This window comes from Malaclemys terrapin, chromosome 3 (genome assembly GCF_027887155.1).
Source record: "Malaclemys terrapin pileata isolate rMalTer1 chromosome 3, rMalTer1.hap1, whole genome shotgun sequence".
Lineage (NCBI taxonomy): Eukaryota > Metazoa > Chordata > Testudines > Emydidae > Malaclemys > Malaclemys terrapin.
The window spans coordinates 110,643,941-110,787,210 of record NC_071507.1 but is presented as its reverse complement, the minus strand read 5'-3'; the positions used below and the strand labels follow the sequence as shown (position 1 = coordinate 110,787,210).

Here is a 143,270-nt window from a genome sequence, read left to right as displayed (position 1 = left end):
CATCAGGGGAGTGGGGCTGGGGCGGAGCAGGGGCCATGGGGAAGAGGCAGAGCAGGGGCTGGAGCAGCACCCAGCTGCGCAGGGCACCCCAAATTTCCTGGTGCCCTACGCAGCTGCGTACTTTGCGTACGGGTAAGGATAGCCCAGTGTGCAGAGCTCGCCCCAGCACTGCGGTGCAAGGACACCAGAATGAGAGTTGCCCTACTGGTAGAGAAGCATGTGGCAATCGCAGTGTGGAAGCTGGCGACTTCCGACTGCTACCAGTCGGCTGCAAATCAGTTTGGAGTTGGGAAGCCGACCATTGGGGCTGCGTTAATACAAGTGTGCAGGCAATAAATCGCATCCTGCTATGAAGGACCATGACTCTGGGAATTATGTGTGAAATAGTAGACGGTTTGCAGAAATGGATTTTCCTAACTGTGGAAGGGCGATAGATGGCACATTTATTCCAATTTTGGCACTAGACTACCTTGCGACGGAGTACATCAATAGGAAGGGGTACTTCTCCATGGTGTTGCAGGCGCTTGTGGATCACCATGAGCGTTTCACTAACATCAACACAGGGTGGTCTGGGAAGGTGCATCACGCACACATCTTCAGGAACACCGGCCTGTATAGAAAGCTACAAGCAGGGACTTTCTTTCAAAACCAGATTACAGTGGGGGATGTTGAAATGTCCATAGTGATCCTGGGGGACCCGGCCTATCTCTTACAGCCGTGGCTCATGAAACCTTACATGGGTAACCTGAACAGCAGTAAGGAGCAGTTCAACAACAGGCTAAGTAGGTGCCAGATGACAGTTGAACGTGCCTTTGGCAGATTAAAGGTGCTCTGGCAATGCCTTTATTGCAGGTTAGACCTCCATAAGGATAATATCCCCATGGTTATAGCTGTGTGTTGTACGTTACATAATCTTTGTGAAGCTAAAGGTGATAGGTTTGCTCGGGAGTGGAGTGCTGAGGCAGGCCACTTGGCACTGATTTTGAGCAGCCAGATACCAGGGCTATCAGAGGAGCCCAGAACAGGGAAATTCAAACCAGGGAGGCTCTGAGGCAACACTTTGAAAATGAGAACCAATACTGTATATCTCTGACTGGTGCTGCAATGTTACATTACACGTAGTTTTCCTAGGAAGGAATGGTGAAATTTGGGGCCTTACATTCCAGCAAGCACAGGAATAAATGGCCTGTGTATGTATTGGTAGTGCCTGCTATCTCAATTTGTAGAAAACAAAAATAAGGATGAGTTACCATTCAAAAACTTTGATTTTATTGCACAAGAAACAACAACTACAACCACACAAACGCTTAGTGGGAAAGGAGGTACCAGGGAAGGGCAGACTTTCAGAGCTGTTCATAGGTCCAACTATCATTATGAAAGTTGGGTGGAGGGGGCGTGAAGTGAAGGGGAAACTGAGAAGTCCCAGAAAGCGGAAAGGATTGTGCAGGTGGAGTTTGGGAGGGAGGTGTGGAAAAAAGTTCTGAATGTGCTGCAGGGAAGGGCAGGCACACATCTGCTCAGTATGAAGCATTATTAAAGACTGCAGCAGCTGCATTTGCTTCTCTGTTACTTTAATCATCCACTCAGGAGCGTCCTTAACAAACTCATGATTTTCTTTTCTGTCCTGCCTTTTAGCTTTCCACCACTCCTTGTGTTCCCTTTTCTCTGCATTGGAGAAGTGCAGTACTTCCCGGAACATGTCTTCTTTGCTCCATCTCGGGCACTTTCTTATCTGTCGGAGACACTTGACCAGTGTGTGTACGGTATTCCTGAAGGCCAGATCTGCCAAAGCACAAGGAAAAAATGTACAGAAGCATGATTCTTAAATTCACGCACAGCATTGAAACATTTCAGTAAAATACACCGTTTGCAACGTAACAATTGCTTTCTCACTGACCCTTGGCAAGCACACATCTCTGCAGACACCCAAAGCATGGTGAGTGTTTGTGGGTGGGGGGGCGTGCCCCTCAACATGGGGAAAAGAACTCCCTCTGCAAGGGTTGTGGTGCGGCCGACTAGGGGAAAAATTCTAAAATTGTCCTACACTTTTCCACAGGTAGGGGGTCATTCTAGCAGATATCTCTTTACTAAGGGTAAGCAAGGAAATGAGGGTACATCTACTACATGCTTGTGGCTTCTGCCCTACTTCCTATCCTGCTCGCTCACCTGTTTGCCACTTTGGTCCCTGCACAAGTGATTCCTGAATGGCGTGGGAAAGTGTCCTACAATGGGGGAAGGAACAAAGCTACTCTGCCACGGAACCTTCAGCAAAGGATTGCAAAATATCTCCAGGAAACTTTCCTGGATATCTCTCTGGAGGATTCCTGTGAGATTTCGGCATGCATCAACACCCTGTTCCACCGTACTGATTAGCTACACAGGGAAATATCCAGTTCACAGAAACACAGCCAGCCTTCTACATTTCTATACCCTGAACCCACCTCTGCACTACACAAACAACAATCACTTACCAGGCATGTCCTTTCCTGCTTCTTGCTTGCCAGAGAGCAACTGCTGAGACTGGCTAGACACCTCTGGAGTAGTGAACCGTTCCTGGCTGCCTGCCCCACCAGGCGACCCTATCGGGAGCTCCACATTGTCATCTAACTCCACCTTTTCATCAATGACTTTGTCTTCTGGGTTAGGGTTTTCGCCACCTCCAGGCCTGCCCAAGTATCCATGGGGCTCTTGGTGATGCATGTGGGGTCACCACCGAGGATAGCATCCAGCTCCTGGTAGAACCAGCAGATCTTAGGTGCAGCACTGGAGCGACAGTTTGCCTCCCTCGCTTTATGGTATGCCTGCCTCAGCTCCTTTATCTTCGCTCTGCACTGCAGCATGTCCTGATCGAACCCCTTTTCGCACAAGCCTTGAGAAATATACCCGTGGGTGGCTGGTGACCAGGCCGTTGGAGGCTAACTCCTGCCCCTCACTTGTGCCCAAGGCCCCGCCCCTCCCCATTTGCCTCCCTTTCTGTCTCCCTCCCCCACAGGAGCCCAGAGCACCACAGTGGCAGTGCTCCTGGCCCCGGTGCTCTGAGCAGCATGACCAGCCCTGGTGTTCCAGGTAGCACAGGCAGCTCCCCAGTGCTCTGGGTGCTCCCGCTCCTGGCCCCAGTGCTCCGGGCAGCGCAGTGCAGCCCCAACACCAGCCTCCTGGACTCCCTGCAGGAGGCAGACCAGCCAGACTGGGGCAACCAAGGCAGAGTGCTGGGAACCACCGGAGGGGGCCTGGCCTGGGGGCGGAGCATGGGCGAGGCCATCTTGCCCGTGCCTACAATACCCGCCGCACATGAGCGTCCCTGTAGGTGTCCCAATTCCTACAGCTCAAGCGCAGCTGGGACTGCACAGCCTCCTCTCCCCATATACTGAGCAGCTCTAGCAGCTCTGCAGTGGTCCAAGCAGGAGAGCATTTGCTGCGATAAGCCACCATGGTCACCTGGGAAGATGTGATGAGACCTCTCCATGCAGAGCCAACAGGAAATTGAATTTCAAAAATTCCTGGGGCTTCTAAGGGGGAAGGACAGATGGTTGTTTACCTGGCTGCAGGGCAGTGGAGTTCAAACTGCTGACCCGAGCGGTCTTGAAGGGCATTATGGGACACCTCCTGAGGCCAATTAAAGCGATTAAATCAAGCACTGTCTATACACTGGCACTTGGTTGACAAAAATTTAGAGGAAAAAGACTTATGTCTCTCATCAGGGTGGTTGTATTTTGTTGCCAAAACAGGGCATTTGTGCCGCCAAAAGTTGCATTGCAGTGTGTATGGATTCACTGTTTTGTTGACAAAACTTTGTAGTGTAAACAAGGTCTTATTCTAAAAATCAATATCATCTCTAAGGGCTTCTTATTGAAAGTTACAAAATGACAGATAGTGAAGAGCTTCATTAAATTGAGTAGGTGTTCAGAAATATTTTGCTTCCATGGTGGATGAGGAAGTGGAGTTGGAGGAGGATGGGGGGCAGGTGACAAGGATTTGTGAGCTGGGACCTCTTCTTAACTCTGGAGGAGTCTAGCCAGTCCCAACACTCTGGCTCTGGAATGCCTGATGCAGGAGAGAGGAGCTCTGGTAAGTACTCATTGTGCTTTGATACTGCAGGGAGACATGAGGTAGAGCTATGCTTTTTTTTTTTAAAATCAGGATAGAAGAGGCATTGATATACAGGAGAAAGTTCTGGGGGGAGGAAGGAAATATTTTTCTGACAGATTTTAAAGATTGGTGACTGACCTGCTTAGAGATTTTTGAATGCTAATTGTCCTAGTGGAGATGGATTAGTGGGTAGAGTGCAAATGAAATAATCTGTAACAGGGTATCACTACTCACCACTAGGGCATATCCTTGTGGCTCATCATGGGATTAGCTCTTGACCAGTCTGATGCTGCCTCTTTCAATTGCTCACCCAATGGTCGGTTTCTCTCTCTCTGGAGTCCTGTTACTCTCTCTTGGTGACTCAGGTGCTTCCTCATGGTGGCTTGGCCCTCTGGCCAGGTCACTATAGTTTTCCCCTTCCAGGGTATCAAAGTCACTGGACTAGTTGACAGGCTATTGTTCCCAGCAATCCTCCAATTCAAAGTTATACCACTTCCCCAGGGGCTGGTAGGAGAAGCCAGGCCCATCCATCCTCCACTCTGGGTTCCATCTCAGGGATCCTCAAATCAGCAGCCAAGGTCTGTGCCATCCCAAAGCTTGCTGTCATCTCCCTGAACCTTTGCCTACTCCACCTCTACTGGGCTTCTTCTCCACCACCCTTCTGAGTAAACCCTTCCTTCAGGTCCTGGATCCAGGGCTTCTACTCTCCCCCAGGTCTCCTCCTTGCCCATTCTAAGTGACTACTGGATTTCACACTGCAGTCTCCTTCTGCCCTCACAGCTCGCCTTATACCAGCTCTGCTTGCTACTGCCTAGCTGGGCTCCAATCAGAGCTTTCCTATCAAGGCTGACTCTCCCTCAGGTATGGCCTATCAGGTTACTTACCCCCTTCTGAGCCACATTAACCCTTTCCAGGCTATTGTGGGCGTGGACACCCCATCACATGGTCAAAGAGTAATGATAAATACATTTTTTAACATGCTTATTGTCTGCAGATATATTGTATACCATGCTAAAGAAAATAACAACGTAGCCAATAAGCTCAACAAAATGTATCTCAATAGATCAGGGGTCGGCAACCTTTCAGAAGTGGTGTGCCGAGTCTTCATTTATTCACTCTAATTTAAGGTTTCGCGTGCCAGTAATACACTTTAACGTTTTTGGAAGGTCTCTTTCTGTAAGTCTATAATATATAACTAAACTGTTGTTGTATGTAAAGTAAATAAGGTTTTAAAAATGTTTAAGAAGCTTCATTTAAAATTAAATTAAAATGCAGAGCCCCCCAGACTGGTGGCCAGGACCCAGGCAGCATGAGTGCCACTGAAAATAATTTCTCGTGCCGCCTTTGGCACACGTGCCATAGGTTGCCTACCCCTGCAATAGATAATATAATTGGATGAATTATCCTGCATTTATCTATGTGATTAAATTTGTAATGATCTTTTATTCAGACCCAGGTGCAGGTGACAGTGTGATGTCACTTTGTCTTTTTAAGATGTATACTACTGTTAGTCATGAGATAACCTCCCGTCTCTAGACTTTAGAATATGGCTTCATTGTCTCAGAACACCTGAGGACAGAGCAGAATGTCTACAGGCTTCACTGTTAAACTAGCTAAAAGGAATTCTGAACAATTAGTTTAAAAATTATTATTTTTATTTAATGTTATTACTGCTGGAGAGGCCCTAATAAAGATCAAGACAACCCCACAGTACTAGGCACTGCACATATACAGATGCAGACTTGGGCCTTGCCTTGAAGAGCTTATGGTCTAAGAAGTAGTACAACAAAACTGAACTACGCAACGAGTTATGGAGTTGAGGGGTTTTTGTTTGTTTGTTTTTGTTTTTTTTGTTGGTAAGTTTTTAATTTTTCTTCTTTTATGGGAAATGCCTCCCTTATTGCTAGGGAGGCTGAGGCTTGGCATGATCAATAGCTGTTGTAAAGCCAAATCCTTTTATTGATGTAATATCAACAGCATATTAAAAACTTAATGATCCTGAATGTAGATAAGATTCCTGCTGGAAAGACCATACTCACTTGAACATTCTTTTTAAAGTTAATGAGACTACTTGTAAGATGAACGGGGTTTGAAGCTAATGGAGCTATTCATAAAACTACAGTAGGGTCTCAGAGTTACAAACACCTTAACTAGGAAGTGACCAGTGAACCACATGCCTCATTTGGAACCGGAAGTATGCAATCAGGCAGCAGCAGAGACACCCACCCCACCTCCACAAAAGAAGAAAAAAAAAAAAAGGCAAATACAGTACAGTACTGTGTTAAATGTAAACTACTGGGGCGGAGGGAGGAAAGCAGCATTTTTCTTCTCCATAGTAAAGTTTCAAAGCAGTATTAAGTCAATGTTCAGTTGTAAACGTTTGAAAGAACAACCATAACGTTTTGTTCAGAGTTAGGAACATTTCAGAGTTAAGAACAACCTCCATTCCTGAGGTGTTTGTAACTCTGAGGTTCTACTGTATCAGGATTTGAAGCCAATGACCCTGATCTTCAACTCGCATGACATTACAAAATAGTTGAGGGTGCTCTGTACTTTGTTGGAGGTGCTCAACACCAGGGTTTAGTCTTCATGGCTTCAGTCCAGCAAAGTACTGAGAATCTGAGTGCAATCCAGCAAAGCAACTGAGTTTATGTAAAGTTGAGAACATTAGTTTTATTAACTTCAATGGGACAATTCACATGTTTAAATTTAAGCAAATGCTTATGTGCTTTACTGGCCTGGGATAGAGAGTGTTCAGCAGCTAGCAAAGACAAGTTCTATGTGAGTAAGACAAGGAGAATTTGAATGTAAAAGGAATATTGACATTGATTTCAATAGAGAGAGAATGAGGGCTTTGGTTCTTACTCAAGGTAAGAACATTGCCATCTGACCCCCCATTCTGGCTTCCAAGGTCTTCTTGAATGTAAAAAAATCCACAACAAAAATCAAGTTACTAACCCTTCAGTACATTCTGAAAATCCTAACTGGAATTAAAAACAGAAGGAGAGAACAGCTGTGTACATCAGACAGACTGAAGACTACTGAGATAAAGATCTAGAGAGGCTGGGTTTTTATAGAGGATTAAGTCCCTGAAATACCAGACAAAATAAATTGCAGATTTGTGTTGGGTGGGAGTCATAACATTGGGTCTGGGTATAAATAAAATTACATAAATTAATCATTCTTGTTATAAATGTTAACTTCCTGATGTAATCAATTATTCTGCTATAATGCCATATTTGGCAGGCTTTGTTACTAAATTATGCATTAATTTTCATGCCTGTTTCTGAAAGGCAGGTAATGGAATAACAAATTGTACTGCCTTGGTAATAAAGCTGGGTCTATTTCCACAATATATTTCCATGAGGACCTAATGTTTAGGATTTCACTCACTTTATCAAACTATTCACATATAAGCTATTTTTGTCTGCGCTATTATCAGTGGAATTCATTTAATTGGGGGACTTGCATAAGGACATTACACAGGGGGATCCTAGAAAAATGAGGATGAACTACTATAAGCATACCTTTATTTGCTCTAAAGTACATTCCACTACCTATTATTTGGCATCATTAAAGACTGTCCTGACAATCTTTCTACAAAATGGGTATCTATAAAGACGATTTTGGCAGCTTTCTGAGCTAAAGCTGTCTTAGCTGCTGCTGCTGCTTTTTTTTTTATTTTCTGGAACATCAATAAGTATATAATGTTTCTCCTATAACACTGGAATTGAGAATCTGCCTTTGAATCAAGGATAGACAGTAATGGCAAATAGTCCTCGGGGATAGAACACCAATCACATTGTAAAGCCCTATTTTGGGCAGACTGTACGTACCTTGAAGGATGTGTCACTTTTTTTAGATACATTTTGGCAACACTTGTGTAGCTTGTCATGCCACTAGAGCAGTGGTTCTCAACCAGGGGTACGTGTAACCCTGGGGGTACGCACATGTGTTCCAGGGGATACATCAACTCATCTAGATATTTGCCTAATTTTACCACAGGCTACCTAAAGAGCACTAGCAAAGTCAGTACAAACTAAAATTTCATACAGACAATGACTTGTTTATACTGCTCTATATACTATACACTGAAACGTAAGTACAATATTTATATTCCACTTGATTTATTTTATAATTATATGGTAAAAATGAGAAAGTAACCAATTTGTCAGTAATGTGTTACACTGTAAAGTGTGTTGTGACACTTTTGTATTATTAAGTCTGATTTTGTAAGCAAGTAGTTTAAGTGAGGTGAAATTTGGGGGGGTATGCAAGACAAATCAGACTCCTAAAAGGGGTACAGTTATCTGGAAAGGTTGAGAGGCACTGCACTAAGGTATTACTGAAGGCCTATAAAATAGAGAGATTTTTAATTCACCAAGTGAATTATTGTTGATATTTCTCTGTTTTCTCTAGGCAATTCAGCAATATTCAGGTGACAGGAAGCTGATGGATTGCACTTGGAGTAACTTAATTAGGTCATTTTAAAAAAAGATACCTTAATGTTTTACAAGGACCAAGTTCTTTTCTCTATGGAGCTGGGGCTGGGAAGAAGGATGAAAAAATATTCATGTTTCCCATTATGGTGCATCTCCACAGTGGCATAGTTATTCAAACCAAATATCAATTTGCTTTTTCTAGTGTTTGAAGATGGTTTTTCCATAATAATAATAATGTGCAGAATTTAAGATGTCATGGAATGGAATGACATCTGATCTGATTATCGTCACAGTTAACATGATGGTAGATAATTACAGTCTGTTGCATCTGAAATACTGCCACGACATATTTCAAAATCATAAAGAAGAAATGGTAATTTCACCCTTAGCATACAACAGTACCTTTCTCCAGAGAGAATTCTGCTTCACATTCATTCTCCTTTCATCGGTTGATCTATAGGTCCCTGATGAACTTTTGTAGAGACAGTATTGGTAGTGCTCATGACAACATACATGCGTGGGAAGCTTGTTGTTATGGGACCAGGTTGTTAAATCACATAGTACATGGTTTTGTTTTGTTTTTTTCTTCCAGGAAACACAAGGTGAAGGGATGGCATTTCCGTGTGCCATCTCCTCTTTCACTGACACTATTGACTACATCTAAAATTTGAAAGGCACATACTTATGCACTTTAAAAGAGACACTGAGAAGACTCCTATGCAAATGAAGAATGAAAGCCACATTAAGGAATAAGGTAAACTAGCTACCATTATCCCTCTTCCTCCTGAGACACTCCAAACAGAGAGAGTACTTTTTATTCAGAGGAAATATCTCATTAGGACTTCTTATGCTCTTAAATACAGTAAAGATGGGCAAGCTGTTTCCTGCAATTTAATTTTATTTAACCATTGAATTTTTCTGTTCATGAATGGTCTGTGAACAGATCTTGAGGTCCATGAATTTGTTCATTGTTCAAAAATTAATCCATTTATGTTTTATGTAAACCTATTTCAGCCCACTAGTTTGGCTACTTAGGCCACATGGTATATTTCTGTTTTCTAGGTTGATGAGTGTAATGCTTAGAATGAGGTTTCTGGTGCAATTACTATTGTTATGATTTCAGAATTGTTACTATTGTTATGATTTCAGAATTACTTTCCATTAATATTTTGCAATATTCACTTAAAATTCACTGTTTCTGCAAACTTTCCTGTCAGTGAAAAAATTCACTAAGGACTCAACTCTGCAAACACTGTCAGACATAATGAATATTACCATGATTAGTAGCATTTATGTCAATGGACCCACTCCTAATAGTAAGAATGGGTCCCATATTAAGTAAGTTGTAGGACTTGTCTACATAGGAAATTCACAGGGAAGTTAGTGCAAAATAAGTAGAATGTAAATTTAAAGGCCAATAGCTATTTCACAGTAGACTCCTGTGTAGACACTCTTCTTATTATCCTTCATTAAGGGTATGTCTACACAGGAGATTTAATACAAAACTTTTTGATATGTGTCTGGTACGCTGCTGCAGCAGCGCTGTTTCTGGGTCCAGTAAACCAGAGTAAATTGGGGTAAAGGATCATTCTGCAGGCCAGGGGATGACCAGCAGTGAAGATAGAATTTCAGGATGGGAGGGCTCTCTTTTTTTGAAGTGTGTGCAGAACTGACCCTGGAGCTGCAGCAGTGTACCAACATGAAGTGCCCCATACCTTTAGAGAAGCAGGTCACCACTGCCTTCTGTAAGCTGGTTCCCCCAGAATGTTACTTGTCTGTAGCCAACCAGGTCAGCCCAGGGAGATTAACTGCTGGGGCCATTGTCATGCATATATACTGCCTAGCCAGGTTATAAAGCTGGGTCATGCTCAGGAGATTATTGAATGCTTTGCACACATGGGATTCCCAAACTGTATTGGAACCCATGTGTTTATCATTTGTGCCATCCTCCCCCATCTCCCACCAGGGTACAGAATTTATAAATAGAATGATGTATTTCTCTATGGTCTTCTAAAGGCTGATTGACCACCATGACAGGTTTACAAACATAAATACTGGGTGATGTGGAAGAGACCATGATGTGAGGCTCTTTTGGAACTCAGTTCTATTTAAATTAATGGAGAAAGGATTGTTTTCCCTTGGGGACTACTATGAACATTAATGGTGTGGAAGCTTATCTGCTGATGCTCTGGTTAATGAAGTCATACACAGGCCATTTGGACAAAAGGAAGGAACAATTTAACTGTTGACTAAGTGTTTGTCTACACACACAATGCTACAGCAGAACAGCTGAGCTACTGCAGCCGTGCCACTGGAGCGCTTCAGTGTAGCCACTACCTGTGCCAACAGGAGGGAGTCTCCCATCGGTGTAGGTAATCCATCTTCCCAAGAAGTGGTAGGTAGGTTGACTGAAGAATTTGTCATCGATCTTGTGCTGTCTGCATGGGGGACTTAGATTGGCTTAACTACATCACTCAAGGGTGTGGATTTTTCACACCCCTGAGAGACATAGTTATGCTGACCTAATTTTTCCATTGTAGGCCAGGCTGTAGTAGGTGCAGAATGGTGGCTGAGCATGTATTTGGCTGTCTGAAAAGCAGATGGTGCTGTTTATGGAATTGTTTTGAAGTTTCAGAAAAATACGTCCCCACCATTATAGTTGTGTGCTGTGTTCTGCACAATATTTGTGGGACCAAGGAAAAAAGCCTTAACAATGGGTGGGAGGCTGAGATGCAGAGACTTTCTTGGCAGTTCAAGCAGCCAGCAAGGCATCCCACAAAGAAAACTAATAAATAGGGGAATTTTGTCAGTGATGCCTACTGTTCATATTTTCAGTCTTGTATGTAGCTGTACAGCCAACTGCTAATCTGTAAAGGGAGGGATGGGAATAGACTGTGAATAGTGTAGTATGGTTTATGGTGGTAGAAGTGGGATGTTGCCTATGTACTTTTGTAAAATAGTATAAATTGTTTTAGCTTTATTTGAAGGATTTTGTGTTGCATGTAGTGATGAGTCAAAATTGACCAAAATGGGTTTTAAACCGTTTTTACTGTGAAACAACAGTAACAAATGTAAAACTAAAGTTTTAATTGCATTGGTGGATAAATAACGATACTTTTTAATCTAAAAATACATTTACCAAAACAAACTACTGACTAACTAACAACCCTCCCAAACCTTTAAATAGGATGGTGCAACCCAAACTGAAAATGAGACAATCTAAACAGTAGAAAAATAACAAGGTTGAAGGGTGGGGGTTAAAGTTATAGGTGCATATAGGCCTTTCCTTGTATGAGAGGGCTCTGGGGTTGAGTGCCACAGCTCAACTTTTTCAGGTATGTTGCCGGGCTCAAGTGCTGGGCTTCCAGGAACTAGTGTTCTTGGTGTGCAGATGATGGACCTGAGTGGAGAATGGTCTCTGGGACAAGTGCTGTGTGGGTCTGGCACGGAGGAGTTGCTGCTGGTCCCAGCAGCCAGTATTATCCAGGGTCTGAAGGACATGGCAGGGTTCCAACTTATGGGACAGCAGGGCCTGTTGGCCTAGCAGGAGAATGTTTTGTAGGAGAGCATTTTGGCTCAGGATAGTGTCCAAGAGTTGCCTCTGCATTTTCTCCTTGGCCATGGCAATGCTTTCCTTGGCCATTGCCACACTGTCCTTGGCCACTGCCATGATCTCCCAGGAGAGCTGCATTTTTTTTTCTACCTCTGGATCATCTTGTACTGCCTCTACCCATCAGCCAATGTAGTCTTCCTCTGGGTCTCTGCCATGCCTCTCCAAACATCTCATCCTGAGTCTTCCTTTTTCACCACATCAGATTGGCCAGCCTCAGCAATAGATGAAGACCTTGTGCTGGACAGTCTGGCTGTTGCAAGTGCTGTGACTGTGGGAGTATGGAAAAAAACCTAGTTGCTTATTGTTCATCTTCCAGATAGCCCATGTGAGAGATTTTTTTTTTAGTATGCATATGTGACCGTACATCCCTAAATTTCTACCTCAGAGATGGTAAATGGTCTGCATTGAAATTTCTGTCTGCTGAGTATGCTGTTGTACCTTAATGGGCTAGGGGGTGGGGTGGGGCTGGAATTATGCTCCTGTTTTGGTTTTGCAGGTTTGATTTTGCATTTGAGATGCTTCTGTTGTGTCAGAGTGGTTGGGGGGGAGGGGAGTGTTCTGGGGAGTGGCTTCAGGGGTTGAGCCAGTTAGTAATCCCCTCTGAATCCCCGTTAGGCTGTCCTGACTGCCAGTGCCATTACATTGAGGTGAATGACTAGGAGGCAGAGAATGGCCTTATTTAAAAAGGCAAAGGGCAGATTACAAGATATGCTGCAAAGTTATTTACCAGGATGGTCCCTGCTAAAAGTGCTAGAGGAGTGGAAGGGGCTTGCGAGCTATGCCAGGGGATGGGCTATTCCCTATAATATGTGATGCAAAATCAAGCAATTCCGTGGTCTTAAGTTCTTCTTTGTCTCCACTGCAGACATGGAGAAAGTACAGAGAGAAGAAGATAGTGTCCTGCAGTGATTGCTGTTTAGAATGCTTGTTATAGGACATTTACACCTCAGCAGGGAACAGTATTGTTTGTACCTTTACCAGGCATGAAATGCCTATGTCATGTAAACTGTGGACACTAACCAAACTTATTTTCCTGTAACCACTGTCTCAATAAACTGTTGCATTTTCCACAAATTATTTTTTTCATTATTTGAATGTTCTGGGTGGGGTGGGGGGAGCACTGTGTGTAGAGACTACTGTGGCTGTGCCAATCTGCTAGCTGCCATTTCAGGCTGGCAAATGGGGTTGTGGGCAGGGGTTTCACCAGATGAGGGATGGGGAAAAGGAAAATAGGCAGATGGGCGAGAGTCTCTGTGCTGCAGTCCTGAAAACTATCAATAGTCATGACTTTGGCATGAGACAGAGGATGGGCACCTGGGGGGAGCACCCACCATTTTGGCAACATGTATAAGGGGGCTAGATATTCAGAAGGACTCCTAGCTCACATCTGTCTAAGATGGATGCAGCCAGGGGCACTCAGAATAGAAGGCAGAAAGGCAGTATAGCACAATAATAATAATTAATTTTAAGGATCGATACTTACATGCCAAAGTTCCACCCAGGGGATCTGCCTCTTTGGTTCTGGCCTTGGTTTCTGGCTGGGACTTGAGCTTGGCTGATGTAGGGCAGAATCAGTGTACATTGCAGAAGGGCATGACTGGCTGGCTTTCCAAGTGGTCGGCATCAGGGTCCTGAGTCCCAAAAAGATCCTGGCTCTCAGGGGACAGTTCCTTTCCAACATCCTTCTGCTCATCCTCCGGAGGCAGGGCCGGCTCCAGGCACCAGCCCACCAAGCTTGTGCTTGGGGCGGCACCTGGAGGCAGGCGGCACAGTGCTCCGGTCGCCGGGGAGAGCGGGGCCACGGCCGGGGCTCGCCGCCCTCCCCCCGGCGCTCTGGCTGCCGGGGAGAGAGGAGCCCCGACCGGGACTCACCGCCCTCTCCCCCGGCGCTCTGGCTGCCGGGGAGAGCGGAGCCCCAGCCAGGGCTTGCCGCCCTCCCCCCAGCACTCTGGCCACCAGGGAGAGCGGAGCCCCGGCTGGGGCTCGCTGCCCTCCCCCCGGGGCTTCGGCCGCCCTCCCCTGCCGCGCTGGGGGTGGGGTGGGTGGGGGGTCGGCCGGAGGCTTTTTTGCCTGGGGCGGCAAAAAAGCCAGAGCCGGCCCTGTCTGGAGGGCCTTGCCAGTTGTCCTCAGTGGGGGGGCGGGAGGGGTGAGTGTGGGCAGCAGCCTTCACCTGGTATCTTGAATGGATTGTTCCATAATTGTGTAGGATCCATTCCTCTCCAGTCACATGTCCCCTGGCAGATTGTCTCCTTTTGTTCCTTGTTTCATTTTACATACTCCTGAGCTACTTGCTCTTTATCTGGCACCGGTCAGCATCCTGGTTTTGGCCCCTCTTGACATCTGCTTGGCAATGTCCACGAAAAGAGCTTTATTCATTTATAGCATTTATACAAATGCTTCCTGCATCGACACTTTCCAGATGGCTCTGAGATCCAGGGTCTCAGCATAACTCCAAGCAGCTGTTGTGGGGCTTCTGGTGCGCTATTGCAGTTGTATTGCAAGAATGTTGACACACACAGCTTCAGGAGCAAATGGGCAAATTCTGGCCCTGTGCCAGCTTTTAAAGTGGTGGAGGGGACATCCTGGGAACTTATTAGCAGAGCAGGGGAAGTCACACAGGTGAACTAAGTTAGTAACAGTTGCCTTGCAAAGCACTGTGGGATAGCTGTTGGAAACATGGAAGAAAGTGGAGAGCAGCCACTGTTTCCACATGAACACTAGCCCTTGCTAATTCAATTCTCAGCAAACCTAGTCCACTTGGCAAGAGGACTCCAGAGTTTGTGGCAAATGTGGTTAGTGTGCAGTGTTAATGTTAGTGTTAATGGCACTGAGAGTCAAGACAGCCTAAAGGGGATTCAGAGAGGATTACTAACTGGCTCAACCCCTGTAGCCACTCCACAGAACACCCCCCCCCCCCCGCTTCCCCCAACCACTCTGACACAACAGAAGCATCTCAAATGCAAAAACAAACCTGCAAAACCAAATCAGGAGCATAATTCCAGCCCCACTCCACCCCTTAACCCGCTAAGGTACAACAGCAAATAGCAATGGATTGTGTCATGAGTACATAATTGTTTTCAAACCAGATTAACTCAGTTTGACCCACTTTAAAATCCCTGTGTAGACAAGCTTTAGGAGTGTATTTTTGCACTTTATCTTAATCCACTTCCAAAGTGGATTAAGATAAAACCACATGAAGTCATTCTTAGTGCACTATAAAAATATCCCCACAGAGTGCTAGTGTGGAATAGCTATTTAACAATAGCTTTTTTGCCATGTAAAAAAAAATCCTTAGAATATGTGTGCATAACAAATACAAGAAGGAATAATTCAGTCAAAGCCAACTGGTCTACAAATGAGAATGATGTTTATGCAGTATGTCAAGTCCTATTTTTAACACAAAAATTGAAAAACATGACTGAAATGTTTTCAGACTTCTAAAACATAATTTAAAAGATTTTATCTGATAAGAATAACGAGAAGATATTAACAATTAACAAAATACTTTTTTAATACTTATGCAAATAGTCCATGGGAAGTGAAGGTAGACTTTTGCAGGATTAGACCATTTTTATCAATCATCTGGTACATTAAAACATGATTTCAAATTAATTCTTATTTGGAGACAACTTTTCTTGTATTATACATTTATAATTTATTGGGTAGATTCTTTTTACCCCATCGATGGCATCTTTGTGTACTTAATTGTACTATATCCAACTTGCAAGATTTTTCATTAATTATCAACATTACCTTCCAGACATAGTCAGGTTGCCATAATATGTAACACTTCTGCCCCAACAACTACATAAAATAAATTGTTGGGTGAAACTACACTACTTCTGTGGAAAAACCATCTGAGAGATAGTGTAAACTTTTGAATCATTTCAGGACACATGTAAGCTATTGTAGTAAGTGTGCATCTTCGGTTTCTTTTTAAATTATTTGTTTGATGATAAATAATACTATATATCAAAAGGATTTAAAAGTTAGATTAATTTAGCTTCTATTTTAATGAAAAGTGTAATCTTCTGAAGAGAATCAAATCTAGTTTTCTATACATAAAAACTACCAACTGATGATTCAGAACAGTCTATATTCAATTAAGAGGACCTCTTGTCACATATTAATGTTATCATGGACAAAAAATGAATTACTGGATGTATAGTAGAGTGACAACTTATTTAGCTGGCAAAATGGGGACCACAACCTGAAAAATCTTTTCTGAATCCCCCCCTCTCCTGGCCTTCAAACAATCTCCAAGCCCACCACCAAAAGCAAGCTCCCCACAGACCGGGACACACCAACTCAAAGCAACAACACACCCTTTCAGGCCAGAACAACAGATACAAAACCTGTAGACATATCTCTACTGCTACAATGATCAACACCCCACACCCCAACACACTGTTCAACATGTGGTGTTCCTCATCTAGTACACTAAATGACCTAATAACTAAGTGGGTGAAACCAGACAATTACTACACTCTCAAATGAACTCACACGGGAAAATGATAAAAGAAAAAACACCATCACCTGTGAGTGAACGCTTTTCACAAAATAATCACTCTATATTTGACCTCTCCGTCGTCATTGTGTACAATACCTTCAAAAGATGAGCCTGGGAGCTTACATTCATAACTTTGCTAGACACTAAAAATCGTGTACTGAATAGAGAGAAACTGGATTTATAGTTTATTACAACAATCTATAACCCACTTACAACCCTACCACCACCATGCCGAGCTGCTTTTTTCCCTCCTCCCTTCCTTTCTCCCCTATAACTGAAGTGGTGTTAATGGGCTACTTCATCTTGAATGGTCCTTATGCTAAACAATGTGTTCCACCTTGTATTTAGCTGTGACACTCTGAGTACATTTTGCAGACCTGAAGAGGAGCTCTGTGTAAACTCAAAAGCTTGTCTCTCTTGCCAACAGAAGTTGGTTCAATAAGAGATATTATCTCACCCATCTGAAGGCCTGGTCTACATTATGACTTTAATTCGGATTTAGCAGCGTTAAATCGAATTAACCCTGCGCCCGTCCACACAGCGAAGCCATTTATTTCAAAATAAAGGGCTCTTAAAATCGATGTCTGTACTCCAACCCGACGAGCGGAGTAACGCCAAAATCGATATTGTCATTTTGAATTAGGGTTAGTATGGTCGCAAATCGATGGTATTGGCCTACGGGAGCTATCCCACAGTGCAACATTGTGACCGCTCTGGACAGCAATCTGAACTCGGATGCACTGGCCAGGTAGACAGGAAAAGCCCCACGAACATTTGAATTTTATTTCCTGTTTGCCCAGCGTGGAGAGCACAGGTGACCACAGATAGCTCATCAGCACGGGTAACCATGCAGGCCGATAATCGAAAAAGAGCACCAGCATGGACTGTACAGGAGGTACTGGATCTGATCGCTATATGGAGAGAGGATTCAGTGCTAGCAGAACTTCGTTCGAAAAGATGAAATGCCAAAACTTTTGAAAAAATCTCTAAGGGCATGATGGAGAGAGGCCACAATAGGGACTCAGATCAGTGCCGCGTGAAGGTCAAGGAGCTCGGACAAGCCTATCAAAAAACAAAGGAGGCAAACGGTCGCTCCGGGTCAGAGCCGCAGACATGCCGCTTCTACGCCGAGCTGCATGCAGTTCTAGGGGGGGCCGCCACCACTACCCCACCTCTGACGTGGATTCCGAGGCGAGGGTAATCTCATCAGCCACACCTGAGGATTCTGCGGACGGGGAAGAGGAGGAGGAGGACGAGCTTGCGGAGATCACACAGCATTCTGTTCTCCCCAACAGCCAGGATCTTTTTCTCAGCCTGACTGAAGTACCCTCCCAAGCCACTATCCAAGACCACGACCCCATGGAAGGGACCTCAGGTGAGTTTACCTTTTAAAATATAAAACTTGTTTTAAAAGCAAGCATTTTTTAATGATTACTTTGCCCTGAGGACTTGGGATGCATTTGTGGCCAGTACAGCTACTGGAAAAGTCTGTTAACGTGTCTGGGGACGGAGCGGAAATCCTCCAGGGACATCTCCATGAAGCTCTCCTGGAGGTACTCCAAAAGCCTTGCCACAAGGTTTCTGGGCAGTGCAGCCTTATTCCGTCCTCCATGGTAGGACACTTGACCGTGCCATGCTTGCAGCAAGTAATCTGGTATCATTGCATGACAAAGCCTGGCAGCGTATGGTCCCGGTGTTTGCTGGCATTCAAGCAACATCTGTTCTTTATCTTGCTGTGTAATCCTCAGGAGAGTGATATCGCTCATGGTAACCTGGTTGAAACATGGGAATTTAATTAAGGGGACAGAGGTGGCCGTTCCTACTGGGCTGTTTGCCTGTGGCTGAAAAGAAATCCTTCCCTGCAGTTAGCCAAGCACCGGGGGGGGGGGGGGGGGAAGTGGGGAATTGGCCCAGAGCTTTTCGCGTTTGGCTGGCAGGGATCTTCCCTGATACCAGCCACGCGGTGGGGGGAGGGATAAAGCGATCATCCAGAGAAATGGATGGGGGGGGGGGGGTTAGTTTGTTTTCTGCTGCTGAAGGTTAACAGGAAAACCGCAGCACTCAACGGGCTTTGCTTGGTATGTGGGAAAGGAGGGTGCAGAAGCCGAAAGACAATGGCTTACCATGGCCGCATGCAAGCCGAATTCTGTTGCCCGGACTTGCATCTGTGATCTCTAGCAGAAAAGCCACAGGCACTCAAAATGCGACCTTGCACAGAAATCACATGTGCTATGTAATGTGAATAGTGTTGGTCACCATGAAAGAGTATAAGCATTGTTCTGCAAAATGTATCTTTTTAAAAAATTCTCTCCTTTTTTCTCTCCCTCCAGCAGCTGCAAATTCTTCAAGCCTAGCCTTCAGGATGGAAGAGGGATCTCAGATAAGGCGTCGGAAAAAGAAGACGCGAGATGAGATGTTCACAGAAATCATGGAATCCACCCGCAGTGAAAGAGCTCATCTGAATGAGTGAAAGGACATGGTTTCAAAGTATAGGAAAGAAGCCAGTGAACGTGAGGACAGGAGGGACCAACGTGAGGACAGGAGGGACCAATGTGAGGACAGGAGAGATGCTCGAGATGAGAGGTGGCGGCAGGAAGATCAGAGGAGGCAGGATGCAACGCTGGGGCTGCTGCATGAGCAAACAGACATGCTCCGGCATCTGGTGGACCTTCAGGAACAGCAGCAGGATAACAGAGTGCCGCTACAGCCCCTCTATAACCCCCCACACTATGTTCCATAGCCTCCTCACCCAGACGTGTAAGAACGTGGGGGGGGGGGGGAGGCTCCGTACACCCTCCCATTCCACCCCAGTGGACAGCCAAGCAAAAGGCTGTCATTTTTTTAACCTTTTTTTAGTGGCCTTTTCCTTCCTGCCGATCCTCCTCCCAAACCCCACCCGGGTTCTTGCCCTCTTTTTATAATCAATTAATAAAGAATAAATGATTTTTAAATGATAGTGACTTTATTTCCTTTGAAAGCAAGCTGGGGGAAGGGGGAGGGTGGGTTCCTTACAGAGAATGAGTCAATAAAGGGGGTGGGTTTTCATGAAGGAGAAACAAACAGAAATTTCACACTGTAGTCTGGCCAGTCATGAAACTGGTTTTCAAAGCTTCTCTGATGCGCAGTGCTTCCTGGTGTGCTCTTCTAATTGCCCTGGTGTCTGGCTGCATGTAATCAGCAGCCAGGTGATTTGCCTCAGCCTCCCACCCCGCCATAAAGGTCTCCCCCTTACTTTCACAGAGATTGTGGAGCACACAGCAAGCAGAAACAACAATGGGGATATTGGTTTGACTGAGGTCTGAGCGAGTCAGTAACGATCGCCAGCGACCTTTTAAACGACCAAATGCACATTCTACCACCATTCTGCACTTGCTCAGCCTGTAGTTGAACAGCTCCTGACTCCTGTCCAGGCTGCCTGTGTATGGCTTCATGAGCCATGGCATTAAGGGGTAGGCTGGGTCCCCAACAATAACTATTGGCATTTCAACATCCCCAACGGTTATTTTCTGGTCCGGGAAGTAAGTCCCTTGCTGCAGCCATTTAAACAGAGTAGTGTTCCTGAAGACGCGAGCACCATGAACCCTTCCCGGCCAGCCCACGTTGATGTTGGTGAAACGTCCCTTGTGATCCACAAGTGCTTGCAGCACCATTGAAAAGTACCCCTTGCAGTTTATGTATTGGGTACCCTGGTGCTCCGGTGCCAAGATAGGGATATGGGTTCCATCTATCGCCCCACCACAGTTAGGGAATCCCATTGCAGCAAAGCCATCCACTATGACCTGCACATTTCCCAGAGTCATTACCTTTCGTAGCAGCACCTCAGTGATTGCTTTGGCTACTTGCATCACAGCAGCCCCCACAGTAGATTTGCCCACTCCAAATTGATTCCCGACTGACCGGTAGCTGTCTGGCGTTGCAAGCTTCCACAGGGCTATCGCCACTCACTTCTCAACTGTGAGGGCTGCTCTCATCTTGGTATTCTGGCGTTTCAGGGCAGGGGACAGCAAGTCACAAAGTTCCATGAAAGTGCCCTTACGCATGCGAAAGTTTCGCAGCCACTGGGAATCGTCCCACACCTGCAACACTATGCGGTCCCACCAGTCTGTGCTTGTTTCCCGGGCCCAGAATCAGCATTCCACAGATAGAACCTGCCCCATTAACAACATGATCTCCAAAGCACTGGGGCCCGTGGTTTGAGAGAATTCTGTGTCCATGTCCATGTCCTCATCACGCTTATTGCTGCGCTGCCGTCGCCGCCACCTCCTCGCCTCGTTTTTGTGGTCCTGGCTCAGCATTAACTGCACGAGAATGTGCGAGGTGTTTACAATGTTCATGACTGCTGTCTTGAACTGAGCGGGCTCCATGCTTGCCGTGGTATGGAGTCTGCAGTGTTCACCCAGGAAAAAAGGCGCGAAATGGTTGTCTGCCGTTGCTTTCGTGGAGGGAGGGGTGAGGCTGTACCCAGAACCACCTGTGACAACGTTTTTTGCCCCATCAGGCACTGGGATCTCAACCCAGAATTCCAATGGGCGGGGGAGACTGCAGGAACTATGGGATAGCTATGGCATAACTACCCACAGTGCAACGCTCCGGAAATCGACGCGAGCCCTGGTACATGGACGCACACCGCCGAATTAATGTGCTTAGTGTGGCCGCATACATTCAACTTTATACAATCTGTTTCCAAAATTCGAATGATATAAATTCGGATTAATCCCGTAGTGTAGACATACCCTAACTCTCTAATTTCCTGGACCAACACGGCAACAACAATGCCGCATATATACAAAATGATGCATTGAGACCTAGCTGTGCAATTCCTGTTAACATAAATAGGAAATACCTGACCAAATCCCAGTAGATGGCTCTGAAAATATTCTCTTGGCTCTGTGCTGCTTTACATCTCAATTAATCTGAATGTTTTTACAACACTTAACGGTTGGTGTCCCATTTCTGAGGAACAACAGAAAGGTTTTGGACTTCTTTTTCTGTGCACTGAAACTCTGTAATAGAAATATTAAAGCTGTTAATTCCATTTTCTGCTGGAACATATTTATTATAAAATGACTTAGATTCCTCTTTTAGAGCTGAAATTTGGTTACAAATTCATAACTTATTATTAGTGACTGGTTTGTGATTTGTCTTTAAGCCTTCCTCTAAGCCCCTAATTTACAAATCACAGAAGCACATGGTTAAGTGCTTTGCTGAATCAGGGCCTTATACTGTAAACTTTTGAGGCAGTGAACCAGTTATTAGTCACAGCTCTCACTATACTGTACAGTAGAGTGTACATTTAAGGTGCTTTTATAATTATTATCACTGAGCCAAATCCTGAAGTCCTTATTCACTCCTTACTGAGAACTCCACTAAGTTTTTTGGGAATTTTGCCTTAGTAAGCAATGAATGAGGACTTCAGCATTCTTATGTCATATAAAGAAGTAAAATAATTCTTGATACTATTGTATTTTAAGGTGGAATGCTCAGTTATATAAAAGTATCTGGCTGTAAGTCCCATGGAAAGCTCTAGCAAAAGTAAAAACAGTTATTTTTTAACTGGTCTTTGTTTTTTCCCCAAGTTATGGTTATGTTATGACCCAAGTTTGGCTACAGTGCTTCATCTCTAATTGGGATCCTTTCAATGTTTACTTTATATGAAACTGAAATGCTAGGCTCAAAATACTACAAGTGTAGCTCTCTTAATAAAATGGGATAGCTGAGTATTATAAAGCTATAGGCAAATCCAGTCAAAAGCCAGCATGGGCACAAATCTGAGTCCAGGGAACAGTTCCTGTCAAAAGGGGAAAACCAAAATATCTCAATCTTGTTTTTGATTGCTTAAAATTTATAAAAGGTAAGCTTACAGTTTTTCCACTCACAGCCCTATTTATTAGAGCAAATAGATGGCTTCTAGTGCAGTGAGTTGAATGATAGAAATTGGAAGAAAAATTAGTATAACATTCCTAATGCCTCTACTTGCAATTGAAGTCATTCCTTCCTTTCATTTAAATGCAAGAGCTCAGTGATTAAGCTAATTACTGAGCCTTGATACATTCAAAGAAGCAATTACCCTCATAATTAATACATTAAAATATTTGTATTATTAGACACCAGGAATACCCATATTAACCTTTAGAAACAAGAATATTGGCCTTGACATTGGTTAACACTCCAATGATTTGTAGTTCTCTCGCTGCTAACTCCTGATCCCACAAGACAAGCCTCTGGGCCTGATTCTCCTCTCATGTATTCTGGCTTTACATCAGTGTAAAGCTGATGTAAGTGAGAAAAGAATCAGGCTCTCTGTCTCTAAGAATGTACTACCAGAATATTGATAGAATCTCAAAACACACGTGTAAGAAACAAAATCACATGTTCTTTGTTTGCAAGACAGACCTCCCAACTGTCTCTCACTGGAAGGGGCATCTCCACTTCTTTTTTACTAAAATTTCCTTGCAGCTCACACAGAACCTTTCCCCCCATATATTAAAATGACAATTAATGACAAAATCACTGGCCCTGTGTCAGAGAAGAGGATGCATGGAGCTCACTCCACCTCTGTATAAAAGCTAGACAGAAGGTATTCCTTGCAGTTCACTGTTTGAAAAATTGCACAGAATTCATGTCCCGCACAGAATTATTTTTTCTCTGCAGAAAATACATTCTGCCAGAGAGGTGCTGCAGTTAAGCCTTTCGCCCACCAGAGGGCTGCTGTGGCACCAGCAGAGAGCAGCCCCAACTGTGGATAGTGAAGAGAAAAGGCTGCATTTCTCACAGTGCCCTGCCCATGAGGCCAGGTCAGGAGGCACAGGATATGGGGAGACTAAAGGCATGGGACACATGGGGGGGTCATTGGGGGTCAGAAGGGTTAGTGGGGGGGGGGGAAGACTGGTCAGGAGTCTGAATGGGAGTGGTGGTGCAGGGACATGTGGGGACCAGGGTAGATGTGCCTGACTGAATGAGAGAGGCTAAGGGTCAGCCAGTGTCTGCATGGGGAAGGCTCTCTAACAATCCCTCCTCTTCTCAAATTCTGATGAGGTCCAGCAGCTCGGGATTGCTCCAAGCAGGGGATCGCCTGGTGTACGTAGCAGGCATGGCCACCTGGAAAGATACGCTGAGACCACTACGTGCATCACCAAGCAAACAGGAAGGGGACTTTCAAATTTGCAAAGGGATGTACGGGGTGGGGCTGATGGTTGGTCACCTGAGAGCAGGGCAGTAGAGTTCAAACCAATGGCCAGAGAGGTGAGACCAGGCATTGTGGGACACCTCCCAGAGGCCAATCACCGCACTGAAATCTCCATGTTATCTACCCTGGCACCGCAGTGCTGTAGCCGTGGCACAGAAAGCTCTACGCTTCTTGTCGGGGTGTTTTTTTAGAGTGCTGCATCTGCGCAGTTTCTGTGCACTAAGTGGCTTGGCAGTGTGTACACCTCAAGAGTTACAGCATTCAAAGCTGCTTTATTGTGCACAAACTTGCCACTGTAGACAGGGCCTTAGAAGCAGGTGGGTAGTATACAGGGCAATGCCAACTAATGGATTTTTAAAAAAGAATTAAAAGTAGCTTCAAGTACTACACTTGCCACTCAACCCCCTGTCATTTTTTGTGGTTCCAGTAACATTTTCCCAGTTTACATTTTTTTCTCACCTTTGTTTTTAAGTGACTCACCCAAATAACAGGGGAAACCCATTAACTAAACTGCCATACACAGAGTGCTATCAAATGCTCAAGCAATTTGTTCTGTCATCTTGCATTCACAATCACTGTGTTGCTTGTGACAATAGCAGATTAAAAAAACGTTCAGACAGAAATGTGACTATTTAAGTTGATAGACTCTCTCTCCCACTAAAACTGAAATTTGATTAAAGTTGTGAGGGTTAAGACTCCACTTCTCACAAGCCCCACAGCCCTGGAAGGGGGTAGACCTGGAGAGATCCCACATTGGAGTTTGGCTGAATTGTGAAGCCTCTGGCTAGACACGGGGGATGGGGGGCGGACGCAGCCAACAATCAAAAAAGCGGAATCATAAAACTGTGGTTATATATAGAAATTAAAGGGAATCATTTCCTGCTCCTTTCTCTTCTTTTTCGTTATTGCTTTGTCGCTTTCCGGGAGGTTATTTGCCACCCGTTTTAAGAGCCAGCGTCTTGCATGTACAGACATGCAAACTGGGGGTCAGGGTGCAAGAGTCCACTTCCCACCAGCCCCCCGGCTCCCCAGCAGCTGGCTGGGTGGGGACACCTTTCTCTTCCTCGGGAAATTCCGCAGATGGTCTCCCCTGCGCCGCTCCTGCCTGTTCCCGAAGACACGGGCATTCCCACTTCAGCACGTAGCTGCAATGTGTGAATGCAAGTGACACATACACACAGAGCTCCCCTCCAACACAAGCCCCCTACACTTGTACCCTCCTCCTCTCTTTCCTGCCGGCCTGATCAGTGCCTCTCCTTGCGACTCCTCCTCCTCCTCCCCCGCCCGGCTAGCTGGGACTCGGAGCCGCCGGGAGCTCGGCAGTCTGGCAGACCGGCCCCAAGGCGCAACGCCTCGCCAGGGGGAGGAGAGGTGGCACGAGGGGCCGAGCAAACCGCTCGCTCCTCCCGAAGATCTCGCAAAGCAGCCGGGAGAGAAGAAGGGCAGACACCGTGCGGGGGAGCCGCGGGGAATCCCGGGCTCTTCGCGGAGCGGAGAAACTTACTGACTCGCCTTTCCTCTTGTAGCAGGGAGGTAAGAAAGAGGCGGGGGCCGGGACCCCGCCTGCCTGCCCCTGTCCCGGCCGGGGGCTCTCTGTCCCTGTGCCTAGCTCTGGGCGGCCGCCTAAGGGATCCTGTCCCTGCCCAGGGGTCCTGGGCGGTCCCCGCCCTCTCCAAGCGTTGGCCTCGCCCTTACCCCGTGCTAGGGGCTGTGGGGTCCCTGTCCAGCTAGGAGCTTTGTTCCTGTCCCTAAGGGCGCTGGGGTCCCTGTCCAGGGGCTCTGTCCCGGCCTCTGTCGCGCCCCTCGGCTCGGAGCCCGCTCTGCTCTCCCCACGGCTCTCCGTGGCTCACGGGGTTGGTTTCTGTGGAGACGGGTTTCAGGCTGGGAGGCGAGACGTGAAACTTAGCGGCAGGCACTGGCAGGCTGTGCCGCGCCCCCGGGGCTGGTAGCAGCGGGCGTGAGCGGCTGGGCGCGGGCCGGGCCGCCGTGCGCCAGGCGCTGCTGTGTGGGTGGCTGGCCAGCCGGTGGGCTGCGTTTGCGGGAGCTCCCGCGGGGGTGGGGCGGCGCCGCACGCACGGCAGCTGAAAACTTTCCCGCCTGTCTCTCCCCCTCTCCAGCTGACAGATGAGTACCGGCTGCAGGAGCAGCAGAGGCGCCCCCAGGCCCCGCCGGCTAACGCTGCGGTCTAAGAGCCCGGGGCCATGGTGTCTCCTCTGTGCCCAGGGATGAGCAGGGGGCAGCAACCTCTGGCTGGCCGTGCAACTGCCCAGGTGCCCGCGCCAGCAGCTCCGGGACGGCGAGCCGCCTCCCTGCGCCAGGAATAAGTGTCCTGCAGCGGCCCCCGGCTTCTCTCCCACACGCGCCCCCCAGCATGGCTCTCTCGGCCCGAGTCGCTCTCCGGATGATGCAGGGAAAGGGCCAGGCAATCGGCTGCCCAGCCACCCACTGAATCGCCCCCGCCTCTCTGAAGAGGGCCTATGCCCCCCCCCCCCCCCCCCCCCCGGCGCCGAGCAGCCCCGGAGTTCTCCGCTTGACAGCATCAAGCAGCCGGAGCGGCTGAGACCTCGCACAGTCACTGCAGGTACGGGAGGGGTGGGGTCTTTCTCCCCCTCCATCCAGAGAGCTATTTACACGCCGCACCCTCCCAAGTCAATCGGAAGTGACTTCGGAAGAGAGGCACAAATCTGAGCTCTCGAGGCAGGGAAGACACGGGGTAGGGAGAACAACGTAGCGCCCGTTCTGCCCATCTGTGAAACTCTTATCAAGCTGGGAAGGAGGAGAGACACCCCTTCCTTTAACTCACTGCACTAACCTGGGGCAGGAGAGGGGGCATGGCATTGGTGGGCAGACTGAAATACAACCTTCCTCGCCCCCCAAACTCCTAAATAGGTCCTTTGGCATGCTGGAGGCTGCTGGTCTCTTTGCGGCTGCAAAGACTATTTGTTGTGGTCTCACAATTCTGAAATACTTCACAGGCTGCGATCGACTCGTTGGCAGGAGTCGCTAGTGAGGAGTGGAAGCAAAACGGTTGTACTTTTCCCCAAGGCTAGTTTGCCTGTTCGTATTTATTTGTATAGAACTTCGATTTTTGTTCAGCTTTATGTTTGCTTTGACAGAAATGGTGGTGTACTGATTATTGGTGAGAGACAGATGGAAACTACAAAGGGGGTTGTATTGTTTCCTTACATCGATACATAACTGACTACTAAATCATTCATCAAGTGGACAGAAGCTTATTAGTAACAGTATGCTCCTAAAGGAGACTACAGCTACAGTTTAGAGGGTTAGTAGATACTTTAATTTTTTTCCTAGGCACAATAATTAACAATAGTGATACAGAATTCTATATGACAAGTTTCAGAGTAACAGCCGTGTTAGTCTGTATCCGCAAAAAGAAGAACAGGAGTACTTGTGGCACCTTAGAGACTAACAAATTTATTAGAGCATAAGCTTTCGTGGACTACAGCCCACTTCTTCGGATGCATATAGAATGGTCCATTCTATATGCATCCGAAGAAGTGGGCTGTAGTCCACGAAAGCTTATGCTCTAATAAATTTGTTAGTCTCTAAGGTGCCACAAGTACTCCTGTTCTTCTTTTTGAGAATTCTATATGTTGCTCTGCAGAATTGAAAACCCTTATCTAGTCAATATTTTAGGATTGAAGAGGTTAATTTTTTCACTAATCAATTATCATGCAATATGTTGATACAGAATTATTGTGTACTCATTTAAGTTCTTGGCAAAGTATATTTTATTCAATAGTTAAATATACAAAATAAGTGTCTTTATTTTTGAGGAGGGGATAATTATCTTAATTTGTCCTTTTGGTATAACACCAGTTGCAACACAACCAGTTGCAACATGAAAGAGACCTGCATTTTATTACTATGCTTTTAAAGGATGAGGATTATATGGTTCAATAAAATTCTGTCATTATAGGTTTCCTATTTTGTGATTTATCTTGGTTCTAGATTGATCCAGAAGTGATTGTTCTCTTATTTTTTGCTGTAAATAAAAGACACTCCTATAAAGTGATGGGAGCCATATAAATCCCTACAAAGGAAAAAAAGCCCCATCAAATTTCCCCTTCATTTGTTTCTAAAACACTCTATGCACAATGTACAACAAAGAGTCTGGTGGCACCTTAAAGACTAACAGATTTATTTGGGCATAAGCTTTCGTGAGTAAAAACCTCACTTCTTCGGATGCATCCGAAGAAGTGAGGTTTTTACTCACGAAAGCTTATGCCCAAATAAATCTGTTAGTCTTTAAGGTGCCACCAGACTCTTTGTTGTTTTTGTAGATACAGACTAACACGGCTACCCCCTGATACTTATGCACAATGTAGAAACTTTAAAAGCAGCAAATTATGTTTTCATTGTATAGAAACTGTAGCTGAATAATTTGGAAATGCTGCTACACTGTTTTAAGTTTGGAACATTTTAGTGTATATGTTGCCAGTAGCATTTAGTTGTAAAAAAATACTTTGAATATAATTATGGGACAATTAGTCTTTTGTCTTTAGCAGAAAACAGCACTCCATACAGGGAGATAAGCCGCCTTAGATAGATATAAATTACATATGATTTTATTCTCCGAATTACTATGTTGTTGGCATAGAAACATATTTTACTTGTTGCTCATTTGTTAGAGCCAGCATGAAAGTGCAATATTGCTAAAGGGATACTGACTCACAGAGTTTAGTATAGTAAGATTGCTTTACTTGAATATAAGTGAGCTACAACTGATAATTTTAACCATTATAATTTTGTCAGAATCTAAGGGTTATTTTATTTTCACTGAAAGCTCCATAATCAGATTAAAACAGTAAGGCATTAAGGGTTCAATCCTGCAAGGTACTGAGCAATCCAGCCTAGCATTTAACCTGTAATTACATAAGTAGTCCCAGGTTCAATCCCTATCGCTGACCTGTGGTGGGGTTTATTATTTACATATGCTCGTAGTCCCACTGATTTTAACGCAACTATTCACTTGTTTAAGTGCTTTGGGTCATGACCAGAATTTCCCAGCCTCTTGCAGGATCAAGCCCTAATTCACTGAGGCCTGTTTCCATTTCCTTGGATTTACATGGTAATATGACAGAAAATACCTATTGTATACCACAGGAACCAGAATTTGTGGGTAAAACACTCTTGGGTCATTCATGTGTCTCTCAGTTAAAAATAAAATGAAATGGGAAAAACAGAAAATCAATAGTTAGTTTAGGGAAAAGATGAATAAAAGACAAATTTATGGTACAACCAACGGAGATGGCTACTAATTGTAGTTTATTCATTTGGAACCAAAATCTGAATTTTTTTTCTCTCAGGCAAAATTCCCATTGAAGTTGTTTAATCCAGATGAAAATGTGATATACAAAAAGGGAGAATCAAAGGTTGCTGTCAGGAAAAGTTTGCTATTTTAAGATCACTTTATTTTTTGTACAGGAGTCAATAGGAGCCTTGCTTGAGTAAGGACTGGAGCACTTGATTGAAATGAGAGCCTGATGTAGTAATGTATTTTGTAAGCAGTGTAGTTATTTTATTCAGTAAGGACTCGATCCTGCCCCACTGAAGACATCAGGTGTCTTGCCTTTAACTGCGGTAGGAGCAGAAACAGACCCTAGGTTGCATACATCTCTGGTCTCGCTGTTAAGATTTATGGTTAAAAACAAACAAACAAAAAAGCAACCAAACTAAGAAAAGAGAATAAATAACTGAGCTAAACAGAAAAAATAGTAGGGGGACAAAAGCAATGTTTACATATTTTAAAATAACTATTTAATATTTATATTCTAGCAGGTCCTAATAAAGGTTGGAGTGTTGTTGTGCTAGGTGACGTACAAACACATAAAAAAGCCTGGCCTTTGCCCCAAAGAGTTTATAATCTAAGGCTCTGATCCTGAAATAAGATCTATGTGAGTGGAGTTGTGTGTCTACATGGAGCTGAATCTGGGTATTTTATGGGATAAAAAAAAATGGGTAGAAATTCAGTATCCTTATTATTATACAACTCTGATTCTTTGTCAGCCACAGTGTGTCATTAACTGGATAACTGACTCCAAATGATTAATAAAAGTAAAAATCTAAAAACAGAGTCAGAAAACTCCAGATTGCTGAAAGAATAGTTTCAGAGGGGTAGCTGTATCAGTTTGTTTTAGCAAAAACAATGAGGAGTCTTGTGGCATCTTAACGACTAACAGATCTCTTAGAGCATAAGATTTTGTGGGCTATGACCCACTTCTTCAGATGTATGGAGTGAAAATTACAGTAGGCAGGCATAAATATACAGCGCAAGAAAAGATGGGAGTTGCCTTACCAAGTGGGGGGTCAATGATTCAATCAGGCTGGATGTGGTTTGTTCATCAGCAAGAGGAAGACAAAATATATGGCTATCAATGTTCCCAAAGTAACCATTAGAGTGAATGAAGAAATACTAGAAGAAGAAAATCATGTTCCCTATCTAGAAAGTGAGAGGATGAACCTTCAGAGCATTGTTTTTTAGGGCTCGATTAAAGCGCTCTACAAGGCTGTCCGTTTGGGGATGGTATACAGACGTTCATAAGGTCTTGATCTTGAGTAGACAGCAGAGCCGTTTGAACGTTTGGGACAAAGTTTTTCCCTTGATCTGTCAAGATTTCCCAGGGCACCACGATTCGGGGGAAGATGTTCATAAGTTCCATCACCACCTCCTTGGTGTTCATGGAGTGTAACAGCACTGCTTCAGGGTACTGGGTCACATAGTCCACCACAACAAGGATGAACTGGTATCTGGCGGTGCTCTTCTCAAGCAACTCCAATCCACTCAAAGGGTACACCTACAAGTGGGAGGGGGATCAATGGGACTCTCTCAGCTGGCTGTGGTGGAGTGAGTTGACACTCTGGGCATGAGGCACAGAAATCGCCACATCTTGGTAGATCCCTGGTCAAAAGAACCGGCCTAAAATCCCAGCCAATGTCTTTTCCCTTCCAAGGTGCCCAGCCATAGATATGGCATGGGCAAGCCACATAACTTCCTTCCGGTAAGGCCGGGACACCAAGAACTGATGTGGAACATCTTCGGTTGGTTGATCTTTCTCTATGCGGTACAGACGGTCACCTTGAATCTTGAAGCGTGGGAACCGTCCCAGTTGGCGGAGTTCAACAGTCTCCCCATTCACCACTGCCACTTGGGCATATGCCCGGCTTAGGGTGTCGTCAGCCCGTTGCTCCTCCACAAAGTTAGAGAGGCGAGTCAGGATCTCTGATTTGGGAAATGGGGGGAGTTCCCTTCCTGGCTGGGAGAGGGCCTGGTGGTCCTGAGATGACGCTGAGACCTGTGATGCCCCTTTACTAGGTTCAGCAACCTCCCCCAAGCCTGCAGTTGGTCACTGATTCAGGCTGGCCGGTGGCTGGGGTCCTCGACCGTCCGACAGGGGCACCACCAGGTTCACTAACAATTTCCCAAAATAGTCCCAGTTCTGGCCTAAGATAAGTGGGCAGGCCAGTGTCAGGGCCAGACTGACCATCAGGGGCTCTTCGCATTTCCCTATTGTTAAAGTCCCTTCCGTGTGGGGGTAGGCCTTCACATCCCTATGCACACATTGCAACATGATGGTGCCCTGAGGTGGGCCAGGATTAGGCACCACTGTATTTCATACCAGGGTCTGGGCACACCCTGAATCTATGAGTTCAATCTCTTCTTTCCCATTTACCCGCAGCAAGATGCTCAGCTTTGCTGGGTCTCTGGGACATGCTCGTGCCTGCGGAATCCAGATCTTCCCAAAGCTACATTTCGTGTATGGGCAGTCTCTGGACCAGTGCCCAGAACGGCCACATGTGAAATAGTGGTCCTGCGCTTGGGTGGCACGTAGGGTTTTCTGCCTGGGTACTTGGGTGCTCTGGTCACGATGCGCCTTCCCGAGTTCTGGTGGTTAGGTAGTTCTCCATTAACTGAATGGCCTCTGTCATGGTGTCAGGGTGATGCCACAACACCCACTCTCTTCCCCCAGGGGGCAGGATCTGGACAAACGGTTCTAGTAGAACCTGTTCAGTGACCTGCACCCGTCTTTGCATCTGGTTTGAGCCATCTCCAGCATGAGTCACGCAGCTTCTGGGCAACCAGGCAGGGTTGGGCCCCCCACAGGTACTGCTCCCCCTGGAAGCATTGCCAGAAGGTTTCCTCTGAAATATTTAGGGCGTCAAGGATTACTGCCTTGACTTGGGTATAGTCCTGGGCAGCCGCGGGGTCTAAAGCGTGGTATGCAGTGTGTGCTACTCTGGTTAAGTACGGGGCCAGCATTGCAGCCCATTGGTCTCAGGGCCACCAGGCTACCATGGCCACTTGTTCAGAAGCCTCTAAGAAAGCCTCAGGATTATTGTCAGGCCCCATTCTGGCAAGCTGGATAGGGGCGGGGCTAGGGAGCTCTGCTTGGGCAGCGGGTTGCAAAATGGAGGTCACCTGTTGGACCACCTGTTGTTGCTGCTGCTGCTGGGCTGCCAATTCACAAATTTGCTGATACTGCTGCATAGCCATCTGCTGCAGGAATTGCTGTTGATGGTGGGTGTTTTGCTCGGCCATCCATTTCAGCAGCTGTTTTACCTCCATTCAAGGGCTTGGCATGGGGCAGCTTCTCTCTCTCTCTGCCCCTTTTTTTGTTTGTTTGTTTTTAACTCCCTGCAGCAGGAAATGGGGTCATGCCCACATTATCAACCATTTGTGATAGGCAGCCTAGTGGCTAGATCGTTGGTTAGGGGCTGGAGGGGGGAACCTGCCCTCCTTTTCCTTGGGTCCTGGCTCAGTGTCCTGGGCCACTCACACCCCTAGACAGGGGAGATGGCTCTTGCTCCAAGCCATGAGGGGGTTGGGGTTCAGTAACTGTTGTCTTAGCTGTTCTCTATGTAAGTCCTTTAGTTTGGGATGTGGCCCTGCTAGTTCAGTTTCCCCACAGTTGGGGCTTGGCGGTAGATTCCCCTTGGCAGGGGAAGACTTACTTGCTTCCAGTGGCTGCGTTGGCAGGTAGGTTGCATCTGTGCCTTCAGACAGACACACAGAGAGCACCTGCCTCTTCGCCAGTCAGCCGCTGACTGAGCCAGTTTCCCTTCTTTTCTCCCCCTTCGAGACCTGGCATTGGCTGCAGGCTAGCTGACCCCACAGGTTTTCTTTAACCCCTGCTGTGCCTGGTAGCCGTCTCTCTGCTCCTTCACAATAACCTATTCATAAAAATACAGAAAATAACTGAAGCTACTTTCCATTACAACTGGTCAGTGAAAAAAAACAATTGGGAGAGAACAGAAAATTCTACTTTTGTGAATTTGCTGCTTCTTACCTGCTGCTTCATAAGGGAAGGGAGACTGAGCACCTCAAGACTGCCATCTTGGATTTCCTCCATAGAAAGAGGCAATCTGAGGCTGAGCTTTTATATAATTTGTATATACTGCACTGCGGTTTGTGTTACCATGCTTGTAAAGTATGTGTTGCCTCCCCACCTAGAGGCTGATACATATAGAGGAAAACAACCTCAAAGTGCCACCAGTTAATGGACTTACTTTTTTAGCTCAGGTGGCAAAGTTGTGTACTTTGGTCCTGAAGGTCCCAGGTTAAAACACCACTGAAGACCCATGGTAGGGTTTGGTGTATGTGTGTGTGTGTGTGTGTGTGTGTATATATATATATATATATATATATATATATATATATATATATATATATATATATAATGAAACCAAAATGTGGTTTTTAGAACGTTTACAATGACAGCTGTAAGGATTCCTTCCACAGCAGGAGGGAATTCAGAGAGCCATTTAATTATTTTTATAACCCATGTTTTTATTCGTTTAAATCAGGGGTCGGCAACGTTTGGCACGTGGCTCGCCAGGGTAAGCACCCTGGTGGGCCGGGCCAGTTTTATTTACCTGCTGACGCGGCAGGTTCGGCCGATCGCGGCCCCCACTGGCCGCGGTTCGCCGCCAGCACATCGCTCGCCCGCGCCGCTTCCCGCCGCCCCTATTGGCCCAGGACGGCGAACTGCGGCCAGTGGGGGCCGCGATCGGCCGAACCTGCCGCGTCAGCAGGTAAATAAAACTGGCCCGGCCCGCCATGGTGTTTACCCTGGCGAGCCACGTGCCAAACGTTGCCGACCCCTGGTTTAAATCATTACAAAACCAGATTAATTAGGAGGCTTTTTAAAAAACTTCACTTTTATGTTTGGTGTGATATCACTTTCGCCAGGATGTGATTTTTTTTTTTATTTTTTTTCCCCACCCCACTCCATTATGAGCCTGAATGTTTCCACATGAATATCTCTGCTTATTTGTAAGCAGTAGACTGTTATTGGAGAACAAGTTTATAGTCAATTAATGTTCTCACTTAAAATTTACTAAATATTAAACTAAAAATATACAAAAGATGCTTGGTCATTCTTTCAATAGCATGTGTTTAAACTCATCCACTTGACCTGCATTATGGATGTTTACCACTCCTACTCTAAATAGTTCATCTTGCCCAAAGGTATTACATGCTAAAACACATGGGCAATATGACCAAAAATTGAATATTGTCATGAATGAGATGAATTTCCAATTATTCTAATTTATTCCCATATTTAAAATTCACCCATGATTTGTCAGGGCTCAAAGCCTTAGAAACTGCAGTACAGACCAGTGGCTCTAAAACATTTTACAATCAAGTCCAACTGTTATCAAAACAAATGAGCTCAGGCCCCACCTTCCCGTCAGTTCGGGTAAATCAGTATTCATATATCTTTGCAATTAGTGTAATGCCAGACTACTAAAGCATATTTACAGTAGCAATAGCTTTCACCTTGAGATGTTCCAGTAATATGGATGAGCTTGTTTCTGTGCACCTAACTCAGCCCAGGTGAGGAATCATTTACTCACACTGATAATGTGTAGAGGGACCCACAAGTCCCAACTACTCCCAGGAGATCAGGGACTCAAGGGGGAATGTAGTTAGAGACCTGAGGTTTAAGAGGAAATAGGCTCATTGGACATAATGAGGGGATACATATTCAAGGGATAACCAGGACTCCAGGGAGCTCCCCAACTTGTCTTCCCCCCCACCCATGTTCTGTCCTTCCAGTCCTCAGGCTGTTCCCCCGAGGCTGTTTCATTTTGTCTTCCTGCCAGCAAGGCCCTGAGGCATCTGGCTGCTGCTTCCTCCTCTTTCCCCAGAAGCTCTACTCTGTCTGGGCACCACTAGGGGGAGTATAGGGAATAGAGAAGAAACAGTTTTTCTGCCTTTAGCACTAGCAACACATTTTTGCCCCCACCCCAGCTAGGGTGGCCAGGTGCCTGGTTTTTGACTGGAAAGTCCTGTGGAAACCAGTCCTGACGGTGTCTGGTTAGATCTACTACCAGATGCTAAACGTCCGGTTACTACAGGAAGGGGAGGTGGGGAGTCTCTGGCTCATCACCCTTGCCAGCCCCTGCTCAGCCAGGGCCGCCTGCTACCTGCGTTGAGCAGCTGCAGCTCCCAGCCCCGGCTCTGCAGGTGAGTCCCTCTGGAGTTGGGGTGGGAAAGAAAGGGAAAGCAGCAAGCAATGGGGGAGGGGAGAAGAGGAGCGAATGGGGGAAAGGGCCAGGGGAGGTTCAGGCACTCCTGATGGAGTGTCTGGTTTTTAAATATTACAGAGCTGGCAACCCTAACTGCAGCTGGACAGGAGGAGTCGTCATAGGGGAATACCTTCTCAGTTCCTGCAGCCCTGAGGGATGCATGGGAGAGTTTTTAGTAAGAGCTGGAAAAAAGTGCACAGGAGATCTAACAGAATCTCAGGCAGTAATTTGTATTTTGTTCTTGTCAAGACTGTACATGAAAAGACAAAGGTTTCAAGCTCCATCCAGACATGGGAGGAAAGCAGATGGGACAGGCCCAAGAGTTTGAGAAAGCCAGGTATAGGCAGCTCTTCTAATTTATTTCCCTTAATAGTGTCTATAAAACCCAGTCTTGTTTCATTTCTATGTAAAGAGGCTTAGAAGTAATTGTGCAAACATGTATGCTATTTTCATTATTTTCTATTTCTCTAAAACTAAGGCTATCAAAAAATTTAGATTGTGGGGAAAAAACAAAACTCCTTTTTACCCTGCAGCTCAAATGATTGAGTTTAAACCAGTATTGTTTTCTTTTAAATTACAGAAATGTTTGTCATGGTGGACATATTTACAGCATTAGATCTTGTCCCATTTGAAGTGACTTGTGCTACTAGGTCACTTAAATTTTCAAAAGTACATTACTCTCTGACTTTTACTAAACTTCATTTCAAAATAGTTAATTTCATTTTCAGGCTTGGTGTTTGTAAAATTTAAGAATGAAAGTTTGTAGTATTGTTGTAGCTGTGTTGGATCCAAGTTATTAGAGACACAAGGTGGGCGAGGTAATATCTTGTATTGGACCAACTTCTGTTGGTGAGAGAGACAAGTTTTGGAGCCACACAGAGCTATTCTTCAGGTCTGGGAGAGGTACTTAAAGTGTCACAGCTAAAGACAAATAGTCAATACTAGGACTGTCGATTAATCTCAGTTAACTCATGCGATTAACTGAAAAAAATTAATCGCGATTAATTGCAGTTTTAATCGCACTGTTAAACAATAGAATACCAATTGATGGGCTACTTCACTTTAAATGGTCTCTCAAAATGTGTGTAAACTAGGGCTCTCAAGCAATTAAAAAAAGTAATCGAGATTAATAGCGCTATTAATCGCACTGTTAAACAATAATAGAATACTATTTAAATATTTTTGGATGTTTTTCTACATTTTCAAATATATTGATTTCAGTTACAACAAAGTGTACAGTGTTTACTTTATATTATTACAAATATTTGCACTGTAAAAAATGATGATAAAATAGTATTTTTCAGTTCACCTCATACAATACCGTAATGCAATCTCCTTATCATAAAAGTGCAACTTACAAATGTAGACTTTTTTTGTTACGTAATTCCACTCAAAAACAAAACAATTTAAAACTTTAGAGCCTATATGTCCACTCAGTCCTTCTTCAATCACGAAGACAAACAAGTTTGTTTACATTAATGGGAGATAATGGTGCCCTCTTCTTATTTACAATGTCACCAGAAAGTGCCATTTGCATGGCACTTTATAGCTGGCATTGCAACGTATTTATGTGCCAGATATGCTAAACATGCATATGCCTCTTCATAATTCGGCCACCATTACAGAGGACATGCTTCCATGCTGATGAAGCTCATTTAAAAAAAAAATGCGTTAATTAAATTTGTGACTGAACTCCTTGGGGGAGAATTGTATGCCCCCTGCTCGGTTTTACCTGCATTCTGCCATATTTTTCATGTTATAGCAGTCTTGGATGATGACCCAGCACAAATTCATTTTAAGAACACTTTCATTGCAGATTTGACAAAATGCAAAGAAGGTACCAATGTGAGATTTCTAAAGATAGCTACAGCACTAGACCCAAGGTTTAAGAATCTGACGTGCCTTCCAAAATCTGAGAGGCATGAAACATGCTTTCAGAAGTCTTAAAAGAGCAACACTCCGATGTGGAAACTATAGAACCCAAACGACCAAAAAAGAAAATCAGCCTTCTGCTGGTGGCATCTGACTCAGATGATGAAAATTAAATGTGTTGGTGTGCACTGCTTTGGATCGTTATCGAGCAGAACCCCTCATTAGTATGGATGCATGTCCTTTAGAATGGTGGTTGAAGCATGAAGGAACATATGAATCTTTAATGCATCTGGCACATAAATATTTTGTGACACCAGCCAGAATAGTGCCATGTGAACACCTGTTCTCACTTTCAGGTGACATTGTAAACAAGAAGTGAATAGCATTATCTTCTGAAAATATAAACAAACTTGTTTGAGTAACTGACTGAATGAGAAGTAGGACTGAGTGGACTTGTAGACTGTAAAGTTTTACATTGTTTTATTTTTGAATGCAGTTATATTTTGTACATAATTGTACATTTGTAAGTTCAACTTTCATAATAGAGATTGTGGAAGCAGAGTATTACAGTACTTGTGTGAGGTGAATTGAAAAATACTATTTTGTTTTATAGCACAAATATTTGTAATAAAAATAAATATAAAATGAGCACTGTACACTGTGTTCTGTGTTGTCATTGAAATCAATATATTTCAAAATGTAGAAAACGTAAAATATTTAAATGGTAACCTATTATTGTTTAACAGTGCAATTAATAGCGCTATTAATCTAGATTAATTTTTTTAATCGCTTGACAGTTAACACACATTTTGAGAGACCATTTAAAGTGAAGTAGCCCATCAGTATCTCTACAGACATAGCACTAAAAATGGGGAGGGGTTATTGGGTTACTGATTGTTTTAATAAGCCATAAATCCAGTGTCTTTATTCAGACCATGATTTTTAGCAAAGTATCCCAGTGGCTCCAGAAGGCCTTGGAGGAGGGGAGGTAAGCAGAGGAACTCTGGCCTGTGGTTGGAGCTATGTTTGGACAGAGAAAGTTTTGGGGTGACTACAGATGGGAAAAGAGAGGTTTGGGAAGATGAAGGGAATTGTAAAAGTATGTATACGTATGAGTGGGGGGTGGGTGAGTGTAATGGGGTGAGTAGTTAAGAGAGATAGAAGGGTTGGGATAGTGGAAGGAACAAACATTGGGATATGCATTAAGGCAGTGGTTCTCAACCAGGGATACACGTATCCCTGGAGGTACACAGAGGGGTTCCGGGGGTACATCAATTCATCTAGATATTTGTCTAGTTTTACAACAGGCTACAAATAAAAGCACTAGTGAAGTCAGAACAAATTAAAATATCACACAGACAATGTCTTGTTTATACTGCTGTATATACTATATACCGAAATGTAAGTACAATATTTTATATTCCAATTGATTTTATAATTATATGGTTAAAATGAGAAAGTTAGCAATAGTTCAGTAATCGTGTGCTGTGACTCTTTTTGTATTTTTGTGTCTGATTTTGTAAGCAAGTAGCTTTTAAGTAAGGTGAAACTGGGGGTATGCAAGTCAAATCAGACTCCTGAAAGGTGTGCAGTAGTCTGGAAAGATTGAGAGCCACTGTATTAAGGGACAGGGAAGTGAAGGTGAGTGAATATATTTGGGGATGGGAGGGAATGACTATTTGGGGGGGCAAGTTGAGAGAGTATATCATAGAGAAGGATGCCAGTGTGTTTGCTTAGGCTTTGTGCAGGGGAAGACACAGAATGTGGCCATAGATTCCTACTTACTTTTCAGACCATACTGTTTATTTCCATTCTACTACTGTGTCTGCTTTATTCTCCCAGGATTTGGCCCCACTGACTGGTGTACAATGTGGAATATGACTGAGGCCCTAAGTGCTTTGTTGGAGACCGCTCAGTAGTTTCAGACTATATTTTATTAGAAAAACATAACTTACTTCCTGAGGCCCTGATCCTGCAAATACTTATCGTATGTCAGGAAAGATAGTCATAAGCATTTGTAAAGGTTTGCAAAGTTAGTCATGAGCTATATTATGTTCCATAGAACATACTTTTTAGTCTATTATTTAGTGTATTAGTGACGTTATTGCTGAAAAAGTGGCATGGATATAAGTTGTAATAATTGTGTAGGTGTGACATACCGGGGTACAATTCAGACCAGTTCTGTTCTGTTTCACCCCTGCCCTGCAATCTATGGTGCCTTACAAAGCCTTGCAAAAGTAGCTCCCACTTGGCCGCTCACAAACAACCTTCGAGCCTGCAAGCCACACCAGGCGTGTCTTTGTGAAACTGCAGCCTGCCAGTTACACCCTGGCTCTCACCAGCCTTGGTTATACTGCAGGGTGAGCCCAACACACTCCCAGTCCCAGATTTTCCCCAAACATGTATGTCTTGTAGTGCCCAGCTTTCTCTTGGACAGTTCAAATATATTAAGTTTGGTATTCCTATTAGGAAATAATATACCATTTTATTATCTTAAATAGAATTACCCAGACACTTCAATTTAAACACACTGGATAAAACAGTGAAACAAGTTTATGAATTACAAAGAGAGATTTTAAGTAATTACAAGTAATGAAGCATAAAAGTCAGAAATGGTTACAAGAAAAATAAAGATAAAACACTTACTAGTGCCTAACTTAACAAACTATATAAGATTAATGCAAAACTTCTCACCACATGCTTCCAACAAGATTACTGATCAAACTCTCAGGTCAGGACCCTTCCCCCAAAGTCCAATGACTGTTTCCTTTTGTCTTCTCAGGTTTAGAGAATGCTAGGGTCAGGGGAGAGAGAGAGAGGGGTGGATTGGGATGTTTTCCCCTTCTTTTCAGGAGTCCCCCTCTTGAAAATGTTTCCAGCTGGGAACTAGGAGACAGAATCTGGATGGAAGGATGTTCCCTGCTGCTTCTTTTTTTCTTTTTTCACCTGTTTAAGATTTGTTTCCCTTCTCAGTGACTCTGTTTACTGCTTATATGCAAATTAAGGCATATGCACACTCCTTTATTCTTGACAGGCCTGTTTGACCAGTTTGGTGCTATAGTGAGTTTTGAACATGCACTCTTAACATCATACAGGGAAATCTTAGAAGTTCATCTACAATGCTGCCATACATATTTTATCAGGACAATACTGACCAGCAAATTATGAATTTTCGGATGATACCTTACAAGGTATACTTTGTACAAAGATTATTACAATTGTGTTTATAGTGTGAATAAAGGGTTGTGCTCCATCACTGTGTGGGTGGGTGGGGGTTATTCTAGCTGTCAGTACTGTGGATTTTAACCTTAAATTAGATCATTGTTTTTCCTGCACCATTTGGAGATTGTGGATTATTAAATGCAAAAGAATTTCTCCAGAGGCATTATTAAGTGACCATAGCTGGATGTGAGTGGTGTGTCCCAGGGCATGTAGCATAGCTTTCTGTCCTGTTCTATATATTCTTATGCTGCCCTCATCACCATTGTATTTGAGTGCATTCCAGTAGTGCATTAAATGACGTGATTAACATTTGTAGAAGAAAACTGCTACCTCGCTGTGATCTATTGAAAGTCAGCCTTTGACACAAGACTAAAACATTTACCCTGCTTTAATTCTGCTTCCACGCATTATTATGTGTGGTTTGTTCCTTCTCTCCTCCTTTGGGGAGGAGGGAGGGAGAATTGTGTGTATAATGAAGTGTTTTGGTTTTTTTTTTTTAATATATATAATGTTGCGGTGTGTTTGTTAGAGAAGGCAAGGTGAAAGAAGTGTGCACCTGGAGCAGAAGATGGGTAAGATTTATGATGGTCCCTGAGCTTTAAATGATCTTTTGAATATGCTGGGTCCAGGCTATTGAATGCCTTGAAGATGAGTCAAGTTCAAGGCCTCAGTCCTTCATATTCATGGGAAGCCAGGGTAGATTACGGAGGACCAATTTGATATGCTCCCATTTAACTGTGGGGCTGAGGAAAACACACTGCAGCATTCTGTCCTTAGTTTTTTTTTTTTTTTTTTCCCCTGAAGTGGCCACCTCCTAACCTGGCAGTTCTCTCTGCAGGTCTCAAATAGCATCCACTAAAAAATATAGGTCCAATAACTAAACTTATGTCAGAAAGCTAGGCAATCAGACAGAGGCAGGGACTTGTTAAAACCACAGGCTGAAGCATGAATGGCCCTTGCAGAAGATGTTGATGCTGCTGAAAATGTTCATAGGAGGATATTTCTCATGAGTCATTTCCTCTGGAGTTAGAAGCATGCTGTCTTGGAGCATGGTGGGATTTTGCCTGAGAAGAGGGATGAGGTTGTAAATTGTCTATTATTTCCTTAAACTTTGATTGTTGCTTATGCTCAGTCCTGTGATCTCCTGTGTATAGAGCATAGATCAGATTCAATGATGCTAACATAACAGTGGGATCCCGCTTGGAGACTTTGCTATTGCTCACTCTGCTGCTGCTGTTCTCATTTCAAACTCTGTCTGCTCTTTTGATTCAGTTGCTGTGGTGTGATCAGTGTCCCACCAGTCTGGACTAAACTCTTTCCCACACAGCCAATGGCCCTTTTGCTTAATGCCAAACTGACGAAAGTGGTGGCACTCAATTTATTATCACTTTTATTGGCTGATCTGTAGAGGTGTATGTGGGAAACACAAGATGAATATAGAGCTGTGAATATGATCAAATCAGGAAGAAAAAATTTGGGCAGGAAGGATAGGTCAGTACTGTAGCAGCAGCCTGTAAAATGCTACACTGCACAACTACAAAAACCCCATACTGCCAGTAATCTGTTGCAGTTGGTGAGGAAGTTAAGTGGTTGACAGGGCCAGTTTTAGGCAATGCCCAGCAGAGGATGAAATGGCAGTGATGACCCTCCTACTACTACTTAGCAGTGGCAGCAGAGCCCTTGCAGAACAGCAGCAGAGGGCCCCCCCAGATCTGTCCCTGGCCTGCTCTAGTGGTGTGTGCAGCCAGGTATTTTCCATTGTGGTTGCTGTCTACGTTTCCACGCAACCATCTCTGCATTGGTTATGCTGGGTTCCTGTTTTTAAGCTTTTCTTTGCAACCTTCAGGTTAATAAACATAATTTTTTTTTCACTGAAAGCTTAGAGTCTGATATCACATGGCTCTGATAGCTGGGGCTTTAGGGCAGCTCTGTGAGCTCTCCCTGCTGAGGAATGTCAAAGTAGGACAGCAGTTCCCTGCTCCCCAATCCTCCCTCCCCCGTTTCCTGCAGCAGCAGTCTCTCAGACGCTGTGTTCCTAGTGCAGGGCAGAACAGGCGCATTCAGCTCAGATGTTGGATGCTTCCCTAGCTTTGAAAGCGGAGGGGTGCATGCCTGCAGGGCAGCTGAGTTCAAAACAGTGAGCAGAGCAGTCAGGGCAGGCATGGTAGGATACTGGTGGAAGCCAGTTCTGTCGACAAAACAAACAGCAGTGTCTACATTGACGTTTTGTCACTTTAACTTTGCTGCAAAAAGCTTTATGCCTCTCGTTGAGGTGATTTTATTTTGTCAGCAAAACAGCACAATTTTGTCACCAAAAGTAGTTTTACAAAAAGCAGCTTTTGCCGATGAAACTTTGTAGTGTACATAAGACCTTAAACCAGCCCTGGTAGGTGACCAGCTTCCAGATGAGAATCCATGTGGTGAGTGTGAAATAATATAATGTCTTTATAACCTGCTTTGCACTCTTCCAAATGTGTTGGGATCCAGTTGGATTTCAATAGAAAATCATAATTTTGGCAGCAGAAAACTCCCCAAAGCAGCAAAAGTAAATAAATAAAATTAAATTAGAAAAAGAAATGTACCATTTTCACATATCTAGAGCACAAAGCCATGAGGGCAGATTAAACAAGCTTATGTCTGTGGGCAAAAGTCAAAGGACGAATGTTGTTAAGCATTACTTGCTTTATGTGGATCTTCAAGAGAACTATCAATCATGGAGGTAAAACTATATTTAAAACACATACCTTGAGTCACTGCAGAAAGCTGAAAACAAGCCAAAAACTCCAGCCTGGGGTTTGTCACCCAAGAAAATGAGAGATGACAGGGTGTAATGTCGTGACTTTTTAGTAGATTGATCAAACTAAAGGGGATGGATGGCTTATATTTATCACTTCATATTTTGTTTACTGTTCTAAATTTCAGTAGAGTATATTTTATTTGCTAAACATTATTTTTTATTGCTCATTCTCAGGCTAGGTTTTGTTTTTATTAAAACAGATGCCACATTTTTTATATTGCAACAACTCTTCCCCACTCTGCACATACAGTAAAATGAATGGAGAACAGGGTGGGAATCCATTCTCCCTGCTTCTTAGGACAAACATTCACAAGTTACGATAAAAGAAATCATAGCCACATATCCAGCCTTCTATTCAAGGGTCTGAATGTTTATCTGAATCTGTTAAGGTCTTCTTAAGGCCTTGCACTCAAGAAACTATTACTTCCCTCAAACAGTTCCTTGTTTCTCCCCTCTCCCCCACTACCATATGGCCTTGTGGGGAAGAAGTTTGTGTAGGTGGCCTACTACCCCATCTCTAGTGTATTTGATATCAAATGGTGGGCCCACTCCATTTCTAGGGTCTTTTCGTGTCAAGTTCTCTGTTTTCTCTTCTGAGGTTTCCTTTCTTCTGCCACCAGAAAATTCTAACCCCACTTAATTTTAACCCCACTGATCTTCTGTGACCCCCATAAAATCCCCTTCTCTCTAGATGCCCCCAAGAAGTCCTGTTTCTGTACTTCATCCTTTCCCTGCCCCCCCCCCACTCCTTTGTCTCCATTTCGTCTCATCTCTTTATTTCACTGCTCCTGCATCAAAGTCTGTATTCCCTAAAGGTACGTCTACACTGCACACACCTTTCAGCAGTCTGTAGAGCACGTACACCACATGATTCCCTAATGTGGGTATGAATAGTAGCATAGATGGTGAGGCACTGCTGAGATGAGTAGAATAAAGAAACAGCCAAACCCTGGGGCATATATCTTGGCTCTCTACATGCCCAAGCAGCACCTCCTGTTTACACTATTTGTAACAGTGTAGTAGTGTCCCTTTGTTTCCTCTCTGTGGGTATAGATTCCAGCAGCAGGGAAAGGCTACGGCAGCTCCCTATTGCTGAGACTTATCCCATTGCCTCCCCCTGCCAGACCCTTTCACTACCAAGTGTAACTACACACCACAGTGTGGACACAGCCTCCTTTTCACTGTGGTGTCTATGGTCTTAGATGTAGCTGAAGGGGGTGGGAGTGGTGCTGGGGCCACCCAGACTAGCCAAGTGCTTCTGCTGTTAGCCAAGTGAGCAGCCAGCAGCTCAATGCTGGGTCACTGTGTGACTCATTTAGGCCTGGTCTACACTGGGGGGGAGGGGAAATCGATCTAAGTTACGCAACTTCAACTATGTGAATAACATAGCTGAAGTCGACGTACTTAGATCAACTTACTGTGGTGTCTTCACTACGGTGAGTCGACTGCCGCCGCTCCCCTGTCAACTCTGCCTGTGCCTCTTGCCAACCTTGAGTACAGGAGTCGACGGGAGAGCACTCGGGGATCGATTTATTGCATCTAGTCTAGATGCAATAAATCGATCCCCGCTGGATCGATCGCTGCCCGCTGATCTGGCCGGTAGTGAAGACATACCCTCAGTTTGTGAATTGGAGCCTTTCAAAGTAACTCCTAAGGCTGTGTAACCCCCAGTGATTCAGGAGAGACATAAGGGCTCTGATTTTCTATTTGCATTATATCAGTTTTACGCTGATGCAACTGCATTAATTTCAAAGGAGTTACTCTGAACATCATGAAACTGGTTTAAGAGAGTCGAGGATCATGCCCTGTTGACTCAGAATAAGGAGGTATATTGGATATGGGAGCTTACTCTTCCTTGGTACAATCTTCAGTTACTTACTTGAAGAGTTATGGCTTCTGGTTTGCTGAACATTCTTTAAAATACTGTGGGTGAAATCCTGGCCCCACTGAAGTCAAAATCTAAACGCTCATTGACTTCAGTAGGGTCAGGATTTCACCCTGTATGTTGGCTAGTTATGGAGCCAGCATATGCCACCCTCTGGCATGTACCTGGCCCCCCCAACAATTAAAAGCCCTAAAAAAAATCTGATTTTTTTTTTTTTTAGGGCATCAGGCCCTTAGTACATAAACAAGGCAAATAGGCTCTCAAAGGACTAAAAAAGATTTAGTTCAGAGCCATGGCAATGAATTTCAGTTAGAAAAAATTCAGTTCTAAAAGACCCCAAATGCCTATTGGAATGTAATTTATCCAAAGAAGCCATTCTAATTTATCTCATCCTATTATCTGTATTTAAAAGTCCCAAAATATATAATTTGGATTTTAAAGTGTTTGTAAAATAAGTTGTACATGATGCATCTAGCATTGCAACTGGAATCTACTTTGAGAGTAAGAAGGGTTTTTTCTTGTTTCCCTGGCGATATTATTTATATTTATAGTAATATACAAGGCTACAACAATGAGTTAAGGACGGAGCTCAGCCATCAGTTAGAATCTTTGATTGTTAGTTTAAAACTTAAATTAGCAGTGTTTTTGTTTTTTGTTTTGTTAATCAAGATGTAGAACAGCAATTCAGTGTCCCTATTTATGGAATTCTACCCTTCATGGGAGTAAATTCAGAGGGGAAACCTGTTCCTCCCAGTCCAAGGTAACTATTTATTTAAAAAATAACCTTTACGTATGATTCAGCCGAAAATAGGAGTGGCTTTCTGAGTCCAACAAACCCAAAAAGGCTTTGCTGACTCTACAGCAAGCTGACTATGCACCAAAGCACTCACCATGCAAAAAATTTCCCAACAACCCCCACCTCCTGAAGCTCTGAGGTGGGGAGCTTCTCGAGGAGGAGAGCTAATATAAATGAGTTCCAGATTTGTGCTCTACAAACCCTTAACCTGGACACCTCTCTTTTCCTTCTACTGGTTCTGCAGTCTCCTCTGTTTAGGGCAAGGAAGGAATCCCTGCAAGTAATCTGGGAGTATGTAGGCATGACATTTTCTGCTCCTGAGCCCAATCAGGCCTGCCTGGCTGATAGGCTTTCTTCAAAATTGAGCTATTAAATTTCTCCCTTGACTTAAACATTTAATGTTTCAGAAAAGAATTTCCTCCTATGTTAGGATGTCAAAAGACAGTACTACGTATGCAAGCTCCCCTTGACTTTATTCCAGTGAGCACTGAACTGGCATTCTGAGGTCCCTAACACCTTCTCCATAGGTGGGAGTTCTAATAACACTGATCTACAATTTTTGAGAAGTCGTTTGCTTCAGAGATAAAATGTGCTATTTATTATGTATTTTGATGTGCTGAATTCAAATATGACAATTAAAACAACGGATTGGCTACTGTTTCTAAGATATTTAAGTTCTTACATTTTATGTCTATGTATATTGTGTAGATAGTAGAGTTTTAATCATAAATTGTAAACCTAGGTCTTTTCATGTGTTTATGGTTGCTTTACATGATAATATTTCACCTGTCCTGTTTATGTAACACTTTAAAAATCAGCAAAAGGGTTATATAAATAAAATTTATTATGAAACAAAAGGCAAAAAACTATTATATACATAGTTTAGTCCTATTCAGTGTCTACTCGGCACTTCTTGGCTTGTCTCTTGTATTCATTAAATGGAGCATCTCTTGTCACTGTCCAGCAATAGTCTGCGAGCATTGATGGGCTCCATTTGCCGTGATAGCGTTTCTCCGTTGTTGCAATGTCCTGGTGAAATCGCTTGCCATGCTCGTCGCTCACTGCTCCGCAGTTCGGTGGAAAAAAATCTAGATGAGAGTGCAAAAAATGTATCTTTAGTGACATGTTAAAACCAAGGCCTTGAGGAGGTTTTCCACCAACAACCTGTAGTTGTCTGCCTTGTTGTTTCCAAGAAAATTTATTGCCACTAACTGGAAGGCTTTCCATGTCGTCTTTTCCTTGCCACGCAGTGCATGGTCAAATGCATCATCTCGAAGAAGTTCACGAATCTGAGGACCAACAAAGACACCTTCCTTTATCTTAGCTTCACTTAACCTTGGAAATTTTCCACGGAGGTACTTGAAAGCTGCTTGTGTTTTGTCAATGGCCTTGACAAAGTTCTTCATCAGACCCAGTTTGATGTGTAAGGGTGGTAACAAAATCTTCCTTGATTCAATAAGTGGTGGATGCTTAACACTTTTCCTCCCAGGCTCCAGTGACTGTCGGAGTGGCCAATCTTTCTTGATGAAGTGGGAATCTCTTGCACGACTATCTCATTCGCAGAGAAAACAGCAGTACTTTGTGTATCCAGTCTGCAGACCAAGCAAGAGAGCAACAACCTTCAAATCGCCACAAAGCTGCCACTGATGTTGGTCATAGTTTATGCACCTCAAAAGTTGTTTCATGTTGTCATAGGTTTTCCTTCATATGGACTGCATGACCAACTGGAATTGATGGCAAAACATTGCCATTATGCAGTAAAACAGCTTTAAGACTCGTCTTCGATGAAGCAATGAACAGTCTCCACTCATCTGGATCGTGAACGATGTTGAGGGCTGCCATCACACCATCGATGATGTTGCAGGCTACAAGATCACCTTCCATGAAGAAGAATGGGACAAGATCCTTTTGATAGTCACGGAACATGAAAACCCTAACATCACCTGCCAGGAGATTCCACTGCTGTAGTCTGGAACCCAATAGCTCTGCCTTACTCTTGGGTAGTTCCAGATCCCTGACAAGGTCATTCAGTTCACCTTGTGTTATGAAGTGTGGTTCAGAGGAGGAGGATGGGAGAAAATGTGGGTCCTGTGACATTGATGGTTCAGGACCAGAAGTTTCATCGTCTTCCTCTTCCTCGTCTGACTCAAGTGAGAATGATTCTGGTGCATCAGGAACCGGCAGTCCTTCTCCGTGGGGTACTGGGCATATAGCTGATGGAATGTTTGGATAATGCACAGTCCATTTTTTCTTCTTTGACACACCTTTCCCAACTGGAGGCACCATGCAGAAGTAACAATTGCTGGTATGATCTGTTGGCTCTCTCCAAATCATTGGCACTGCAAAAGGCATAGATTTCCTTTTCCTGTTCAACCACTGGCGAAGATTTGTTGCACAAGTGTTGCAGCATATGTGTGGGGCCCACCTCTTGTCCTGATCTCCAATTTTGCAGCCAAAATAAAGGTGATAGGCTTTCTTAACCACAGTGGTTATACTGCGCTTTTGTGATGCAAAAGTCACTTCACCACAAACATAGCAGAAGTTATCTACACTGTTCACACAAGTACGAGGCATCTCTGCTCACTTTGGCTAAACAGAAATGTGTCCCTTTGCAAAATCAAACACTGACAAATAAGAGAGCACGACACTGTATGATTTCTAGAGCTGACATAGGGCAGTTTGTTCAGCAGAGTGATGTAAGCTTTGTTATGATTGCATCATCCATGACTTCTAGGAATAACATGATGCAATTCATATCATGTATGATGCAATACCAGCTTCGGATTGCATCATTCATTGTTTTGCCTAAAAAGCAAGTACTGTCCAAACTCAGTCATAGATTTATTCATAGATCCAGTCAGAGATGTATTTTAGTCATTTCTGGTTTAAATTGAGATCCCTTCCCTTTATAATTCACTTATCCTCCGCCATTCCCAAGTCAAGGGTCGTATATACTGACCCAATAGCGTATCTTGAAAACTAGAGCCAATCAATGATTTTAAGCATCATTTTCGTTCTTAGTGACCCAGAATTAGTAAAGTTTGACTACATTTATTTCAGAAGCATTTTGCAAAAATGAATTTTAATTTTTGTGATTCATTAGACTTAGTGTCATTGTAGGAAGTGTGTTAACAATGGTCAGTCATTTATGAGACAGTGTGCAGGCTGGCTTGTTCTTGTTCTGGACTAGTTAGAATATTAACAGTAAATTTGCAATGCGTTTTTGAGGTGTTTGTAATGCAGATTGTAATGCTTAATCCATGTACTGCAGTACTTTGGAATTCTGTCTTCAAAGCATAAACAATCTTGAAGTAAAAGCACAGGAGTGGGAGCCTGGGTTGTGTTTCTGGCTCTGTCACAGAATTCTTGTGTGATTTTTGGAAGTCTCTTTATGCCTTAGTTTCCCTAGCAGCAAACAATGGCATAATATTTACCTACCCCATGTGATGCTTCAGTAACTCCTCTCTTAACGTCCTCCTGTTTAACGTTGTTTCAAAGTTACGTCGCTTCTCAATTAGGGAACATGCTTGTTTAAAGTTTTGCAATGCTCCCTTATAATGTTGTTTGGCTGCCTGCTCTGTCCACTGCTTGTAAGATTCTGTAGAAGAGCAGCGACTTTACAAGGGAGCATTGCACAAGTTCCTCTTCTCCACTCCTCCCCCTCCCTCCCAGCGCTTCCTCCACCGTCAAACTTTGGCGGCGCTTAGGACTTTCTGGGAGGGAGGGGAGAAGTGGAGAGACGGCATTTCCCCACTCCTGCCCCTCCCTCCCAGAAAGTCCTAAGCTCCACCAAACATCTGTTTGGTGGTGCTTAGGACTTGGGGGTGAGGGGGCAGAGCAGGGAAGGAGCGGGGATGTGGCATGCTCTGGAGAGGAGGTGGAGTGGGGCTGGGAAGAGGTGGGCCTGGAGTATCCCCTGGCAATGTTGGCACCTGTTCTTCTCTGGGGAAGCTGCCGCTGCTGCTGCGAAGGCACTTCCTGGCGTCCTTGCCTGCAGCAGGCTGTGCCTGTGTGGGGTAAGTCATGGGCACTTCCCAATCACAGTACAGTACTGTACAGTATATAATGCCTTTTGTCTGCCCCCCAAAAATGTCCTTGGAACCTAACCCCTCGCATTTATATGAAATCTTATGGGAAAATTGGATTCGATTAACATCATTTCACTTTAAAGTTGCATTTTTCAGGAACATAACTACAACGTTAAGTGAGGAATTACTGTATTATGTTCTTTGATCAAAAGGAGTTCTGAGAATGTTGGAGCCTGAATATAATCTGATAGCAGAAGGCACTTTAATCTAGTGGATGAAATCGTAGGAAGATCCGGTGGCTGGAAGCTGAAGCTAGAATAAAATTTAAGATGGAAATAAGGCACACATTTTTAACAGTGAAGGTAATTAGCCATTGAAACAATTTACCAAGGGGTTTTGTGGCGTCTCCTTCACTTGACGTTTTTAATTCAAGATTTCATGTCTTCCTAAAAGATATGCTGTACTCAACCAGAAGTTGTCTCAATGCAGGAATTATTGATGAAATTCTATGGCCTGTGTTATGCACTAGATCAGACTACAATGGTCCCTTCTGGCCTTAAAAATTATGATTTTTTTTTTTTTTTTTTTTTTAACTGATCAGGCATGTGTTTCCAGCTAAAAATGTGCTTTTTCTCTAGAGGAATTTAACTTTCATCCAGACTATTACATTATACATTTTAAAGTAAGCTCATTATTTAGATGAACATGATGGCCTAAATGTTTATTTTGAGCAAGTACCTCCAGCTGTATTGATAAACAGATGATAGAGAGGTTGCTGCTGAAGATAGAAAGCTATTCTCCAATATGCAGTTCCCTGAATAGAATGAAGATTGCACATGCTCAATGAAGTGAATGGAATACAATGAATTCCACCAAATAGGTGCTAAGGCTTGTCTAAATTAAGTTGGGAATGCCGCTCTGCAGATATATTGTACTTTCAAGTACAACATTCATTTAAAATTAAAATCTTTTGAAGATGTATTCCAAAAATAGTATTAACATATAGCTTGGAAACAGTTCACAGCCTACAAGGTGCGACAAGCAAGACATAATGGCTATAGACATTTTCTATGTAGAGTGTTGCATTCCAGCTGTTGGTAAAAATTTTCATGCATCAGACTGAGATTTCATATTCTGAATGTCTATTTATTTGACCCCATTACTGTATTATCTTAGTGCTTCCAAAATATTTTAAAATAGAAATAATGTTTCTCTTTCTTGCTTTACAGTCTACAGGAGAAATAGCTTGAGTAGATTTTAAAAAAATGAATGTGTGTGAGGGAATAGGTAAACTTTGTTGAGAGAGAGCACAGTAAGAGAGATGAGGTGTGCATTTAATTCTGAATGGAGAAGGGTCAGTTGTCATTCTTATCTCATCTGGTAGCGAATTCCACAGTCTAGGTTTAATATACATGAAAGTTCTGACTCTTGCGTTCATAAGGGTTCAACTGTTAGTCGACAGATTTGTGGTTTCTGTGGAACAGAGCTGTCACAGGAGTTCATGGTTGTATGTCTCACCCAGCTCTCTCTAGACGTGTGGTAATACAGGAAGAAGATTCAGCCATGTGGGACTCTTGCAATGAGAGCACTGGAGGTAGAGGAACGGTCTGTAACAACAGTCTGGATTCTGTCTGACAAGAAGGAAGCACTAAAGACATTTTAGGACATTTCTGTTCAGCTCTGCAGCCTCCTGCAAGTGGGACGGGGTAGAAATTATCAATACTGCAGAGAGGTCCAACAGAACAATATGACTATCCTTCTCTTAAAGCAATCTGTGGTGTCTGTCGCTATCACATACCTGGGCTTGACACCTGACTGAGAAGGATTTAGAGTACTGGCATCTGACATGTGGTACAAGATATTTGTTAGCTTTTTGCTTAGCAAAGGGAGGTTAGACAGAGCAGAGCAATGGTTTCTTTAGCATTGGTTGGATTATTGCATGTTTTAAAGTAGGTGGCCAATTATCAACACTCCTTTGACAAAGGGAATTTAGTAGGGATTGCAACTGTAACTTCTCTTCTACTATCCAGGGAGAGCAGGAGTCAGAGGGCTGGTCTACCCGGGAAACTTAGGTTGGCATAGTTGCATCTCTCAGGGATATGAAAAGCCCACACCCCCGAGAGATGCAGTTATATCGACCTGACCCCTGGTGTAGACAGTGCTATATCAATGGAAGAATTCTTCCACAAGGTGAATTTGATTTAAATCACTTATCAGGAAGACTCGATTTAATCATGGATATCTACATAAAAGTGCATTCTTGTTGGTTGTTATAACTTTAATACATAGTCTTCACAGCTCAGAGATTAGATGTAGGTTTCATTTTTAGAAGGTACACACTACACATTTTTAAACAGTGATTTATTTTGAAAAATTTTCAGATTAGTTTTACAACTATATCAGAAAATGAATGATTGGTTATTTCATTTACAAAAGGTAATAGAAGCAGATATTTATGAAGTCACTGAGAGGTGAACTATCTCCAATTCAACAGGTTAATCATTAATATTTGGAGGATTTTCTTGCCATTCTGTATTAGGAGGAGAACATCAGACATTTAAATTGTTTTATTTAACTAAAACAACATTGTTATGTATTCTAGATTTTTTTTCTTCAACATCAAAAATATAACTTAAAACAAGCATATGAATTTTTGAATTTAGTTAAATATTCAAGATTTTTAAAATCAGTTTGTGTTTTGTTAAAATTGTTTTTAGCTAAAATAGTTAATTTTTTTTTTTTAATTTAATCGACTATGTTGACCTGGCTAACATAGAGAAACTTAAAATATTGGCTTCTTTAGCTAACTCAGTCATCTTCACCTTCATTTTCCTGTTTGTTCATAATCTGGAAAAGAAAAACAAGCTTTTCTGCTTTTTCAGGTCCCAAACGATTTCTCAGTTTGGAATGAATTAGTCCAAAGGAAGAAAATATTCTTTCTACGCTGGCAGAAGAAGTTTCTGCTGTTAAAAGTGAGATTATCACTTCAACAGTCTCTGAATCCAAGAGCGTAAGTGACTTTCACCAGTTCATTGGTGTGATTTTCTTTAAAACATCATCAGCAAACATATATTTCATGAATGGTTCAGCCTTAGCTCTGAAGTTTATTATACTTGGCATTATGGAGGGATGATTGCTGGATGTCCATTTCATAGCCAACTCCTCTTCTTCAGCAGTTAAGGTTTGACCCTGGTACCGAGTATTGAGAATATTTGCAAGAAAATGAGCTGGAAATGGTGCTTGTCCCATTTGTTTTTTTAATGTTTGTAATTTAACTCTGTCGTTGCATGTTTCTCTTTTTAAGTTCTCAGTTCCTTCCAAATTTCAACAGTGTCAGCAATAAAACAGCTATTTCCCTGCGTTTTTGTTCAAGGCTACAGAAATAGGCTTCAGGATACTCCACGTGTCTTCAACTTTCTTTTAAGCCCAATGTTGAGAACTTTGGCTGTGATAGTGCCATCTATTTTTTTCATGATTTTTGTTCACAAACTGTTATCAGATTAGGCCAGTTCTTGATATAGTGCTCAAAACAGTCCACTACTGAGTTCCATCACATGTCTTGTGGGAGAGTTAGCTTGGTTCCTCCCACTTTTTTCAGAGCAGCTGCTGCAAAGTGGTTGTTACGGAAGTATTTTACAATTTCAACAACATTTGCCTTTAATTTTGGAACACTGAAGTCTTTGGCTAGGAGCTGTATCAAATGAGCACTGTAACCGTATGTTATTAGCTTGGGACTCTCTTCTAAATTTCTTCTCATTTTGGATACATTTGCAGCATTGTCTGTGACCAAGCTGTGTACTAGACATTTGAATTTTTTTTCGCAGTTAGTAAGTATTGCTATTTCTTGTAAGTATTCTGCTGTGTGGGAATTTCCCGATGTATCAATTGTTTCTGTAAGGAAGACATTCCCTTCTTCTGTTATCACAACCATGCAGGTTAACAATTTCACCCTCTAGACCTTTTGCACGCTGTTCAATTTCTCTTTCATACACTTTATCTAGCAATTTGCCTGCGACATCTGCTCTGTTGGGTGGACTGTATCCTGGTCTTAATGACTGAACCATGTTAATGAAGTATGGCTTCTCAATCATATGGAAAGGAGAGTTTGTTGAATAAACAAACGGGGCAATTTTTTCATCAATTACCTCTTTTTGTAATCTGCTGGTTCTTATCACAAACTTATCTATGGCTGTTTCTGGATGATGGAGATTTTTTTTTCTTCTCTTTTTGCTACAAGTGATATACTGTGGCTATGTGACATACATGATGTGACTGAAATGCTATCATTGGCAGATAACTCTGAAACTATAGAAAATGATAGTGATCTTGAAGGTGGATAGTCTTCAGAATCCTGTATGTTGAGGATGGATTCTCCTAAACAAAATCAGTCAATGCAGTTATTTAATTATTATTACCATACTGCTCATTTAGTATTACTCATTGCATTCACTGACACTCAGTACTACTTTAAAGGTGAAATTGTAAAAGGAAGATCTGCCTATTTCAGCTATTTATTTTTTTATCAAAACTGCATCTAAAATGATAGTACCATAGAGTAACAACTATATTTTTTGCTCAAACATGAGAATTCAAGAATAGTCCAGAAGGAAGACTGGAAGTCCTTAAGAAGTATGAAATAAAAAAGTTTACCAACCTGAAGATCCTGCATGTTCAGACATGTTCCTTTCATCATCTTCAACGTAGCTTCCTCCTGAGAAGGGAAACTTCTTATGATGTTGTTTCATTCGGGCAATCATGCCTTGCATTTCTTTGTTGCACTGTTTGAATTTTGCACACATGCCTGTGTTACCCACAGGTAGAGGAACTTCATTAAAATATTCCCAAACTGGGTCTCTTTTACGGCCCTGCTGCCATTATAGGTTTTCCCTTCTAGTGAGAGAATGGAATGGTAGATCTCAAATCAATGAAGGCTACACTCAGAAAGACCTCAAGACTTCTGGAATATGCTGCTCAAACAGTTTCACTTTTGTTTCTACTGCCTGTTCCTCCCGTCTCACATTTATCTCCAGACTTCTTCTTGTCCAGTTCTATTCTGCCCCCAACAATCTTCTATTCATTGAACTTTTTGAAACTTTGCACTTTTAGAGAGAGGTAAGGGATTGACTCTGTGTACACAATTTTGCAGGGGGACAATAGGGTTGAGGTCTGTTATTTCTCACCTCTTTGTATTGTATTGTATTATGTAAAACATTTTTGTTGTTAAGAAGCATGTTATCTATGAAGAGACAAATCCACAGTTTGAGAACTGCAAAACTAAGCATCTCTGATGGGATCTTCTAGACTGAGCACTGAGTCCCATTGCGTAGATAGAACGATTAACCTAAATCTATACAGAAGCCCCTGGAACCCCATAAGATTGGGGTCTCTAATCCATGAACTATTCGAACTCATTTACAAAACTTTTCTTAAACATTACATGACTATATTGTCTCATACATAGAATTAAAATTTATAATCCCTATTCCATGATGAGATACTGTATCTTTGAGCTATAATGTATCTTAATACAATTATCTTTAGATAAAAGAAATTAGCTATCAAAAAATCTGATTTAAATAAAAAAATCATTTTTTTAAATCATTATTTTTATCCACCCTGCCCTCGACCCACTACCAAACTTAATGGATCTCTGTGGGATTTAGAGAGGATGGGCCCTGCTATATCTTTCTGGCAATACAGCTCCATTGCAGCCATTCTACCAGGGCTTCTTATTGGTTGAATTGGCCCTTAGGATTCCCATGAGAGCAAAGCAGAAAATATAATATAGTGCAGGATAATACATGAAGGAGGAAGAAATCTCTGGAAAAAGTATTTTTGAAAAATATCAGGAGGGAGAGTATAAGCATTGCCAAAAAATGACTGATTTTCATAACCAGTCTACTAGTTACTAGTAACTAGAGTTACTAGTCTCTGCAGTCAAAAGACACTGACTTTAATTTTGGAATTTTAGAAATAGTATTTATGTAAATACAATACCAAATAATATATGGACTGCAGCAGTCCTTTGGTTAAGACCTTGCCACAACAATACTTATATCAGCTATTTAGAATTGGCAAAACTCAATTTTTATTTTTTTTTATAATTTTGATAAATATCTGTTCATTTTTAAGCATTTTTTTTTTTTTTAGATTTTAACAATTTAAATTCAAAGCTGCAGGGAAGTTAAAAGGGGTGAGACAATTTAATGACAGTAGATTCTGAGATTCAAAAAGTTAAAGCTTTATAACCATTAAAACACAAATTGTCAGTATCAGATGTCAAAATATACAAAGTAAATATGCTTATATCTACAAAGGTCTCAAGCAGCATTTTTCTTTCTTTATCTCTAAATTTTTATTAATGGATGGAAATATTTTTTCATTACTTTGTGTGTGCACTGTGATATCAAAGTTTACCAATAAGAATATAATCCTTTGAAACCTACATATATTCAAGTAAATGCATAATCTATTTACACGGGGCTAGATTTTGCCAGTTAGGCACAGCCATATAAAAGGGTAGAGTGTGCTGTCCCATCCTGCTTCTCAACACTCATCTCATTCTGTTGCCGAGTTTTAGGGTGAACTATATGTAGCATGCCTATTATTGTACTACTTTTAGTGGGTGTGGCTTACTCCCCCTCACAAAATTGGCAAGTCCTGGTGCATGGAGAGCAGCACCGTTAGAGTAAGAATGTAGCAGCCCTGATGCTTCTCAAAATGCCGTGGCTGCAATATTCAACTTGGCCTTTCTGCAAGTGATGGAAATGGGGGAAGGCTCTTCACACTGTGGTCTACACATGCTGCTCACTCGGACCAAACAGGACCTGCTCTTTGATTATACGGAGTCTATTTCATGTGATATAAAACTGTGTAATATTTTGGTATTTATAATTCACTTTATGGTGATTGTTTAATAAAGTTTTTATATTCATTTATTTTATTGAAACTGTAATTGATTTAATATAACAATTAACAAACATTTTATTTATTTCTATTTAATAAATGCATTCCAACATCCTCCTCCACCCTGCATTAGTTTAAGTAAAGCTACTGTGACATTTAAAGTTTCTAATTGCTTTTTTCTTTAGCCACCCACCATGACCAACTCTATCTCTGTGGGGCAAAACTCTTATAGAACGAAGTTCATCTAGAAAGGGGCATGTGGGCAGATTCTGAACATAAGCAGCCAGAAGGGGGTGAGTGAGGAGAGTGGGAGCCCAAGATGAACTTGCATTTTCATGAAGGCCTTGTTCTCGCCATTATGTAGTCTCCTTCCCCGTTCATGTGTGGCATCTATTCCCTTTTATTAGGACTGAATTAATTGGAGTTCAGTATTGCCATTGATTTCAGCAAACTTTGTATCCGCACCCCCAGCACCTTGAGTTCCAGCACCTACGCATGCAAGCCTTGGTGTTCATTTCCTCCTTGTTGGCAAGTGCACACAGATAGGAATTTTGCTCCACCTAGGACAGGAGAATATCTCTCGCTCGCTCTCTCGCTCTGTATTGGGCTGATAGGGTTTTCATAATAAATAGGAAGAACACAATCAGATTCTTTGACTGTCGTGACCAGAACAGGTCTGTTCTCCCTAAAAGGAGCAGTGCTCTGCGACTTCAAAGTTCCAGGAGGTGGATGCTGTGCTCTCTCTTTCTAGTAACCATTTCCTGCATTGAAGGGGGAAGCTCCCTTCAAGGTAAAAATCTGATTCTCTGCATTCACCATTTGTGGGATTAGAGAATGTACAACTGGAGCTAGAGCTGTGCTAAAGGAAGAGATAGGGTCAGAAGTGGCGGGGATACTGGGAATTACTGGATAGGTATCATATGAACTCTGTCATTGAAACATGCCTGTGCATGAGATCAGAATTCTCAATAGGCTAAAACAAGAATTGGATTTTTGTTTCTGTGACATCACTTATTTTCCATTACGGCAGTCTTCATCTTCTGGTATCACTCTTCTGAGATGAAACCTTGTATCTGATAGTATATTCATCCTCAGCCCAGGCATACGATTTGGCTTCCGGGCATCGAGCATCTGTGTTTGTCCAGAAGCCCAGATTCTCTAGGAACCATATCACTGTGTGTTTGTGTCAGCTTTCTCCTTCTATAGAACCTTGATCAGAAAAATTTGTCTATGAAGAGATAATTGAATTTCCTTCTTCCCTAAAGCCAATATTTTTGCTACCCAGAGATATCCTGGAAATAGCTCAAATGGCAATAGTTAAAATTGGGGAAAGAAAAAGGCTGCCATCCATCTACAGAACAAAAGCATTGTCTGAGAATGGTAAAATGGGAATGCTCTGAAGACAAGTCTCCTTTAGGAACTTGTTTAGATATTTCAGCTAGAACCTGCTCTGCTTGTTCCCTGTGGTTGCCTATGAAGGGCCTGTATAGTGAAGAGAGCACTCTTTTGGGCAAAAATTCCCCCCGTTAGAAATAGAGTCTCTGCCCACCAGGCAAAACAGCCACAGTTCTCTTCAAAAGTAATGCAAGTGTTTGACCAGATACACACTGAAGAACTTTCTGGCTTTATAAAATGGAGGCTGAGGGGATGGTGGTATAGAAAGAAATACATAGTGGGTCAAGAGGCTTCTGATTGCTTGCTGGTTCTTCCAGAGCCAGACTGCTGTCCAACCCCCCGTGGGAGAAATAGAGGTGGTAGTGAAGCATGGCAACCTGAAACAGAAGCTAGGAACAATAACCAGGACATTAGGGTATGGTGACATGCAGTGGCGGCGAGGGACAACCACCTGATACTTTCTCAGTCTTCTAGGTGTGGCAGGAAAATCCTCTCCCTCTATTACTCCTTTCCAGGGTGCATGAGAAGAGATAGAGAGCTATAGTTTGTTTAGGGCCATTTCTACACTAGAGACCTTACAGCAGCACAGCTGCACCGATGCAACTGTGCTGCTGTAAGATCTCCTGTGTAGCCGCTCTACGCCGACGGGAGAGAGCGCTCCCATGGATATAATTAAACCACCCGCAATAAGCGGCGGTAGCTATGTTGGCGGGAGAAGCTTTCCCGCCGACATAGCGCTGTGCACACTACCACTTATGCCAGTGACACTTATGTCACTAAGAGGTGTGTTTTTTCACACCCCCTGAGTGACATAAGTTTTGCCAATGTAAGTGGTAGTGTAGACATAGCCTAGAGCACTTGCACGCTTCCTAAGCATAGTTTCACAAGGATCAGTAAATTCTTGCCTGGTGGGTTTTATAAAATGTTTTAGTATTTGAGTCTCTAACTCTGATTTGGACTTCTGGCCTTCCTCCCCTAAAGAGGAAGAATTCCCTATGGAGGAGCAGGGTGTGTGCGCACACCTGGTGCTATCTATGGAATTTTCCTCAGAAAAGCTCTGCAGCAGGGAGGTCTGGTTGAGCCTACTTGCTGTTGGGGAGGTATAAAAAAACTGGAGGGAACTTCAGAAGATGAGGCAGATTGCCAGTGACTGGTAGGTCTGGTTCTGCCCCATGATGTAAGCAGGCTGAATTACCCATTGAAACAAATGTGTGGACTTTAGCACGAAGAAGAAAAACTATTCCTGTGTGTAGAGATGTTCAGGATCAGGTCTTCTGTAGATATTTTATGCCATAATGTAGTAACATGTACACTTATGGCCCTATATAAATAATAAAGTTGTCATAATTCCTAGGTGTGTGTTAGAATGCATATACCATATTTTTAGTTAGAATCAATCAACATTTTTAGCCACATCTGCAAAATAATTACCGCCATATTGTCTCCCTTACTCACAATAAACAGGACTTTACTCAATGTGAGCAATTCCATTGAAATGCATGGGGAGGGATGGAGAAATCACATGAGCAAAGTACTACTCACGATTTGTAAGGTGGCAGAATTGTGTCCTAAAACCCTGTCTGATACTCTTACGTTAAGTAGCTCTTTGATAACAACAGAGGGTCCTGTGGCAGCTTTGAGACTAACAGAAGTACTGGGAGCATAAGCTTTCGTGGGTAAGAACCTCACTTCTTCAGATGCAGACTTGCATCTGAAGAAGTGAGGTTCTTACCCACGAAAGCTTATGCTCCCAGTACTTCTGTTAGTCTCAAAGCTGCCACAGGACCCTCTGTTGCTTTTTACAGATTCAGACTAACACGGCTACCCCTCTGATCTTTGATAACAATAGGCCTTCTTATGGAGTAAGGTCATATTCAGTGTGAATAAAGATATTAGAATTTAGTCCTAAATGACAAAGTATTGCTGATGTTAAAGAATAATTGCAACTATTTGATAAAGAATAGTAATAAAATTGTTCATCAGGTGATGTGGGTGGTACATCACCTTCTCTCACTTATGGTTGTGTTGTGTTGGTGGTGTCTTTTTTTTTTTTTCCCACAACAGATGCAAACTTCAGCTCTCTATTAACATCTTAGCTGTTATTCAAATCTTTATTATAGGGAGGGTTTGAAAACAGTATATATATATAGTTTCTTATTTGGTTAGTTATTTTTTTCCCACTCTCAGCAGATGTTCAGACATATATGGCCTGTAATTAAGCAGTGGATTTTATGCCAAGTGGGTTGCAGATGTTCTAGATTTGAATTAATCTTCAGATGTTGATAAACAACATTCAAAGATTTGTAACGCTTTTGTCTAAGTGGTTTTCCATTCTTCATTTGTGATCACTTATCCTGAATTTTTAGAAGTTATTGAGAATAATAAATCAGTTATGATGCCTTAATTACCAACATAGAGGGATCTGATTTATATGTCACAAACACTAACCTTTGTGCAGAAGAAAAGCTATATAAATAAAAAGGCATGAAGTAATCATAAACATTCAATAAATCTTTCTTATTGCAGAGACAATTAAAAATACTTCCATCATGTCTCTATAGCTGTTGTGTATGGAAGACCTAGTCTAGAGCTGGAGTACACAGCTCTAACTGAGTATGGATTGTGATGAAGATAAGGTCTCTGCAATGCATGGAAAAATATTTTCAGTTCAGGCCTTTAATCTCTTCTGTTTGCAATGTGTGGAAAAATATTTTTAAACAGAAGAGCATTTAAGCATATGTTTAAAGTTATATGCATGTTTTGCTCTATGTACTTACTCAAATGGAACTTAGGGACATGCTTAACCACTTTGTGGAATCAGGGCCTAGAACTATAAATCACTAAGCACACCTTTGGTGCTACTTATATAATAGTAAGGGCTTGATAAATGCCCCTAAGCCATGGAAAATGATGGGGGAGGGGCTAGCAATAAGTTGGAATTTTGATTTACTGTATGTTCCTGAAGATTAAAAAATGTTTAGAGAGAGACTATTGCTGGGGCCTGCAGTGGTGAGCAAGGAAGGAAAACGTGAACCTGTGACCCCTTAGGACTTGTTCCCCCTGCACATATTTTGGCCACAGTTATAATTCCAACACTTTTATGGGTGTAGGAGCTACTTCCTATTAGGACTGTCTGGAGTGCTAGTCACCCCAAATGGTGGGGAACAGACACAGCCATCACCCCAAGCTCCTATGGACCAGCCAGCAGGGCTCCTGTCAGTACAAGAGAGTATGCGGAATCCCTTTAAGAAGCATAGCAGCAGATGCGCTCCCTCTGTCTGACAGGATGTACTAGGAGACATTGAGTATGTCTACACTACAATCAGACACCCTCAGGGTCCTACAGCCCCGGCCCCAGTCCCAGCTCAAACATTTACGCTGCAATTAAAACAGCTCCTTAGCCTGAATGAACTGGCTCAGGCCAGTTGCGGGTGTCTAATTGTAGCATAGACATACCCTTAGTGCCGCTGAACTGCTCCTGACTGCAGCCTCCAGGGGATAGAGGACAGGCCCATTCACTGTTTGTAGTATCTTCCCGATTCAGTTCCCCACGCTTTCTCCCTTCTGTCTTCCTTTTATTGGTACTATTATTTGTATTACTGTAGCATGTATGGTCCCCAGTTGCAGACTTGACCATTACGCTAAACACTGTACAGAACAAAAAGATGGTCCTTGTCCCGAAGAGCATACTCTGCAAATAAGAGGTGTGTTCTTAACTCCAGTTAGCTAACTTGGGTTAAAAGCAGCACTGAAGACATAACAACGCAGCTTTTAACTTGGGTTAGTAGCTTGAGTTCAACTCCAGGCTCCCCTATGGGCTTTAACTCAAGCTGCTAAATTGAGTTAAAAGCTATGTTGTCATGTCTTCCCTGCTATTTTAACCCAGGTTAGCTAATGAGAGTTGCTGCAAAAAAAGGCATATTCTTGAGATTCCCATTTTTTTTTCTCTGCACGTGCAAAGTTCTTTCCTTTTATCTCTGTTCCTATCTAGCCTTGCCTCACTGTAGTTCTGTCTTACTCCAAAGTCCATTATGTCTTTCTTTTCCCTACAAAGTCCCCCAGTCCTGTTTCCCTCCATCACTTCCCCTCCCATTACCCCACTGAGGTTATCACCAACAAGCTATGTAAGGCTGTTGCTGTAACACTTGTCCTTTCTCACTTCATCCTGTTTTGCTACCCCCAATTTGTTGCATCATAACTAAGCTGTTGGGACATGCACCTGTGTCTTTCTATCTGTCTTGTAAATTGCTTACTGCCTTCTGAGTTATCTGAGCCACTGACCTGATTCCCCTTCCCATCAAGCAGAAGCTGGGATAGCAACATTCAGCAGTGGGAAGAAGCAAAAGCTTCAAATAATAATAATTCTGTTAGCCAGTTTGGGAGAAATGCAGAGGAAGGGACAGAGGGTCAGAGAAGTTGAGCAGAAAGTCTGAGTGTATGGCCAAAACTGGAGATTAGCCTGGTCTGTATGACCATGTTGGTCTTCTGCAATTCTGTAGCACTCTAATACAGGGAGATAACATTACTGTTTTCCCATGACAATTCATAGTGTGACCATTTTCTGCCTAAAGTAATGTCATAAGAACAAAACCAAACACAAAATAAAATATTCTAGCTCTTTGGGCAGATCCTTCCCTTCAATGCAGCAGTTCTGGCTGCCCTTAAGCCAGTTAAACTGGGCCCAGGAAGATTCCACCTGTATAGGGGATCCACGAGTGGTGCAGAGCCACCACGGCACACTCTCCTGCTTAAGGGATAGGGACTGTGGCTGACAGAAACGGGCCTGGTTGGAGCATCTCAGCAATCCTTTGCTGCTCCTTGGGGGCTGTGAGCAGGCAGCACATATTAGGACAGGCTTCAGCACTGCTTGAATGCAGCAGAGGACGATGACCATTTTGTACATACAAAAAGAAGAACAGGAGTACTTGTGGCACCTTAGAGACTAACAAATTTATTAGAGCATAAGCTTTTTTATGCTCTAATAAATTTGTTAGTCTCTAAGGTGCCACAAGTACTCCTGTTCTTCTTTTTGCAGATACAGACTAACACGGCTGTTACTCTGAAATTTGTACATACAGTCAGCCTCACTGTTCAATTTTGAAAACTTAATACACACACCCATTAGAATATGCATGTATTGCTATAAACAAGGATTAGACCATGTCTCAGTCAAGAAACGAGGTAAACAGAGACACAGAACTTAAGCTATAAACCAAAGCCCCAACTCTGCCCATTTGATGTCAATGTGAGGTTTGCTATTGACTTCAATGGAAGTCGGATGAAGATCTAAGAGAATTTGGCTCTTCTGGTAGATGAGGACTGAGGGATTTGGCATTAAAAGTGCAAGCACTTCATGTTTCACACAGCATATGGGCAGAAACTCTGTCTCTAGGCAGCCGTGAATAAAATCAAAGTAATTATAAAGAATAATGCTTTATTGCTGGAATTTGTCTCTCAGAAAATTGATTTTTTTTAAAAGGTATAATCTTGTAAAAGGTATAATCTTTTAAAAACAAGTTCTTTTGGCTCCCTCTATTCTATATAGCAGATAAATAGCAAGGTGTAGGGGTGTCTCTACCCTTGACCTAGGCTCTTCTGTTTTTGGAAACTTGCGTTTGACCATTGTCTTTTGGTTGGCAGCACCATAGACTAGTGTTGATTCATGCAATTATCTTAAACTCTTCCTGGAAGAGGAGTACATTTTTTGTGTCCATTGCAAATTTTATGACTGGATGTTAGAACCAGTACAAATAGTTCCAAAATGCTTCTAATATAAACAAATTTAGTCTAAGGTTTAGTATTTAAGGGAACAACATTTATGAGAAGTCTAGTCCAATGTGTAAATTTCAGATCCTTTGCCTCCAAGTCCCCCTGCCAACTTTTGCACTTTTAATATTCCCCCGCCCCCAAAAAAAGTTTTATTCTCCCCTGTTGCTGTATGAAAAACTCATACAAACAACTATCCCTACCTGATCACATAGGGAATAGAGAAACTGGTCATACAAAAAGTATTGTCAAGTACACAAAGTCAACGAAATGAAGAAGGAGATAAAATATCTACCTTGTCTAATATTGCTCAATTATAGGAATCTTAAATAACTGTAATAATAGTAGATAAAAATGTTTAAGTAAAAATGTTGTTTTTTTTTTTTTTTTATTGACCATGTCACTGATTTCAAAAGAGAATTTCTTGATTTTTTTTTTTTTTTTGAAAGGTTGGTACTCATTTGTGCCCTGATCCTGCATCTGGGTTCATACTAGCAGAGTCTGATGTAGGGTTAGAGACTCAGGGCTTGTCTGCATGAACATTTAGTTTGTGGCAAGCTGGGGTGTAAATCTATCCCACATTAGCCTGCCATATACTAACTGTCCACATGGACCTTGCAAATCCGCATTAACAATTGCTAGTGCGCTTGATCTACCTTGCTTTGAAATGGGAGTAGATCAAAGTGCAATAAGTAACAGTAAGCGTGTGTCAAGAAGGTCCAGGTGGACACTTAGGGCATGGGCAGGCTAGATTTACACCCTGGTTTGCCACACACTGAATGTTCATGTAGACAAACCCTCAGTCCTGCAAGGTGCAATGAGATTACTGACATGTGTAAAGTTAAACATGTTCTTAAGTTCTGTGTTGGTTCTGGATCAGAATGCTCCAATGAAGTCCATGGTAGCTTTGCCACTGGCTTCAATTGATGTGGGATCAGGACTTTACTGATTATGGCCCTGATCCTGGAAAGCATTAAAATATATGCTTGAACTTTAACTTAATATACAGTAGTTGCCACATTTTGTGCAGCTCCCTTATATTCTATAATTGGCAAATATGTAAATCAATTGCCACCCTAAAGCTTAAGGACAATACACCCTTCTGCAATCAGTGGCAGGAGTAGGGCATGGAGCTGCACTAAACCTGGCAGCTGTGGCTAGGATATGGTAGAAGGAGTTTGGGGGCTTCTGTGGATAGCTGGGTGGATGAGTGTTGCGGGGACAGGGTGGAATGTTGGTAGCTTCAAGAGAAGCTGGAGGAAACTGGAGCCTACCTGGGCCTCTCTCCTCAGGCCCATTTCTTCAGTGTCACTGGATGTGTGATCTTGCAGCTAGGCTGCAGGAAGGTGCAACAGGGCTGCCTGCCAAGCATGTGCTTAAGTATTACCCTGTATAGGGATGCTTTCCTAATTGGGGCCTCTATCTAGGATAATGAGCTCAAGGTTGATATGAAAAAATAGCAAAAAAATTGTATTTATAAAGTGGTCACTCTGAGTCTCCTCTTTAATAGAGCTTCCTTATTTTAAACTATTGAACTGTAGCTAATGGTTTAAAACCCCATTTTCTGTCAGAATCAGCAGGCAGACATATTCAGAAATCTTGGCAAATAAGGTGTAGCTTTATGGTGAGGGAGCGCTGTGCTTAAAATTGCAGTAAAGGAAAATTCTTTTCAGTCCCATGATGACATAAAAATGCTCTGTTCTTCTAATACATCTGCTGTGTTTTTGAGCAGCATCTTCCCAGCTGTTGGCAAGTTTATGAGGAGATTTGCAAGAATTTGAAAAACCTCAAGGGGTACGCTGGGCTGCATCTGTGAGACAGTTCATGATACATGCATTTGAGATGTGAAATGGTTTACATTCTATGAAACTTATAGGATCTGTGAAATTCCAATTCAATTTCCATTAAACAGTTAATGCTTCCTTTTAATCATGTAAGTGTCTTTCAGCTTGAGAGGGTTTTTTTCACCCTCTTTAAATGGTGTGACTTATAACATGAGTCATTCTATGCAATATTTGGGTTAAAGAAAAGCACTTAAATGCAAAATATTTCACTCCTTCTTGATATTGACAATTATATGGAAAGTGAAGTGCTGTCAGCTTGTTGTATAGTTTCTCATTTGTCATCTCTTTTTTTGTATAATACCTGACAAAAATCTACATTAAAATGAAGTTAAGTTTCAGTGTAACTTAGAGCCAAATATGTTACACAGATGTTGTAATTATCCCAAAATAAAGCATTATAAAGCCAGGAAATATAGAGTTTTGGTTACACTTACAAGAAATCCAAACATTTTCAGGTAAGAAATGCACAGTTAAGGCACTTTTGGCAGGTTGGTTGTGTCCTTTGTGTGTGGCTCCGTGCTTCAACGATGTGGAAGTCAACGAATGGCTACGCAGGTGGTGTCGGAGAGAAGGCTTTGGATTCTTCGACCATGGGATGGTGTTCCAAGAAGAAGGAGTGCTAGGCAGAGACGGGCTCCACCTAACGAAGAGAGGGAAGAGCATCTTCGCCAGCAGGCTGGCTAACCTAGTGAGGAGGGCTTTAAACTAGGTTCACCGGGGGAAGGAGACCAAAGCCCTGAGGTAAGTGGGGAAATGGGATCCTGGGAGGAAGCACAAGCAGGAGAGCGCAACAGGGGAGGACTCCTGTCTCATGCTGAGAAAGAGGGACGATCGTTGAGTTATCTTAAGTGCCTATACACAAATGCAAGAAGCCTGGGAAACAAGCAGGGAGAACTGGAAGTCCTGGCACAGTCAGGGAACTATGATGTGATTGGAATAACAGAGACTTGGTGGGATAACTCACATGACTGGAGTACTGTCATGGATGGATATAAACTGTTCAGGAAGGACAGGCAGGGCAGAAAAGGTGGGGGAGTTGCGTTGTATGTAAGAGAGGAGTATGACTGCTCAGAGCTCCGGTATGATACTGCAGAAAAACCTGAGAGTCTCTGGATAAAGTTGAGAAGTGTGAGCAACAAGGGTGATGTCGTGGTTGGAGTCTGCTATAGACCACCAGACCAGGGGGACGAGGTGGACGAGGCTTTCTTCTGGCAACTAGCAGAAGTTGCTAGATCACAGGCCCTGGTTCTCATGGGAGACTTTAATCACCCTGATATCTGCTGGGAGAGCAATACAGCGGTGCACAGGCAATCCAGGAAATTTTTGGAAAGTGTAGGGGACAATTTCCTGGTGCAAGTGCTGGAGGAACCAACTAGGGGCAAAGCTTTTCTTGACCTGCTGCTCACAAACAGGGAAGAACTAGTAGGGGAAGCAAAAGTGGATGGGAACCTGGGAGGCAGTGACCATGAGATGGTCGAGTTCAGGATCCTGACACAAGGAAGAAAAGAGAGCAGCAGAATACGGACCCTGGACTTCAGAAAAGCAGACTTTGACTCCCTCAGGGAACAGATGGGCAGGATCCCCTGGGAGAATAACATGAAGGGCAAAGGGGTCCAGGAGAGCTGGCTGTATTTTAAAGAATCCTTATTGAGGTTGCAGGAACAAACCATCCCGATGTGTAGAAAGAATAGTAAATATGGCAGGCGACCAGCTTGGCTAAACAGTGTAATCCTTGCTGATCTTAAACGCAAAAAAGAGGCTTATAAGGAGTGGAAGATTGGACAAATGACCAGGGAGGAGTATAAAAATATTGCTCAGGCGTGCAGGAGTGAAATCAGGAAGGCCAAATCACACTTGGAGTTGCAGTTAGCAAGAGATGTTAAGAGTAACAAGAAGGGTTTCTTCAGGTATGTTAGCAACAAGAAGAAAATCAAGGAAAGTGTGGGCCCCTTACTGAATGAGGGAGGCAACCTAGTGACCAAGGATGTGGAAAAAGCTAATGTACTCAATGATTTTTTTGCCTCTGTCTTCACGCACAAGGTCAGCTCCCAGATTGCTGCACTGGGCAGTACAGCATGGGGAGAAGGTGGCCAACCCTCTGTGGAGAAAGAAGTGGTTCGGGACTATTTAGAAAAACTGGACGTGCACAAGTCCATGGGGCCGGATGCGCTGCATCCGAGGGTGCTAAAGGAGTTGGCGGGTGAGATTGCAGAGCCATTAGCCATTATTTTTGAAAACTCATGGCGATCGGGGGAGGTCCCAGACGACTGGAAAAAGGCTAATGTAGTGCCCATCTTTAAAAAAGGGAAGAAGGAGGATCCGGGGAACTACAGGCCAGTCAGCCTCACCTCAGTCCCTGGAAAAATCATGGAGCAGGTCCTCAAGGAATCAATTATGAAACATTTAGAGGAGAGGAAAGTGATCAGGAACAGTCAGCATGGATTCACGAAGGGGAAGTCGTGCCTGACTAACCTAATTGCCTTCTATGATGAGATAACTGGCTCTGTGGATGAGGGGAAAGCAGTGGATGTGTTATTTCTTGACTTTAGCAAAGCTTTTGATACTGTCTCCCACAGTATTCTTGCCACCAAGTTAAAGAAGTATGGGCTGGATGAATGGACTGTAAGGTGGATAGAAAGCTGGCTAGATCGTCGGGCTCAACGGGTAGTGATCAATGGCTCCATGTCTAGTTGGCAGCCGGTTTCAAGTGGAGTGCCCCAAGGGTCGGTCCTGGGGCCGGTTTTGTTTAATATCTTTATTAATGATCTGGAGGATGGTGTGGACTGCACTCTCAGCAAGTTTGCAGATGACACTAAACTAGGAGGCGTGGTAGATACACTAGAGGGTAGGGATCGGATACAGAGGGACCTAGACAAATTAGAGGATTGGGCAGAAAAAAACCTGATGAGGTTCAACAAGGACAAGTGCAGAGTCCTGCACTTAGGACGGAAGAATCCCATGCACTGCTACAGACTAGGGACCGAATGGCTAGGTAGCAGTTCTGCTGAAAAGGACCTAGGGGTCACAGTGGACGAGAAGCTGGATATGAGTCAACAGTGTGCTCTTGTTGCCAAGAAGGCTAACGGCATTTTGGGCTGTATAAGTAGGGGCATTGCCAGCAGATCGAGGAACGTGATCGTTCCCCTTTATTCGACATTGGTGAGGCCTCATCTGGAATACTGTGTCCAGTTTTGGTCCCCACACTACAAGAAGGATGTGGAAAAATTGGAAAGAGTCCAGCGGAGGGCAACAAAAATGATTAGGGGTCTGGAGCACATGACTTATGAGGAGAGGCTGAGAGAACTGGGATTGTTTAGTCTCCAGAAGAGAAGAATGAGGGGGGATTTGATAGCAGCCTTCAACTACCTGAAGGGGGGTTCCAAAGAGGATGGAGCTCGGCTGTTCTCAGTGGTGGCAGATGACAGAACAAGGAGCAATGGTCTCAAGCTGCAGTGGGGGAGGTCCAGGTTGGATATCAGGAAAAACTATTTCACTAGGAGGGTGGTGAAACACTGGAATGCGTTACCTAGGGAGGTGGTGGAGTCTCCTTCCTTGGAGGTTTTTAAGGCCCGGCTTGACAAAGCCCTGGCTGGGATGATTTAGCTGGGAATTGGTCCTGCTTTGAGCAGGGGGTTGGACTAGATGACCTCATGAGGTCCCTTCCAACTCTGATATTCTATGATTCTATGATTCTATGATTCAGTTTCTCTTTTTCAAAGTCCCCAGTAACTCCACACAAGATTTCCAAGTAAGAATAGCCTTTACATGGTTAATATATTACAAAAAACCAGCCCTGTGCATGTAAATCATAATACAGGATTCCTCGGCACAGTCCAAAGAAGTACATTCAATCTTTCAAGTTCCAGCAGTTCATCAAAACACCAAGTACAGCTCCAGCATCTCTCACCATGCTGAGGCTCTGTGGAACAGCTCCATTGCATCTCAGCACACCTCACCTCACAGATACAGCTCTGGAAATTCTCACCATTCTTCACACCAGCCCCTCTAGCTGGGGTGCTTCCCTGTTTTTGTTCTCAGGTATGGTTCTAATTTTCACCTGGAGCCATCAGTGGGCTCACCCCTTCATTGTTCCCTAGCCTTCAGCTCTCTGGCTCAGATAGCCAGCTCCGTCTGCTGCCCTCTTCTTCGGTCCTCTCCTGCCATGGCTCTCTGGCCTGGGGAAATTTGTACGTGATCCCCGCACCCGCAACTGCATTTTGCTGTCAGCAGTCTGAGCCAGCTCCAAGAGGGAACTCTCACTGTTATCTCTGTCAGAAGCATTACCTCCCCTGCTGCGAACCCCCCCATCCCCCCGCCACGCCCCCGCCCCAAGCTCTCAATCCACCTCTGCTCCTCTCCTGCATTTTCTCTCCTCTCTCTGGATTCTGCGTCCTCCCTTGCTGTTTCTTATTTATAACTCTGGGGGCAGCTCCACCCTCCTCATTACACCAAACTAGGAAGCACCCAGACTGGAACAGGAGAGCTGGGTCTGATTTCATTTAAGTGCTAGCTATCCTGTGACAACACCCACATATCTGTAACTCTGTCCTGTAATTATGCTATGCAATAATCATAAGATTATGATTGACATTTTAGTAGCTATATGCATCCGAAGAAGTGGGCTGTAGTCCACGAAAGCTTATGCTCTAATAAATTTGTTAGTCTCTAAGGTGCCACAAGTACTCCTGTTCTTCTTTTTGCGGATACAGACTAACACGGCTGTTACTCTGAAACTTGTCATTTTAGTGTTTGTGGATTTAATTAAATTGATCTTTAAAAACAGATTTTTCATATTTTTTCCTTTCATAGTTTCACTTCAAGTGTATTGGGGATAAGAATTTTGTTGTTGCTTATGGATATCTTAAAAAAAATGGCTAAACTCTAGAGCTGCATATCCCATTGGATAACCCTCTGGAGAATGTTTATAATTTAATGCGGTAGGATTTTCTAACTAATTTACTCTTGCACACTAAGGTTTTTCTTTCATAAGTTTGCTGTCTGCTTCAGTGCTATGGATTTTGTGTGCGTATAGAGTGGTGCTGTTTAAAACCAATGAAGTTCCACAAATACACCTCTAACTCAGTGAGTGAAATCCTGTCCTATTCAAGTCAATGGAAGTTTTGCTACTGACTTCCATAGGGTCAGGATTTCATCCAATATTGCCATAGCTAGGATCAGTTTTTCAGTCCAGCAAGGAAATTCCTATGTTCCTATGAATACAGTTTGGGAACATGGTTAAGGTACCATTCACGCTATTCTCTTGTTACTGGGTGAGGGGACAAGTGTTTTGTAGCCAGGTCCACAAACACTGTTCTATTGTTATATAGTACGGCCTTTATACTGCGCTTCCATGATATTGCAGATATAGGCCTGACAGCCAGTGTTTACATGCCATAGAATAAGCAATTGCGTATGTTCTGAGACTATGAGATCACTCCTTCTAGGGGCAGAAAGGACTTTCCTTCATGCCTTTCATTGTTTTCTGAAGGCATCTGCATATTCTCTGTCTCACTTGAAACTTGATCTGGAGTTTGTGTAGAGTGTTCTTTCAGACACAGAACAATCTAGCAGGTTTATTTTTCATTAGATATTTCCTCTCTCTCCTTCCCCTCCCCCCCCAGTTGTCAAAGATGTTGGCCTTAAAGAGCTTAAAAAAAATCAATTGAGATGAAAGTGAGAAATAAATAGGGCAGCATGGAAAAACAAACAAGCATCAAAACCAGACAACCCAGAAACAGGAGGAGGAAAAGAAAGAAGGTTTGAGAAATATGGCCTTATCCAGCATTCCTTGCCTGCTGGAGTTTCAGTGCTTAAGAAATGCAGGATCTAGCATCATGGATGAATTCATCCTGAGGATGAAAATCCACCTACATGATAAAAGTGAACTACAAAGCTTTTTAAAAACAGCCAAGATCAGGGGGAGGGATAGCTCAGTGGTTTGAGCATTGGCTTTCATAGATTCTTATGATTCATAGATTCTAGGACTGGAAGGGACCTCGAGAGGTCATCGAGTCCAGTCCCCTGCCCGCATGGCAGGACCAAATACCGTCTAGACCATTCCTGATAGACATTTATCTAACCTACTCTTAAATATCTCCAGAGATGGAGATTCCACAACCTCCCTAGGCAATTTATTCCAGTGTTTAACCACCCTGACAGTTAGGAACTTTTTCCTAATGTCCAACCTAGACCTCCCTTGCTGCAGTTTAAACCCATTGCCTCTGGTTCTATCCTTAGAGGCTAAGGTGAACAAGTTTTCTCCCTCCTCCTTATGACACCCTTTTAGATACCTGAAAACTGCTATCATGTCCCCTCTCAGTCTTCTCTTTTCCAAACTAAACAAACCCAATTCTTTCAGCCTTCCTTCATAGGTCATGTTCTCTAGACCTTTAATCATTCTTGTTGCTCTTCTCTGGACCCTTTCCAATTTCTCCACATCTTTTTTAAAATGCGGCGCCCAGAACTGGACACAATACTCCAGCTGAGGCCTAACCAGAGCAGAGTAGAGCGGAAGAATGACTTCTCGTGTCTTGCTCACCACGCACCTGTTAATACATCCCAGGATCATGTTTGCTTTTTTTGCAACAGCATCACACTGTTGACTCATATTTAGCTTGCTAAACCCTGGGTTGTGAGTTCAATCCTTGAGGGGGCCACTTAGGGATCTAGGGTAAAATCAGTACTTGGTCCTGCTAGTGAAGCCAGGGGGCTGGACTCAATGACCTTTCAAGGTCCCTTCCAGTTCTAGGAGATAGGATATCTCCATTTACTTATTTATAATTTATGTATGTAGAAAGCTTAAAACCCACAAACTGTTTTGAAAGAGTGAACCTGAGCCTGCAACACTTACATGAGCTTCTTGGAACAGGAACTATGTTTATGTGAGTCTTTTACAATATGGAGCACTTGTCAGAACTTAACAAGTAATGATCCTTATTCACTAACTTTAGTGGGATGGCTCACTTAATTGAGGGTACAATTCTGATCCAGAAGAGATCTATTTGCCCTATAGAAACATTCACCAGTTTGCAGTACTGGGCCTTTAGCCCTTCACATACTTGTCAAATCCTGTGATAAATTTCTCACATTTCCTTGCAACTGTTGATAGCACCATGAAAAGCTCAGAGTCCAATCCTTCTCTTGCTTAAGATATTTATAATATGGGAGCATAAATTCATGATTTGAGAAAGCAAGAGAAGGGGGAATGGAATAATTAACTATTTTCTAATGTAAATGTATTGGTAATGTATAAGGCCCCAATCCTGCAATTTGCAGGATATGGGCATTTGTCAGCATGCGCATCTAGAACTGATTTGAGATCTTATATTTTTACATTTTAAAAAAATGTTTATCTTGTAATAGACATCAGTTTAAAAATCACACAGTTTGAAATATTTTTAGCTACTGTTGCTAAAAGCAACACCTTCAGTACTGAGACTGATATTAGATTAATTGTTTCTCAGGTTCCTTCCTCCAGCCCCCAGTGCATTTGTGCATTTTTCAGCATTTTGTGTAGCACCAGTTCAATTTATGACTTTTTTTGAAAAAAACAGACCTTATCTCTGAATACGTTGTACCTTGTTGGAGTTCTCTGTATAAAGAGTGATGAAGAAAATAGAATTCTTACATTAAAAGTGAACAAAGAATAAGGAATTGTGTGTCCTACACTCTTCCTTAAGTATGCATAAAGTTGGCCTCATTTGTTTCTTTGTCTGTCTGTCTCTGTGCCTATTATTTACATTAGCAATATCAGGCCTTGATTTCCCTCTTTATGGGCTCAGTTTTGCAAGGTGTATTCTGGGTCAATCCAGCAAAACACTTGGATTTACAAAGTAAGTGTTTCACTTTAAGCACATGAGTAGTGCCACTGAGGTCAACTGGACTATTCATGTGCTTAAACTTCAGCATGACTGTTAAGTGCATTGCTAGAATGGGCCAGTGCATCCGGCAGGATCAAATCCTGTGCTGAAGAGCTCTGTCAGTCTTTGGAGGATCTGAACAATTAGATCATAGTTTGAGGCTGAAATCTGAACTTAGATTTCTTATTTGAGGAGGGAGCAGATGCTGAATCTGAGTTTAATTCCACTGGTATCTCACAAATGACCTCATCACAGAGTAACTTTGGGGTATCTCAACAACCCCTTTTGCCCCTCAGACAGGACTGGAAAAGCTGCAATTCAATTTCTAATGTAAAAACTTAAATTTTTTTTTTTGGCCACCTTTATACACGATAAAGGACACAAACCTCTTTTGTTTGGCTATGTAGTTCACCTTTAAATATGGTGCTAAAAATAGACATTCTCAAGGAGATCAGTTTGAAGAAACACTCATTCTGAGTGAGGCAAAAGCTTAAATTTATAGAAAAAGGTTAATTTTAAAATTTAAAGTGACCCAGCCAACATGTGGTCCTGAGCAGGAGCTTCATTTCAGCTCCATGTGGAGAAGATTATTTTCTGAGGCTTTCAGTTGAATATTAAATTCCAAACTGAACCATTGCTTTCTTCGTAGCAGAAGACAGACTTTATGGCAGCTGGACTGTTTCAGCAAGATGGTTTGCAGAGAGGAAAATAAACAATGGCTTATGTAATTTGTTTGTTTTATTTATTTATTCATTTATCATGCATCTAAACAGGCAGAATTTAAACTTGACCTATACTCAGCGATCTGTTTAATATGTCAACCCTTGAGACGCAGATGGAAAGTTGTTAACTATCACTGAGTAACTCGTCATCCCTTTGGACTTATAATATGGTTTTACATGATACACATATGAGCATCCTCATTTCTAAGCAGCGTAACAGTATTGATGCTAAATCTGGTTAATATTCAGCGAGCAGAGTTTAGAAGGAATTCTTGCCATTGCACAGTATGTCACTATGCTATTAGACAGACAGATCGATATCTTTCTTTTGCAGTGGGATTTATGATACATTCTTCCTCTCCCTACACAATTTAGTAGGAAGAGAGTTCTTGGGATTTAAAGTGGATTCTGTTTTAAAAGAGAGGGATTAAAGGCATTTTGTAATCAGAAAGGCTACCTCAGCAACAGGCAGATAAATCTTCAGTAGTAATTTTGCTAACCTTTCTCTGAGATAATTTTTAACTAAGAAAAAAATATTATTGCCATATTAATCCAATTAGACTTTAAAAGAATCTATCATGAATAAGGCTAAGATTTAGTCATGGGTATTTTTAGTAAAAGTCATGGACAGGTCACAGGCAATAAACAACAATTCATGGCCCGTGACCTGTCCATGACTTTTACTAAAAATACCCATGACTAAATCTTAGCTGCTCCTGGGGCCCCAGGGCTCTGATTGCAGGGGCTCACGGTCCCTGTCCGCCTGCTGTGCCGACGGGCTCCGGGGCTGCTCTGGGGCAGGATAGCTGATGCTCCAGCGGGCCCCAGGGCCAGCTGCACTGGCTGCTGCTCGGGTGGCCCTAGGGCCAGCTGACCAGGGCCGCCCAAGCAGCAGCCGATGCACCTGGCCCCGGGGCCACCCCAGCAGCGGCTGGTGCAGCTGCGGAAGTCACGGAGGTCCCAGAAAGTCACAGAATCCAGGACTTCCATGACCTCCGTGACAGACTCGCAGCCTTACTCATGAATTATGTTTTTTAGCAGTGGGAGTCAAAAAAACATTTTCTGTTTCTGTTTGCAGTTTATAGAGACAAACAGATTGGAATGCTGAAATAAAGAGTGAAAAATGCCAAAGATTATATCCTAAAATAGAAAAAAGAGTCACCATATAAACAGATTAGGACTACTGACAGTATGGCTTGTTCTTCTTCTTCTTCTTCTTTTTTTTTTTTTTTTTTTTTTTTTTTTTAAATGGTTTTCCTTCCTTTTTCCAGTTACAAATCCTAATAGACCATACAGAATGTGGCTACATAATCCACACCCTGGAAGATCTGGATTCACCAGTAGAGAGGCTGCCACAAACACTGGGCCTAAAAAGAGATTCCTTAAGAAGTTGGTGGATGTGGACAGCAGAGGAATGAGGAGGGAAAAGGTTAGCAGGGAGGATGGGGAACAGCCAAAGCCTATTAGTGGCTTATGGGTAAATAGAGAGCTGGGGAGGTTATTGCATGTCAGTGAGAAGGAACCATAACCATATTATTAGATAGGAAAAAGGAAGGAGTGAGGGGAGATCTAATTGTCAATGTGACTATTTACATGCTTAAAGTTAAGCACATGCATAAATGTTTGCTGGTTCAGAACCGAAGGATAATATTTTCCAAAAGTGCTAAGAGACCTAGGAGCCTAAGTCACTTTTGAAAATGGGATTTAGACACTTTCTAAAATTTTACCCTGTTTTGGGGGGGGAGGCAGTTACTCCATCTACAGAATGGGGATGGCCCCCTTGGTAAAGTGTTCTGTGTTCTACAGATAAATCGTATTCCTGCCAGCATAGACCCAGGGTTGAATCTACCTCATTTAAATATATTTATATTACTGATATCCAGGATCATCACTTTACTGTAGCACTGTCTAAAACTATGTACTGGTATATTGGGGTCTTTATTATTTTACCCATAGGACATGTGAGTCAGGAGTTCTCTACGTGAAGCAACATCCCGTGCTGACCATCAGTTTCAACAGAGTAAAGAAATGCTTGTCATTGATCCCAGCTAACATTAGTCCTCAACATTGGCATTGCTATGATGTAATCTAGTTACTGTGTCAGAGAAATAAAGGTCCTTAAAAACTGCAGTTTCCCCATACCATGTGTGCTGGCTAAGGGAGGAGGCAGGTATAACAATATAGATGAACCAAACCATGCTGAAAAGTACCTCCCTGCCCCAGTTCACCTTTCACGCACAAATTAAACTATAATTCTCTTCCCTTCTACACCTACTCTGTTCTGCCTGCCCTCTCTCCAGGTTCTTTTTATTGCCCACATTCTTTTTTAAAGTAATAGGTTTTTGAAATAGTTGATTCAATAAAGAAAAGGGCAGAAGTACTTTTGGCACCTTAGAGACTAACAAATTTATTTGAGCATAAGCTTTCGTGGGCTACAGCCCACTTCTTCGGGTGCATAGAATGGAACATATATTGAGGAGATATATATACACATACAGAGAGCATGAAAAGGTGGGAGTTGTCTTTTGGGGCTTACAGTAAGACAGTGAGGAATCAATTATTCAAAAGCGGGGATGGTATAAGTACTAAAGCAGTGGAGAAGGATAGCTGTAGCCTGCAGTGGAGAAAATTGGAGCAGGCATGGATTAAGCAATGAAGTACATACTAGCATAAGGCCAGGGCAAGCACAATTAAAGCAAGTTCATCAGAACATCTTACCAAGCCAAAATATATGTTATTAAACACAAAAATCAATGTTGATGCAATGATCAACTGCACAGCTAATTCCCGAGTGTCAGAAAATGCAAAAATTAAGGTTCCAACAGCCAGGTTAACTTGGTTGAATTGCACTGCTTGCATGTTTTATAGCAATATGTTTTACAGCACAAAACATTCTATATTATGTGACACAATTAGGACCAGATGACTTTAGTCAAGCACAGACATGGTGTGTACTAAGGAGCAATGACAGCAATAGTGGAGTAGTGTTGGGCATTAGTAGGGAGCTACACCACCTGGAGTGGCGCTTTGGGAATGGATTATGAGCCGGGGAGCTAGGATGAGACAGCATGCTCTAATCTTTGCTTCTGGCCAGCTCTGCTGGCTAGTTCAGAGGGTTGTCAGGGCTGTTAGCTTCTGGGTGGGTTTGCATTCTCTAGGGGTACTGCACGGGAGTTTAGGGGATATCATGGTCCAGGCTTACCAGCTAGGCTTTCTGTAATTTACACTAGTGTTCCCACTGTTACTGACCCTGGTAGAGCTGAAATGGTTCTAGTGAGAGTAGGAATTTTTTTTGTAAAAAAATCCTTTTGTAGATTGGAGGTGGTCATGGTGGAAGAGGGTGTAATTCCTTCCAGACTAAGTTAGTCACCTGTGAATTTGTCCCAGTGGCTCCATGGCAGGCTAAATCATCTAATCAATTGTCTTGTTTCTGCAGCTGTGGAGACCTGTCTAAGTTCCAGTGTTTTAGGAGCACACTCAGAAGCACACTGTAGAACTGAACACTTGTGCTGTTAGCTTAGTTTTTGCCATATTTATGGATTTATAAATCTGCAAAAATAGGTGTACAACAGATATTGGGAGTTCTAAATCTGTGCTTCTGTGGTGAGGCTGCCCAGCTGTGATTAACTGGTTCTTGTGCTTTTGCTGTCATGGCAACATGCAGTGGAGCACTCTTGCTGAGAGGCCAGCAGGTGCGGCATTCGTGCTGGCCTGTTGCTAGGTACCTGCAGTGTTCCCTCTGAGTTGGCAGGGTGGCATGCAAGTGTTGTTGCATTCTAGCAGCACCCTACCCACCCCTCTCACATCCTATCATACCAAGACAATTAAATGTATAATGTAGCCAGATTTTCCCTGTGAATGTTTCCAAGCACAGTTTTAAGTAGCTTCACACTATGAGGAGTATCTATGCTTCCCACCTAGAATTGGCAACAAGTCCTCTAAAAAAGTGGAAAGTCAGGATGAAAAGAGAAAAAGGATCAACAAAGAAATGAGCTGTCCCTAATGGCAGCTTGGGACTCTATTTTTTAATAACTAGGACTAGGGAAGAAATCTTTTTTTTCTAGGTCCCACTACGGTTTTCCATAGTTGGGTCTTTCTATTTTGAGGTTAATCTTCTAGTATTAACCCAAGCCCCAAAGCACAACTCTTGGGAGTATCATTAATTCTGACCTGCGCTTTTAATCACAGATCAACTCAGCTGTAAAGACGTGTAGATTCCATTTGTTAAATATTTCTGAAATTCATGGCTATTTAAAAGGCTCTTGTATAGGAAGCAGAACCCAGCCTCTCAATTAGGATACATCTGGTTTACAGCAAAGCCCTCAGTCATCAGCCCAGGACCACAAGAGTCAGGTATACCTAGGCTGATGCTAGCCACACAGCCCAGCCTCTTTTTCCAGGTGCTACCCTACCTAGATGCCAGAGACTTATGGAGATCTCCTGCCTGTACAGCTTATTTCTCTCACTTGTTGACTATGACCCTAATCTAGCATCTATGGAGTCAATATGGAGCCTTTCCATTGACTTCTATGAGCTCTGTAGCAGGCCCTATGTGGTTGCTAAGGGCAGCTTCTTGGCCTCCTTGAAAACCATGATGTTTCAGGAGAGTGGCCCTACCTAGTGATCCACATGAAAAAGGTGGGAAGCATGCATCAAGCACACCAGGGAGGGGTACTGTTAGGCAGCATGCAGAAGGTGGTCGACCCCTCACTACCAATCAAAGACAAAAGTGTGAAGTAAAGTGTGTCTGTGACTGGAAGGAGTAAAGGGGTAGAAAAGAAGGAGGGATATTTCCAGTAGGCTGTAGTTCTGTAGAATCCAATCCTCAAAATGAACCACCAGGGTCTGACCAGCTCCCAGGTCAGTAAGCAGTCCTGACTGTGTTATATATGTCTAATTCCCATAGCCCAGACCCTACAGAGTTCATTCAGTCATGCAGTCTCACAGTTAAAACCACGGTGCCTGCTTTGATTCACCTGTAACTCAATTGTCAGTGGTCTTTCTGTCTCATAGATTTCTCATTTGCAGTAGATACAGAATCATGTGGTTCATTTGATTTTTTTTTCCATTGCCTCTTTTCTCTCCTCCATGTTACTCTCTTATTTAGTCATCTGCACTGGTTAAGTTATGAATTCAGGGTAACATTCCATCTCTAACATTCCAGGCCCTTTGCACATAGTTCCCTGATCTGGTTCATCTCTGCCTTCTGCCCTCTATGTTCACTCTGTGTGGTCCTTAGCACTTGCATCTCTGTCATCCATTATCTCAGTGTTAGGCTTTTGTTCATTTTGGATGGAACTTTCACCCTCCTGGTATTTGAGCTACTAATTCCTGTGCACATTTTAAAACAAAACAATTTTTCATCCACTTACTTCCTTAGCTAGCCTACTGAACTGTGACATTGGTGGTTGTTTTTGCTGCAGTACATTGATTACCTTGAACAAGCACAGACTAACCTGTTTTCTCTTTTATGGCCCTTCATGGCCTCTCACATACATAGTATCAACCTGCAAATCATATCTGCAGTGCCATCCTTGATAGCACATTTGTCAAAATTTCCAATAAGCACCTTTACAATTTTTCCCATGCCACTGCTTCTACAATGTCAAAATCCACAAGGCCACTATAGAGGAGGTGAATGAGCTTTCTTTACATCTCTTTTTAAAACACACCTATGATGGGGATGCCTAAAAAATACTTGACAATGTTTAGGCAACTGGCATACTGTGACTGCTGCTTATTACACTAATCATAATGGTCTCACTGTTACCTAGTGCTCCGCCATCTGTTTGTTGTATCCATCTGCTGTCTCTTGTCTTATACTTAAGCTCTTTGGAGTAGCAACTGCCCCTTCATTGTATATTTGAACAGTGCTTGTCACAATGGGACTCTGATCGTTGATTGATAGCCTCTAAACACTACTGCAATACAAATAAAATAGATATTTGTGAAAGGTGCCATACAAAATGTTAAATACTAATGAATACCCTTAAATATATTTGAGTATTCATTTTGTTTTCACTTGTCACATGAGCTGTCTGAATAGTCTACTTTTAGCATAGCATCCCTAGGATGCTATTTTGAAACAACATAATTGGTAGTGTGTATATATATCATGACCATCCCTCCCCCCACTGTAAACTGAAAGGTAAGTAGCTCTGTATATATCTACACTGCAATAAAACACCTGCTGCTGGCCCATGTCAGGCTGCAGGCCTATAAAATTGCAGCAAAGGTTTTCGGGCTGGAGCTGGGCTCTGAGAGCCCAGCCTGAGCATTAAAGGCCACAATTCAATTTTATAGCCCCACAGCCTGAGCTCCATGAGCCCAAGTCAGCTGACACGGGCCAGCTGCAAGTGTTTTATTGCAATGTAGATGTACCCGCTGTGGTCATCTGACTGTTGGTAGATACCTACTGCTTCAATCTATTATAGCTATCTTCCTCCCCATATATTTCTCCCACCTTCTTCACTCAGCATTCCCACACACAGCTGACAATCCAGGAGCATTTTCTTAGAAAAGAAAAAACCCACACTCATCTGCTGGTGCTTTGTAGTCGGCAGAGGCAGATTTATTGACCTTCTTTTCTCTTGAGCAATGTATCAAGAAATTGGGTTAACGATTTAGAGATAGAAAGCTGACTAATACCAGCGATCCTCTGTGATGGTCTAAAGAGACCCTAAAGGAAGAAACATATTATAAATTTTACAGTAACTGGAAAAACATAACTCTAGATTCTTTCATGTGGCCTTTTAACTTCTTATTGATATAATCTCTGGGTTGCTTATACAAGTATCACAATCCAAATCACCAGCTTTTAATAAGATTTCGTGAATGGTTTTAAGTTTGCATTCATTTTCATTTCTAATTTCAACACAAATGAGTTACCTATATTTTAGGTAACTGATTCTGATCTTTACACCAAATTGGTGTAAATAAGGGGCATTTCCCATTGATGAAATTAATTGATGTACATCTTTGTAACTGAGAGCAGTCAGATTCAGGAGCAAGATAAGGTAGCTTATTAACAACATAGGGCCAGATTCTACCTACAAGTAGAAGTGGGTCCCCTAATAGCTTCAAAAAGAACTTTGCATGTGTAACTGTGAATACATTTTAACCTATGATGTGCATTAATAAAATCTGACATATTAAGTGACCCATACCTAAATGAAAGCTTTATGTCCTGCCGATCAATCCCAACATCTGTTCTGAGCCAGGTTGAGGTCCTGTCCACAAACCACATAATGCATCTGGTTTTATGCTTCTCATAAATTAGACTCTGAATGAAGAGCTTCCATTTTCAGCTAAATACAGGACCTGAGACACATCCATTATTAGGTCTATAACTGGTGCCTCAATTCTTTAGCCAGTATTCTATTTATTGTTCTTGACATATTAGGGACATTCTCATTTTTTCTCAGGCCTGGTAGCCTACAGTTCTACAAACTCTTTAGCAGGAAACCTGTCTGTAGCAGTAGTGACTGGTACAACTAGTACTGATTTTGAAAGTGGTGTGATACATTTTCCACAAATAGCGGAGCAGAAGTATACTGATTTATAGTTGCACAACCAAGCAACAACAACTTTGCCTTGCTTCAGAGTGGCTACGCTCCAGGACAGAGCTGGAGTGAGAAAAAGGTATTTGAAATTTAGTTCTGAGTGCATAGTGGACAGCAAGTTAGGTCTCAGGGAGTGCAAGGGAACCCTGGGTGCTCCATGGCAAAGTAGGTAAGGAATAGGAGGGGGGAGCAAAGGCTGACTGTGTAGCTTGAAAGCATGTCTCTTTCACCAGCAGAAGTTGGTGCAAGAAAAAGATACTATCTTACCCACCTTGTGTGTCTGATATTTTGGGACCAACATGGCTACAACAACCTTGCTAAATTGCTTTTGGTATCTTAGCTTTCATAACTTCTGGCTACCTGTCAAAAAAGTGAGTATAAGGCTTGGTTTACACTACCCCCCTAATTCGAACTAAGGTACGCAACTTCAGCTACGTGAATAACGTAGCTGAAGTCGAAGTACCTTAGTTCGAACTTACCTTGGTCCACACTCGGCAGGCAGGCTCCCCCGTCGACTCCGCGGTACTCCTCTCGCCGAGCTGGAGTACCGCAGTCGACGGCAAGCACTTCCGGGTTCGACTTATCGCGTCCAGACTAGACGCGATAAGTCGAACCCAGAACTTCGATTTCCAGCCGTCGAACTAGCTGGTAAGTGTAGCCAAGGCCTAAGTTTAAATGATTAGAAGTTCTAATGATGCCCTCATGTGGACGTTTAGCTAGTTCACACTAATTTAATACTTACTGAAATTGAAAGCACTATATAGCTTTACCATACATTTTATAATGATTTCTTCATATCCTTTAAGGTATCACAAACAGAATTCAACTGTTCGTGCCAATGTAATTTAGCAAACGGAATATTTTTTTCAAACAATGCATTTTCCATTCTTTACTAATACTGATTTGTCCTTCATTAAAAGTCTGTCTCTCAAAAAGGAAAGGTCTTCTAAGGCACCTAGGGTGTCCAGATGAGGTGAAGAAAATATCAGGACACTGGGGGCAGGAAAGAGCAAAAAAAAAAAAAAAAGGAAAAAGAAAAGGGGAAAAAAAAAAAAGCTGGCGCAAAATATTGGGACAAAAATTGCCTCCCGACCAGAAATCGGTCGGGACGTGGGACAAACAGCTCAAAATCGGGACGGTCCCGATTTTATCGGGACGTCTGGTCACCCTAAAGGCACCACACAGTTTATGCAGACATTGATTTCACATCTGTCAGTATACATTCCTTAACCCTCTCTTTGGATCTCGTCACGAGCAAATTTTGTGCCTGTTATTCTGTCTGCCACTCACTGAGTATGTATGCAGTGGGAAATTACATTTTGTTAGAACGTTAATTAACATGATTAATTTAGCATACAGTGTAGACAAGGACATGTTGTGTCTAGACTAGAGTTTTTGCTCATTTTAACTCAAGTTAAAAGATTGCCAGTTAACTGGTGTTAGCTAGTATGTCTCTAAATACTAGTTTAGATGCTCCACAAATGTTTGGGGCTTAAATACACCTCCTTATTTGTTTAACATTGGGTCAGTGTACAGAAGTGAATGGGACAAGGATTAAGGGATCAAGTAAATAAGCCCAATATTTATAAACTAAATTTATTTCTGAGTGTTTTGGGCATTGTTCTTTGTTTAGTTTTAGGGGGAAAACTGCATTCATCCAACATCTGGCACTCTGAGCCCCAGAGTGTTTAACCATGCACTGACTTCATATCCAATCTCATATGCCAAGTCATACAAACCTCTTCTTTGCTTTATACCACAGAGAGTAAGCCTTCTATTTTGCACCACCACATGCTACACCTCAGAAGTGTCAGAGTCCTTTGAAATATTTATTTCATGACATGGTTGATGTCTAATCTCCACTCTCATCTGTATCATGTAAGCATCGATCTAAATTCCCATTAGTTTTTTGTATATTTGGGATTTTAGGTTTAGAGATGCTGAGCTACGGAATTATCTTCCAGTATTCTTTTTCTAATTGTAGAAGAAGCTCCTTACCCATATTTCTCAATCTCTAGAAGACAAAAGCAGAACAAAGTCAAATGCGTATAAATATGTACAAACCCACATCCTTCACCTACGCAGTTTAAATTAAAATGAGCTCCTAAAGTTTTCAACACACAGATTTTCTTTCAATTGTATCACAAGCAGATATAGCGTATGACATAAAAGATGAAAAATGCTGTACGTGTTTCATCTAGAGGTTCAATTTGCCATGGACTTTTTTCTAATGCCTAGAAATTAGGACTGATAACTACGAATGAACTGGTATATTTAATACATATATTTGGACAAAAAGCTAATACCTGCTTCTGATCACAATACTGATTTTGATTGAAACAATGACTTTACATAAAATAAAATGCTGAAATGGCTTAGAGCCAGATTCTGCCACTTTACTCATACTTGGTAGTACCTTACTTAAGCTAAACCAAAGTAAATAGAAGAAATTACACAGCCAGCTCTCAAATAAACTGGAAATTCAATCAAATATAAGCAAGCACAAGAAATTCTAACCCCATTGGATTTATTTTCCTGTACGCACATGCCATTTTTATTCTTCTTTCCTTTTCAAACAATACAACTGCTTTATTATTATGCCCCCTTGTAAAGCAGCCTTTTCTCACATACCATAGAATTTCTTGCCATTTTTATTTTCTCACTCTTCTTGTCTCTGTTCTGTGACACAGACTATATCCTCACATAGCGCTCTCTCTCTCTGTGTGTGTGTGTGTGTGTGTGTGTGTGTGTGTGTGTGTGTGTGTGTGTGTGTGTGTGTGTGTGTGTGTGTAGTCTCCTCTTAAGATAGAAAAGCTCATTATGCACAGTTCTAGAAGGATTACTGTTCTCAACTTTTTATTATCAAGCTATCACTGTGACTAAACATAATGCATTCAGGCTGTTGCCCCTTTAGAAGCTAGGCTGTCAACAAGACATGAACTCAGCTGGTATAGTACAGCACCTTAGAATAGAAACGTGTTTTATAAAACAAACAAAGATGGAGAGGCAGGTGGGTTTTATACCTGGAATTCATCTCAGAACAGGTGTTTTGTGACTGATGGAAGGGAAGGGCTTGCTATACATTGTTTGGGAAGCTGTTAATAAACAAGACCTTCTTGGGGACTGGTTTATTAGCATAAAATAAACTCAAAATAAAGTTGCCCCTGCCCCAGTCTCTCACTCGGCACATTCCCTTCCCCTGAGGTCCTGTCTTCATATTTGCATGCTGGGCACAGCTTTTCAGCCCTTCCCAGGCTTTCCTTGGGTTTTGGGAATCACCGTCTCCAACTGTAGATTCTGCTTGGTATTTTACTTTATATTGTGTCACAAAGTACCCTGGCTCAATTATGTCCATTGGAAGCATTTTGTACTTGTTTCTAGTGTGTTTCTCTTAACCTTCAGGAAGCCCATCAGGTTTTATCAGTCACTGGGGCACTCAACCCCAATTCCTCTGAAAGGGGCCATTCACTCTATGACAGAGCCTCTTGTTAAAATATTGGCAGGGCCTCGATGAAAGCTTAGCCTATAATTAATTAGTTGTTAAGCAACTGTTGCAGGAATAAAACCCTTCATGCTTTGCTAGCATCATGGAAATAATGACCTACATGACTGTTAATTTGCCCAGATCCTGAGCTATGGCTGAAGAGCGCACAATACAAATCAGAAGGGACTGGGATATGCACTCTTGTGATTCTGTTTTCCCTGCACTAAATTACACTGGCTGCCCATAGCCATATAGCTGGGGCTTACCTACCCATCATTGGGTGCAATTGCTACCTCAGTTTCCCCAGTAGCCTGTGGGTAGTTTAATTTAGCCATCTGACTAAGTTAGAAGAACTCCACCCCTTCTGGGGTAAACAAACATCCAATGGCAGACCACAACAAACTGGCTTCTCCAAGCTGTTCGTTCTCTCTCTCTCGCGCTCTCTCTCTCTCTCTGGTTCCTTTCTGAGCCACAGCCCTCCCTCAAGTGTCTGAGCAACTTTTCCCCCATACTTGATGCAGGGAAGTGAAAGGGGAAAATTCCTCCCAGCCTCTCTGGAAACCCCAGCCTGGGAACGCTATACAAGAAGCAGGTACAAATCCAGGTTCCAAACCCATACTACTATTTTTACCCCAAGCTATTTCCTTCACCTAGCTCATAGAATCGTAGAATTGGAAGGGACCTGAAGAGGTCATCTAGTCCAGTCCCCTGCACTCCTGGCAGGACGAAGTATTGTCTAGACATGTTCAATCCTTCATCCTTTGATGCAGGGCTCACTGTTCTGGGTCTGGGCCTTACCACCAAATGGACAACTTATTCTCCCTAGGGTCCTTACTACCCTGCATGCCTCTAGGTCTCATCCTCAGCCCTTCTCAGGCTTCTTTCCACTGTCCATCCCAGGCTGCTCTCTTCAGGACCTACCCAGTCTCCAGTCATCCTCCTCACTGGAGAGACCCATCAGTAGCTGCTACTCACCAGGTTTTCCTTTCTTCCTCTCTATGAAGTACACCATAACTCCCATTTGACATTTTTGGGCAACATCTCTATGAAGCCTTGCCAGAGGAACAGAATTGTGCTGAGCCATAAGCCTACCTTAAAGGGCCCAGCATACATTGTTACAGGCTCTGAGGGGCTGATACAGACTCCAGAGATTACTGGGGACAGAGAAGCTCTGGCCGTGCTCCCTTGCTGTCAGCAGACAGAGTAGGGTGCAGGAGCTAATACACCAGCTCTGTGCCCTTGTAGATTCCTGCCAAATTGGAGTGATCCCCCTGTGGTTGACTAGGCTAATTTTAGGAACACAAAAGAACATAAGAATGACCCTACTGGGTCAGACCAAAGGTCCATCTAGCCCAGAATCCTGTCTTCCGATAGTGGCCAATACCAGGTGCCCCAGAGGGAATGAACAGAACAGGTAATCATCAAGTGATTCATCCCCACCCGCCCATTCCCAGCTTATGGCAAACAGAGGCTAGGGACACCATTTCTGCCCATCCTGGCTAATAGCCATTGATGGACCTATCCTCCATGAATTTATCTAGTTCTTTTTTGAACCCTGTTATGATCTTGGCCTTGGCCCCTGGTAAGGAGTTCCACAGGTTGACTGTGCATTGTGTGACGAAATACTTCCTTTTATTTGTTTTAAACCTGCTGCCTATTAATTTAATTTTGTGATCCCTAGTTCTTGAGTTATGAGAAGTAGTAAACAACACTTCCTTATCTACTTTCTCTACACCAGTCATGATTTTATAGACCTCAATCATATCTCCCCTTAGCCGTCTCTTTTCCAAGCTGAAAAGTCCCAGTTTTATTAATCTCTCCTCATACGGAAGCCGTTCCATACCTCTAATAATTGTTGTTGACCTTTTCTGAACCTTTTCCAATTCCAATATATCTTTTTTGAGATGGGGTGACTACATCTGCACACAGTATGCAAGATGTGGACGTTACCATGGATTTATAGTTATATTAATTTATATTAATTATTCCCAGCATTCTGTTCGCTTTTTTGACTGCTGCTGCACATTGAGTGGATGTTTTCAAGAATTATCCAAAATGATTCCAAGATCTTTCTTGAGTGGGAACAGCTAATTTAGACCCCATCATTTTATATGTATAGTTGGGATTATGCTTTCCCAATGTGCCTTACTTTGCATTTATCAACATTAAATTTCATCTGCCATTTTGCTGCCCAGTCACCCAGTTTTGAGAGATCCTTTCCCTAACTTTTCGCACTCTGCCTGGATCTTAACTATCTTTAGTAATTTTGTATCATCTGCAAATTTTACCACCTCACTGTTTACTCCTTTTTCCAGATCATTTATGAATATGTTGAATAGGACTGGTCCCAGAACAGACCCGTGGGGGACACCACTATTTACCTCTCTCCATTCTGAAAACTGACCATTTATACCTACCCTTTTGTTTCCTATCTTTTAACCAGTTACCAATCCATGACAGCACCTTCCCTCTTATCCGGTGGCAGCTTACTTTGTGTAAGAGCCTTTGGTGAGGGACCTTGTCAAAGGCTTTCTGAAAATCTAAGTACACTATATCCACTGGATCCCCTTTGTCCACATGCTTGTTGACCCCCTCAAAGAATTCTAGTAGATTGGTGAGACATGATTTCTCTTTACTAAAACTATGTTGACTCTTCCTCAACAAATTATGTTCATCTATATGTCTGACAATATTGTTCTTTATTATAGTTTCAACCAGTTTGCCTGGTACTGAAGTCAGGCTTACGGGCCTGTAATTGCTGGGATCACCTCTGGAGCCCTTTTAAAAAATTGGGTCACATTAGCCATCCTCCAGTCATCTGGTATAGAAGCTGATTTAAATGAGAGGTTACAGAATACAGTTCTGCAATTTCACATTTGAGTTCCTTCCTGCAGCAGTAGCACAGTGCAAAATGGCCTTAATAGAGAGGGAATCTGGGGCATTCTCTCTTTCCTGGCTGAATCACTAAACTGTCTTTGGAGCTGACATTTTTGTTGCATGAAAACTAGTACAACTACGAGTTGGAAGGTCAGAAGTTTAAAAAAAATCTTTGTTCTTTAAAAGCTGGATGGTGACTGGTGCTTTTCCACCAGCAGGATGAACATGTTATGTTTTATAAAATGAATTAGGCCAAAAGTGTGCTGCGACCACTGACTAAACAGTATTGTCTCATTGTTTCCTTGTACTCCTCTGTCTTAATCCACCTGCTGTCTCTTGTCTGATACTTAGATTGTAAACTCCTTGGCACAGAGGCCATCTTTTTGTTCCGTGTTTGTACAACACCTAGCACGATGGGTCCCTGAGCTAGGCCTGGGGCTCCAAGGTGCTATGGTAATACAAATGATTAATAATAATTAATATAAATCTGCCCCTCTCTTTCTCCTTCTGATCCATTGAATCATTATCTGATCCATTTCATAGCAGGGCTGTAATGTCACTCAGAATGCCACCAAAATAACGATTGAATTGAAACTTTTAACATACTCCACTTCAGCTCTGAGTCAAAATCTCTTAAGATTTGCTTGTTCAGATGTGTGCATTCAGAGATTTCTTTTCAGTCAAACTGAATATAGAGATACACTGGAGTTATCTGTATTTCCTCTTTAACATTAATATAATATAGTTTGTACAAAGCTTCCTAATGTTAAAATGCATTTCATTCTAATAAGTAAATAAAACATTGTGCCATAAACAAAGATGCAATGTATTGGAGCATTGCTATGTAAGGTTTAATTGCTATCCTTTCTTATAAAGACAGGTTTTGATCTCCTGCCAATCTAAGTCCATAGTGATTACGTTGATTTCTGTGCAGTTACTCCAGATTTACATGGAGGTAAGTGAGATCAGCATCTAGCCATTTCTGTTAGCACCAAGGTGAAGCTTAAATCTTTGCCAGACCTGCACCTTATTTGCTTTATAAACCTGGTGGTGGAGGAGGGAACGGGAGGGGGGAAGGCAGGGGCAGAGAGATTTTTCTGGCAATGAATTTAGAAATAATTCTACAGTGAGAGTGAGGTCAGGAAATAGGAAAGATAAGGGAATGTAGACTTTGTTTTCAACTGTTACTCAGGCAAAAAGACTTTTCCAGTCCTGCAGCCCCCTCCAACTACAGGTTTTCCCAGAGGGAGAGGGAGTAATCTGTCCTTAAAGAATATAAGGAATCAGGTACTTAGAATGTCTCTCTTTCTCTCCATCAGCTAAGCTATTGCTGAACAATTAATAATGAATAGTAGATGCTTTTCTTCTGCAACCTTTGTGAAGTCTGCAAATGGGAAGCTTTTTTTTTACAAAACTGGGGACATTTAAATGTGGGATTTTCAGAAGCACGTAATGACTGTGTGCCCAAAGGAAATGGGGGACTTGTGCTCCTGAGTTTATGTATTTTAAAAAAATCCCATTCTAAATGTCTAGGACCTGGAAGGATAATAGGCTAACATGCTGAGGTTAGTTCTATCTGTCAATATTAGTACTGTTATGGCATGCTTCTCTTCATTTACTTTATAGAAAAACTAATTAAGTTCAAGAGTGTTGCTGCTTTTCTGCCCCCCTAGGTGGCGGAAGGTCCCGCCCAGAAATGCCGCCCCCCCACAAAGGCAGCGGAAAGTCCCGCCGCCGAAATACCGCTGCGGTCGCCACCCCCCAAATTATAGTGCTCTATTGCACCAGCCCTGATTACATTTAAATTGAACCCTAACAAAAGAAAACATTTTCCACAGACTAGGTCCTGTTTATTTTTGTCTGGAATCCAAAACAATGTTTTACAAAAATTGAGAAGAGTCATCTTGATGTTTGATTGTGTTTTGGCACAAACCTCGTAAGCACATATGCGTATGGGCAAATTTTGTTTTCATTTATCTTTAAAAAAAAAAAAAATCTGAACCTTAAATACTCAGTTATTTTTACTCTCCATTCTGGAGTTTTTAAAATGACACATATTTTTAGAATGTATCCTTTCTGAAGCATGCAAGAGACCACATGGCAGTAACACATTGAAGTTACCAAAATAGCACTGAAATGCATCTCCAGTTTAATTACGGGGCAGGAATTTTCAAAGGAGTCTAAGGGTACGTCTATACTTACCTCCGGGTTCGGCGGTAAGCAATTGATCTTCTGGGATCAATTTATCACGTCTTGTCTAGACATGATAAATCGATCCCGGAAGTGCTAACCTTTGACACCGGTACTCCTGCTCTGCGAGAGGAGTACGCGGAGTCGACGGGGGAACCTGCCTGCCGCGTGTGGACCCGCAGTAAGTACCTTGTAGTTCGAACTAAGATACTTCGACTTCAGCTACGTTATTCATGTAGCTGAAGTTGCGTATCTTAGTTCGAACTGGGGGGTTAGTGTGGACCAGCCCCAAGAGACTTAGGTATCTAATTCCTACTGAAGTTTTATTCAAAAAACTTTTGACATCTGATTGTGTCAAAAGTTCTCCAAAATTCATAAAGTACTCTGTGTACCCAAGTTAGCAATCTTTACTCAGGCAAAACTCCGAGACTTTTCACGGAAGCTATCTATTCCTTAATAGCAATGAAGCAGTTAGGTAGCTTAGGATGTCTCTCCACTCACTAAGCAATGTCTGAACAATTAATAATGAACACTGGACACATTTCTTCTGGAGAAGTGCTCCCACCTTGCTCCCATTCTCAAACAGTTCTACCTGCTCACTATTCATGTCGTGGTAATGTTGACTGTTATCATATTGGGCCAATTCTGTCCTTAGATGTGCACATATTTAAGCCAAAGGGTGTTGTGTGCATGAGTCCAAGGGCAGAATCTGCCCCCTTATATTTAAAAACAACCATAATTTAGATTAAATCTCAGGAAAAACTTCCTAACTAAGAACAGAAGGACAATGGAACAGACTCTTTATGGGGGTCATGGAAGCTCCTTCACTGGAAATTTTCAAAAGGAGGCTGGATAGCCATCTGTCTTGGATGGTTAAACACAAACAAATCCTGCGTCTTGGTGCGGGGTGGGGGTGGTGGAGTGGTTGGATGATCCTTGTGGTCCCTTCTAACTCCATGGGTCTATGGTTCTATAGATCACAGATCTTGTCTTTCTTTATTCCCCTCTGTCACTCAGCTTTTTCTTTGTCTGTTCACAAAATCTCATCACTCTTGAAGCAACAGCCTTCTCCTCTACAGCCATTTAAAACTATCTTCCTGTGTATCTCAGCCTAATCAGGTCTCCATTCCATCTGAGCACCATTTCTGAACTCACTGTCTCGTATCTTTCAATTACTCATCCTCTCTCTTATTTGTTAACATTCTCTGATGTATTATTTAACCCTGGAAAGCATTCTGAAAGATTCTGTACAAAATAAAGTTTTATTTCCCTGTATTTTGTTGGATGGGTACTTTCTTGGCCACTCTCAAATGTAATGAACTGACAAGCACTATTTCTACAGCTGTGCACATTTCTCCTGATAGTTTTTTTAAAACAGTATTTGCTGAAGTTTCCTACATCATTTATAGACACCTGGGCATACAGGTGAACCTAAGGGGGAAAACTTACTTCAGACAGCTAGATGATGCTGATTCAGAAAGAAGGATGTAATCTAAACCATGGTGCCTTGTGCTCCATGAAAAATCAAAGAAAACAAACAATGAAAAACCTTAGGATTGCCATGTGGATAAGGCAAGCATTATTAGGAAAAGGCAAAAATGATCCTGTAATTAGGAATTAAAATCTAGTATTAATAAACTTAATAATGTAGTAGTAGTAGTAATAATAGAATGTATTTTTAAAAATACACTAAAATCTATGATAAAATCATTGTCCTAAAGATGATATTCAATACAATTAATATTCACACTAACTGTAATTGTTTCACAGCTTTTAAAAGCTTTTTTAGCTAAAACTTCAAGATTGTCTAACAGCCGTATGAAAACGGTATAAGATAAAGTCGATTGCTTTGGTGAAGACCAGTTCTGAATGATGCCATATATTATGCATTTTCAATAATTTCATTTTATATACTCCTGATAACTCACCATGAGCCATCTTATTAGTTTTCCCACTATATTTCTATCAATTAAGTCATACATATTACCTAGCTTTACCGTGCTCAAAAAACAAATTACAGTTTTCTCAAATTCCATGTACATGTGAAAGTTGCCATTTATGAAGAGCTGTTAAAATGTAATGTCTTTTTAAAGTAATATTTATTTTAATAAAAAGTTAATGTCTGATTAACAAATGTATATGTATATTGTATTGAAATTACTTATATTAGTATTTCTGTTTTCTTTTCCAGGGCAGAATATAGAACTATGATAGCAACTGGTGGAGTAATAACAGGGCTGGCAGCCTTAAAGAGGCAAGACTCTGCTAGATCTCAGCATCAACTAAATCTTGCCACATCACCAACTTCTGAAGAGAAAAAGCCAGTCAGACGCCGGCCCAGGGCTGATGTAGTAATTGTCAGGGGCAAAATCCGACTTTACTCCCCGTCAGGATTCTTTCTTGTTTTGGGAGTGCTCATCTCATTCATGGGAATTGCAATGGCTATCCTTGGATACTGGCCACAAAAGGAACAATTTTTAAGTCCTGAAGCTAGTCTAGCCTTAAATGAAACCCAGGTCATAACAAACCAAGGTGGAATTATATTTCGTTTCTTTGAACAACATTTACACTCAGATAAGATGAAAATGTTGGGCCCCTTTACTATGGGCATTGGAATCTTTATTTTTATTTGTGCAAATGCCATCCTACATGAAAATCGTGACAAGGAAACAAAAATCATACATATGAGAGACCTATATTCCACTGTAATAGACATGCACAGTCTGAGAATCAAGGAACAAAAGCAGTTGAATGGCGCTTATACTGGTTTATTGGGGGAAAGTGAATTCAAGCATAGTAGGAACTCATGTGCATCGCGATTGGCTGCAAACACAATTGCACCTTTCTCTGGCTTCAGGAGTAACTTTCGAATGGATAGTTCGGCTGAAGAAGATGAAGTTGCCATAAATGAAGACAAGAACACTTCTAACCTTCTACCACCTTTGCTGACTGAGCATTCTGGCTCTGTCTTTGGACTCTACCCTCACACTAGCAAAGCAATGGATGACAAAAATAGTAGCTCTATAAAGTGTGAAACAAAGTCAATTGTATCATCCTCCATTAGTGCTTTCACACTGCCTGTAATTAAACTAAATAACTGTGTTATTGATGAACCTAGTATAGACAATATCACTGAAGATTCTGAGATCACTAGAAGCCAGTCTAGAAATTTGTCAATGGACTCTCTAGCCATTCCATTAACTGATACCAATGAATCCTACAAACCTGCCAATGCAATGCTACCCCGAAATAATTCATTTGTAGAATCTCCACCCAGTCAGTTCAAATCTTCTATGACTCTTGGACCAAGCACTGGAAAACTTTTATCACCTGGTGCTGCCAGAAAACAATTTGGGTCCAACACATCTTTGCATCTTCTGTCTGCACATTCAAAATCCTTGGATTTAGAGAGGGGTCCGTCTACACTCACTGTCCAAGCTGAACAAAGAAAACACCCCAGCTGGCCCAGATTGGATCGAAGCAACAGTAAAGGATACATGAAACTAGAAAACAAAGAGGACCCAATGGATAGGTTACTTGTACCACAAGCCACAGTTAAAAAGGACTTTACTAATAAGGAAAAGCTTCTTATGATATCAAGATCTCATAATAATTTGAGTTTTGAACATGATGAGTTTTTGAGTAACAACCTAAAGCGGGGAACTTCAGAAACAAGATTTTAATATTTAAATTACAATTTACAAGACATCATACAGTATTTTTAAAAATATTTTGACAAGTGTTTCTTTTTCAGTGAAACTGGCACAAGCCTGTTTTTACCAAATGCTTATGGCACATTCAGATTGGCTTGGGTGAACAGAGATCATCATCTCTGTAATGCCAAGAGTTTCATGTGTTAGTAACATACAATTGCAATACTGTATATTATCACCACTCAAATATATGTTCGTGCCACAGGTCCCATATTCTCCAATCTGTTGCTCTTTTGTTTCTATATAAGCACATGACCTTTCATCACTAAAAGTCAAGAAACCTGCATCAGAACTGGAGCTCCCATAAGCTTCTAGTTTTTTTTTTTTTTTAGTGATTGCAACATTCTAACAATGATACTTCCAGTCTAGGATGGAAAGTGAGTAGCAGTATCTACTGGAATTGCCAAATCCAAACACGCATTCTAGATATTTTCTTTTACATATGATACATCTTGGTAACTGCAATCCTAGAATGTCATTGTGTTTACATGTTGGGGAGGGAGGGTAGAAGAAAATTGGGCAGATTAAAACCATTTTTGTGAACTCACTGTAAATGGTCAAGTTGAATACCAGTGTTGTGAATTCTAGTTAACTATGCTTTATGTGATAACTTTCTATATCCACTATAATTTAGTACTGCAATTCAAGAAAATCATATGTAGAATAACCATGGCTTAGAAATTTGCAGATTTTTGTGGGATTAGTTATCCAAAGTGCATTAATTGGCAACAGCTTTACAAATAAAATGTACAAAATTAATTAAAAAGATATGAACATGATGAATAACAGGATTTTAGAATTGCTGTACAGTATGATATTGTGACAAAAATCTAAAGAGAATAATTAAATATATTATATATAGTGTTTATAGTAGCCAAATCTTAAATAACAGGATTGCTATGATTGAAAAAATGGAAACAACAAACTACAATTCAATATTTACACTAATGTTAATGCGAAAGCCCAATTGGCTAAATTTAAACTTGTATATTTTGCATAATTATAGCTGATGGCTCAGGGGAGCCTTAGCAGTGATAAATTGCATAGAAAGCTTTTGCAAAGGATTGATGTTTAAGACTAAAAGGTTTCTCTCAGCAAAGCAAACTTCACAGTTGCATGTAGGCTAAGAAAGTTAATACGAATGACTCTACTAGAAAATTTTCATTTATTCCATTAAGCCATTTAGGCCTTGATCCTGTCATGACAACCACACTTGAGAACTCCTTCCCCCATTCACCAAGCAGTATTGGGGCCTTAACTGGTCATCTTTAACAGGTGTTTGATATTTTCACTTAACCTAAATACTCAGGAATTGTTTTTTTTTTTTTTTAAGGCTTTCCCCAAAAAAGAATCAAAAGTTGGAATGTTGTTGTACTTCAGTTGATCATGAAAGACAGAAATATTTCTTTTTTTAATTTCCAGCTCCATTACTTGCTCAGTGAATTGAGGCATAGTGTTACTTGTTAGAAACTCAAGCCTATATATTGTAACAGAGTTGGCTCAATATTTTGCTATGAAGCTTTTAATAACTTTCTGGTTCGTGTTCTTAATATATTTGCTATTTTTTGAAATAAAATAAAATGTATATCTATGTCTATGGTAAGACTGTTTCCCCCCCCACACCCCTCCTATATAGGATTTCTCCATATCTAGGAATATCATACATTACATTTGTCAAACATATTGGTCCATAACTGGATATTTGCCTGTGCCTCTCCTTGATTTCTTTTTGCCTGACAGCCACGTGCACGTATCAGGATAGCATTTGGAACACGTTAGTTCAGCCATCCACGTACTATTATAGAAGCCTATTCCAGTACTTTCCACATTCTGAAGGTTTTCTATTGTGTCAAGTCTTGGCCAGAGTGACAGCCAATCTATTCAGAGTTCCCCACTGACTAATCCATAAAGCAATGTTGGTGTCATGTGGAAGGAGGGAAAAAGAGGCTGATCCTCACTATAGGTGCAAGTAAGGTGCTGATTACTTTGCTATTGCCATTAAATATTATTAATAATAATAATACTACCACCTTCCTCTTATATAGTGCTTTTCCTCCATGGATCTTAAAGTGCTTTACAAAGGAGGTAAATATAATAATGAATAGGTAAGTAAAGTTGAATTCCACATTATAAATTCCGAGAATAAAATTATCAGGCTCAATGGCGAGTAAGGTACTTTACTGTCTTTGCAGAGAAATCTATTACATTCTATGGGGGACTGAGCCAAAAACCCATTGAAGTCAATGGGAGTCTTTCAGTTGAGTTCATTAGCTTAGGATCATGCCCTGGTTGCCCAAAATGGAAGGTCAGCAGATACCTTTTTTTCTCAAGCAATGCCATTGGACTCAGTAATACTGCTAGAGGAATAAGGCATTGTATAATACAAGTCCATGTATCACAATCTGGCCCAACAGAAATTAGAGTATTATAGAGGTAGTTGATATTGACCTCTTACGACCACAGGAAGGGGTTAACCCTATACAGGGTGCTGAGGAAGCCATTCCCCCTCACTCCTGCTGGGCATACTCCAACTGGAACCACACTATAAAATGAAGCAGCTAAGCTCAGTCACGCCCGGGGAGGAGAGAGATTGTTGCAAGCTTCTGTCCGGGAGCTATCGGAGCCCAGACCACAGAGGCCAGGCAAATACCTGGCGGTCCACAAACGCCCACAAGGGAAGCAGTTATTGGGAACTTTGCCTGCTGACTACCCTGGAGGATCAGAGGACCCGTGAACTATGGAGCAGGAAGACAGGGTAAGAAGTAGTCTAGGGGAACCAGACATTGATCCAGTTGTGGAACCAGGAACAGAGTCAGTGTGTTTTGGAGGGATCCCTGCTGACTCATGGTGGATACACTCACTACTGTTAGGGTCCAGGGCTGGGACCCGGTGGAGTAGGGAGTGCCTGGGTCCCTCTACCCTGGACACCAACCTACCCTTGGGTGGTGGCCCATCCCCTGCCTAGCCACTTGGCCATGCTGACCTGCACAGAGGGGTGGCCCCATTGACTCTGGCCACTAGGGAACGCCACCCTGCACAGAGGAGGGTGGTCCCATTGACTCTGGCCATTAGGTTCTATCATCCTCTGCTCAAGGGTGGTCCCATTTACTCCGGTTGCTTGGCCAGACAGTCCTGAACCTAAGGACAGCTCCCTGACTCTAACCATTAGGCTATACCACCCTGAGAGGAGGAACGGTCTGTTGGACTTGGCCACAGGGCCATAACAGTACTGCCCTGGCGTGGTGGTGTGACAGGCTATACTTGCCCGCAACACCTCTATTTTAGGTTGCCTAATACTTTCCATTATAAGAATGCTTGGGACCTTTTCTTTGAGAAGCTCTCACATCTCTATTAGTTGCAGCAGGCCTTTGATATTTGGTAGGGGGAATCCCTCTGGCTATGTCCTATGAAATTCTGTTCAGATTTTGCTGAGACCAACTGTTAAAAATCATCATTTCTCTTCCCTCACCTGCATTCCTCAGGAAAGTATTGGCAGCCTGTCCAAATCACAGAACATTCCAAGGCTGGGCTCAGGGTGTTCCTGTCGCAGCAGCACCACACATTGCAGGGGGAACATCATGGAGTGACAAGACCAGCTGGCTGTAGTGTTTGTGTGGGAAGCAGGATGCCTCCACTCTGTAAATCACCAGACCCAGGACATGGTCACAATGGCCCATTTAATAATCCCCCTCCCCAACTTTTTTCTTTAAGAAAAACAAAAGGTTAAAACAATCTAGGAAGTTACACAATGTCACAATAAGTTACAAGAATGTTGTTTAGGTTGCAAAGTCAAACACTCAAAAGTTAGGAGTGTGCAACCTTAATTCAGCCTCCTGGTGTGTGTGCATTATGATACAATATTGTAATGATATGATCACATACTATTTTTTCCAAATGATCCCATTCAGTGCACATGATGGATATACACAGGGGCAGAATTAAGGTTGCATGGGTAATTGTAAATCTGGCATTTCCTAATTTTGTGTTCTTGACTTTGCAAACCTACATTATATTATTTTAACATGAGACCAGCTTTTCCTCAGACCTGAAAAAGAGCTCTGTGTAATCCCAAGAGCTTGTCTTTCTCACCAACAGAAGTTGGGCCAATAAAAGGTATTACCTCACCCACCTCTCTCTCTAATATTCTGGGATCAACATGGCTAAAACACCACTGCATACAATTATTTTAACATAGTTTTTGTGTGTAATATGAAATATGTTCATACCTGGGCTAGATCTAGGGTAGGGTGACCAGATAGTCCCAATATTTGGGACATTTTCTTCTATAGGCGCCTATTACACCCCACCCTCTGTCCCAATTTTTCACACTTGCTGGCTGGTCACCCTAATCTAGGGGAATCTGCCACATCTAGCCCTTTTAATTGTATAACTGCATTTATAAAGACTATTTAAAATGGATGACATGATTAGTTAAATTATGTCTTAGCCTAAAAGCTGGCTTTTGAGCACCATTTTATGGAAGAGTAGTGGTCCTTTCTAAGTACACCTCTACCTCGATATAATGCTGTCCTCAGGAGCCAAAAAAATCTTACTGCGTTATAGGTGAAACCGCGTTATACCGAACTTGCTTTGATCCACCAGAGTGCGCAGCCCCCCCCCACCCCGGAGCACTGCTTTACACGTTATATCGGGTCGTGTTATATCGGGCTAGAGGTGTAGTAGAATAGCTGGTAATTGGAAATTTGAATTTAGAGATGGATACTGTAGAATTTACACCCAAATAGTTGTATTAGTCACTTGGAACACAAGGTAAACAGTCTTAAACTTCTGAAAAGTTTTATCAGAAAGCTGACTTTTTCTACAGAAAAAGTCCAAACTAATTCACATTTTGATATAGCTCAAGACAGTGGATTCAGGACTCCACCCATGTACTAAGCTAAATTCTATTATTATTGCTACCTATTAAAAGGAAGAAATCAAAAAAGCATGTCATATCATAAACACAGTGTAACTCTGTAGCTTTTATATTACACTACAAAATCAACCAAAATTCAGTTTATGCACATTACATTCAGTTAACAGCATTTATTGTCACTTACGAAAATAACTGGCTCAAGCTAGGCAAAAATTTATTATATTGCTGAAACAATATATTAACACTTAAAAGTGTTAACCTTTTATCCTGCAGGCTACAGCAGCTTTTAAGGTGCAGAGTGCCTTTCTGTGACCTAGGGGTAATTCTGCCTCTCACTACAGTACTAAGTTATCAGCCCTCAGGCTCTAGTGAACAAAGTCTGAGAAGTACTTTTAACTTCCAGCCTAGCTCTCTCCCTGAATAATCTTTGTACTTACACACTGGCTAGTACAGTTGCCAGACTTGCTCCTGTTACTTTCAACCTCGCATTCTGTTTCCCTTCAGTTTGTGTCTCTGTTTCTCCTTCTAGGAGTGCAAATGGACGTGTGGCTTAGGAACATTCCAGTCAATAGACTCCTTATCTCTTGTGGAATAATCTCATATTCTTTGTCTTTGTTACAAAAAATTCAAGCTAAACACAGGGTCAAACTAATTCCAGCTAATATATCTAAAATCATATTTAACTTTCAGTTCACCCATTTCAACTTGTTCATTAGTGTTAAACATGTACACCTACAGAGGGTGTTTGTAATTTGAATTTTTGGACTTGAAACCACAAAATATCCTCTCATAAGTAATTCATAATCACACACAGAATCCCTGATTTTAATGGATTACTTGTGAGAGTAAGGTGTTTGCAGGATTAGGTCCCTTAGTCAGGAGAGAGTGGAAACTAAACTGAAAATATTTTTATATTTGGACCATTACGTTTTGTTGAAACTGGAACATAGCACATACCAGACTGGATCAGTACAGCTGTCCATCTAGTCCAACATCTTGCATTTGACACTAATTCATAGCAGATGTTTTATAGGAGGGTGTAAAACCACCATAAAGTACCTATAAGGAAGGTGTTTTTTTTTCATAAGAGTAGTAGTTAGTGACAAACTTACACCCTCAGGCATAAAGGTTGCTATCCTTTATCAACTTTTGTCCCAACTAATGTAATTGCAGATGACTGTATTCATGAAAATATCTTTTTTTTCTTATTAAGCTCTCCACCTCACTAAATGTTGTTTTTTGCAGAATTCTGCAGGTTAATTATGTGTTGTACAAATGTGTTTCCTTTTAACAGCTTTTAATTGGCTCTCTCCTAATTTCATTGCAACCTCCCATCATTTTAGTTTTGAGAGAGTAGCAGGAGCACCTGATTTACATTTGCTATAACAGTCATTATTTTATAAGTCTCTGTCAAGTCCCCTCTTATTCATCTCCTTTCTGAACAGTTCTTTCTTATCTTTTAAATCTTCTTGCATATGAAAGTCTTTCTGTGCCTCTAATCATTTTCCTTGCCCTGCTCAAGACCTTTTCGATTTCTACACTATGCCCTCTGGAGATGGAGTGATAAAACTAAACATTCTATTCAAGGTGAGAGTATCCTGTTGATTTCTATAGCAATATACTATTGCCAGTATTAATCTCTATCCTTTTCTTAAGGCATAAAAACACCTTATTTGCTTTTTGTTTGCTCCTGTGCTTTGAAGAGGTTTTCAGTGAACTGCCCTCTGTGACACACAGGTAACTTTCTGAGTGGTTACAATTAGTTTACAACCTACCACAGTGTAGGAGTACTTCAAATGATTCCTTCCAATATGCATTTCCTTACACTTGTCAAAAATTATAATTATTTCTGCCATGTTCTAATCTAACTTTTAGGGAATATGTTTCAACAGTTTTTTTTTTTTTTTTTACTCTTATTACATTCACATGACTTTCAAGGCTCTCCATATGTCAAATTAAAAATATATGAGTAAAAGAATATAAACCGCATTCAAATACTGACTCTCACAGAATAGGATAGAATTAAACACTTTTACGTGTAGAGAGCTCATTATCATTTTAATAGACAGGAAGCACTTTGAGGTAGTATGAGTGGATTATATGATCTCTTGTTTACCAGTGTGCTGCATTTGCTCTTTTTGTGGAAAAGGTTTTAGATTTACAACTTTTAAAAGAATGAAAAAGGAATTATTCTCTAGACCTATCATAGGCCTAGATAGGGAAAGTGAGTAAAGTACATCAAGTGTTCAAAAATTTAAAAAGGTATGGCAGAATCCCATTAAACTACAATTTGTTAATCTGGCACCTTTTGTAATTTAACACAGAAATGCTGGTCTCTTCCCTGTTCTCAGCAAAGATTATCTTGGATGTCCACCTAAGGAACAAATCTGATATATTTCTGGCCCAGTGACTTTTGAATGAACTTGTGTGTTCCTTAAAAAAATGACAACCTTGAAAATTAACTTGAGAAGGGCTGTTTCACAATCAGACTAAGAATGGGTTTCATACCAAGTTGATTCTGGATTTTGTCTCCATGCTGAAATTCACTTTCAGTCTCTCATAGATTCAGTGGCACTCATTCACTGTGTTCTAAGCAGCTGGAATTCATATTTCTCTTCGTCTAATGGGGCTTATGACAGTTGCTGTATAGAAGTAATGTACAATGTCTCATCACTGCATTTCAACACTTTCACATATAGATTTCTTTTTCCTACACTGTCTAGCAAAATAGTTCTTTTGGCAGACTCCAATTTTGCTTGAAGGCTGGACAGTATTTACATGCAGCTTGTTGGAGAATAACAGAGTTCTCACTTTATTTGGGTACAGCAAGTCAGATACTTTATTTTCTCAAGCAATTGCGTAGAGGGAGAGCGCTAAACAGGTCTCTCAACAGGTAAATAATTACAGCAAGTGTTTATACCTTTTGTTACAGACAATGAGCAACAGCTGCATTTTGTTTATACATAGGTCATTCTGATATCTTGGATTTGCTCACTAATGTAGACTTAGTCTACATTCCATATTATCTACACATTATCTACACAAGGTCGCAACAACTTCTCACACAGTTCTTTCCCACTCGCCTCACACATTCCTCGCTTCTACAAATCTTGCATTATTAGCGTTACAGTTAGCCTGACTCTTGCTAATGAACTGTCATACATTGCATCCCCTTCCTGTCAGTTCTTTCTCTGCTTCCACAACCCTCCCCCCCTTTTGTACTACTAGTACAACAAACATTTTCAAATCTCTATTTGCATTAAGTCTTGGAATTCAGATTCTACTTCAGATGCTTCAACCTAAGGGGTTTTGATTGGATGTAATGACAATGCATGATGAGCATGGACATGAAAGGTATTACTATTATTACATCCTTTACAACAACAACAACATACTCCTACACTAACTAAACACAAACAATAATATTCCCATAGCAATAATACAATGGTGTTGTTGTACAGTCTTAGTCATAAAACACAATACATCATACTTAGTACATAAGGTGGACACTCTATAAGCTGTACGAAAGGCTTACTTTTCAACTTGATATATATATATATATATATATATATATCAAGCATGTGAATTTGCCCTTGTTTTTCAGAGATCTTCTGAACCTCTGGTAACAGTGAAAGCAAATTTTGAAATCGATCAGGTACTAAACTAGTCCAATTAAAGGGTATCTGGAACCTAAGGGTTACTTGCAAAATTCTATCTGCAGTCCAGTAAATAATATGATTGCCTGTAGTGGTAATGAGATTAAAATGTATGTCTTGCAATGTGGTGGCTTTAACATACACACAGCTATCATTAGCTTGGAAAAAGTAAGTGTCCTGTCAGGGTAGTTCCTTGTCCCCTACCCTCCCAGCAAACGTAGTCATGAAGAGTAACAACTGCTCCTGGCTTCAGTTTACGGATACACTGAAGCTGTGGGGGTTCTAACGGCCAAAATGTCCATTGACTCCCTAACCCCATCCAAATGTCAGATGTAATCCCAGGAGCACTGACTAAAAATAGATTAGACCTCCTGGTATGCCCAATTTCCCAGATGTCTTGGTGAATTACCCAATCCCACATGCATCTTCCCCATGGACCCGGCAGGATTCGGTATGTGGGAGCCCACCCCCTCCCAACCAGTCCATATGCTTGGAAGGAGCACTGAGAACGTCCGCACTTCCACACAGTCTCCAAGTATGTCTCCATGGCCACAGATCAGATGGTACTCCTGATGTGTCTGTAAGGGCAGTGGGCCAAGCCTGATGCTCTAGATCATTCCGAATGGCCATAGCTGGTCATTCAGGAAATCCTGAATTTCTGAACATGCTAGATGCCACTGCAATGCCTTCCTAGCCTCAGTGATATTCAGTACCATCTCTGTCAGGAACTTCTGGGTCATTGAACTAAGGGTGGAAATAACATGCAACTCACCAACTCCAGCCTGTACCTGAGTTAGTTGTGCCCCAGAAACAAGGACAATGGCCTTCTCTAGTTGCCCCAATTTCTCATCATGTTCTTGGTTCTTAAAAATATTCCAAACTGCTGCTGCACTATTGGCCCCATCCCAAAGGGATCCGGTCAAGTCTTTCTTCTTTCTGGAGGAAATAACCCAAGCCCTCTGTTGTGCTAATCTAATGGCAGCCCTCTTTGAACAATTTGGGTATGTAGAGGTAATCTGGAAACTGGATAAGGGCAATGAAAATTTAACAGTCCCTAGTGTAGTGTTAATCACAGTCCATTGATATCCTAATACATCTCTCTTTGGTGTAGTACTATACCACATCTGTTGGTTGAACATCTTTATGTACTTCTGGGAGGCATTGATATTAATGGCATAAGAAGGGGTGTATTGCAATAAGGTACAGGTCACATTATTAGTCACTGGAATAATTTCTATGAAGGTAAAATTTCCAGTGGCAAAACAAACTCTTTGGGCATTTGTTTAATTGTTCACTAATTGGGTGACCAAACAACAATAAGGGCCTCTCTCATTTAACACAGTGCAAATTCCAGGAACATTCGCTATAGAACCCATCAATTGCAATTACAGATTCTTGGGGTTCACTGGTAGTGATATCACATACTTTTATCTCCACTGATCCATTCTTTTCCATTCAATTGTTCGCTTCTATGGGATATCCTGAACCTTAAAAATATTTTTTTTCAAACAATATTTAAATAAATCACTAAAGTGTGAAGGCCTTGGCCATTGGTTTTATCAAATATATGGCGTTGTCTGTATTTGGATGTGTTACAGGGGTAATAGTGTAATGGAGGAGATGGCAGGGGCAATGGCAACAAGGTGCCTTCGGTACTTATAATTTAAAATCCAATTAGGGAGGGCAATACATGCTGAAGGACTTATCCAAAACACAGGGCGCAGCCTGTAGAGTAAACCTCAAAATCCAGTCAATACCACGTTCCCAAGCATGGGTCCCTCAAGTTTCTTCCTGCCAGTGTATAATTCTTTGTTTCTTCACCAGGGTCAGTTCTTAATGTCTTTTGTAGTCAGGAATCCCTGGACTTTGTGGTTTCAATGAAGCAAGTGTTCGTTCTCCTCTTTTCCTGAAACAGTGTGATTCAGCATCATACAGGGGAGAGGTTTTGTAATGGTTTTGCTTCTTCTAGAAAAATCCAAAGGCACAGTAGGTCTGTCAGTGGACAAGGGAGAGGTTACTAGCACTTCACCTTGTCTTTTTTTTCTTTTTCCTGCTGTCCAGAAGGCACAGCAGAGCTAGAAGGAGAAATAGGCTTATCAGTCGAAGAGTCCTCCCGAGGTGGAAGGGTCTTTTTACAGTGAGAAGCATGGGTCCAGGCAGGTAGTCCTTGGCACTTCACAGCGGTGTTGGTGGTTAACAAGACTTGGAAAGGGCCTTTCCAGTGTGGAGCCAAAGCAGTCTTTCACTGATGGACTTTACGTAGACTCCGTCTCCTTGTTTCAATGAACGGCAGCGCTACTAGGGTCTTTGGGTAGCACTTCTTTTATCTGTGAGAAAAGAAACCTAACACGTTTCATTAATGCCTGGCAGTGTTTTGCAGATCAAATAGTTGCTTGGGCACATTCAGGCCCCCCTTTTCTTGGTTGTCAGCCAAGTCTTAGCTGTGAACAATGTCCTTGGATGGGGCCAGCATCTTATCTTTGGACTGAGCTTGCTTGTTTCATAGGCAGCCCAGGTTTCAGTGGCTTCTACCTTATTAGTTAGAAAATTGCATTAATACGGATGCTTTCTGGCTTGCTTCCAGATCCAAAGCTATCCACAGCTTAAAGATTCTTACTTAAAAAAGGGACACAATTAACTTTCCCAGACTTTTGATTGCCTTTTACTTTTAACTTCTGCTTTCAAACACACAGTGATCTGAAAGAGACAACACAACCTATATTGGTAGGTTTGCATTTCTTTTACCTCTACTACAATATACACTGCACATGTTCTGGGGAAAATGCACATCCTCTCCACAATTCAATTTCCACAACACTAGCCACATCAATTTCTACAAAGGTGTAACTGTTTCTTTTGTGCTTACAAAATCTCCATGCACCCCTAGTAAAGTGACAGCTTGACCACACAGACCCAGGGGCACTGTCCTTCTCTCTCTTTACCAGATCTTTTATCTGCTATTTTGTTACCCAAAAACAAATTCAAATCTTTTATTCTCCTGGCTTTGACTATCCTGCTGCAGCCACAACCTTTGGTCTTTAGTTAAAACATTTTAAATCTTGTAAAGCATTAAGTAACCTTAAGGATTAAATGCTAAATACCATATTAAACAACAATAGTTTCCTGTGTCTGGCAAAAGTATTCTCAGTTTTTGCAACTTTAAACAATACCAATTCATCTCAAACTTATAAAACACAGATCCCACAAAAACCAATAATCTATTTGTCCCGGTGCCTGGTTTTCCAGTACCAGGCGCAAGGGAGTTAAGTAAGTTGGAATGTCAAAAGATCCGGATTCGGGCCAATCAGTGCCCAGGGCTGGCCAATCCTGGGTGCAAAGCTGCAACAAGCGTCTCTTCAACATTCTTTTCTGAACACCGGGTAAAGGCCATTTACTTAACATATAATCCAAAGGGCTATCCTTAGAGGGTTTTACCAGAGACCCACCCATCTGCCTGCTGACACTCTAACAGAGAATTACACAGAGAACAGAGGGAATTATGGCCTAATAGGATCCTATTACAGGAATTTCTACTAATACTGACCACTATAGGGGACGGGACAGAAGGATCCCAATTCAACTTCAGAGCTTCATCACACGCAATGGCTTCCACTCTGAGGAATTATGAATGAGAGGCTCAGTTCCGTCCACACACGTAACGCCCAAATGTATAAGACAGAAATTCATTAACCAGTTAACCAGAACAGACCCAGACCAGAACCAGATAGTGTCTCCTTATCCTATTAGGACTCACCTTATTGGAACACGAACCCCAGAGGCTGCGGTGAAGCAGAGAAAAGGGGCAAAACACCCCATTGGCGCTATTCCCAGTTCACCGCAGCCATCCGGAGTCCAATGTCCAAGCTTGGAGAATCCCGGTGGAGTCGCCAGAAACTGTCACCAAAATATCGGGTCCAATACTGGCTGAGAGCCAATAACAGCCAGACAGGGATAAGGAAGAGTTGCTTTATTCTGCAGAAGAAAGGAGAGCCTTGCACCTTGGTACAAAGACTCTGTCTTACCTACATTTTACCATTCCAATTATTATCCTGGGGATTTGAAATCCCCATGCTTATAATTACTTACTCCTTTCCTTCCACTATGCCCTCAAAGTTTCCAACTTGTTTTCCAATCTCTATCTGTTGCCTGCCCGCTTGGGCCGGATCCTGCTTTTCTCACTGAACAGTCCCTTCCATGGGCACTGGCTTTTTTCACTACCAATTTAGCTAGGAGGGTGGGCTTCTCAACTAGCCCCCACCCTTCCTGGTCTCTTCCCTTAAACATTCTTACTCACAAGGCTACCCAAGTCCTCCCTTGTGAGGCTTGCCACTTGGGCAAAACACCTGGCCCATTGGCGTTTAACTATTACATTTTCTTTTGGGGCAAACACTCTGCTCTTACAGCATATGCTGAGCACAAATAATTAAATTTTGAAAAGTCCCTGAAGGACTGGTACTTGCTTAGCCAGTGCTTCCTTTTCTTGCCTGGAAGTCCTGTCTCAAGGCTTGCAACTTGCCCTGGGTGTAGGTTTGAGTTGCTGCCTGGTTCATGATCTATGCTCTTAATTGCTCAATTTTAGTTATCAAGTACACAACTCTTCCCTTTTCTCCAACTTCTCTATTGCCCAGTCTTGCTATGACTGGGGTAGATCCACCTGACACCCTTCCCGGTCAACCGGGGTGGAGAGAGGAATGCTAACCCCCTCTCCAGTTCTCAGACTTACTGCGGCTGAGAGTAGGCACACTTTCATACTCACACAGGTACGTCCAGACTGGCCACGTCTGTGTATAACATTCAGAGAAGGTGCAGTGCAATCTCCAACTTGCTTCCTCTCTTGGGAGGGCAGTTCTTTTACGCCCTGGGGTCTCCTGGGGCATCTTTTCAGTGATTCCAGTCCAGGCCGGCTGCCTGTGGCTTCTTCAGTGTCCCCAAACCATGCCGGCTCCAGGGTCGCAAAGGCAGACTGTTGGATCTCATTGGACAGTTAAGCTTTGCAAATGTAATCTCAGCACTGTAACTTGTATTGCCTTTGGTTTGACTATGTCTATATTTTTTCACAGCCAGCTGGGGCCGAAAGCAGTTTTTCTTTGTACTTAGCCTGGTCTGCATGGATTCTTGACCTTGAACACAGAGCAACTTTCTCTTTATCTCTGGACCAAGCTGAATTTCAAATTAACCCCTTCCTTTCGTCAACAGACAAATTGTTCCCATTGTGTGTCAGAGGCTTTTTGGTGATTAAAAACTCCTCTGAGATGTATGAGCTTATCTAGATTGAAGGTACCTTCTAGTGGGCATTGTTTAGATGAATTTTCATGCATGTAATGATTCCAATTTTCTAAATACCTGCAGGTTTTAGGACCATAATGTACGTACATGAAATCAGATGGGGTACCCTTAGGGGGTGAGGGAATGCTTAGACTGTCCCCCACCCATTTTCCAATCAAACACACAGGGAGGATGCCCTGTCCACTCTAGCGGCACATAAACTAAGGATCTCTCCCTACAGAGTACTCACACAGGAGAGGCTAACGAGGATGGCCACGACCCTCCTACACCTCCCTTCAGCAAAGAGCGTCAGCTAGTCTCAGAGAGACGGCGCCGCTTACTCTCGTTCCATCCAGTGAGATGATCAGACTGTCAGTGGCTCACACAGAGAGGAAAAGGGGAGGGAAGATGGGTTCACGCACTCCTAGACCCAGGTAGCTTCCTCGCCGGACGATGCCAGGCCGAGTTAGCCCACCGTGGGTCGGATCTCCTAAAAGATCCTCTAGTTACCGGGCTTGCGTTAGAGTAGTTCTGGTCACGAGCCAAAAGACTTTGCAGAGTACTCTGGGCATCTTCCGGTAACTCTCAATTCACACTGGTGTGTACACACACACACTTTTCTCTATCTCCAAATACCACGATGCATCTGTACCTTATGTCCGGACTCAATACACTATGAGGCGGTAACAACCCCTCTTGAGGCGGTAAAAACCTCTCAGCACTGGTGCATACCTATGCATCTCTCTTATGCATATGGGGGTGGCGAAACTAACAGTTCCCCAGAATCACATACAACTACCTTATTGGAGGTGGCAAAACAATTCCCCAAAACCGCTCTGCATCTGATCTTGCTGCACAGTCAGTAAGTTCGGATGGCGTGAGCCCAACAGGGACAGACGGCCCCACAGACAGTCCTCCTCCGACACCCCAGTAGAAATCTCAAAAGATCTCCTACCTCTATTATGGCACCATGGGGTTTGAAGGGGAACGATCCGTAGCAGCTGCTGGTGCCTCTGCGGGCGTTGCCATCCCGGACAAGCCCCCAAATTGTCGGAGAATAACAGACTTCTCACTTTTTGTTTGGGTACAGCAAGTCAGATACTTTATTTTCTCAAGCAATTGCGTAGCGGGAGAGAGCTAAACAGGTCTCTCAACAGGTAAACAATTACGGCAAGCATTTATACCTTTTGTTACAGACAATAATGAGCAACAGCTGCATTTTGTTTATACATAGGTCATTCTGATATCTTGTTTTGCTCACTAATGTAGACTCTTAGTCTACATTCCATATTATCTACACAAGGTCGCAACAACTTCTCACACAGTTCTTTCCCACTCGCCTCACACATTCCTCAGTTCTACAAATCTCACGTTATTAGGGTTACAGTTAGCCTGACTCTTGCTAATGAACTGTCATGCATTGCATCCCCTTCCTGTCAGTTTTTTCTCTGCTTCCACAATATCTATCTCCACATGTCTCACACTGTCTGGTTGCTGCAATGTTTGTGACCCTTCCTTGCACTGTCTGTACTTTACTGTGGCTTTATGGTATTCTTTAGTAAGGGAATAGATAGATTAAATTACGGCTCAATGTCATCAGGCAGTCTATGACTTTAAAACCCAGATTTTTTGTCTTTTACAATGACGACACCCTGGTGACTCCTCAGGCAAATCATTTCATTGGAAGGCACTATGATCTGGTGGGATATATCTATTGCCTCCTCTTCCATTTCTGTGTGATTTCAGATCTCTGTTCTGACACTGACCTATTGAGACCTTGGGTTTTGGTGGTTTTAGGACCACTGTGATCAACTCTAGTCTGCCATCTCATATGACACAGGCCATAGAACTTCCCCAAAATCATTCCTGAAGCCTATCTTTTAGAAAAACATCCAGTCTTGATTTTAAAATGATGGAGAATCCACCACCACCGTTGGTAAATTGTGCCAATTGTTAATATTCTAGCTGTTAAAAATTTACACCTTATTTCCAGTACGAATTTGCCTTGCTTCAATTTCCAGCCACTGGAGTGTGTTATACCTTTCTCTGCTTGATTGAGGAGCCCGTTATTAAATATTTGTTCCCCATGTAGCTACTTAGACTAATTTAATCTTTTCTTTTTAAGCTTCATTAATCTTTTTGAGTCTATCACTAAAAGGTATGTTTGCTAATCCTCCAATTCTTCTTCTCTTATCAACATTCTTCTTGAATTGTGGACACCAGATCTGGACAAAGTATTCCAGCAGAGGTTACTCCTGTGCCAAATATAGAGGTAAAATAACTACTCCTAGTTGAGATTTCCTTGTTTATGCATCCTGGGATCACATTCGCTCTTTCGGCCACAGTCACATGGGTGCTCATGTTTGGATGATTATACATACAATCCCCTAAACTTTTTCAAAGTCACTTCTTCCCTGGATAGAGCCCCTCATCCTGTAAGTATGGTCTATGTTCATAGAGGTATACATTTACATTTAGCCATATTAAAATATATAGTAGTTTGCTTGTGTTCAGTTTATCAAGTAATCCAGAGCGCTCTGAATTAGTTACCTGTCCTCTTCACTATTTACCACTCCTCCAACTTGTGTTATTTCCAAACTTTATCAGTGATGATTTTATGTTTTCTTCCACGTCACTGATAAAAATGTTAAATAGCATAGGGCCAATACCTGGGGATCCATACCAGTTCAATGACAATTGCCCAGTTATAGTTACAATTGGAGACCTATCAGTTAGCCAGTTTTTAATCTATTTTATGTGTGCCATGTTAATTTTATCTTGTTCTAGTTTTTTAATCAAAATGTCATGCAGTATCAAGTCAAATGCCTTACAGAAGTGTAAGTATATTACATCAACACAATTATTTTTAGTATCCAAACTTGTAATCTCATAAAAAAGATTTTAGACATCAATTTAGTTTGACAGGTTATTGTGAGGTTATTCCATATTCTTTATGAAAATATGCTTAGTAGCTATATGCTATGAATGACATCACATGAGCCATCTTGCATAAAGTATCATTGGAAAGGTTATGATTTACTGAATTATGATTATCCAATGTGTATGCCTGTATCATTTCTGTATCTGAAGTTAGGAATATTGACTATGTGTTTGTATTTCAACTATGCTACTTTGGGTGACGTCCACTGCTAGCACTTCAGGTACAACAATGGAAAAGCCAGACAGGGCGGATGGCCCATCAGCGAGGACAATGGACTGTGAAAAGCTCGGCCTTCCTGTGGACCCTCTATACTGCCACTGACTCATGGACTCTGTGATCCTCTGTGGTCTTGTCACCAGATACTAAAACGTTATCTGGGACTTCTTGTAACTTTCCACTGGAAGGGAATCAACACACTTTGGAGGTAGAACTAGTGTCAGGAGCCATCTGGGAAGGCAGCAAAGTGAAACAGAATAGCTACTTCAATCAAGTGTTAAGGCCAAGGCCCACAGCTCTGATATGCCTTGTCAATAGAAGCCCAACAAAGGATTGTGTGACATGACATAAGAAGCCTAGCCCACCACCCATGCAGCTATGCCCTGGATACTGGAGTAAGTTTGGGGAAACCCATCTTCTGTCATGCCTGTTACTTCCAGGGAGGATACACCTGCAGCTCCCCTGCTGATGCTCCTAGATGGTGTGTATGTGGGGGGGCCCCTATGCTCGCACTGAATAATTGTGTTGTGGAAGGTAATTTTCCTCAGTTTGTTCCTGTAGGATGGAGACTAATTTACATGAGATGAAGGGGGGAAAAATTACTCTAACTACTACTCAATTCTCACGGGAAGTCACCCTTTACTCAGGGAGTGGAACTACCCACATTTCCTTCAGCATTAAATAATTCACTCAAAAAAAAGGTGTGTTCTAATTTTATCTTTGCTAGATAATATTACTAAACATAAAGGGGATACTTCATTAGACTCTGAGATTGAGATCAATCTGTTCAAAGAGGCCAGAAGTTAGCTGTCAATTTTAAGCATTCTTCCACTGATGTTTGTGAATACAACATCCTATAAACAAAAATTGGCCTTCTTTAGCAAATATCTGTCCCATAATGTAGCAGCACAATAACTCCATATTTTATGCTGAGAAACCAGAGAACAGACAGACACTCGCTTTTGCCTCAAGGAAGTGAACTTGTGTGCTGACTCAAATAGAGTAAAGGCTAGCAGAGACTATTATATGAATTCTCAAATCTTTTGAGGCGTTAAAGTCTAACTGAAGCTGAGGAGACACTGGCGTATATCTTGTGATGCCAGTTGTTGAGGCTCTGATAGTCCATCTCTGCATGGAAGTACTGGATCAAGACATCAGAGGTGAAGGCATGAAAAAGAAACTATTTCTGAGCATTTTGATGGTATGAAATCAGAGAAAGGATAAAGAGTAGCCTGAATCCTGGATCCTGTGTTCAAGCTTCTCTTCTGCCCCCTCACAATCTCAAGATAATTTAAGAGCAGCTACACACAGGCCAGCAGAAGGAGAGCAAAACAGAAATAACTGTACAGGGAGAACAATACCAAAAGTATACAAAACCAATAAATAACATGATGCAGTTGCAAAAAAGGCTAATGTCATTCTGAGGAATATTAACAGGAGTGTACTATGTAAGACCCAGGAGGAAATTGTCCCACTCTACTTAGCACTGATGAGGCCTCAGTGTCCAGTTTTGGGTGCTACACTGTAAGAAATATGTGGACAAATTAGAGTCCAGAGGATCACTAGAAAAATAATAAAAGGATTAGAAAACCTGACCTATGAGGAGAGGTACCAAAAAACAAAAAACAAAACAAAACCCCCGAGGCATGTTTAGCCTTGACAAAAGAGGACGGGAAGGGGGACCTGATAATAGTCTTCAACTATGTTACTGGCTGTTCTAAAGAGGATGGTGATCAATTGTTCTCAATGTCCTCTGAAGGTAGGACAAGAAGTAATCTGCAGCAAGGGAGATTTAGGTTAGATATTAGGAAAAGCTTTTTAACTATAAGGGTAGTTAAGCACTGGAATAGACTTCCAAGGGAGGTTGCAGAATCCTTGCCCTTTAAAAAAAAAAAAAATGAACACCTGTTAGGGATGACACCGGGTCCTGCCTTAACACAGGGACTGGACTAGATGACATTTCATGGTCCCTTCCATTCCTACGGTTTAGTGATTCTGTGAAAGTATCATTGGTGATTAAAACAATATAAGGATTTGACCTCTGTTGTATACACTGAAATGAAGCTACAATACAGTAGATGAATTAAATTAGAAAACAAATAATTTGTCAATTTGTAATTTGGGATATAATAATTAGGATATGTATTATTAGAAACTAATTTAATAAGATTTAGAATCACCCTCAGCATGTCCAATCTTAATGACTCAGACACAAACCAGATAACTAACGGGGTCATTTAAGTAACTAAATAGTAATTCACTTACTGTAAAAAGCAGATAACCTTTAACTTAGAATCAAGCTATCTGCATTCTCGTGCTATATTTCCCCCCTCATATATGCAAGACATCTGCTGCTCAATAATCTTTTTTTTCCTTTCAGAGAGGCAAATCAGCTGTTACCTGCTAATACAATTTTCTTGAGGGATTTTCAATTTCCCAGAAAAGCAAATTCTCTCATTAACATAATCAGCAAATGTGATGCTTTCTGTGTTACCACACATTTTTTTCCTCCCTCCTTTAGCATTAGAAATTCATATTTAAAAAACAAAAACAAAACCACACACATGCCTCAAAAGATATGATAATAGCAGTCTTTGGCCATTTGCTAAGAAGAGGATAATATGAAAAGAAAGTTAGTCTTATATAGCTTTTGCACTTTGGCAGCTCAATGTACAGTTAAATGAGCTTGTATTACACTTAAAATACAGCAGTGGTTAACATCATAAGGATTGACATGACCATACAAAAATATTCAGTTGAGTGCTACATGTACTCTGCACTTTCAAATGAGATCTACAGATTAAAAAACCATCACACAGGGAAAAAGTTATCAATGTCATTGCAAACAATCCAATGAGAAAAGTTTCATAGGTTCTATGATATCAAAATATAGGAGCCTTTACTGTTGCTGAAAAACTGATTTGGGGAAAAGATGTTCCTGTGCATTTCACTGAGCTGAGCAAATTTCACTTTTGTGTCAGTTTACATAACATTTGTAAGCAAATTGCAACCACTCTTAAATTTAGATATTTAGATGTATATGAAGTTTTCATTGCAAATTTCCTCCAACATGACTACTAGAGGTAAATTTCTGTCCCCGTTGAAGTCAATGGCAAAACTCCTGTTCATTTCAGTCGTTGCAAGATTTTACCTTTAATGAAAGCTGATTTTGAATTTTTGATATACATACTTCAGAAGGCAGGGAGTTAGTTACATAAATCAGAGGGTATTTTTTTTTGTCACCTAATCAAATGACTATGCAACCAACTAACTAACACAGCATGAATTTGCTATTTTGAATGTTATAATCAAAAATAAAAGCAAAATTTGAATTGTGGTAATATTTAAGCTCAAAATTCATTTCCCGCAAATGCTAATGCTAGTAAAGCATAACTGTCTGTGCCAAACAAATCTGAATGGGTCATGCACAGGGTCTAAATGAAATTCATTTTCAAACTCGAATGAATATTTTCGAGACAAAAAGTCCACTATTCTCTCACTTTAAGTTCTCAGCTTAACACTGCATGAGAGTTGTCTTGGCATTTAATAAAATGTGGGTTTGGTGTCAATGTACATTATACCACTTATAGTAATTGTACAGTGTATAAATGCACTCCAGAAAACAAAAGTGATTGTATTAGTTAAAAACTGAATATGGATAAATAAATAAAGAATATTAGTGTATAAAGAGCTTTTCTTTAAGGGTGAAATTCACAAAGCCCAGGTATTCAGGATCTGATGAAGTGCTGTGCTGAGGGTTAATTCACATTCCCAAGTCATAGCCAGGAATCCCACAACCTCCTATACTCTTTAAATTGCCCAGCCCCTCCTCGCTGGGCAAGTTCTGGAGCCAAAGGATCCGTGTAAACACAGATCCATGACCCCTTCTTAGTCCACCCATTAAGTGATTTTCTGTGCCAAAGACCCACTTCCTGAACACACAGGGGTTGCAGGGCCAACCCTCTACAAGGACTCAGCCAACCAACATCCTATACGTGGCTTATATGGTGAGATAGGGCTAGGTGCCATAACCTGCTGTACCACAGATTAATTTCTCTCTAAGTGAAAACTGGTATCTACTAGAGTGGATCAGAAGTTTTCTGATAAAAAATTCTATTGAATTTCAAAATTAAATAAATAAGCAAACCCCACATGCACACAGGGCAAAGTTAGAACTTTCAACTTTCTCCCCCACCTCCCTTTTTCTTAAACCAGGTCTAGCATCTTCCTTATTCCTTTCAAGGCTGCAGGAACAATGACGTCATGAAGGAGACAACCAATAAATGCCTATATTTTTAATACTATTTTTGTTCTGATTAAGTCCTGTCAAAGAACATGTAGAAATTGAATGGAATAGACTTTGAAGGACTCTTCAATGTCTTGTCCAAAATCACAATCCCAAATACATGCTGAGTACTTTGGACAGAGAGGGGGAAAGACACACAAAAATCACAGCTGAAGGAACTGAATGCACGTCACTTTAAAGAAACAATAAATTATATGGACAAGTTTGAAGTGAGGATTATTTTGCTTTTACTATTTATAGATCAGAAAGCTGTTGAAGAAATTCACCTTGGCCAACATTTTGCTACATGACAGATTGAAATGTATTTATCTTTAGGTAACTTAAGTGCTGGTCAAAGGTGTTAGAATGACAGTCTCCATGGAAGTGCAGGTCCCCCCACCACCAACCATCCCATAACTATGCCTCAAACTTGTTTTAGAGGGGAAACCTCCTACAGCTATAAAGGGAGCTGGTTCTCCATGCTCAGTCATTCCTATGCCTCTCTGACATTAACAAAAAAAGGGCACCAATGAATGCCAGAAGTCGGTTTGGCGATGAAGAGCCCTGTCCATTAGTAATGAGATTGCAACAATCTCATTTCACATAGACTACTGGATTGTTTTGAAATGGTAATAACATTTAGATACTGCTAGTCAAAATTACATCTGAACATTGAAAAAGGGTAAGGATCTTCTATTCTTTATATAATGTGGCTCTTGCTCCGATTGGGTCCTCTGTGTACTACTGGACTACAAAGAACAACGATAATTAGTCTCTTGTACCATCATGGCCAATTTCCCTTTAAACTTGTTTGCATTACTGCATTTATTTTTGGATAAAAGGATATGCTTCAATTTACAAGCAGTTCCTTTGAGATCCCTGTGTAACTCAAGCCTGGAGGCATTATCTTAAATGATAGAATGCAGTCTCCGCTATTTGCCTTTTTCAGTATGAGCAAACCATCTGTTTTCTCTCCTACACAAGTAATGCTGACAAAGGACATATATAACTGCTGTAATGTTATCTAAAAGGAAAGCAACATTTGCTTGCTCCAAGCAACATAAATAATATGTTGAAAAGTATATGAACATCCACAGTATATGCATATGCATATGCAAATAGTAGTAATTTAACTAGTGTAGTGCCAAACTTGATGGTTTATATCAGTGGGAGTTCAAATTAGTCAGATTTTAGTAGACAGGCTGGCGAGGGAACAATCCTGCCCAGCTGTCCATTTTATTTTCCCCATAGCCACTCCTTGTACCTGCTACTGCTCTTTTAGAATTGGTTCTCTCCCCCAAACCTGTCCATTTAGACATCTCTGCAAAATGTGCCCGGTTTCAATGGGCGCAGTGGATACTGTAAGTCATTCACTCCAAAGAGGAAAAGACTCACTGAGAAGTAAGTTGAGTCATGATAGTGACAACAGAGACAGTGTCCTCACAATGGTAACACCCTCCAGGTAAGGAAAAACTGTCCCCTATGTATTCTACACTCCCAGCTTTAACTTATTTGGGCAATGGGACTTCCACAATTATTTTCTTACCCTCATCCCATCTATTTCCCTATTCTCCCTCTCACCCCCATCCCATCCTCCTCACCATATGGACAGAACGAGTTCTTATCTTTTTGCTTTCTCCCACCTTGCTGGCTCACTTTCTCAGGATCCTCCTAATCTTTTAATTACAGGGAATAGCTGATTTCACTGCCTTTTACCTCATTTCACCACCACTGCTAGAGTCTAAACAAGGCACACAGCTGACACCACTCAGTTCACAAGCTCCGCAAGACTGGACTTCCATTGGTCAAGTGCTCCCCAAAATGCACTGCACACCTGTTGGAAATGAAATAAACCCCTGTATATCTAAACCCCTTTCAATTTTTTCACAGTTTATTAAAAAACTAAAGTGCTAAATATATTTTTATCTTTAGCAGAATGAACAATAGAAGCAGCGTTGCTACCTAGATAATTACCTGGAAAAAGCTGAACTACATAATGTATACCTTTGAATCACAGGATTGTGCTACTGTGAATATTGTGTAAGTACTAAAATAACCACAAACCAAACCAACCCAACCTGTTAAAGGGTCTATTTCTGAGCTGTCACAGAAACTGGTCACATGTGCACACAAAACAGGACATCGTTAGCCTGTGAATTAAAAACAGACTCCTTTATTTTTCAATAGTTTTCTTTTTGTTTGGTTTAAAAATTGCATGTGAAAGGAAAACCGATTCACTTGGACTCCTCTTCAGTGACCTGAGTGGCTCAGTCTACCTTTATTGTGTTTGAAAAAATAAAACTATTATTCAGTACCAAATGTGACAAAGTTCCTCCTCTATCTTGGTGGGTCCTGCATTTATTGGCGGATTTTCTTGCCTCAGAGATTCACAATGTGGGTTGGGGGAACAGCCCAGAGACCTTCCCCTCTGGAAGAACCCACAGTCCAGGTCTATTGGGAGGTTTGGGGGAACCCAGGCCCACCCTCTACTCCGGGTTCCAGCCCAGGGCCCTGTGGACTGCAGCTGTCTATAGTGCTTCCTGTAACAGCTGCATGACAGCTACAACTCCCTAGGCTACTTCCCCATGGCCTCCTCCAAACACCTTCCTTATTCTCACCACAGGACCTTCCTCCTGGTGTCTGATAATGCTTGTGCTCCTCAGTTCTCCAGCAGCAGACCCTCTCAGCTCCTTGCACCTCTTGCTCCCAGCTCCTCACACTCACACCACAAACTGAAGTGAGCTCCTTTTTAAAACCCAGGTGCCCTGATTAGCCTGCCTTAATTGATTCTAGCAGCTTCTTCTTAATTGGCTCCAGGTGTCCTAATTAGCCTGCCTGCCTTAACTGGTTCTAGCAGGTTCCTGATTACTCTAGTGCAGCCCCTGGTCTGGTCACTCAGGGAACAGAAAACTACTCATCCAGTGACCAGTATATTTGCCCTCTGCCAGACTCCTGTACCCCACTGGTCTGGATCTGTCACACAAAGCATGGCCTCAAAGACATCTCCTTAGTCACAACGTTCTCTTAAAGGGCTCACTGCTCCCGTGGTACAGGGGAGCATATTGGAAAAGCATGGCCAGTGCTCCATCCTGCCCTAACTTTCATTGTCCAATAATAATAGAGAACCACAACAAAGATCAGACAGAAGAAGGAAAATTTACCAGAATGCCTGGAGTGTGACCACAACTCCTAAAAAGCCAACCTAATGGGATGGGAAGAGCATTGTGATGGAGTCACTCTCTGGTTTTCAGTGTTACAGCTTGTGACTGTGGTAGGGGTGTTGTTTTCTCCTCACTTGGAGAAAATAGCAAGAAAATGAAAAGTCACAAAATCTTAAAGTGAGACAATTCAAAATCATTCATTTTTGTGATTACTCCATTACTTTGAAATCAGAAGAGGCTGGAGACTGATTTTGGTTTCAGATCCTTAAGAAACCAGCAATTGAAGGAACTAGCCCAGCAACTCCTTGCATTTCTTTCCCCTCATGAATGGTAGGCTGCTTACAAAAACAGATTAAAGAAATGAGAGAGCAACAACTCCAGTGGGACCTATCCTCTCGTTGTTTTTCCTCCATACCTCTGCACATTCTAATGCACACTGTCCTATAAATGCCTCAGTGTGATCCTGGTGATGCAATAACAGGGGAAACCAAGGGCAGAGCGGAGAGGAGCCCTGTTTCAGGCAGGCTGGCCCTGGGGAGTGCTACAGAGATCCACCTGCTGTGTGAGAGGGAGAGAGCAATGCTAAAAAAGAACCTAAGGGAAAACTGCCAGAAAGGTGCAGGGCAGGGAAGAGATGAACCCATCCAAAGTCCTGAGAAAACAAGGTTTCTACTTTGCCCAGGAATAGCTGGGGTCCCAGTGCCAGAACAGAAAATGGAGGGAAAGCCTGCTGCTGAAGGGCAGGACAGGGGAGATGAACCCTCCCCACCAGTGACTGAGAGACAAACAGCAGTGATGTCTCCTCCACAGACCTTGGAGACTGCAGGGCTAGAAAAGGGCTTAGCGGGGAGGGAGGCCTCCAGGAGCTGGCCAGTCTGATAACAAGAGTAGGTTGCTGAGAAATCAGGCAGGCTTCCAGGGCCCTGGTTTTCCAGTGAAGAGAGAGTGTTGGCTCCCTGAACAGAGGTACAGGGAAGACTAGGACCCTAGGCATCCAGCACCTAGTGTAGCCAATTACTTCATTTTATCACTATTTATTCTGTGTTGTGTAATGTTATGATTAACTAACATGCTATGTCATATATGCTAAATAGATGTAAATTGTAGGATTATAGAAGTATAAGACTGATCAGTAGTCAGATGCAATAAGTATGCATTAAGTATCTATGAAGGGCTAAAACACAAGGCCCTCAGGCTGAGGCCTGTAACATGTCAGAGTAGCCATACTAGGCCATTGGCTTAAGAAAGACTCGACATAAGTAAGCAACCAAAGAATGACCCGATGCTACAAGATTACGCAAAAAGATGTACCAATGGGTGGTATTGCAAAAAATTAACCATAAGAGTAATTTTGACTATAAGATACCCAATAGTCACATTTTTCTAACACATACAGATGCGTAGAGTGTTAGGTGTAGTCAGAATCACAAGATAAACGAGGGCTCCCAGATTGGGTAAAATGAGTTCCCTAGGGGAAAAATCCAGCAGGAACCATCCCTCTACTGATGATCAATTTGCAAGCCATCCATCAAACCCGAAGAATATCGCTAAGGATGCGAGTATGAATATATCTGTAATTTGTGCACAAGTCTTTATAGGACTTCTATATGCTTGGGTAATCATAATCCTAATTAAACCTTTAATAAACCTTGTAAACCACAGTAGACCTTGTACTTGTGAAGGTTACTATCCTTGGTCTTTATGTGTTCCTAGAAACTCTAAGTCTGAAACAAGTAGCAGAGGTGACTTTCACTCTGTTGATCTTGAAACTGTAATCACAAGAGCTGAACCTACAATGGTGAATACAACATTACTAAATTCAGTTAAAATAAAATAGAATAGGCTACATTAGAGATGTGAATTGCATTGTTCATATGGGAAGAGACTTGGACTACAGGAGGCTGAGGGACACTGGAGGGGGCAGCTGAGTCTGGAATGGTAGGAGTAGCAGAATAAATACCCACCATTACAGGGTTGCCAACTCTCATGAATTTATCGCAAGTCTTACAATATTTGGTGTTTTTGTTAAAAGCCCCGCTCCTGTCATTGGGAGGATCTCAGCTCTCATTGTGGGGAGGCGGGAGAGTAAATTCTTAGAATCATAGAATATTAGGGTTGGAAGAGACCTCAGGAGGTCATCTAGTCCAATCCCCTGCTCAAAGCAGGACCAACACCAACTAAATCATCCCAGCCAGGGCTTTGTCAAGCCAGGCCTTAAGGATGGAGATTCCACCACCGCCTTAGGTAACCCATTCCAGTGCTTCATCACCCTCCTAGTGAAATAGTGTTTCCTGATAACCAACCTAGACCTCCCCCATAGAAACTTGAGACCATTGCTTCTTGTTCTGTCATCTGCCACCACTAAGAACAGCTGAGATCCATCCTATTTGGAACCTCCCTTCAGGTAGTTGAAGGCTGCTATCAAATCCCCACTCACTCTTCTCTTCTGCAGATTAAATAACCCCAGTTCCCTCAGCCTCTCCTTGTAAGTCATGTGCCCCAGCCCCCTAATCATTTTCATTGCCCTTCGCTGGACTCTCTCCAATTTGTCCACATCCTTTCTGTAATGGGAGGGGGACCAAAACTGGACACAATACTCCAGGTGTGGCCTCACCAGTGCTGAATAGAGGGGAATAATCACTTCCCTCAATCTGCTGGCAATGCTCCTACTACTACAGTCCAATATGCCATTGGCCTTCTTGGCAACAAGGGCATACTGCTACCTCATATCCAGCTTCTCGTCCACTGTAATCCCCAGGTCCTTTTCTGCAGAACTGCTGCTTAGCCAGTCGATCCCCAGCCTGTAGCGGTGCATGGGATTCTTCCTTCCTAAGTGCAAGACTCTGCACTTGTCCTTGTTGAACCTCATCAGATTTCTTTTGGCCCAATCCTCAGATTTGTCTAGGTCACTCTGGACCTTATTCTTACCTTCCAGCGTATCTACCTCTCCCCCACCCCCCTTTTTAATGTCATCTGCGAACTTGCTAAGGGTGCAATTAATCCCATCATCCAGACGTTGAACAAAACTGGTCCCAGGACTGGGGCACTCCGCTTGATACCAACTAGACGTCGAGCCATTGATCACTACCCGTTGAGCCCGACAATCTAGCCAGTTTACTATCCACCTTATAGTCCATTCATCTAATCCATACTTTTAACCTGCTGGCAAGAATACTTTGCTAAAGTTAAGATACATCACATCCATGGCTTCCCCCATTTCCTCAGAACCAGTTATCTAATCATAGAAGGCAATCAGGTTGGTCAGGCATGACTTACCCTTGGTGAATCCATGTTGACTGTTCCTGATCACCTTCCTCTCCTCCAAGTGCTTCTAAATGGATTCCTTGAGGACCTTAGCCCTCATGGTTGCACAGAAAAGCTTGAAACCTGATCTGCACACATAGGGGTGCTGCTTGAGGTGGTAACAACAACCCAAATACATGGTTTCCACCTTCAGCACCCCCACTATAAAAACTGTTCCAGCACCACTGCCTGAACATAAGCTAAAGACTCAGAAACCAGAAGATAAGGGGGTGGGGGAACCCCTGATTTTTAGGGCCTGATTTATAAATTTTGGAATCCTTAGCATTGGCAATATTGGACTTAGCAGAACCAGAGCTGTCTGGAAGACCTTAGGTTCAGGAACCTGAACATCTGGGACACCAGCTCCACTCAGTGTGAGCCAGAGTGCTGACCTGTCAACTGAAACAAAAACCACTTTGACGTTGATATACGCCACATGAAGCGGGTGGTTAAATTCTCAGTGCAGCTCAGCCAGAAACTGGAGGGTAAGGACAGCATCCATTGTCCACTACCCAGAAGTGAAACCTGATTGCTGTGGAAGCTGTTAAGGAGCAGCTGCACTCTATCAAGCAGAATGTGAGTGAAGATCTTTCCTTAGAGGCAAAGCTCTGCAGTAGGGTTGAAATGCTTTGTTGCGGTGAGAACCCCAAGGAGCTTTCTGGCTCACTTAACCAGAATGCTGCCTACACTCCCAGGGAGTGAATACCATAGTGGGAGCTCTACCATCCTTTTGCAGGACCCCTCCAGACTTGTCCAGCTTCACTGGCTGGTGAGACAAGAGGATGGTCTCATCTTGTATCTTTTGGGGATGCTCACACCAAAAGCAAGTGCTAGCTTTATACAATGCTTTATGCTTCCCAACTGCACTGTGTATAGGAGTGAAAGACTCCTGGCTCATCTCCACTGGACCCGACACAATCTGAGCATCTGTGGTATTTTAAAGAGGTGGTTCTTTTTGCTAGCTATTTTGTGTTTTCTGCAGATGGAAGAATCATGCTGGCGGGGAAGTTTGGCTTCTCCTTTTGCCTTTTCATATGCATTCTTAAAGATTCTTTTTCTCCTGATCAAACTTTTGATTGAGTCTGTTGTGATGCTGTTTGCCATATAACGGGTCAGACTGTCACATGGGGCTACAGGTTTCTTTAGATGGCTAGTCAGCCTGGGAGGTAAAGTGCAATGTGGCAAATTTCTAGTGCATCAAGAGGAAATGGGAAAAATCTGTAGGAGCAGTAACAATTACTCCATTTTATACGCCCTGGAAGCTCCGCTATATTTTGGTGATTGGTTTTGTTTCTCTCCTTTATGTTCCATTTGAATGATTTCATATTGGAGTGGGTAACAGTCCATGATATTTGACTGGGAGGATTATTGGCTGGAAATGGTTTCCCAAGCTTAAGATACGGAAATAATAATAAAATGATATAGAACAGGGAGGGCTGCATGGGTGACTAATACAGGCAATGTAACAAACACTAGAACTTGCTGTCCTGTGGGCAGCAGCTACCTGTTGCTTCTGATATTAGTTTATTGCACATAACCGTCTTTTTCAAAAAGCATACATCATGCTGAGACCGTGATTTAAAAAAAGCTGGCAGGAGTATATAATGCTGGATGGATTTTGCCACTCAAACTACATGTGGGTAATAGCTGGTAGTGGGTAATATGTAGTGTTTGACCTTTATATAAATGAATGAATATTTCACTAGAATGTTGATTGGTAAGAACTTTACTTCTATTAAGCAGTAGGAATTGTTTCTCGCTGTTTGGGGCAAAAAGGTTTTACATAATTAGAGTTGTAATTAGAAATGCCAGCCCTAATTACCCATTACCTACTTCTGTTTGAGGACTGTAGAAAAAATATTCACTTCTGACAGCTATTTCCACCCTCTAATTACTAGTGAGAAGGTTTGGACAGAAAACAGAGTCTAGATCATCTAGTAATAGGAAAGCCAATTAAAAGAAAAAGCAAGCCATTACTTCAGTTCTCTGGGTGATTCATTGAATTATTGTGATGTCATTATCATCACACACATTATATTCCTTCCAGTTTATTGGTAGTGTAGGGCCTGATTCTCATTTACATTGAGGCCCCTTTACCCTGCTCGGTCAGTTTAAAGGAGCCCTGCAGTAGGAATAAATTGCAGTGTAAAGGGACCTTTGAGCTAATGTGAATCAGGTTCCATGTCTTCAAAAACACTGGGTATCCCGTCACCACCCAGCCATAAGGATAGTAAAGAGTATGGCAGAATGAATCGGCTCTTTGGGTCACTTGCCTTGACATGCATGTCCATGGGGTTTGTCATTTCCTCTTGACTCAACAGATCCTTCTGACACCCATGAAAGCTAATTAATATGAATTGCCCACAGACATTATTTTTAAAGCAGCTAGTCCAAAGCAGAGCTCAATCTCCCACCCCCACATAAAGCACTGCAGGCATTAACTGAGGACAGCATTGTGGAAGCATTTCTGAAGTCTGCCCCTCCAGCAGAGATAACACGATATGTTAGCACTGGTATCACACTGGTTGATCTCATGCATGAGCATGGGGGCATACGACATGTCCACATAATACTGTTGCTGTATTCTGAGCTAGTATTAAAAGTGGCACATCAGCTACTGTGAAAGCAGAGCTCTCCATTGATATTATGGTATCTTCCAAGATACACCCATTTATAATATTACAGCTTTAAGGTATTGCAAATGTTATATTTGACAACTATTGGGCTGCGGATCTTCAATAAGTACAATAAGACCAAGAATTAAGGTAAATGGTGATAATCAACAATGATATGTCCAAAATGTAACATTTTGCATCCTTTAAAAATAAATCCTCCAAAGCAGGTCTCACAAAGAGACCATGCCTCTTTCTCTCCAAAAGCTGGAGGAAGAGGAGGAGGATGTAATTTCATGTTGTGCCTAAGGCTAGCTAAATCTTTAATCTATCCATCCATAGATGTATTGTACAGTTTGAAATAACTACTCCCTTAGCTCCATATTACCACAAACTGCCTGCAAGAACTGTCTGTCAAGTGAACCACATCAAAAGTCAGACCCTCATTAGACACATACTAGTGTGAGCATCTCACACCAGGTAAAGTAGGGAGCTGTCTTCCCTTTTATTCTTTGCTTTATAAGGCTGAAGTGTATTCCAATATATTTTCAGCAATGGCCCACATAACTGAATGATGTCTGTTTGCCCAGAGAAGGAATAAAAATGGCTGATGGATATCTGGGATTTAATATTTCCATTTTTCTTCCAAATACTAATATTTACTTGGGGTTAAATTTTCATTTCTTCTTCTTCAACAACACAGACATATGAAAAAGATCAACATATCTGTTATTTCAGTTCCTGGATGATGAAAACACTGCAAGAAGTGCAAATCTCATGTTGTTTTTGTTCCAGTAACAGCTCTTCTAGGTATTAAAAATAGGCAAAACACACAGACAGTTGCTATCCCTAGGCTGCCTGGTATGTTTCAAACAATAACCCACTTCTCATCCACTAGGGTTTTAAGGCTGAAGTTGGAAAACTTTCTTTCTGGGGGCCAGACTGAAACCAAAGCTCTGTTCCAAAAGTACAGTCCAGAGCAGATATCCTGCCTTCCTAATGCAGAAAATCACTTTTCTTCTGCTTCCCATCTCCACAGCTGACTATGGCTAACCTAGTATTAACCTTTACCCCCTGATCTCTTGGACATGTTCATATTTACCAGTATTTTTCAGGACTGCCAGTGAGTCATACACAACATTCATGTGAGAACAAAACACAACTGAAAAATTAGGAAAGGACCATTATACAAAAAAAGGAGGATGGGTGGAAAAGTAAAACAAACATGCTGTTTCAGGGGACTAGCAATGGAATACAGAGACCTTCACCTAGAACTTAATGGTGTGCCATTATTACGAAGGTTGGTCAAATTAATTCTGAATAATATCCAGTGTGAAATTAGGTCTTTCCCCCCTGTTCATTGAATGTTTGTGAATTCATCCCACTTTTCACTCATGTATTTGATATTTTTAACAATTTACCAGATAGTTTGATTAAACAATTTTCACCCCATGGAATGTCTGCAAACTGTTCACTTTTAATATTCACTAGTTATTATTCATCATTTGTGGTGTGTGATTGTTCACCTAAACTGAGATTTTGAAAAGAGCCCAAGGAAGTTAACTGAATGTTAGGGGAATTTCAGCACCTAACTCATCAGGATCCTTTGAAAATCCCAATCCCAACCTAATGGTGGTGTTTTTCCCCCTGATTAGGTGACTGAAACCTTCTAAGCAAGAAAATAATAAAAGCAAATAATAAATACTCTTGTTAATCCACAAATACCCTTCTCTGGGTATATGTGGAGATACGAAGAATAAACTTTTCCAAACATTTGTGAGATCAAAACCCTCTTTTCACAAATATTTTAACAAAAGTAAAAAAAAAAAAAATCCGATCAAATTTCAAATGAATGGTTGTAAATAGTGTTTGGCAGCAACCAACCAGCTCTAGTTACTACCATCCAACAGCTACAGAATACTATATGGTGTGTGGCAAGGCACCTCCTTTGACTCGCTTGGCTCAGTGTTTCCCCCTCTGGTGATGGATTGGAAGGCTACAGTAAATCAGTCCCACTCCAGAGAGTTTTTATTCATCACTAGGGTTTTATTTTCTAATATTTACAAAGTGGGCCTTCTCACTGCTGCCATTAAAGCTTCTGCAGTTTGTCTGTCACCTCTTCCATCAAAAGAGGGGCTTTTAAAGGCCACTGGCAACTCTGAATTGGACTTAGGTGTCCCTAGTTAACCTGATGTAACTTTTTCAACTCATAGGGAAAAGGGCCTTTAGCATTCTGGGGCTAAAATCCCTGTCTTCCATCACTCTCTGGTGGCCCGCCCACTTCCCGGAACCCAACAGGACCACTCTCTGGTGGCTGTCCAGTCTGACTTTGTCACAGGGAGCCTATGTGAAATTAATTGGCAGACCAGTTCAGTATCTTTGCAAAATTCCCAACAAAAAGGATTACCATTGAATGAGTATAGAATCTGAACTGCGCTCTTATCTTGAGGGTTGTTCTCTCATGGTTGAAGCAGATTGACAGGACAGTGTCCAGAAGCCACTACTGCACTGAAAATTGATCTATCGTCCGGCACCTTTCACAAGTACTAAATATAACTAAAAAAATTACAGACCAGTTTCTGCCAACCATACATAAAGTAGTATCTTGTAGTAGTTAGCTATCACTCCACAGGAGTAAGGGTGCCAGAATCTGGCACTAAAGAAGCAGACCACCTTGATTTTGGTAAATACTTGTAACAGGAGATCCTTCTTTCTTCAATAACCATCCCTAAAATAGATAAAGTTAGTACTCCTTTAAGGAACAAGAGCTAATTTCAGTCTCATCATTATTCATGTAATACTCTCTCTCATTTTTGATGAGGAAGGATATCCTCTTAAATGAGTTTTGAATCTCTGTGAGTATTTTCCTGTAAAATACGGCAGTCTGAGCAAGTAACCCAAATTCCTAATTCTTCTTGTGTGGCATTTTCGTATAACATCTTGATAATGAGTTTTTTTCTTTTAACTGTGGCTTTGATTTATGGCATACTCAGTGTGACTAAGAATGTTAATTAATTCTGACTTGATCAAATATACATGTGTGACTCACATACTGTATCTAAATTTAAAGCAACTATAAACCACATTGCAATACTCATGTAAATCTTTGGCATTTCTTTGATGCATACAGTTAGAGATGGACTGAACTGATACTGAAAAGTTCACTTGACTGAATATGAGGATGCCTTTTGTTTCTAAATTAAGCACGTTGAAAGGCTTAATTTAAATTATATATATTTGATTCACATACAGTAGACAAGAATATAAAGTAGATTAATATTTAGTTAGGAATAGGATAGGAATGTTGGTTTGTGTGCTGCCCGTACTGCTCTTGCTTTTTGGAACAATACTAATCCATAAAACCAGGGAATGCAGATTAAATCAGGCCTGTTTTGATAGAAAGTCTATTTTAATGTGAAAGAAAAAAAGAGGAAGATTGTAATTATGAAGTATTACCTTTTGTCTGCAATCGTTTTGTAGTGACTATTACATAGAAATAAACAGCAGAGCCCATAATACGTGTCTGATGCAAATGGAGTGCTGGTAAGAAACTGGCTTTTATTTCCTGGCCCCAGTCACATGATCTGGGTCAATACCCCTGTCATGCAATAGGGGGTCAGTATGCACTTCCATGGCTACTGTTATTTCAGTTTTATAGTGTTTGTATCAAGAGGACTTCCCCGGCAAGATTTGGGCTAAAGTAATTAGCTGTGAGTCACACACACGGACTGGAAACTTGATTTACAGGCACAAACTCTTTATTATTCTTATTTATTATTTGTATTACCATAGCACCTAGGAGCCTTTGTCATAGACTTTGTAAATACTATTTTAATTGTGTAAGTGTTGCACAACCTTACTTTGACCCTAGATGTCTGATCTGCAACCAATACTATTAATAAAGTTTCATGCAACAATATAAAAACATTTAAGAAAAATCTGACTAAACCTGTATTTTCCCTTATGTTTCTTTGCCTCTTAAACAATCCTTTACATAGCATTTGAACAGAAAAATTAACCCCTCACCTTATTTATTTCTAGGGAAAAGCTGTTACAACCATTTCTAGTGTTCCAACTTGGGGTGATCCTGGGATTTTAGATCTGAGTTTATGAGACAGATATGAATTTGGTGGTTTCAGGTTTCTTTGTTTGTGGTAACTAAATGCTAAAAAACCCTGTCCTACTAAAGAAGAAATTCTGAAAGTAGGCTTGTGCAGCATGGTATAAGTCATGCTAAGAGTGTGGCTCATTGTCCTTTGTGCCTGTAGTAGCTAGACCACACAGAGGGTGAACTCATGGACCTGGTTGTTTAGCAGTAGAGGCTCATGTTTTTAGATGCAAGTCACAGGTCCCACCAAGGCTGAACCATTTCAATGGCATAAGTCAGATGGCATTAGGTTGAATTTGAAAAGGCCTCTATAGATATGTCTACATGGTAATAAAAGACCCATGGCAGAGTCCCAAAGCCCAGGTCAGCTGACTAAGGCTTGTCAGGCTGGGCTGTGGGGCTCAAAATAGCAGTATAGGTGTTCGGACTCAGGCTGGCTGGAGCCAGGCTCTAAAATGCTCCCCCCTCGCAGGTTCTCAGAGCCTGGGCTCCAGCCCGAGTCCAAACATCTATACTGCTATTTTTAGCACCACCACCCAAGCCCTGCGAGCCCAAATCAGCTGACCCAGACTCAGACTCACTGTCACAGATTTTTTTTTTTAAATGAAGTGTAGCTATACCCTCTATGATCCAAGTGTTGTTTTAGGCTGATGACGGAGATCATCTTTATCTGCTGATAAATCTGAAGGACTACTATATTTTGCTGTATTTAGAAATTCCAGAACTTCATCTGTTTTTGGTAGGACATATTAGTCTTTAATTGCAATGTCACTCAATTTTCCACAGAAGCTAGATTCTCAGTTTGGCTTCAGGGACTCATGGCACTTCAGATCATTCCATTATTTCATCAACCAATGCTCTGGTTGTTCACCCATCATTTTCCATATGACTAGATGATCTTTGGTCATTTTGATCCTTCTGTGATGCTATGGGGTCAACCTGAAGTTTTTCAATGGTGTTCATTGCCATTTTTGTTTGACATATTTTATCATTACAAATATTCTAAAATTTTTGAAGCTGTGGTAACAATTTCATGTCCATATCCTCATTAACAGATTCAATAATCAACTTCTTTTGTATTAACTTCCTTCCAGCTGAATTATGTATCTTCCTATTATTATCTGTTTGGTTATTTGTAGAGCCATGAAATAATGGTGAAACATTTCTCAAAATTTCATATTAATATTTTTATGTGTAATTTCAAACAGAGTGAGTAAAAACTTATTTAATATAGCTGTCTCTATTTAAATCTTATTTTAATTTTGTTTCCCCAGATCCCTGTTATAGGACTAGTACACTGTTATATTACAAATCTTGAATGAAATACATCTGTACTTCTAAGAGTCACCAGCATAGTATAAGTCACCTGCATTTGCTAATAACCACCATGTGTCTGGCACTGCTATATGTGTTTTTATTTCAATGTTAATATGGGTGCTTTCAAAACTTCCTTCAGTTCTCTAAAGTAAAAACAAGGAAATATTTAATTAGAGTCAGCTTAGCTCCTTTTATTCCAAAGATTTTTTCTTTACTTTTTTGTTCAGGTACCATTTTGTAAGTGAGCATTGATTACAATGGAGAAGCAAACTGATCTGAATTAGTTAGGGCTCCAAAGGAGCTGAATATTTATTTTGGCTAAAATGATCCTTCAACAACAGAGGCCAGACAAAAAAATTCTACTTTTCCTTTAGTCCCAACTATTATCTTCTTGCTTGTTCTTTCATTCTCCTTCCCCACATGTTTTGCAACCTCCTCCTATTCTTCCTTCCCTCGTTCTCATACGGTTTCCAACTCCCTTATACCTGATCACCAAGGCCCCATCTTGCAAAGAGTTCAGTGTGGGTAGACACCAGAGCCCATGAGGAGCACTGTTGACTTCTTTGCAAAATCTGGGCTCCAATCATGATATACGAGGGTGGGGTAAAGGGTGGAGGTGGGGGTGATGGATGGGACAGGCCTTCTATAGAAAAGGAAGGGGAAGGACTGACAGAGAAGGGGCTTTTAGGAGCAGCGAAGGGATGTGAGATGATTGTAACCTCTTCTGGGCAGAGGTTTTATACATGTCTTTATATGTGTTTGTATGACACCCAGGGCCGGCTCCAGGCACCAGCCAACCAAGCACGTGCTTGGGGCTGCACCTTGTAAGGGGCGGCCAGCCAATCTTGCGGTGACGGGGCGGCATTTGGGTTTGTTTGTTTGTTTGGGTTCGGCGGGGCGGTGCTCGGGTTTTTTGTTGTTGTTGTTTTTGGTTCGGCGGGGCAGCACTTGGGGTGCGGGTTGGTTTTGGTTCAGCGGGGTGGCGCTGGGGTTTTTTGTTTGTTTTTGGTTCGTCGGGGCGGCGCTGGGGGGGGTGTTACGGCAGGGCGTTTGTTTTGTTTTGTTTTTGTTTTGCTTGGGGCGGCAAAAAAGTTAGAGCCAGCCCTGATGACACCTAGCACAGGCAAGCCCCGATTCTGACGGGGGCCTCTGGGTGCAATGATAGTATAAATAATACAAAATAATAAAAGGTGGATGCAAGGCTTATATAAGCTTCAGATAAATATCCAGATTTTAGATGCTGATCCAAACTGAACTGACCTGCCAGGCCATATCAGCTTTGTCCTTCTCTTTCCTGCCAAAAAGGAAAGTGAAGCAGCTATCTGCACAAAAAGAAGAAATGCCTTTTAAACAGGAAAATGAAATGCACTCTAGCCACCTCCCAACTCTGAAAAAGATCCATTCTCAATAATTCATTCAGTTTTTGTACATATTATTTAATAGTAAAACTTTACCTATCATGTGCTGCTTTGCTTTTTTCATTAAAGCAAATTACATAGTGTTTCTATTGGTTACGGGAAGTTATATGATGGTTCCCCTTGCCCCTAAGGAATATGGGGATAAAACCTGTCACTACTCAGAATTGGATTTTATTAGTTTTAATGCATCACAGACACTTTCATTATAGATGGGGCTTGACTGATAACACAAAGTGAATGAGTACAGTGATGGCACTGACAGGACTCATCTATGCTACAAATATAACTGAATCATGGGACCGAAGTACAAACACAGACGGTTCAAGATTTTAACCCATGAATGTCTGAAGACATGGCCAGGTTGCACCTACTCTACACATTTTAACCGTGCTGTAGCTGGGTTATTGGACAGCTGTGTTGTAACTGATGCCCTGAGTTGGTTTTATTTGTAGGGCAGACAGGGCCTTAGTCACACCATAGCACAGTCATACAGTTTTCTTGGGAAGCTGGAGAATAGCAATGAATTAAATATGAGGGAAAGATTCAAGTTGAGCTTCCATTCAAGAAGAATATCCTTTCGCATTATATCAATAGTTCTAAAAGTCATTAGAAAAATGGGTTGCAAAGGGTTTATGTTTTCATAAAGTAAGTTTAGTTAAAGATGGTGTTTTTTGCTTAAAAAAACAAACAAATCTGAAGGAGTTTAAAGAGCCTGGTTACAAAAGGGCAGGTTAGCACAGAGAACCTCTCATCTGAACATAGAATAGGATTTATTAATTAGTAATTATTCTTGGAAAGGATGGATTCATCCTGACAGCAGCAATGAAAAATTCATGACAGAGACTTACCATTTCTAATCAGCTCTATTACTATGTGGAGACTGCCAAACTTTGGAGACCAGGCAGTGCTAGGAACACAAACAAACATCATAGTTTCCATAGTAACTGAGATCACCTTGGAGATGATTAATACCAGTATGACTTACAATGGGTATTCCAAAGATATCATCCTTTGCTGATTTAAGCATGATCCAATATAATGTCATTTAACATCTTAGTGAAGAAAAAGGAATCTGTATCTCTGAAGTATTTTCTCTTATTCGTTAGGGGAAGGGTCCCAGAGGGAAATGCTCACTATCTGCTTCTATTCTATTTCTTGCTAGCAAAATAAAAAAAACAACATATATGCCCATGGCATATGAGCTATAAGAACACAGATCAAGTGGATACTTTATAGGAATGGTAGGTAATTTCCTTAAAGAAAAATACCGTAAAAGCATGAATTACTCATCCACTGTATGAAGAGCCATGCAAAACAACCACTGAAATATTTCATGCTTTAGAGGAACACATGAACTGGTAAAAGGAGAATTTTTGCCATTCTGTGAGAAACACTGTTTGTATGACAAAATAATGGATACATTCTGGTTGGGAACAAATCCAGTTTCCAAGTTTTTTGCCCAAGGTGAAATTTTGCCATCTTCACCAAAGCCATGTTGTGGAAAATCAGAACAAAGACAAAAATCCCACTTGTCGTGAATGTTGTCAGAAAGGAACCTGCATTGTCTAGGAACTAGCACAGGCCTAGGAACAGAAAGGTGTGGATTCTGTTCTTGATTTCCATTGTGTCATTGGCTTGCCTTCTCAGTTGCTTGGTAAAAAGTAGATAATACTACTTATGTTTCACCAGTTAATTACTATTTCTAAAGCACTTGGATAGAAGGTCCTAGAGAAGTACAAAATAATAATTTTATTATTTTCATTAAACTAGCATAAAATTTGATTTTCACTGAATTTGTCATTGGGGTGAATTTTTTCACATATTCTATAGTATATAAGTTTCAGAGTGGATAAATTCCTGCTACATTCATCCCTTTCACTAACACAGCTGTTGATCTGAAGAGCTGGGGGTGGAACCTGTATGCAGTGTGAGAGGAGATTTGCAGAAAATTAGGTCCAGATTCTCTTCTCACATACCAGTGTAAAACTGGAGTCATTCCATTCACTTTAGTGGAATTACTCTGATTTAACACTAGTGTAATTAGCCAATACTTTGCTCTATATCTGAGGCTGTATTTGAACATTTTTAGTTAATTCAAGTGCTTCAGTTATAACTCAAAGCATACAACAGATTCTCTATTCATTTTCTTATTCTCAACTATTTCAAAAGGAACAGTATTAGGTACATTGTTTATTAACTTGTAATTGTGAAGTATTACTTTTTCTTAGTCATTTTAAATATAATAAATCATTTAAAAGCTTCTACACAAAATACTAGAAGTCAAGAGATTCTGTTCAAGAAGTCTATTCTCAATTCTGCCTCAAATTTCCAGTGACAAATCACAAACAATCTCTGTTTTAAATCAATGAGAGCTATAGGTGTCGCCCCCCTGAAAATCAGGCCAGGAGTGTTTCAAGTTCATTACCCAAATTAATGTACCCTTTAGACAATTTTGAACTTTCTTCTCTCCCCCCGCTTTGGTAAAATGTGTACAATGCTACTTTTTTGTTGTACCTCCCGTTAATATTTTGATGCTTATTTCATTAATCTTTATATCAGTCTTTAGGAATCCGTGGATGTGTTCCTCACAAGTGCCAAGCAGTACTGTATGATTTGATATAAACAGTCTTTTGACTCAGAGAGTCAAACACAATTTTTGAGCCTATTTCTGATTTTGGCCAGTATGCTGAAAAAGTGATACCATATGACACACCAGAAGTAGCCAAAAGTGGCAAACACATTCGTATCTTACTTCATTACTGGTTTAACAATCAAACTACAGACTAGGGCCTTGATCTGACAAACACTTAGGCAAATGCTTAGCTTCGCTGTCATGAATAGTTTCATTGATTTCAATAAGACTACTCATGGTAGTAAAATATAACACATGCATAAGTGTACCTAATCTAGTCTATAAGGGTTCTTATGCTGTGCTTATCACTGTAATATCTGAGTGCTAGATGTCTGCAGGATTGCGTGCTTAATGTTGAAACATAGAACTTTTTAATCAAGCTATTAACTAGCAAAATATAGGCTTCCCACCCCTCTTCCCGCCCCCCCCATATGCAATCAGTGCAAGTTTGAGCACAAATAGTCACCTTTTAACAGAGAGCTAACAGTAGAGTTGAAAATGCCAATCGGAATTTAAAGGATTTCACAGTTTACAGACTTCACAGAAAATTATTTAGATCATATAAGCTTCAGAATACATACTAACAAAAATAAAAGCAATTTTCTTTCCTTTCAAAGCACCATAATGTGACTTTCCACCCTCCCTCTGTATGCAGATAGACTCCTGACTTAGCAAAGCCACTGTAGCAATAGACAGAGACAATCCTTAGAAAAGTTTTGAATTTGTATTAATCTAGCATGCATTAATATGCTAATAATGAAGAGCTTTGTATAGTTTTCAGCTGCCCTCCTGTGCTGACTGACAAGAACAGATTTGCTTTTCTTCTGGGGTGATTTTTTTGGGAGGATTTTTTTGGATTAATTATGCTAAGGTGTCTGAAATAACACAGAAAAGTTCAGAAATTCAATCATATTTTCCTGATATTTCTTCAGAAATGGCATTACCCTCACAGTAATCCAAGTGGGATATGTAATATTAAAAAAAAAAAAAAAGGCTTTTTCTTATCTCAGTGCAGCAAATATTATGTGTTTTATGTTTCTTAATGCCTCCTTAGAATTCAGATCAGTGATAGATATGTAATACAGGAAACAACTTGTTGAATTACATTTATGATAAAAAAGAGAAGGAAAGCTACTTAAACAAATTTCTCCATATGTCTATATAAAAAAAAAAAAATCCATCAACGATCGCTGAGTTCCTTCCATTTGAGAAGGATTCGCCAGACAAAAAATGAAATATTTTTTAAAAAGATCAATGAACTAGATTTGTTTATCTTATTTCTCTTGTTTATATGCTAAACAGACTAGGAACAGATCCCTCAACCAACTTCATGCAGGCAGTTCCCAATTGCCTTTAAGGGGAATTCACATGAGTGCAGGGGGCCACTCAGGCAGACTCTCACTAAAATCAATGGAGTTCCACTAATGTTGGAGACACTGCAGGATTTCAGCCTAACCAGTTTGCCTGTGTGTCTTTATTTAATCATAAAGCAGTGTACTGTATCTGCGGAATATGCTATAGCTTTGTTAAGCACAGTAGGCTGGGATACTTCACCTCCAAAAATTCATTTGTACAATTACTTTTCACTGACAAATTACTTACTTGAAGTCTCTTTTGAGAGAAAATTTGGTCCTCTGAGGCTGTGCTACATTTTGTCTCATTGTTATTGAAAATTACTGCAATAACAATATATTATTTTGTTTCCAACTATTGGCAACAACTGAGATTTTTTTATGCAGTGGTGATGCTGCCTCATTCAGGAACATTATTATTTATTATTTGTATTGCTTTAGTTCTAGGAGCTCTGGTCATGGACCAGGACATCTTTGTGTTAGGTGCTGTACAAACAGAGAGGTATATTGTGTGTAATACATTAATATTTACAAATTGATAGGTTCTACTATTTGAGTTTTTGACAATACTTTGCACTTCTACAGCTCCTTTCATCTATGGATTTCAAAGGGCTTTACATAAAAACATGAATTTAACTAAGCTCCATGACACCATCGTCAGATAAATAAGTATTATTTTGCTGATAGGAAAATAGTCTGAAAGAAATTAATAGACTGACTTTTCAGAGGTACACCCACAGCACCAGTTGAAACCAATAGGATCTCACAGATTATCAGTGACAGAGCACTGATTGTAAGTCTCCTGCTCCACCCACACTCAATCACAGCTCTGCAACAGCAAATAGACCCTGGCCAGTCACTCAGGCCCATAACTTGGGCATCATCTTCAAATCTGACCTCCGTCTAGATCAGAGATCGGCAACCTTTGGCCTGCAGCCCGCCAGGGTAAGACCCCAGCGGGCCAGGCCGGTTTGTTTACCTGCCATGTCCTCAGGTTCGGCCGATCACAGCTCCCACTGGCTACGGTTTGCCGCTCCAGGCCAATGGGGGCTGCGGGAAGTGGCGGCCAGCACATTCCTCGGCCCGCGCCACTCCCTGCAGTCCTCATTGGCCTGGAGCGGCGAACCGTGGTCAGTGGGAGCGGTGATTGGCCAAACCTGAGGATGCAGCAGGTAAACAAACTGGCCCGGCCCGCCAGGGGGATTACCCTGATAGGCTGTGTGCCAAAGGTTGCCAATCCCTGGTCTAGATCCTCACATACAGTCTATGTCAAATTCTTTCCATGTAACATCTATAAGATACTGATTTTCCTATCCATTTGTGCCATTAAAACTCTTGTCCAGGTTCTCATAATCTCATTTCATGATTATTCCAACATTCTCTCTGGCCTTGACATATGCAATCCACTCCTATCCATTCAGAATGCTGCTGAAAGATCGTTTCCTAGCCCATCGCTTTGACCATGTCACTCCTCTCTTTGAATCCCTTTTCTATTGCATCAGATGTAAACTGACGATCTTCATTTTCCACATCCTACCAATTATCTTTCATTCACTATTGAAATGTCAGGTCCCACTACTGACTGGCCCATAACACTAGAATCCATCATCCACTAACGTTTTCAAACACGCACCTTCGTGTTTTCTCCCAGTCTTCCCCTTCTGCTTGGGAGGAGCTCCCTGTAAACAAAGTCACCTTGGTATGCTCCTTCAAATACTCCTTAAAACTCTCCTTTTCCATTGACAGCAGCGAGGCCTAGGTAGGCAACTGGTGTGCAGAGACCTCTGCCTATCACACTGACTAATACAGTCTCATTGTTTCCTTGTACCTCCCATGTATCTGTAACCATCTGTTGTCTCTTGTCTTATACTTAGATTATAACTCTTTGGGGCAGGAACTGTCTTTGTTCTGTGTTTGGATAGTGCCTAGCATCATGGGGTCCTAGTCTGTGACTCCTAGGCACTACAGTAATACAAATAATAATAATGCGTGTCAGTTATCTTGGTATAAAATCTTAGTGGAGACAAGCCATAGCTAGCTTTTATCATAAGGTAGTTAGGTGAGGACCCTCCACCCATGGTTGACCTCACCTGGATACATTGCAATGAAAACTACATAGCCTTGTCTCCATTAGGATTTTACAATGAAATCACGAATGTGTACTAGTTCTACCCCGTGTATACATAACTCTTTTGGCAGTGACGATACAGCCTAAGAGCTAGATCATGCCACTGAGGCCCTGCCCTGAGCAAGCTGGCACTGCTACTCATATGCAGATTCAAACTTTGTTTTTATAACAGAAATGCTTCAGATATTTTAAGCAGCACTAACTAAACTGATTTTTCAGTAGTTTAGATGCATTCTTTGATCTTCTACAAACTTTTCCTTGAACTTAAACCAAACCTAATTTGCAAACAGAATATCTTGTGGGTTGCTTGCTCATTAATGTAGAATTAGTTCCTTTTGATATTTTGACAAAGAGAATGTCAAATAATTAAGCGCCGCTACAAATTGGGTTTACTGAGATTTCTGAAACATTATAGGCATTCGTGTTGTTCAGACAATAGAAAAAACAGCACTTAAGCCCTTAGGTCATTGTGGAATTCTGTGAAACCTTAAAGTATATTACTCCTATGTTGAGACTTTGCATGCCAAGTTTCAGACTGTCATGGTTACTGGATGGTCTCCCTCCCACACTTGCCACCCTACATATATTTTGTAGCTTTGGAGTAGAATTGTTGCAATACATTTCCTTATTTATCTATCTTGGCCATTTATAGATCAATCATTAAGCAGTAATTAAAGGTTCCGATCCACCATTTTGATAAACTACTATTTTCAGTTTAGATGTGTAGTGAAGTCACTTAAATCAGCGCCTGATGCTAAAAAATGCCTGTCAAAGGAATTCAGTTACTTGTGGGCCAATTTCTGTAGCACTTTCATTCATACAGAATTCTGGGTCTCATTCTCCACTCTCTTACACCTCGTGTATTCAGTTAAGGCTTGGTCCTACAAACACTTAACTTTAAACCAAGGGTTCTCAATCAGTGGCGTAGCCAGCTTCTAAGAGGAGGGAGAGCAAACATAAAAAAGGCGCCCCCCCCCCTTGGCTCCTCCTCCGGCTGCACCGCCCCTCCCCCCCATGGCTCCTCTGGCCCTGCTGTGCCACTCCCGTGGACCCCCCCCTCGCTCCTCTGGCCACGACTGCCGGCCGCCAGCCTGCGCCCCCCCTCGCTCCACCAGCCGCGGCTGCCGGCCACATGCTGCACCCCCCCTCGCTCCTCCAGCCATGCCCCCGCCGCTCCTCCAGCTGTGCCTGCCACCCCCCCCATGGCTGCCGACCGCATTGCGGGCCGCTAGCCTGCGCCCCCACCTGGCTCATGCAGCCACGGCTGCCAGCCGCATGCCACACACACACCCCACTCCTCCGGTCGCACCCACCGCCCCCCTTCCCCCATGGCTGCCGGCTGCGCTACAGACCACCAGCCTGCGCCCCCCCCTTGCTCCTCCAGCCACTTTTGGAAAGGCGCTGCTTATGGAACATGTGCTGAAGGGAAGCGGCTGCTTCCCCTGCACCCCACTAGCTACGCTACTGTTCTCAATCCAAGTGTCCATGCTACCTCTCTCAAATTGCTAATTAAGAAGGGAATCCCAGCTAGTTCCTGGATAGATGGGAGAAGGTACTAGAGAGGGTCTTGCTATGGAAAATGGGTTTCCTGAATGGGAAATTGGAGAACAGCTTTAAGCATATGAGTAGGCCAACTGAAGACAATGGGAATACTCCTGTGCTTAAAATATAGAATGGGTGTAAATGTTCGAAGGATTGGGGCCTTACAACTGAGCCAAGTGGGTGTAAAATGCTGCCAAATCAGAATTCACCACTTACTCACTTTTGTCAGGTATAATTACAAAAGGAGCATAGCAGATGAGATTCAGTTATCCTGTCTTAATTTTAAACATCAGAAATGCTATTATTATTACTACTTGTATTACCGTAGTGCCTAGGAGCCCTTCTCTTGGGCCAGACCTCAATGTGCTTTAGGAGATGTACAAACACAGAATGAAAAGACAAGTAGAACTAGTGAATAAATTCAATTAATAACTCTCAATTTGTTTAGGAAAAATTGATGCATGTCAGTGCTAAACATCACCTGAAATTAATCCAGTGTAAAGGTAAAACACTTGTAAGGAACATTATCGTATGGTACATGTGAGCCCAATATATGTGCAGTGACATTTATTTAAGGGACAAATGTACAGCGGCTCTAACTTTTGTACAGCTTCTGCCCTTTGTGGTATAACTACAACCTCACAAAAGAAACTGTAGCTCTGGCTTGAGGAACATGCATATCCAAAGGCAAAATAATGAAATTAGGAACAAATGGCTGGGCAGATGGTCATCTTAGATTAAAAGCTCTTCTGGTCAAAGGACCATTTCTTCATATGCCTTTCATAGAATATCAGGGTTGGAAGGGACTGCAGGAGGTTATCTAGTCCAACCTCCTACTCAAAGTAGGACCAATCCCCAGATAGATTTTTGCTCCAGATCCCTAAATGGCCCCCTCAAGGATTGAACTCACAACCTTGGGTTTAGCAGGCTAATGCTCAAACCACTGAGCTATCCCCCCTCCCCAGCAGCACCTAGCAGAATTGGATACTACTCCTAACTGGGGTATCTGGGCACCGCATTAATACAAATTTTAAATAAATACATAAAAGATTTTGGACTTTGGAAACAAGATCTATCCCATTCTGTTCCCAGTCATTATCAGTAAAATATATATCAGAACTGTAGAATGTTATTAAAATTCAATTTAGTAGATTTGAGACCTGTCCCTCCAGGGGAAGACAAGCTCATACTGACTTGTGCGCTGCACAGCCATAATGAGAAGACACCCTAGAATGAGTGTAAGGTCTTGTAATATAACAGGCTCCTATTTTGCACACTTCTTTTTTAATTAAGTGGTCTATTCTGAGCGCTAATGTCACACTGTGCACACTAACCAGGAAATGCCTACTAGCATCACTCATATGAATACTTTATTAAAGGGAGACTGCATGAGCTTTCGGGTATAATTAATATCATACTAAAAGCAATCTCTGATTTGACATCTTGCAGATTTGCATCCAGAGCACATTTTCCCCTTTCAGCCATATATGTACATTTCACTTAGAGTAATTGCAATTAAAAGGTGCTTTTTACCCACTAAAAATGTGTCACAACCTTGGAGCTAAAATTGCTGCAGGGTGTTGTTTTCCCCACACACAATATTAACAACCTTTCTTAATTTACACTGGGCTGTTTCACCTGTTTTGTCAAACCCTTTTTCTTTTCTGCAAACATACAATGTAATCCATCCTTCATGCATGCATCTGACTAAGTGGTAACATATCTACCTCTTTGTTCACACACAGCTAGCTTCCCAACTGAGGAAAACATAATGCCTCTACTTGGAGCACCACTGGCTTTAGAGATTTCTTTTCAAGACCATACACAAGGAGTAAGATGACTTTAAAATGAAAATACCTGTGTGAAGTTGCCTAGTAAAAGCTTCAAGCCTTATGGGACTATTCTGACAAGAAGGCTGTCTGGCATTCATATACCTACTTCATTTCAAGCCCCAATTGATTTTGATTTAATATTCATTTAGGCATTTTAAAGGGAATATTTTCATGGGTGTCTGCCTGCCTATTTGTCTATAATTGTGGACATGGGATGGAGGGAGATTGTTAGGTTAATTCCTCATGAGGATGATCTTGACATTTCCTAGAAACACTGTGTCATGACCAATAGGACTCACACCCAAGTCCACAGGGTTCATGAGAGCAACCACACTCCAAGCCTCCACCTAGCAGCATTCTGACAATGGCTTACCTGAGACTCATGAAGCCCAGCCCCAGTGTGAAGCTCCATCCCTGAGCTCCAATTGGTGGAGCCCCAGAGCAGCTGATTAGCCCACTGGTCCTACTTATGCCAGCAGCAGGAACAGGACGCTGTTCAAACAACTCAGCTCTGGCTCCAGAATTTCCTGACATCCCAACCTGGCTTGACTCGACACCTGACCTGTGATTCCTGACCTCCAGTTGGTTTCCTGTCCTGACTTTGGTTCCCAGCTTGTGGTTCTGATCTCCAGTTTCTCTCCTGCTTCTGATCTTCTGGTATCCTGACCCTTGACTCCTGCTTTGTGACTGTGGTCTCTGGCTTTGGCTACTAGGTCTAGCTGTCCACAACTTGACTGTGACATAGGGTTTTGTTGTACACTACCATCTGCTCGGACATTAACCAAAGAGAGATTTCAATGAGCCATATAAACTGTCACTCTGTCCCCTCTCAGACAATACTAGGATAAAGAAAAGACAAAATGCAATTTCAGTTTAGGTTCCATTGCTGTTGATGCAGCAAAATGTATACTGTGTCTTTGTTATAAATGTCTCTTGTGTGTACACGTCAAAATGAAAAAAAAAAATATGAATGTAGACATAAGCTGTTAAAAATTGGATAACCCAAAGAAATTAACTACTCTACATGCGATTGCAACCAAAGAAAGGAATACCGTATTTCCTCGATTTCTGGACATGAGAAAGTCCAATATTGAGTTAAATGAGCTGTTAAAAATAGAATGTATATGGTTACTTCACTTTTCTATAAAGCTCATTCTGATAGTCTCCAAAATGAAACTGAGGCCTGGTCCACACTAACCCCCCACTTCGAACTAAGATACGCAACTTCAGCTACGTGAATAACGTAGCTGAAGTCGAAGTACCTTAGTTCGAACTTACCGCGGGTCCAGACGCGGCAGGCAGGCTCCCCCGTCGACTCCGCGTACTCCTCTCGCGGAGCAGGAGTACCGGCGTCGACGGCGAGCACTTCTGGGATCGATCCCAGAAGATCGATTGCTTACCGCCGGACCCGGAGGTAAGTGTAGACCTACCCTGAGTCTGGAGGGAGCATGTTCTAAAAGGTTACATAAACCTGAAAAAGTTTTGTTTGGTTTAGGAACAATTTCTCAGAGCCATTTTTAAATGTACATCAGCCCCTGCAACTTAGTATATTTCTGAAATGTTGCTGTATGACTTTTCTTAACATTATTCCCAGGTAGTCCTGGGGGAGCGTCATAAAAGTACAGATGACATATGAAGAGAGCTCACAAATTGCTCACAAATAGCTTCTTTTCAGATTCTCAGCAACAGTAAAGGTGGGAGGTTTTAATTGCATATTCCTAACACCCCAGTTTATGTAAATGTTAAGCTATCTCAGAATGTGGAAATTAAACAATGATGTTTAGAAAAGAATACACTAATAACTCTCCATATGTTCTTTGCTTTACTCATACCATACACTTTAATGTTGATTTCTATTCCACTGCTTTTCATACAAGATACTGTTGCAATGCTCCCTAAAGCCTTCCCCGGGTCTTTTTGTAGCAACTGATTTATATACCAAGTATGAAAACCATTAAAGACTCTGAAAGTGACAATTACATTATACAGTGTACTCTCTGGTGTTAGAAAAGGGGCAAATTAATTCCCAGGGTGATCATAGTGACAAATATATCAAGAAAAGTCCTAAGAATAAAAGATGAAGTTTCTATATGCTGAGAACTAATCTTCAGACTTTAGATCAGACAGTGGTGAATGTCTACAAAGTTTTCTTTTTAAAATATGTATTTACTGAATATTAAATATCTTCAACATAAATGCTTAACATGACATCTGTACCCATAAGCATAGTTTGACTTCTATCTAGGGGACAGGGGGAGAAGAGGGCAGCTCCAACCAGCCCAATGGGGCCACACATGGGGGGGGGGGCAAATTCT

At 41.9% G+C, this 143,270-nt stretch overlaps 1 protein-coding gene across 7 annotated transcripts; it reads left to right on the top strand.

Moving 5' to 3' along the window:
- Positions 1–26,328: 26,328 nt before the first annotated feature.
- On the top strand, positions 26,329–95,904 carry TMEM200A (transmembrane protein 200A). Of its 7 annotated transcripts, XM_054024488.1 has the most exons (4): positions 26,329–26,421; positions 52,876–53,003; positions 89,285–89,363; positions 92,790–95,904. In XM_054024488.1, exon 4 carries the CDS (start codon positions 92,806–92,808, stop codon positions 94,279–94,281), a length of 1,476 nt encoding a protein of 491 aa, XP_053880463.1. In that variant the 5' UTR covers positions 26,329–26,421; positions 52,876–53,003; positions 89,285–89,363; positions 92,790–92,805; the 3' UTR covers positions 94,282–95,904. The 7 variants fall into 7 exon arrangements, with proteins under 7 accessions (XP_053880463.1, XP_053880467.1, XP_053880469.1 ...); XM_054024492.1 differs by lacking the exon at positions 89,285–89,363; XM_054024490.1 differs by lacking the exon at positions 52,876–53,003 and having other exon boundaries at positions 26,335–26,421.
- The last annotated feature ends 47,366 nt before the right edge of the window (positions 95,905–143,270 follow it).

Excerpts from the sequence above, each read along its gene's own strand:
- TMEM200A (XM_054024494.1), top strand. The coding sequence starts at position 92,806 with ATGATAGCAACTGGTGGAGTAATAACAGGGCTGGCAGCCTTAAAGAGG.